General features: G+C 39.7%; 1 protein-coding gene across 2 annotated transcripts; it reads right to left on the bottom strand.

Annotated features, from left to right (window-relative positions):
* Positions 1 to 47,536: 47,536 nt before the first annotated feature.
* Positions 47,537 to 120,574, bottom strand: LOC128740009 (N-chimaerin). Of its 2 annotated transcripts, none has more exons than XM_053835519.1 (4): positions 120,285 to 120,574; positions 119,534 to 120,226; positions 48,754 to 49,143; positions 47,537 to 48,693 (listed from the first exon to the last, which is right to left on the bottom strand). In XM_053835519.1, exons 1-4 carry the CDS (start codon positions 120,328 to 120,330, stop codon positions 48,428 to 48,430), a joined length of 1,395 nt encoding a protein of 464 aa, XP_053691494.1. In that variant the 5' UTR covers positions 120,331 to 120,574; the 3' UTR covers positions 47,537 to 48,427. The 2 variants fall into 2 exon arrangements, with proteins under 2 accessions (XP_053691494.1, XP_053691495.1); XM_053835520.1 differs by having other exon boundaries at positions 48,578 to 48,693; positions 48,765 to 49,143.
* Between the last annotated feature and the right edge of the window lie 23,605 nt (positions 120,575 to 144,179).

Raw genomic sequence — 144,179 nt, 5'->3', positions numbered from 1 at the left:
TTGCAATACAATGAATTATCTTAACCTACTGAAGAGATTGCTGTTTTGTTGTTAAAGAACAGTAATAAACATAAGTAAAACTAAAGTAGATTTGTAATTTTCATTTCCTTAGATACATCCGACAAATGACGGAATCATTCTATGCAAGATTGATCAACACCCAGTAGAATTCCTAATAGATTCAGGGGCAGCTATCAATACCGTCACCGAGCAGGTCTGGAATGAACTGGTTAATGCTGATGCGACTGTTTTCAGGAAACGGTTTCAATGTAACCGCAAGTTTCTTGCATATGCAAGCAGTGTACCTTTGCGTGTTCTCACAATCTTTGAGGCATGGATTTCAGTGAATGAATCCAAACCCACAAATTATGCCGAATTCTTTGTCATCGAAGGGTCTCAAAAATCGCTGCTAAGCAAAAGAACAGCGGAAGATCTCAAAGTGTTAAAAGTGAAGCTTTTCCCAAATTCCCAAATGTTATAGTCAAACTCTCGATCGACAATCGCATACCCCCAAAAAAATTGCATACTTGAGGATCCCTGTAGCAATGGAAGAGAAGGTAGATAAAAAGATATTGGAAATGTTGCATAGAGATGTGATAGAACCAGTTGTGGGACCTCCTGAGTTGATATCTCCATTGGTAGTGGTGCCGAAAGGAAAGTACGATGTTAGATTGTGTATCAACATGAAGTACCCAAACGAGGCGATACAGCGTGAACACTATCCTCTACCAAAAATCGATACTTTTCTGAATAAACTCCGAGGATCAACAGTTTTTTCAAAGCTTGACATCACATCTGCTTTTCACCATATTGAACTACACCCAGAATCTCGAGGAATTACCACTTTCATGACAAGTAGAGGATTAATGAGATTCAAACGATTGATGTTTGACATCAATTGTGCGCCGGAAATATTCCAGCGAGTGATGTCACAAATGTTAGCTGGTATTGAAGGTGTGATAGTCTATATCGATCATGTAGTAGTAGCGGGACGAACAAAGGTAGAGCACGACGGACGACTGCGGGAAATTTTGAGTGTGCTGAAGGAGAACAATGCTATGCTGAATAAAGCTAAATGTCTGGTTGGAGTATCCGAGCTTGAGATCTTGGGATTTAAAGTAAGTGCAGAAGGGATCAGCCCGTCGGATGAAAAGATTTCTGCGATACAAAATTTCCGGAAGCCAGAAACTAAGGAAGAAGTTCAGAGTTTCCTTGGACTTATTAACTTCGTTGGTCAGTTCATTCCGAATTTATCGACTCGAACTGAGCCATTACGTCAATTCATTAGAGGTGATATTAACCTTTTTGGCAAGGATCAACAGAAGGCATTTGATGATTTAAGAACTGAATTGTCAAATACAGTCCGCAGATTAGGATTTTTCGATCCGAACGATGAAACAGAGCTATACGTAGATGCTTCCCCGGTAGGCTTAGGAGCAGTTCTCACTCAGCGCAACCACGAAAAGATACCGCGAATCATAAGTTTTGCTTCAAAAGTGCTCACTAAAACAGAGAGAGTATATCCCCAAACGCAGCGGGAAGCATTGGCAGTCATCTGGGCGGTTGAAAAATTTTATCCTTATTTGTTTGGTACCCGATTTACGATATTTACTGATCACAAAACATTAGAGTACATTTTTGGAGGGAAGCATCAACAAGGCAAGCGCGCTTGTTTGTAACCGTTGGTTACAGATTTTATATAAAATTAGCTCTGCCAATTTAAAATGCTTTTTTTCAATCTGCTCATAATTCCCAATCCAAATTCCCTAAGTCCATCTCTGAGCAAGCTGTCGACTGTTTGATTGATAGCGCTCCAAACCTTCGGGTGGAGCGGTCACTCACACGGGAAAGCTTGTTCGGTCATATCTAAAACAACCTGAGGAAGCAGTCTACTGAGTGGGTGATATTCCTCCAAGTCTCTCGCTTTGCGACCGGGACGGACGAGTCACTCACTTGGGAAAACTCTCTCGGGCATAACTAAACAGGTTTGAGAAAGCTGTCAACGAGGTGAGCGATATTCCTCCAAGTCTGTCGCATTGCGACTGGGACGGACGAGTCGCTCACGGCGGAAAGCTTTCTCACTAATCTGCAAGAGAAACGGTGATGCGATCGACTGAGTGAGTTATATCCCTCCACGTCTGGCGTCTCACGTCTGGGACGGAGGGGCAATTCGCTCGGGAAAGCCTTTTCTAATACAATCAGAAGATTCCTCTGCAAGTGTGATAACCCTCCACGTCCACGTTAGACGGAGGGATCCCCCCTACAGGGTTGCTCACAGATACCACTAGGAATACAACCAAGGTATTCAAAACCTAGGGTATTATCCAATAAATAATTGTTGCCAGGACAAAAGATCGTTAAAAATTGGAAGTCTTTAAAAGATTCCAATTTTTAACTGACCGAAATTATAAAAGGGCTAGGCTCGATAAACAGCAGATCATTTGTTGTTTGGAAAACTTAACGATCAGTGCGCGAGGATCGTACTTGTTTTAACTTAAAAACAGTGCATTTTGATAGATAAAATTAAGATTATGTCGTTTGTGGTGTGTAGAAAGGACAATACTAGTGCCAAATAATTATACAACAAAAATTGTTAAAATGAACAATCTACGAACACATAACAAAGAAACAGACGTGAATAAAAAGATTGTAAAACTACCAGTGAAAAGATACAAGAAAACAAAAGGTCCTCGAGGGACCTTTTATTCTTGGACTTTATTCCACAGGCGCAGAAGAGCAGCGCATCTGTAACCCGGTGAAGCCTGCGTGCCAGTCAGCATTCGGCGCAGCGCGATAGAATCGTACGTTTGCCATCGGTCCTATGGTAGAGACCGAGACCCAGTACTTTCCGGCTCCCGTAGTACGAGCAGCGAAAGCCCCGATGTGGGTAGTTTAACTGCCGCCTGCAATTAAAACATCGGTGTAATCGGTAGTGTAGCTGTCGATTCTGCCATGACGGGAAGAACACAAGATCCCGTACTATCTAGTTACAGTGGCCGAGGCCACTTGGATCGTCAAAAGTCGTCGTCGAGGATATGTAAAAACACCAGCCTTAGTTATGCGCAAGTAGAATAGTTTTAAGTGAATATTGTTGGGAGAAGGGAAATAAACCGTTAAGTTAGATGTAAAATCCCGATTTTTAACCACAACGATATTACTCTACCATTTTATCTCCGCTTTGCTGTTAAATTTCGTGGTCGAACTTGAAAGGAGTTTTAGTCCTGGTCGTTCAGCTTTCGTTCGCCTGGTTACCTTCGTATAATCTCGATCCAGGAGTCTTGGCAACATTATTAGCTGTGATATTACCCGGATTAGTGGTTTGTGTCCGGCGGTTTCTGTTTGCGACAGAAACACTCATTGTATTTGGCAAGCGCCGCGACGCACACCCGTTTCTATCCGTTTTAGCACCATTACCCTTCCCTTCCCTTCCCGCTGAGCAGTTTGGCAGGAGTATCAATTGGCGCCCAACACAAGAAAACCCACGAATATATTAATTACTACATTTGGTTTCAGCTTCTAAAACCTCGGTAAGGGGAGTAGAAAACAGTACCCTGTTTTGTGGACTTAGTTTCGTCCTCCAAACGAAAGTTAGGTGTTTAGATAACCAAATTTGAATCTAATGCATATTTGTGGATATTTCATGCCACACAACTGCATAATAGACCCAGGTCTCAGGTCCAAGAACCAGGAAATGCGGCGTTTCGATTCGTCGGAGAACATATACAAGCAAACGATCGCCGAAGGTGATCCGGTAGAAAACTCAGGAAAAGAATCATGCAGAATAGGTAGGAGCTTAGGCTCACAGATAAAACTCTCGCACAACATTAAATCATTGTCTGTCGAGGCCATGTCGGCATGGTCGTCGGGAAGGTCGCGTTGAAATTCACGAAAATGTACCCGTACGCAAAACTCGAGACATCGCGAACGTGTGTCCCAAAGTCGAAAAACGAAGGCCACTATCAGAGTGAAAGCTCATATACGATAGGTCCGATAATGGCCAACCCCTGATAAAACTCGCGATCTGAGAATCTTACATCGGATAGAGAATTTTTCCGTTCAGCAATTCTTCTGGTTAGCGGCGCGGCGGATTTTGGAAAACGATGATTTCGGATCGTGGGGCGAAAAAAACGTACCTCAAATTAGCAGGACCGCACTAATGGATGCGTGCTCTGTGGTTAATTATATTTTACCAAAGTTGTCTAAGGGATAACAAAATTAAACAAAGTATTAGGAAATTTTAAATCCATCAATGGTGGTGGATGGTACGCGAAAATAGTACCAGGAGTTTATGATAACTCAGCAACTATAATGAAACTTTCGCATTGTATAAGAAAGTGGGAAAATATACTTTTCCCGTACTAATTTATTCACAAGATTGTTGCTTCTCGTGGACAGGTACCTCCCGAGATAGCGAAAAACAATACTTGTGAAGGGTATAATGCTGGAACGCATTATACTCAGAAAACGTCTAACATTTTATTCACAAAATTGTTGCATCTGCTGGAATATTGATTCCAGAGATAGCGAAAAATAAAACAATGTTTGTGAAGGGCACGAGTGTATAATACATCGTGCTTCGAAGGAACAACTTTAAAATCCTCTGGTTGAGGTAGCCAGGGAATTTAGGAGAGTATTATACTTACCTGGCTGACAAACTGCAATTTATACTTACTTGTAATCGTATTTAGTCCAAATGTAACACTAATATGCGCGGCATAACTAACAAAGATTCTTTAGGAATCTCGGTTCCGAAACTAGTCGGTTCCCGAACGTCACAATATTTTTCCCAGATTTAAAAATCACTGTTGACAAAATACAGATTTACCGAACGACTAACGCGAGAATCGGAAAATCCGGGACACCCGAGTGCCCGCGAGTCTTTAAAGTCTTAGTACACTCTCATGCGCGCGACCGGTTATTCGTCTTACAGGATTTTTCGGGCATGAAAAAATTACTAACGCAGATAAACCGAAAAACAGACAGTGGATAGGAATGAGGAGAAAGGGTAAAGAGGAAAGGATAGGTAGATGCAGGTTCGTTCTATAATTTCTGCACCTAGTTACTCCATAGGCAAATGAACAAAAAATCCATCCAGCTTCCTCGGCAGAGGCATACAATGCCAAGAAGATGCAAACGATGTCCTCGGCTGAGTTCTAGCTCGTATTAACTCGCTAATAAAAACGATTAATCCGATTAAACGTATGTTCTCCGGAGCAAACCTAACACGGGGAAATTAAGAAAGATAAAATATTCGTTGAAATTCCAAAGGAAATATGTAAATACTTACCGTTGCAAAGTCGGGAATCTACGGAGAAATATTTTATGTTGACTTGCTGAAAGTCGAGAAATGTTGTTAAATAGTATACCTATGTTTCAATGTAATCGTCTATTTTATTTATCGGGAAGAGAAAACAGATTCCTTCCTAATAATTTTTATATTGCGCAGACTGAACAAAACCGCGAAATGTAACGTAAACTGATTAGGGTACATACGATCCAGTTTGCACTAACGGTGCACCAGAAAAATTGTTAGGAAAGACCAGTTTTCTACACAATTTTAATAAAAATTTGATAGAATACTTACGCGAAGAGAATTTTACGTCCATGATGTTTGCTTGTTTGCAACTCTTTAAGAGGTATGGCACTCATGCACTATTACCAACTACATAGCAGTATTGGGGTGAGCTCTTTTGCTTCTGCCAATGAGTGCAGAAGCAAAGTGAGAACACAGAGATGGAACAGGAACGTATTAAGGGGAGTTGGAAATGATTTGTGCGGTGATCAAATCAGTCTCCATGCTCATGCATTAACAAAACAAGTCCATACAACAGGAAATTACAAATGATGGAAAAATAAGAGGAAGAGAGGGTTGATAGGGCATTGTAACCGTTGGTTACAGATTTTATATAAAATTAGCTCTGCCAATTTAAAATGCTTTTTTTTCAATCTGCTCATAATTCCCAATCCAAATTCCCTAAGTCCATCTCTGAGCAAGCTGTCGACTGTTTGATTGATAGCGCTCCAAACCTTCGGGTGGAGCGGTCACTCACACGGGAAAGCTTGTTCGGTCATATCTAAAACAACCTGAGGAAGCGGTCTACTGAGTGGGTGATATTCCTCCAAGTCTCTCGCTTTGCGACCGGGACGGACGAGTCACTCACTTGGGAAAACTCTCTCGGGCATAACTAAACAGGTTTGAGAAAGCTGTCAACGAGGTGAGCGATATTCCTCCAAGTCTGTCGCATTGCGACTGGGACGGACGAGTCGCTCACGGCGGAAAGCTTTCTCACTAATCTGCAAGAGAAACGGTGATGCGATCGACTGAGTGAGTTATATCCCTCCACGTCTGGCGTCTCACGTCTGGGACGGAGGGGCAATTCGCTCGGGAAAGCCTTTTCTAATACAATCAGAAGATTCCTCTGCAAGTGTGATAACCCTCCACGTCCACGTTAGACGGAGGGATCCCCCCTACAGGGTTGCTCACAGATACCACTAGGAATACAACCAAGGTATTCAAAACCTAGGGTATTATCCAATAAATAATTGTTGCCAGGACAAAAGATCGTTAAAAATTGGAAGTCTTTAAAAGATTCCAATTTTTAACTGACCGAAATTATAAAAGGGCTAGGCTCGATAAACAGCAGATCATTTGTTGTTTGGAAAACTTAACGATCAGTGCGCGAGGATCGTACTTGTTTTAACTTAAAAACAGTGCATTTTGATAGATAAAATTAAGATTATGTCGTTTGTGGTGTGTAGAAAGGACAATACTAGTGCCAAATAATTATACAACAAAAATTGTTAAAATGAACAATCTACGAACACATAACAAAGAAACAGACGTGAATAAAAAGATTGTAAAACTACCAGTGAAAAGATACAAGAAAACAAAAGGTCCTCGAGGGACCTTTTATTCTTGGACTTTATTCCACAGGCGCAGAAGAGCAGCGCATCTGTATCCCGGTGAAGCCTGCGTGCCAGTCAGCATTCGGCGCAGCGCGATAGAATCGTACGTTTGCCATCGGTCCTATGGTAGAGACCGAGACCCAGTACTTTCCGGCTCCCGTAGTACGAGCAGCGAAAGCCCCGATGTGGGTAGTTTAACTGCCGCCTGCAATTAAAACATCGGTGTAATCGGTAGTGTAGCTGTCGATTCTGCCATGACGGGAAGAACACAAGATCCCGTACTATCTAGTTACAGTGGCCGAGGCCACTTGGATCGTCAAAAGTCGTCGTCGAGGATATGTAAAAACACCAGCCTTAGTTATGCGCAAGTAGAATAGTTTTAAGTGAATATTGTTGGGAGAAGGGAAATAAACCGTTAAGTTAGATGTAAAATCCCGATTTTTAACCACAACGATATTACTCTACCATTTTATCTCCGCTTTGCTGTTAAATTTCGTGGTCGAACTTGAAAGGAGTTTTAGTCCTGGTCGTTCAGCTTTCGTTCGCCTGGTTACCTTCGTATAATCTCGATCCAGGAGTCTTGGCAACATTATTAGCTGTGATATTACCCGGATTAGTGGTTTGTGTCCGGCGGTTTCTGTTTGCGACGGAAACACTCATTGTATTTGGCAAGCGCCGCGACGCACACCCGTTTCTACTCGTTTTAATACCGTTTCCCTTTCCCATCCTTCCCGCTGGGCAGTTTGAAGGAGTATCATGTTCAAGGGCTGAAGGATGGGCGTTACGTCTTCAGCCGTACGACTATTGTGTGAAATATATACCAGGGTGTACTAGCATTTCGGACATTCTTTCAAGATTGTGCAAACCGTCTGAAATACCCTTCGATGAAAGCAGTGAGCATGAGTTTTCTGTTCGCACTGGGAGAGGGTCCAGCAGCCATAGGAATACAAGAAATTAGAAGCGGGACTAGTCATGATGAGATTCTGAGTGCGGTAATAAAAGCGATCCAAAGTCAGGATTGGCCGTCAAGTCTTTTCCACTTTCAAGCTTTTTCAAAGGAATTGGGAGTGATTGATGGCATTATAGTTAGAAATGATAGAATCGTACTACCCACTAATTTACGAAGAAGAGCATTGGAAATAGCACATCGTGGGCACCCAGGAGTAGTTACCATGCGGCGCATTCTTAGGGAAAAAGTGTGGTGGCCGTATATGGATCGAGATGTTGAGAACTGTATTCCAGAGTGTGCAGGATGCGCGGCAGTCAGCTCACAAGGTCCGCCGGAGCCCATGGTGCGAAAAGAAATGCCTGATCGACCTTGGCAAGAAATAGCAATTGACTTCTTTTCGGCAAAAGAATGTGCAACATTCCTTGTAACCGTCGATTACTATAGCCGCTTTCTCAAGGTCACTGAAATGTAGGTAACTAACGCTGCCAAAACTATTGAAGCACTTGGGGCCATTTTTCGAGAACAGACTTACCCGGAATCAATACGGAGCGATAACGGACCACCTTTCTCCAGTGAAGAATTTTCCAATTACTGCGCTAAGAAGAATATCCGGCTAATACGCACAATTCCATATTGGCCGCAAATGAACGGCCTTGTTGAAAGGCAAAATCAGGGCATTTTACGAACCTTGCGCATAGCAAAAGCAATTAATGGGGATTGGCGCAAAGCTGTCCAGGATTATGTCTACGCATACAACACAACGCCCCATTCAGTAACCGGTAAAGCACCAATGGAGCTGCTAACCAGCAGGCCGGTGGAAGACCTGCTCCCTTCTTTGAAAATTAACCCCAATTGGCGCCGGGACGAGGAAATACGAGATAATGATGCAATTAAGAAGATGAAGGGAAAACTATACGCAGATCAACGAAGACATGCAAAACCGTCAGAGATAAATGTTGGAGATAATGTCATGTTGAGGAATTATGAAACTGGTAAACTCGAGGCAAGATTCAAATTAGACAAATTCACAGTAGTTAAGAAGAACGGAAGCGACGTTATTGTAACGAACGACGAAGGAGTTTTATATCGCCGGCCGATATCTCATCTGAAAAAGTGGCCATCCGCTGCTCAAACTGAGATAGATGATTCTTTTTCAACAAACATACGCTCTGCTCCGATAGAACCATCGGTAGTAGGCAGCGATTCAGATACGGAGACAAGGTATTTCAGGGATTCTGTTGTTAAAATACCATTAGAAAGCGCCAACACGGCCGGTAGCAAGAGATCGCAAGCTAGTGATAACCATGATATTTCGAAGCGTCCTAAGCGCAAAAATCAGTTACCAGTGCGATATAGGGATTAGTTTTATTCTTAGATCATTAGTGGTATAGCATATTATTATTTTTTTCTTTGGGAGAAGAGAAGGGATGTAGAGTTGATAATAAATAAATGGCAACAATATTGAATCCCGAGCGGGGAGCAAGAGAAACAGAGTGAAAGTGAAACTCAGCGACAAAGACGATTAACGAACGGAATCATTAGCGAGGCAGAGGGTGATGAACCGTCGTCCGTTACGGATTGTAAGTTGAGTGAGTTTTATTCCGAATTGTCCGAAAGTGATTTCCGCGGTGACTCTACACACTCCTGTTGGATTCCGCCAACGTCGGAATAATTTTGAATAAATTAGAAGAACATTTCGGCAGTTCCGAAATGGTCTATAATGGATTATTAAGAGAGGTACTTTCGTTAAAGGCTCCACGATTGGAAATGCCTAAAACGGTAGTCGATTTTATATCAGGGATTGGAAACCTGGTAATAACTATGAAAAGTTTGAATAGAGAGGAATATTTAAATGACCAACGTCTGATTAAAGACTTGGCCTTTAAATTATCAACAACATTACATCAAAAATGGTTGATGCAGCTTAATGAGGAGAGACTCTTGTCAACTCCTAACAACCCCTATGCGGCTCCAACATTAGAAATTGTTTATAAGTGGTTGAAACCACAAGAAACTCTTGCGAACATGTTAATCGCGGAAAGAGGCGTTAATTATGAAAGAACAAGACCAGACCGGGTGAATTTCCTCGGTAATAAACAGTCCAGATGCTTTGCTTGCAAGGGTGATCATCGTTTATCTGATTGCTCAAATTTTAAAAGGATGCCACTTGACAAAAGAAGGCAATTCACAAGGGAAAGGAAAATTTGTTTCTCTTGTTGTAATTACAGCAACCATAGAATGCAGGATTGCAAGATTGGTAAAACATGTGGTGTTGACGGTTGCACATTGAAGCACCATCCATTGCTACACGCGCCCTTTAATACAAAAAACAACAATTCAGACACGTCAAGAAGACAACCTGAAAATGTAAATTGTCTTGTGCAAAATAACAAGACTATCTACTATCAAGTAGTGCCGATTACAATAATCGGCGAAGACTGCGAATATACAACTTTCGCTTTCTTTGATACAGGTTCGTCTGTAAGTTTGATTAAAGAACAAGTTGCAAATGATGTTAAAGCAACAAGTTCATGTGTTCCGCTAACGCTTGCCTGGACCAACGGAGAAGTCCAGGAAGAACGAAATAGTCAGGTAATACAAATTAAGGTCCAAGCCGATAACGGACAAATCTTTACCATTAAAACATGAGAACAGTTGATGAACCGAATTTACCTGTTCAATCAATAGATATAAAGCAATTAAAATCACGATATCCTTACCTTCGTGATGTAAATATGCGATCATATGAGCAAGCGGTACCCACCATACTATTGGGACTGCCTCATGCTTATTTATTTAAGGCAATAGCAGAACGCTCGAGGGGAAATAATGAGCCCATTGCCAAACAAACAAAATTGGGATGGACTATTTTTGGTGGTAGCGAAGTTAATACTAACACCAAAAACTTGTTCTCCATAGATGAAGTTATTGAAGAAGAGAAGTCAATTAGAGAAATGATGTCGAATTACTTCTCAACAGAAGCCTTTGGGGTAAAAGTCCCACAAAGCAACCTGATTCCGAAAGCGGATGAGCAAGCCATTAAAATAATGGAAAACACCTTAACAAAAACTAACCAGGGCTATGAGATTGGCCTGTTACGGAAAAATGAAGACGTGAAATTTCCAAACAGCTTTAAAACTACGTTAGGACGTCTTCTAATACAAGAAAGAAAGATGGATAAGGATCCAACACTAAGAGATTGGTATAATGCCAAGATAAAAGAATATGTCGAAAAGGGATATATGCGTAAATTAACAGTCGAAGAGTATATGAAAAGCACTCCAAAAACATTTTATCTCCCTCACTTCGTGAGTATAAACAAAAATAAGCAGCCGCCGAAACCAAGACTAGTATTCGACGCAGCTGCAAAAATGGAGGGCGTTTCCCTCAATTCACAATTGCTATCAGGACCAGATATGACTGAATCAGCCTTAGGAATCAAGATGCGCTTTAGAGAAGCACCATTCGCGATTTCAGGCAACATTCAAGAGATGTTCCATCGAGTTGGAATAATAAAGGAAGATCGGCAAGCCCAACGAATCCTCTTTAGGGAAAGTTCCAAGGTTCGTTTGGACGTTTACGAGATGCAAGTAATGACGTTTGGTGCGACATGCTCGCCAGCTTGCGCGCAATTCGTAAAGAACACAAACGCGAAAACCTTCTTAAGCGAAAGTCCTGATGCAGTAGAAGCGATTATCAGAAATCATTATGTAGATGATTATCTAGATAGCTTCCATGACATAACTAATGCGACAACTATTCAGACGTAATTCGCATACATAATGGGGCAAGCTTTAAAATAAGAGGTTTTGTTTCAAATTCTAAAGAACTACTCAGCAAATTGCCGGCTGATAGAATATCGCCAATAAAAGAAGTCTCTCTTGATGAAGAGCAAAACTTTAAGAAAATATTGGGCATGTATTGGAATACACAATCCGATACATTTAAATACAAATTAAAAATACCTGAAGCAGTCACATTAGAACCAACGAAAAGAGAGGTTTTGTCTTTCATTATGAGTGTGTATGACCCATTAGGACTCATATCTCACATCTCACAGTACAAAGCGAGTTAAGATTAACTATCCACAAAACAATCTTTTGGACTGATTCGAAAACAGTCTTGAGCTGGATAAAATCAGATGTTAGAAAGTATAAGCAGTTTGTGCAATATCGAGTAAGTGAGATTCTCGATAGTACAATGGCATCTCAATGGAGATATATAGATTCCGCATCAAACCCTGCTGATGAAGGAACAAAGGTAATTTCATCAGAGTCTAAATTTATTGAAGGCCCATCCTTTTTAAAACTAAAGGAATCCGAATGGCCTACGAAATTCAATGATATATCAATTAAGGAGTCGTGTCATGAAGAATTACGACCCATGTATACGCTAAAGGAAATCGATAAGCCACAGTTCGATATTTTATGTATTACTTGGTGCTCTGATTGGAATCGATTGAAAAGAGCACTCTGCATAATTAAAAAGTTCGCGCAATTTATTAAAAGTAAAAGGCGAAACTTACCCTTTAATAACATAATAACCGCTTCTGATATGCAGCAAGTTGAAGAGTTTTTGATTCGAACCGCTCAATGGAATGCGTTTCCTGATGAGATGGTGGAATTGCAAATTACTGGAGCGGTTGATAAAAGCAGGATTCGAACTCTTACGCCGTTTGTGGCAGACAGCGGTATAATGAGATCAGAAACACGTTACAAAAATACGAAATTTGTTCCATATGCGGCTCGATATCCCTACATTTTACCAGATAAACATCATGTATCTGAAGTAATACTGAAACATCAACATGAGCGTTTCAAGCATAAGAAAATGAAGGCTGCTATAGCAGCAGTCCAACAGAAATATCATATCATTCACATTGACGCCGGTATGAGAAAAATTAAAAATCGTTGCCAGCGTTGTAAGAATGAATCTGCGAAAGCAAAGGCGCCTAAGATGGCACCATTGCCCGAGTATAGATTACAACCATTCGTAAAACCGTTTACACATACGGGAGTGGATTATTTTGGTCCATATAACATATCGGTTAATAGACGGTCGGAGAAAAGATGGGGAGCTCTATTTACATGTATGACAACTAGAGCTGTTTATATAGAAGTACCACAGAACTTAAGTGCAGATGCATTTTTATTGTGCCTCACTACAGTTCAAGCTAGACGAGGTAGAATTAAGCACCTTTATAGCGATAACGGAACTAATTTTTTTGGAGCAGATAACTTCAACGTCGATTGTCTACTGAAGGAATTGAATGACATTTTAATACTCCAGGCTCTCCACACCAAGGTGGATGCTGGGAGAGGCAGGTGTACGAAATAAAGACTTTAATGCCCAGTGAAACAATGCCTGAGCACGTCTTTAGACACCTTTTGGCAGAAATTGAATTTATAATAAATTGTAGGCCACTAACAGCCATTTCACTTGACGCCACTGACGATGAACCACTCACTCCAAACCACTTTTTATTTGGATGTGCCGGGGAATCAGAACCTTCCCTGAATGACACCTCCAAAGCGGAAGCGTCAAGACAACAGTGGAAGCGCGTTCAACTACTAGCAAAAAATTATTGGGATCGTTGGTTACATGAGTATCTTCCTTCAATCGCAAGGAGATCCAAATGGACAGAAGAGGTTCGCAATATACGTGTTGGTGACATCGTAATGATAGCCGATGATCATCATAAAGCAAAGTGGCAAAAGGGAATGATAATAGAAGTACATCCGGGCAAAGACCAAAAGGTTCGCTAGGCCACAATCAGAACCACGACAGGAATATTAAAAAGACCCGTTGTTAAGTTAGCCGTACTAGATGTAAACCCTCCGAGTGAAGAGGGAGGTACCGCAAAAGGAGAAGAAAATTTGGGCGTTGAGCTCAAGCAAACAATGAAGCAAAATTTTGAAGAGGAAAGTTCTAGGAAGTCGCATGCTGTAAAGTCAAGTGCAGGCAATAAACATAACTTTGTTGGTGTAGTAAAAAGAACGCCAACCGAAATATTTAAACCATACGAATATGGGAAAGAAAAATGCATTGACCTTGACGAAGTCAAAAGGATTGCAGCTCAAATTTCAAAACCCGAACCAAAGCGTAAGAGAAAAGCTATAATTAGACCCTGGACGTGGGGTAATTTACTTATGCTTATTTACATAATATGTGCAGCATTCGGATCCGTCTTTTCCTATGAAGGTTCCGGGCTAATCGCTTATGACTGCGGCAATCCTGAAGTTAACTTAACGAGTTATTCATTATTAGATGTAGCATCTTGTATTCCAACTTCCAACAATTTAACGACGGAAGAAGTGCAAATACAGGGTCTTGCAACGTAATGTCAAAAGCGAAATAGGGTCTTTTTCTAATTCCCGTCGTAATAAGGAAAGCCATTCTAATTTTCATCATTTGCTGGATGGATTTAGTGAATACTCCAAAAGTTCTTGTACTGATTTGACTAAAACACACTTACCTTCCGATCCGTGAACTTTGAAATCACTGAAAAGCGACTATTAAAGCATATTATTGAAATTACGCAACTGACTTTATTGCTAAAATTCGTCGTACCGTTTTAAAATCCGTCCAACAAAATTTTTCATCGTCCGAACTAAAAATCACAACAATGTTTGCGAAGCTAACGCGCATGTATTTGTGTAGGACGGCATGACAAATGTTATTCTACAAAATTTCTGCAGGTCAGGCAAGTTTTTCTGGCTGTAGAATAACGACAATGCCTTGCGTGAGTTATTTTCATTTATGAATGACGGAAATTAGCACGATTAGTCGACATTGTCTTCTTCGTCGCACGAAAAAACGCAGGAAATTTGGCTGGTAGGACTTCTTTAATAATAAAAAGCATTTAAATAGATCTCAGCTCACTTTGATTGATTGCGTATGATAGACAACTAACTAAAATATTAGGGAATACCTAGTTTTGCATTGTGTGTCATAGAAATGCTGATATATTTAATAATTTGTGTTGGATAGGACCGGAATAGGCAATTACGACGATGTAGCAACATACCCTACATGTATTCCAATGCAAGGTGATAATGAAGCGCCGAATTAAGCATTGTGGTATGCATTCGCATACATCTGAATTCGAGAGGGGTTATGCTTACATGGTGAAAGAGTTTACTGCAGAAGAATGTAGACTTTCACATCAACTTAATAGAGTGACACTTACAGACACTCATACTATTCGCGAACTAAAACGAAACTCTACAGTTAGAGGTGACAAACTCATTGTGGGTTCCGTTTCTGGAAGTAGTTGCGTAGGCGGGAGGCATTGGACACCCGAATATACGTGGGAGAATGCATTGGTTTTTTACGAATAAGAGATAACTTTACAAAATTATGTAGCAACAGTTGACTTCGAAAGCGATACTGTATATTTGAGAAACGGTATAAATTGCTTTTATTCCCAAGGACGATGTTTAGATTAAGAAGACGGATACATCACCTGGGACGTAAACTTTAATTTTTTCTCTTTTCAACGACGTATAGCAGTCGGCTTTTTACTTTTCTGTTGGGAAGAATAAATGCTTAATGCGAGAAATGAAGATTCAGGCAAACTGAAAATTCTTGATATTAGGCCAAAAATATAGACTTAGCGAAGGTGAGAGTCGAACTCACAGCTCCCAATCTCTAGTTGAGCGTGTTGTTTAACCAATTACACCACTAAGCCGTCTATACTCTGTGGTCTTATATCAAGGTTTTGTTATGACGCTTGCCTGATTCTATCATTCATCATCATCAAACAACACGCTCAACTAGAGATTGGGAGCTGTGAGTTCGACTCTCACCTTCGCTAAGTCTATATTTTTGGCCTAATATCAAGAATTTTCAGTTTGCCTGAATCTTCATTTCTCGCATTAAGCATTTATTCTTCCCAACAGAAAAGTAAAAAGCCGACTGCTATACGTCGTTGAAAAAAGAAAAAAGAAACAATACGTAGTGGATCCTCACACTACATGTAACCGCTGGCTCGAACGGTTATCGACTATCGTTGCTAAGCGCAAACCGAATAGCTATATGTCTATCAATCTGTGCGGTCGCAACACATACAGTCAACAAAAATATATTCGCGCTGGATAAATGTGCGAATGAATGATAGAATCAGGCAAGCGTCATAACAAAACCTTGATATAAGACCACAGAGTATAGACGGCTTAGTGGTGTAATTGGTTAAACAACACGCTCAACTAGAGATTGGGAGCTGTGAGTTCGACTCTCACCTTCGCTAAGTCTATATTTTTTTCCTAATATCAAGAATTTTCAGTTTGCCTGAATCTTCATTTCTCGCATTAAGCATTTATTCTTCCCAACAGAAAAGTAAACTTTAATAAAAAATGCGAAGAAACTGAGTTCGAAGTTATTTACGAGGGTACAGTAAACAAAACTAAAAACGAAAATAAACACGAAGGTCGTAAAGCGATGAATGTTATCTACAGCACAATCTCCAAGCCGAATTTGTTTTCTATTCGTGCTAGGGAGCAAACGAAAATTTGTGGCAATGTTGGTTTTACAACTGATCACCCACGAATATTAATAGTAGAAGTAGTTGGCTTCAACTCTCCCTTTATTAGACGATCTACATCAGGTAGAAATTTTGACTTGTTTACATACTTCAACTCAAAAATAACAATCGTCGAAAATTATATTGGTCAGAGCACTGAACTTTACAATACAGTTATGACTGCAATATGTAAAGTCGATAAAACGCTAATGGAAACAAGATTAACATTAGCACGATTAAATCCTACGGAATTCGTTTCTAGTATAATTAAGCGGCCCGGATATACGGCCGTTGTAGCAGGTGAAGTTTTACACATTTTGGAGTGTAAACCAGTTTACGTAATGCCCAGGTCGGAAGAAAACTGCTATCAAGAGATACCAGTAAATTATAATAACAAATCAATGTTTATATCGCCTGTGACCAGAATTCTGCAAATTAGTGGGACGCAAATTGATTGCACACCTTTACTCCCTGCCAAATTTCGAATCGGTGGTAGATGGTATACCACAGATAGTCGTATACGAGAGACTACCGCTCCGTTACAGCTCGCAACGGATATTCTTACTACATGGTCCTACACGCCGCTACCAAATCTTATGCAAAGTGGAGTATATGATGCGGGCAGTGTTGAAAAAATGAGGAATATGATATATGCATTGGAAGGCGCTATTCGAAGGGCCGGCGTGCAGAGAAGCGGTACCATCATCACGAAATCTCATATGCTCCTAGGGTTCGCGGACGACATCGATATCATTGGTGTTAACCGTAGAGCTGTGGAAGAAGCGTACACGCATCTTAAAGAGGAAGCTGCGAGGATAGGGCTTATGTTGATTTCAGATAATCGCCGCCACCACAATGTTTGTTCGATTTAATCGACGTTTTTCGGCGAAATAAGTATGAAGATTTAAATTACCAGTTAGTCCGGACGTTTCGAGCTACTACTGGTCTTCGCTCATCATCTGCGGACACTAAAACACTATATTAGGCACATTTACAACATAAAACATATTACAAATAGGGCTTATCATAAATTCTACCAAAACAAAGTATATGGTGGCTGGTAGAGAGCGTGGTAGCCCTTCGGGTGTTGGAACTGCGGTGGTGATAGATGGAGATACTTTTGAAGTGGTCGACGAATTTGTTTACCTTGGTACGTTAGTGTCATGTGACAACGATGTGAGTCGGGAAGTAAAAAGGCGGATAGCGGGTGCCAACAGGGCCTTCTACGGATTACGTAGCCAGCTGAGGTCCCAAAGCCTACAACTCCATACAAAACTCGCGCTCTATAAGACGCTAATTCTCCCGGTGGTACTCTACGGCCACGAAGCGTGGACGTTGAAAGAGAGCGACCGACGAGCTCTTGGCGTTTTCGAGCGTAAGATCCTGCGATCAATTCTTGGCGGCATATTAGACGAAGGAGTGTGGCGCAGGCGCATGAATCATGAAATATACCAAGTGTACAAAGATGCGGATATTGTGAAGCGACTCAAATACGGCAGGCTACAGTGGGCTGGCCACGTAGCAAGGATTCCGGATGAGAGACCAGCTAAAAAAAAACTATTTAGCAGAGAACCCGACAGAGGCCGACGACTTCGAGGCAGACCCCGTACCCGTTGGATGAGCGCTGTTGACGAGGATGCTAGAACAGCGGGTGTTAGGGGCGACTGGAGAGTGGCAGCCCAAGACCGAGTAATGTGGAGACGGCTCCTGAATTCGGCATTGATTCGATAAGCGGATTGTCGCCGAAAAAGTAAAGTAAAGTAGATATATGAACAGGGAGACAGACGTATAGCGTCTAACGTACTACACAAAATCCTAGTTGGTCAGCGACCCGATGTTCAAGGATTTCGTTTCGATGCGCTTGTTTCAAGTAAGATAGTTGAAAACGTCATCGAAAAATATTGGAGTAAGTTGATGTCCTGGTCAACTTGGCTGGGGAATATAACTTCTACATTTATTGGGATATACATGATTGGTAGGATAATTAAATTCGTAATTGATATTTTTATGCACGGACGTATATTATATGATATATACGGTCTCGGCTGGCAACTTATAGCATCATTTTGGGATTCACTAACGAGCTTCTTGTCCCACCGAGATTCAATGAGAAGGATGGCCCAAAAGAATGAAACAAATGAAATAAGTCTACATATTGAAAGTGCACCAAGGGAGGCCGATCTGCCGGCTGCACGCGAAGCATATTTATCTCCAAAAATACAACAAATTAATTAGTAAATCTAGGATGATTTACGGGCCCCGGAATGTGGCTGCTAGAGCGGAATGATAAAAATAAATAACTTAGCTGGAGGCATTATCGCTTCTAGAGGTAGAGCAAACAAGCTGCTTAGCTAGACGCGCCAACGATGTAATCAAATAAACATGCCAGCAGAACGATCCATCTGATCGGGTGTAGGAAAATCATAATATGAAAAGAAATCTGAAAAACCATCTCGCGCATGGATTATGTACTGATTAGACTATTTATTTAGGGCATGAAAGATTAAGCCACTCCCATTTGTCGCATTTAGAATTTCTTTCTCTTTTTATCGTTAGGATGCAATGATGAGTGTTCAAACAATTATAGTGTTTTAGAATAAGTGCCCGTTAGACTCCAGAAGGAAAATAAATGAAAATTATGGATATTCGAAGAAAAGTCTGGTATCTAAAGGGACATAGTATATAAGTCAATTTTTCTGGGATGCTTTACATAAGTATCCATCGATTATTCAACGCGTAGCTTTAAGACGACAATTGTAACTTTTTTCAATAAAGTTAAGTTTTCCTGGGAACAGTTTCCCACATACCAGTATAGTGAAGTGAATCAGCACGATCAGCACGAGTGAATATCACATCCAATTTCGGAGTACGACCTAGTCGGAAAAAGACTTTGGGGCAACAACCAAAACCACCGGCTAAGACCATCTTTAGCCAAAGTAAATGTTGCTCGCGACAACACCAGTTTAACCTTCAATTGAATAAAAAATCAACACAATCAAGGGGGTACCCCTTGGTAATTCCATGATAAAAAGTGCTCCGATTTGCTTCAAACTTTGTGTACTTTTTCGATTTTTAAAAATTTTAGACCTGATTTTCTTTATCTAGCTTTTAGCTTTTCCCCTGGGTAGATTATTTTTCATTTTGAGTGGTTTTTTTCCTTTTGGGGAGTCAATTTAAAAAACAGTTGTATTATCTAAACCACCTGCTTCTAAAATTTTCAGAAAAGAGAAGACGGAGCACCTTTTACAGGTATACCTCGATAGTACGTACCCTCGATAGTACGTACCCTCGATAGTACGTACCCTCGATAGTACGAACCCTTGATAGTACGTACCCTCCATAATACGTACATTTTGCCTCGATAGTACGTATCCTCGATACTACATACATTTCGCCTCGATAGTACGTACACTTTTCAGCAACACTTTATTTGTTTCATTCCAAGTTTCACCAAGGGCAAAATCATTGATTTAAAAAAGTTAAAAAATACCAGCTATATTAAATCAATACCACTAAAATATATATTTATTCAATAGTATATGCAAACTTGCAAATTTCATGCAATATTAAGCATAATACAACAATGTTTCAAAGCCACAATGTTAGATTCGATAGTACGTACATTTCGGTAATACGTACGCTAAATGAAGCGGAGGCACAGACAAACAGACATAACTCTTGGAAGAAAAATCAACAAAAATGATCGTACCTCACATTTAGCCTGAACACTAGCACCATCTATGATCGACATTCCCAAATATCAAATAGCAATATGGGTGTCCCTCGAAGTAGCAAGTACTTTTTATTCCCCTTCTTTCGTCAAAAAGCGCCACTTTGACCAAAACGGAGACATTCCCAACTAAGCCCAAATTTAAAATGACGGTTTTATCGGTACGATGAATGGAAAACGAGTGTTATGTCTGTTTATCTGTGGCGGAGGTGTACGTACTATCGAGGTATACCTGTATCATGAAATTACTAACCAAAATCGTGAAATTACGTTAAAAAAATCTTACACGCTTCCATACGAACGAATGAATTTGCTTGGTCTTCTAAATAACGAGGATCTGGGTCCATTTGACATTTTTTTCAATTAAGTGTTAATAAAAATCCGAGGGGTTGCGCACAAGACACGACCGCATAGGTGACGTAGGACCACGTAAGTCTCTTTGTAGCGATAGTAGGATGTATCTATGTATGTAATAATACGATTCTTCATGCATACAAGCTACATACGTAACGTTTATCAAAGTAGTAACATTCTATATATGCAATCCTCAACCGACTTTGGAGTTATATCCTTGAATTTATTGAATCTATTTTATTAAAACGAAACGAAAGTCACACTAAACCGAACAGTAAATAAATTTTTATGATCTGTTTCTACGTTGAATAGTGCTTTTCCTCTGGTAATCGGTAGACGATACGCGAGTTTTCAAAAAACTGACAAATTTGTGCAACACTTTCTGCAGTTTACAAAAGATGAACACTGATAATAACGCATTTACAAGTTGCAGACGTTTTGGATGTCGCCCGTGACCAGTAAACTTATTCCCGCCATTTGTTGGTCGTCCGGAACGGCGAAAACTTCAACTTTTCCCTCGTTGCCTGTGTTATTATGGTATTAACTGGGCAAGAAAATATAATAAACTCTTCAATGGTGTGTGATCCTTAAAAGGACCGATTGTTTGATTATCATAACTCTAGCTTGCAATAAACTTGCACTAACGCACCTAACGTAATTCTCTTTTCGGTAAATTAAAGTACCGATAACCGCTAACCAGGCACGGCTTGTTGCAACGGGCCAGCCGGAAAGCCTCAGCAGCTATGCGATCGACGAAGCCGTTCGTGTATGGTCATGAGTCACGATGAAATACCAGTCCAGGTGGCCAACTGCAAGTGACGTGGGATGCTTCTGGTCGTTTTGTTGTCGCGTGCAGCATATTTCCTGCCAATTCCAGAACTTCAGCAGCCAGATATTCCATCACGGCAGCGAAATGAGTGCTCCAGCTCCAACACACGCTCAGCAGCCAATGAACACGACCGACCGGGAACTGCAAACGTGCACGAGTCGAGCGTGACTTTCGTTTGCCCTGGCAAACGATGTTGGCAGTAGCTCAGCTAGCGTTTGAATAATGCTGTTCGCCGGCTTACCACGTGTTATATACCAGTGCAAGCAACAAGAATCGGCTACATCTATTTTTCATGGTACTTCATAGAATGAAGTTTTTCTACATCTACGTTTTTTTTTTCATGTGTGGACTCATCACTGCGACCAGTGTAGTTGATCTATTGTGATATCGCCCGGGTGTTTGCTGTATGACCTGCACTGCATTTCTTTTTGCTATAATCGCTATTGAATGAGCGATATGCTTTATTAAATTTTATGCGTGCTTGTGTGTATTGGGGCTTACCCTTCCTTCAAAACTTGATCTACTTTACCCACTTTTTATTCCTCGCTGCCAGTACTATCCCATATTATAGCCGTCCCTGGCGAGGACTCATTCGTACCTCTGACCAGTACACTCAACTATAAGAGGGACATTTGCACGGTCAAGAGGCTTCAGAGGGTAAATATAGAATTCAGCATGAAGGAAGGGTAAATGGAGGGGCCTGATAATAAACCCATGCTAAAGTCACTTGACATCGAATGGCTTGATTCTACTAAGATTCGAACCCACGACCACTCGCTTGTCAAAGCAAACTTGATAACCTTGCGGCTACGGAGCCCCCCATCATCTACGTTAAATAAAATGGAGCATTTAAATTTGTCTGAACAAAAGAGCAAAGTTACCAGTGAGCTGTTCGCCTTTTGCTACTAAAGAAAAATTACGCTACGTATTATTACTGTAGCATTGGTGAGTTTCCTAGTTTTCATCAATTACCGAAAACCGTTCTTTTAGCTGTCGTCGCGATCGGATGTGTCTCGTGTTCGTCGTGGGTATTCTACATATTAGCAAGAGCTATTGTCGTCGCGTAGTTATATTTTCCGTTATAGCCATTGTTTGTACGCGCAGAGTGTGCTATTGTATGTGCGTTATACCGGTTTCTGTCGCTCTGTTCGGTTTCGACTTGCTCGGTCCGGTTTCGAGTTGCTTTGGAGTGCGCCTATTGTTCCTACTAATGATGCTTCTGCTGAGGAATGATCGTGTCAGTGTTATCCTATGCATGAGTTGTTGCTGTTGCTGTTTCCCCGTGGTCATCGCATTCTGTATCCTGATACTGTATACAACCTAAGTTACATAGATATTTTATACAAAATAATTTGGAAAAGCTATCATATTTCGAAATGCTATATAAAATTAGTAGATCGTCAGCGCATGTGTTCGCGTCCGACGAATCGGTCGAGTTATAGCAGTTTTTTGTAACAATCGTGTTCACGTGTCACATTCTGTTATGTTTTGTCGTCGTGTGCATTTACCATTATGTATATTGCTTGTTTGGGCGTTCTTGTTGGATCGTGTACGGTTTAATTCGAAGTTGGCGCGTGTGAACTCGTGTGAACTTGTCGTTAATCGTAAAAGTTTTTCTTATAAATTTACAGCTATAGTTGAAGTAGCAACACTCCTTTCGTCGGACGTCTGGAGTTTAATTTGCTACCATAAACAAAATGATAAACGTAATAATAAATCATAATTTGAATTAGCTATTATTTAAATCACCAAGAAACAATTCTCTAAGCTACTAGCTATTTAATTATCAGCCCATTATAAATCAAAAGCAATCTATTAAAATTTTTAAATCTGTAAAAATATTAAACAATGTATTTTTTGAATCTCTATACTGTTAGTACTTTAGAAAATAATAAACAAATTAATAAAAATCATTTTGAACCCGCAACATCTACCAGATGTATCCTAGGGTTTTCCTTACTTACTAGTATTTCCCAAGTCCCGGGACATTTATGAGGGCACGTAGAGTTCTCTGCGGTTCTCTTAAGTAAATGTTGGACTAATATTCCTTTCCCATCCCTAACAGCTGCAAGGACGTGGCCAGGACAGTGACCATGCTTTGGAAGCATTTCACTTTTAATATTTTTTGAAACGATGGTTCTACAATTGATGAAGGGACGGTAGGGGAAAGAAATGAAAATTTTTTTGTCGAAGGAGGGGAAGAGCGGAAAGGAGGGGGAGGGGGACATTGGTAGCTACGCTTGACAAGTAGTCATTTTGACTCCTACCTTTTGTCCAATGCTGGAAGGTGCATGAGTCGAACCAAGCTATAATCTGAGATTATAACCGGATTCGAACCCACAACACCCGCCAGGGCATGTGGTTCGCTGGTACTTGTACCTTTGAACCATAGAGGCGCTGGACAAAAGGAGATCGCAAAATCCACTTCTCAAGAATAGCGACGCGTTTGGTTGGGTTATCGACACATATTGTGCCCTTCCTACATCTATTGCCGAATTACCACCGAGCGAGAAGTTTAAATCTAACTCGTTTTTACTTTCAGGACGACGACACTATGCCGGCCCTTACGTGGCCCGGTTTTGGTTGATACTGGCGCTGCTGTGAGTACTACAACAAGTAGAAGCTACCCAGATAACACAAGAACGTAATAGAGAGCCCACGTATGCATGTCAGTTTTACATTAGAATTGCATAATGATTAGAGTATATCAAAGCGAATTGTACAATAAGTTGTTTTGCAGTCATGCGTGTCCTCATATACAACTTATGGCTGTGATTCTGTGAATTATACAGGAGTATTGATGTTTGTAACATTCAGGTGATTCAGTAATGTTTCAATCGCATATTGAGTGTGTATTAAGTTGTATGTTCCAAAAACTGTTGTGTAGAATACAAGAGAGGATTCAAAATGCTTGTAAAAAATTTTGCACGTATATTGCCTCCACTTTGGTAGGGTAAGACGGGGCAAAGAGTGTCACTTAAGCTCAAACTATGCTAGATTTTAAAAAAATCAGTATTTTACCCGCAATGCGATATGTACATAACATTTTAGGATATGTTCTAAACAATCCTGGAAAGATTGAGCATAAGAAAATGTTTTTTCTATTTTTCCAAAAGCTTTGAAAAAGACCCTTTTTTCTGCTAGTGGAAAAACACCGGGGCAAAGTGTGTCAATCAATGGGGCAAAGAGTGTCACGTTCTTAAATAGGATGGTTTAAATTTGTAGGATTCAGCAAAGTTGTTTAAGATAGCGAAAAAAAATGTAGTTGCATGTTCAAGTCAATCAATGCAAGTTTTGCAGTTTCCCGAAACGTGTATTCAATATTTTCTACACGTTGTATTGAGCATTTCATCGCTTGGTCTATTTAGCAGTTCTTATCTCAATCGTTGTTATTTTATGCACGCTTATGCCATATTGGTAATCTAGATTAAACAGTAGATGTTTAAAACGTATTCAAAGCATTATTTTTGTAACTGCATTTACACCTCTCGCCAGCCACGTAGCCAGGGGGGGGGACCTTGCCCCTCCCCCCCCGAAATATTTCGACTTACATTTAAAAAAAAAATTCAATGCAGAATAACAATACACCAAGCCAAAACTGTAATACAAATATATTTTTGTTGAATGCGCCTTTGAATAACAATATAACCGTCATCGTTTTGTATCTCTCATCATCTTTGAAAATTCTCAACTATGTAGCTCTCCGTTACTCGGAACATTCGGCATGGACAAAGGCGACAAAGAACATGGAATGGAGACTTGGTGCCTGGAACTGCAAATCGCTAAATTTCGTTGGTGGCGACAGGGTGCTGCTCGATCAGTTAGAACCCCGAAAGTTTGGCATTGTGGCACTGCAGGAGATCTGTCGCAAAGGCGAGAAGGTGTACAGGATCCGTGGCGGCAAAGCCCAATTTTTCCAGAGCGGTTGATCGACCAACTAGCTGGGAACGGGCTTCGTAGTATTGGGCAAATTGCAGGATCGCGTAATGGACTGCAAAGCGATCAACGAGAGGATGTGCGTGTTGAGGACAAAAGGCCGTTTCTTCAATTACACCATCTTAAACGAGAGGGAAGCGTTCTATGCGCAGCTGGAGGCAACGTACGATAGCTGCTCACGATAAAACTTCAAGATCGTCATCGGGGATATGAACGCCCAGGTCGGCAGGGAAGCAATGTATAGACCGGTGATCGGGCCCCATAGCTTACACACCGACACCAACGATAACGACCAGCGATGCATCAACTTTGCAGCTTCCCGAGACATGGTGATCAGAAGCACATTCTTTTCCCACAAAGATATTCACAAAGCCACCTGGAGATCACCTGACTAACGAACTTTTAACCAAATCGACCATATTCTCATCGAGGGCCGATTTTTCTCGAACATCACTAACGTACGCTCCCTACGGGGTGCGGATATCGACTCGGACCATTACCTAGTAGCAATACACGTGCGCTTAAAACTATCGACGGTTTATACCTTGCAACAAAGCCGCCCTCCTCGGTTAAATACTTGGCAGCTAAACAACCCACCAATTGCTGAAAACTACGCGCGAGTACTGGATGAAGCTCTACCTTGTTCTGTGGAGCTAGATGCTTCGACCCTCGAAAACGGATGGAGTATTTTACACTCGGCCGTCAACAAGGCCGCAACCGCGGTGCTAGGAGTGGAAGACTCGAGTGCACGAAATGATCAGTTTGACGGGGAACCACCAAGCAATAAAGCGGAAAAAAGAGCTTGGAAAATCTGTCTAAGCATATCCACGTAAGAGAATTTGGCCAAGTATCCACGAGCGCGGAATGAGTTGACCATGATCCTGAGCAGGAAAAAGCGCCAGAACGAGGACAGAGATCGTGAGGATCTGGAACAACTATTCCGGGCTAATGACACGTGCAAGATTTATGAGAAGGTGAATCAATATTGTACGCAAACTTTTGAAAACCATTAGAAAGTTACTTGTGTTACATGAATACTTAGTTAAAAAAATAAATTAATTAATTCGAAAAAAAATTCTGTAACATAAGCATTAAATATATTGCTTAAACAAATGGTTTTCTGCATAATAACTTGGCCTCCCTCCAGAGGCGAGAAAACCTCTTCTCTTAGGTTAAAAACTTCTCTAATAAAAAAATGGCTTGGCCCCCCTCACACGAAAATCCTGGCTACGTCACTGCCTCTCGCCCCAGACTACTGTGACACAATTTGCCCCGAAACATGTTATTTGAACAAACATGAAAATTGACGCATGCTTGCAAATAAATAGCCTGTAAATCACTTTTCTATGCAGTCGTTAAAACTAAATAAATAATTTATCTATAATATAGGGTAAAGCCATTGAATTTTTAAATGACTAGTTTTCCGTTTTGAATTATCGCATAAGACGCGGTGCCAAAAATTTCAATGATTTTTAAATAGAAACTCATAACTTGCTGCTTATTATTTATCGCTGGTAGAAAAAGGTACTGTTACGATGTTTGAAAGAAATATATTTCAAACTTGGAATAATGTCATAGGACTTAGAAAACTTCATTGACACACTTTACCCCGTGACACACTTTACCCCGTCCAACCCTACCTAAATGTTCTTATGTGGTTTTGAAACATAACTTTTTCATGCGGATATGATTTCGTATCTCTCAGTTACAATCTATACCTATAAAAAAGGATTTCTGTCTGTCTGTCTGTCTGTCTGTCTGTCTGTCTGTCTGTCTGTCTGTCTGTCTGTCTGTCTGTCTGTCTGTCTGTCTGTCTGTCTGTCTGTCTGTCTGTCTGTCTGTCTGTCTGTCTGTCTGTCTGTCTGTCTGTCTGTCTGTCTGTCTGTCTGTCTGTCTGTCTGTCTGTCTGTCTGTCTGTCTGTCTGTCTGTCTGTCTGTCTGTCTGTCTGTCTGTCTGTCTGTCTGTCTGTCTGTCTGTCTGTCTGTCTGTCTGTCTGTCTGTCTGTCTGTCTGTCTGTCTGTCTGTCTGTCTGTCTGTCTGTCTGTCTGTCTGTCTGTCTGTCTGTCTGTCTGTCTGTCTGTCTGTCTGTCTGTCTGTCTGTCTGTCTGTCTGTCTGTCTGTCTGTCTGTCTGTCTGTCTGTCTGTCTGTCTGTCTGTCTGTCTGTCTGTCTGTCTGTCTGTCTGTCTGTCTGTCTGTCTGTCTGTCTGTCTGTCTGTCTGTCTGTCTGTCTGTCTGTCTGTCTGTCTGTCTGTCTGTCTGTCTGTCTGTCTGTCTGTCTGTCTGTCTGTCTGTCTGTCTGTCTGTCTGTCTGTCTGTCTGTCTGTCTGTCTGTCTGTCTGTCTGTCTGTCTGTCTGTCTGTCTGTCTGTCTGTCTGTCTGTCTGTCTGTCTGTCTGTCTGTCTGTCTGTCTGTCTGTCTGTCTGTCTGTCTGTCTGTCTGTCTGTCTGTCTGTCTGTCTGTCTGTCTGTCTGTCTGTCTGTCTGTCTGTCTGTCTGTCTGTCTGTCTGTCTGTCTGTCTGTCTGTCTGTCTGTCTGTCTGTCTGTCTGTCTGTCTGTCTGTCTGTCTGTCTGTCTGTCTGTCTGTCTGTCTGTCTGTCTGTCTGTCTGTCTGTCTGTCTGTCTGTCTGTCTGTCTGTCTGTCTGTCTGTCTGTCTGTCTGTCTGTCTGTCTGTCTGTCTGTCTGTCTGTCTGTCTGTCTGTCTGTCTGTCTGTCTGTCTGTCTGTCTGTCTGTCTGTCTGTCTGTCTGTCTGTCTGTCTGTCTGTCTGTCTGTCTGTCTGTCTGTCTGTCTGTCTGTCTGTCTGTCTGTCTGTCTGTCTGTCTGTCTGTCTGTCTGTCTGTCTGTCTGTCTGTCTGTCTGTCTGTCTGTCTGTCTGTCTGTCTGTCTGTCTGTCTGTCTGTCTGTCTGTCTGTCTGTCTGTCTGTCTGTCTGTCTGTCTGTCTGTCTGTCTGTCTGTCTGTCTGTCTGTCTGTCTGTCTGTCTGTCTGTCTGTCTGTCTGTCTGTCTGTCTGTCTGTCTGTCTGTCTGTCTGTCTGTCTGTCTGTCTGTCTGTCTGTCTGTCTGTCTGTCTGTCTGTCTGTCTGTCTGTCTGTCTGTCTGTCTGTCTGTCTGTCTGTCTGTCTGTCTGTCTGTCTGTCTGTCTGTCTGTCTGTCTGTCTGTCTGTCTGTCTGTCTGTCTGTCTGTCTGTCTGTCTGTCTGTCTGTCTGTCTGTCTGTCTGTCTGTCTGTCTGTCTGTCTGTCTGTCTGTCTGTCTGTCTGTCTGTCTGTCTGTCTGTCTGTCTGTCTGTCTGTCTGTCTGTCTGTCTGTCTGTCTGTCTGTCTGTCTGTCTGTCTGTCTGTCTGTCTGTCTGTCTGTCTGTCTGTCTGTCTGTCTGTCTGTCTGTCTGTCTGTCTGTCTGTCTGTCTGTCTGTCTGTCTGTCTGTCTGTCTGTCTGTCTGTCTGTCTGTCTGTCTGTCTGTCTGTCTGTCTGTCTGTCTGTCTGTCTGTCTGTCTGTCTGTCTGTCTGTCTGTCTGTCTGTCTGTCTGTCTGTCTGTCTGTCTGTCTGTCTGTCTGTCTGTCTGTCTGTCTGTCTGTCTGTCTGTCTGTCTGTCTGTCTGTCTGTCTGTCTGTCTGTCTGTCTGTCTGTCTGTCTGTCTGTCTGTCTGTCTGTCTGTCTGTCTGTCTGTCTGTCTGTCTGTCTGTCTGTCTGTCTGTCTGTCTGTCTGTCTGTCTGTCTGTCTGTCTGTCTGTCTGTCTGTCTGTCTGTCTGTCTGTCTGTCTGTCTGTCTGTCTGTCTGTCTGTCTGTCTGTCTGTCTGTCTGTCTGTCTGTCTGTCTGTCTGTCTGTCTGTCTGTCTGTCTGTCTGTCTGTCTGTCTGTCTGTCTGTCTGTCTGTCTGTCTGTCTGTCTGTCTGTCTGTCTGTCTGTCTGTCTGTCTGTCTGTCTGTCTGTCTGTCTGTCTGTCTGTCTGTCTGTCTGTCTGTCTGTCTGTCTGTCTGTCTGTCTGTCTGTCTGTCTGTCTGTCTGTCTGTCTGTCTGTCTGTCTGTCTGTCTGTCTGTCTGTCTGTCTGTCTGTCTGTCTGTCTGTCTGTCTGTCTGTCTGTCTGTCTGTCTGTCTGTCTGTCTGTCTGTCTGTCTGTCTGTCTGTCTGTCTGTCTGTCTGTCTGTCTGTCTGTCTGTCTGTCTGTCTGTCTGTCTGTCTGTCTGTCTGTCTGTCTGTCTGTCTGTCTGTCTGTCTGTCTGTCTGTCTGTCTGTCTGTCTGTCTGTCTGTCTGTCTGTCTGTCTGTCTGTCTGTCTGTCTGTCTGTCTGTCTGTCTGTCTGTCTGTCTGTCTGTCTGTCTGTCTGTCTGTCTGTCTGTCTGTCTGTCTGTCTGTCTGTCTGTCTGTCTGTCTGTCTGTCTGTCTGTCTGTCTGTCTGTCTGTCTGTCTGTCTGTCTGTCTGTCTGTCTGTCTGTCTGTCTGTCTGTCTGTCTGTCTGTCTGTCTGTCTGTCTGTCTGTCTGTCTGTCTGTCTGTCTGTCTGTCTGTCTGTCTGTCTGTCTGTCTGTCTGTCTGTCTGTCTGTCTGTCTGTCTGTCTGTCTGTCTGTCTGTCTGTCTGTCTGTCTGTCTGTCTGTCTGTCTGTCTGTCTGTCTGTCTGTCTGTCTGTCTGTCTGTCTGTCTGTCTGTCTGTCTGTCTGTCTGTCTGTCTGTCTGTCTGTCTGTCTGTCTGTCTGTCTGTCTGTCTGTCTGTCTGTCTGTCTGTCTGTCTGTCTGTCTGTCTGTCTGTCTGTCTGTCTGTCTGTCTGTCTGTCTGTCTGTCTGTCTGTCTGTCTGTCTGTCTGTCTGTCTGTCTGTCTGTCTGTCTGTCTGTCTGTCTGTCTGTCTGTCTGTCTGTCTGTCTGTCTGTCTGTCTGTCTGTCTGTCTGTCTGTCTGTCTGTCTGTCTGTCTGTCTGTCTGTCTGTCTGTCTGTCTGTCTGTCTGTCTGTCTGTCTGTCTGTCTGTCTGTCTGTCTGTCTGTCTGTCTGTCTGTCTGTCTGTCTGTCTGTCTGTCTGTCTGTCTGTCTGTCTGTCTGTCTGTCTGTCTGTCTGTCTGTCTGTCTGTCTGTCTGTCTGTCTGTCTGTCTGTCTGTCTGTCTGTCTGTCTGTCTGTCTGTCTGTCTGTCTGTCTGTCTGTCTGTCTGTCTGTCTGTCTGTCTGTCTGTCTGTCTGTCTGTCTGTCTGTCTGTCTGTCTGTCTGTCTGTCTGTCTGTCTGTCTGTCTGTCTGTCTGTCTGTCTGTCTGTCTGTCTGTCTGTCTGTCTGTCTGTCTGTCTGTCTGTCTGTCTGTCTGTCTGTCTGTCTGTCTGTCTGTCTGTCTGTCTGTCTGTCTGTCTGTCTGTCTGTCTGTCTGTCTGTCTGTCTGTCTGTCTGTCTGTCTGTCTGTCTGTCTGTCTGTCTGTCTGTCTGTCTGTCTGTCTGTCTGTCTGTCTGTCTGTCTGTCTGTCTGTCTGTCTGTCTGTCTGTCTGTCTGTCTGTCTGTCTGTCTGTCTGTCTGTCTGTCTGTCTGTCTGTCTGTCTGTCTGTCTGTCTGTCTGTCTGTCTGTCTGTCTGTCTGTCTGTCTGTCCCTATGTTCCTTTTAGAATCGAAAACGACTGAACCGATCGGCGTGAAAATTTGCATGTAGAGGTTTTTGGGGCTACGGAAGGTTCTCTCGACGGCAAAAGTCCCCTCCCCCCACTATGAGGGGGGCGCTCTCATACAAATCTATGCCTAAAAATCAGAGGGGTTGTGTACCAGACACGACCGCATATATATGTGACGCAGGACTACGTAAGTCTCTTTGTAGTAATACTGGCATGTATTCATGCTTGTAATCATTGGATTCTTCATGTATACATGCTATATGCAACATATATACATGTTACATGCGTTGTATGTAACATTTATCAAAGTAGTAACATTGCATACGTTCAATTCTCAAAAGATTGTGCATTTGAAAACAATTTAACAAAATCAAGAACACAAACTATTGCTTTCTTGCTACCTTACTGAAATTAAAGATTGTTTTTATTATCCATAGTTTCCCACGTTGAAGGGATTTTACCAATTCAATCCTATTTTATCAACAGCACATCTTTCCACTACACTTCTTATGAAACGGCAAGCATGCGTATTCATACAGAGTCGTATTATAACCGAATACTACAGTTGTAGCACATTTTTCCAACACAGGTATCAAGTTCGCCGAGGTTTAATCGTCTCGCAGTTAAGAATTTGCAATCTGTTGCGACAACGAACTTGTGTCATTTTTTCTGGCACACTTCCCTAACACAGACATCAAATTGGACTAGGTTTAATCGCGTACGTAAGAAATCTGTTGGCACGAGGGGGCTTTGTTACTCTCTCTGGCGTACTTCCCAAGCAAGGACATCAAAATGGTCTAGGTTGACCGCGGTGTTAAGAAATCTTGTTGAAATGAGGAAACTTTGTCACTTGTTTTGGCTTACTTCCCAAGCACAGATATCAAATTGGTATAGGTTTAGATCATCGTAAAGAATCTTCCAACCAATCACGAAGCGAGAATTCTGGTAAAACATAAGCTCATTATTTTCAATTTTTCAATAGTTCAACATCAAGAATCCATACTTTTCTTCATTTGGGTTAATTCTTAGAAGATTTTCCAATCGATTGGTGTAAGAATATTGAAAATCGATCGGAAAACCGCTGAGCTATTAGCGCTCAAAACCTTTCATTTTTCGTAACGCTCGCATTTTTCGATTTTTTGGTATGACACCCTATCTCAAAACTTGCCGTAAGACGTAGTCCTACGTCAAAAAATGGATTTCTGTCTGTTTTATGTTCCTTATAGAATCGAAAACTACTGAACCAATCGGAGTGAAAATTTCTGCATAACTCGAGAATTAATCAAGCAAATGGAACAAAATTTTACATGTGGGTGTTTCTGGAGACAAAAATTTTTTCTATGGTGAATTAGGACCCCTTTCCATTTTAAAAGTGGGGGCTCCCATACAAATGAAATACAAATTTCCTCATAACTCGAGAACTAATCAAGCAAATGGAACAAAATTTGACATGTGGGTGTTTTTGGAGACAAGAATTTTTGCTATGATGGATTGAAACCTCTCCCCACTTCAGGAGGGGGGGCTCCTATACAAATGAAACACAAATTTCCTCATAACTCGAGAACTAATTAATCAAATGGAACCATATTTTGCATGTGGGTGTTTTCGGAGGCATGAATTTTTTCTATGATGAATTAATACCCCTCTCCCTTTTTAGGAGGGGGGGGGCTCCCATACAAGTGAAATACAAATTTCCTCTTAACTCGAAAAGTAATCAAGCAAATGGAACCAAATTTGGCATGTGGGGGGTTTTGGAGGCAGGATTTTTTTAATGATGGTTTGAGACTCCTCCAGACTATCGAAAAGTACTCTCTTTTTCATGATTGTCGTTCAAAGCAGTTTCTACTGTTTGCCTGCGTTCGCTATGCCTGCACGCACCACTGTGACGAAATCCCATTCAAAACGTACTGAGAACAGAGAAGCACAATGCTAAACAAGAACAGGCTGAAGTCTACAATCGGGGGTTTGTTCAACCACTGTCGTTGGAAGTAACTGGTTTAGGTATACGGCTTTTGCAGTCCACGAAATGATTTCAAAACGATATTTGTTGTATATCCGACGTTTCGGCCGTTGGTTTCGGCCTTTTTCAAAGGAAATCTAGCAATTGTTTGTTTTATTGACAACATGTAACGTACAAAATTATAATTTTACTCACATAGGTATCGTTTTACGTTAAGCGCACTAGCTCTGCGGTTGGAAGTAACTTATGCCGGATTGTTATGACTGCATCATTTTCATTTTTGTATGCCTTCTTCGGCATCTAAAAGTAACGGTGACAGTCATCTTGCAATTATGAGAGTCTTCCAAGCCGTAAGATATTTGTCGCGAAACGACTGTTATGAATCGACTGTAGCACGAAAATTTTAATCGGTAGAATTACGTATCTATTAGGGAACGATAACATATTTATTGAATCAAGAAGCCAAAGACTGATCTTATGAGTGCAACTAGGTCTTGTTCGATCACTTAGAAATGTGATTGAATTAATTATTCAAGTTATAGCCTGATTCGAAATCTCATTTGGCTTGTTTTGATGTAACATATTTTGAAGTTTATATGTATGCCGCAGTAATATATAATATTGAAGCTGCAGATATATGCGTTTTTAATTTGATATAGGGCTTTGTGAAGAAAGCTAATATTTACGGTTATGTATCCCAGAAATGTATGTAATGAATGAATGAATGTATGTACGGTTATGTAACGCTGGACCGGTTGTCACCACCTAGTAGGGTAAAAGTGCGACTCACGGACGGGGCAAAAGTTCAATTAATGGGTGAGGTAAAAATACATAGGTAACTTTATACAGTTGTGAGCACTATATTACAGATACTAGAAATGGTCGGTGTTAAGGACGACACCCCATCAGCCATATATACGTTTGCCATACGGATGGTTGCCATACGTACGAATGCCATAATGTATGTTTGCCATAATGGACGGGAGCCATACAGACGAATGCCATGGCAAACATGCATTATGGCATTCGTACGAATGGCAACCGTCCGTATGGCTATCGTATTTATGGCTCTCGTCCGGTCACCGGTTTATAGCTATTAATTGTTCGAAATCATCTCATAACTCCGGCTGTTCACAACATTGCTGTAATCTGATTAGAGTAAAATATAGCTTAGAAAATTCTGGATCGTTTGCTGTCATTAACTCATTTTTTTAAATTTTGCGACTTGGTCCGGTCTGACTTAACACCGACCAAAAGGAAGATCTGCAGAATTATTATATTCTGTCTGTTGAATTCAGGGTTCTCAACCGTACCATAATTATCGTGCCTGTACGATTATTTAGGAGTTTGTACCACTGACAAAAAACGTGTACGATAATTATCAGAAACACGATAATCACGTTTATGGGCTCCATTCTGTAAGTCACATCAACCGGCTCGACTCGAATCAGTCAATGTCGAATGCGGATAGAACGGGCAGCATAGCGGCTCGATGAAAAACCGAAACAAATTAAGGTGAAACGTCACTTGATGACAGCTGATTCACTAGCTGTCGTTGAGGTCAACGATTTGAAGCAAACAACCTTTAAAAGTAATCTGTAATTGTTCGTTTTCTCAATGCAATTTTTTGCGTGAATCTATGAAGTTTTAAGGGCCGTGCAGAATTGGTACGTTATGGTTGACAGTTGACAGTTTTCCCATACAATCTGTCAGATTGACGCAACCGCTACAATAACGTACCAATTCTGCGCGGGGCTTTAAGGCTTCCATGCACGTACGTACATGTTGGCTGAAAATGTTGGTTAATTCATGTTCGGCCAACTACATGCTCGCCGGTGTTTGAGTGCCACGAACCAAGCTGGCAGAAGAGGATGTTGGGCGCGGTGCTCGACCGGAATGACCCTCCAACATTTTGTTTATCTCCAACCCAACATATGCGTACGTGTAAAGAGACCTTTGCGGTTGGAAAAAGGCACGATAATTTCGACACAAAACCGATAATATTACAGCCCTGACATGATAACTGTTTTCTGCGATGTTGAGAACCCTGGTTGAATTTTATGTAAAGAATAGTTCGATAGTTCGTAAGGCTATAAAAATGTTTTATAAGAAAATCTACTGCATCGCGTAATATTATTTTTGGGCGAAAAATCAGACGTAAGTTAGGTTACATCTATATATGACACATTCCGCCGTGACGTTACAACATTTTGACTCTTATTTGCACCGTATTTATGTTTGAACTTGGAAAATCGTTGAGAAACCCCCGAATATTATTATACATTTGGAAAGAGCATCAAATTTTCTATTAAAAGTGAACAAATTAATAGCATTTTCTTTACCTAGATTGTTTCGGAAAGCAAATGAATCGTTTGTTTGAGAAACCCCACAAACGCCATTTTTATGAAAATTGACTTTTTAACAGTTTTCCAACCCTTGTGGATATCTACACCTTCCCTCAAAATTCCAGACAAAGTTAGTTCCACGAACCCCTTTTAATTGGGGTTGCAAATATCCGTTTGTTTGAGAAACCCCAAATATCCATGTTTCCGATAATCACCTAGAGCGGCGCTGCGATAAGTACAAAATTATCATTCAATATTTACGTGCAATGTTATAAGCAGTTTTTGCAACACAATTCAATCGTATAAAAATGTCTTCGGAATCGAAAAATTACGAGTTGGACACAGTCAAAAAGAAGAAACATAGTGTTCGGCGGACTACAGAATACAAGGCGAAAGTTATTAAAAGTAAAAGAACGTCGTATAAAATCAAAAAGAAAAAAATGTTTTAGGTGAAAAAGTGAGAGCTGATTGCAAATGCGGATAAACTTGGATTAGTTGGTTCTACAAGATAAACGTAAATAAACCATTCTTGTAATGTAGATACAGTAAAAACTGTAGCAATCTCGTTCCGGAAATCGACAGACTAAACTATCCATGCATTTCTCACAAAAGCAGTAACCTACTAATTACTATACAATGTTAATAATAGCACAATATATAAATAAAAGGTTTAATCTTCTATTTATCTTTTCTGTTAGCTCGTTGCTTTTCCTAATATAAGTAATCCGTCGAGCACTCCCGAGTCACTGTAAAATCAATAGTTTATGCGTTCGAAGTATTTAAGGTGCTGTTCACGTATCTTCATTTCCTTTTGGTATAACGTAATTTGAGAACAGACCCTTATTCTCAGATTCTGCTCCATAATCATTTAAAATGCTTATTTTCTGGTTATAATATCTTTAACTACAACTAGCAAAGTATCAAGGTATTCTATGCGATGTGAATTCGTGTTACTCTGTTCTATTTATGCAATTCAAAACCCGCCGTTATTCCATTTACCTTTTATTTTTTAATAGGTAAATGCAAACCATGATAAAAATTTCGATTAAAAAAGTACAATACTTTTTCTGAAACTTGTAGTATTCTACATGAAAATTTTTAATAAATAATATTTAGCGCCCCTCCTTTCTTCTTCTTTTTAGCGGTACGTACTAAATTAACATCCCCAGTGATATATGGTAGCAAATTACATACTATGAACATTAAAAGGTCACAAGTTTGAATAAAAATGGCCTAAAACTACTGAAGTGCACTATCAATTTCTTGTTTGTTTGAGAAACCCCAAATATCCATCAACTTTAAAGCCTTGTAATTTTAGCTAGAATCATTATTTTGATCAAAAGATAAATCTACATAATGTATTTTAGATACTATCATAGAACCTTATACCAAAAAATATAAGGATTGGTTCAAAATTTTGAGAAAATCAGTTTTTTGTTGTTTTCCAACAATAGTGTCGAGTAGACTTGTGGGGTTTCTCAAACAAACGATTCAAATACAGTCAAGATTTGTAAACGCGGATTCGAAGAACGCGGATTTCTATAGCGCGGATACCACAATATTTCTATAACGCGGTTAACAGATACGACAGTGGTGTCTTTTAAAAAGTTGTAGGGCAGAAAGTTACGGGTTGGCCTGCTGGAGGTGCCGGAATATCCGTTGAAATTTTCGTATTGGTAAAATTGAAAAAACATATTTGAACTAACTTAAGTCGGGTTAATGATACAATTTAAATAAAAAAAAATAAGTCAGTGACCTTAGAAAGCCGTCGCCCCCCAATTAGTGTACTTGTATAACGCGCTTAATATAACGCGGCCCCAATTAACCGCGTTATACAAATATCTACTGTAGCGTGACGTTACAACTTGCCAGAAATTCGTCTTTTGGTTCTTCTCTTAAAAACATGAAAATTCTGCTCTCTTTCAAATTTATCTAAAGTCTTTCTTCTATGATTTGATGAGAGATAAATACTGAATAACTTGCCATATTCAGAATTCTTGAAAACTTTTCTAAAGCAACCATCATGCTGTGTCTTAAGGTTTCGATGCCATTACTTGTGTCTCACTTTTTTGAATCCGTCCCGCTGTGCGCCGCGAGCTTCAATTAGTTGTAACTTAGGTTCTGCACACTTACTAACTTATTTTCATTCTTTAGGCACCGCTTTAAAGGTATTTTTGAGTACATAGAAATTACGGATTACAAGATTGTTTGAAGCGAAAAAGTACATCTTTTCCGTGACGTTACAACGCAAAAATGGCCTTATTTCATCCACTCGAAATACAAAATAACTGCAAAATTACATCCAAACCTTTTCAACGAAGATTTTCTTTTTCCAATTGAAAATTGAAGTTTGTACATACTAAATTGTGCTACTAACAAAGTTAGTGGTTGGCGGTTAGCATTAGCTTCCGCTGAATTTTTGGTATCCAAGCTAACGTTTTGAATTAGCGGTTTAGCTGTTAGCGATGCTAAAATTCCGGTTAGCGGTACCCACCTCTGCCGGAGATATCCTGAATTTTCCAGGGGTGTATCAAAAATTGATTTTTCCTTCGCATGAATCTTTTCCTATAGTATGAAAATTCATTCACATTTATATTTTTCTAAAATCTAAAATTAATTTGTAGTCAGTTGGTGAAATAAGAATGAGAATTTGTTGAAAATAACATAGATATGGTCATTTCGGTGAAATCAGTGAAATTGGTCGAAAAACACGAAATTGATCCGAGGGCCGAGTCACATATACCAATCGACAGGGTTCGACGAACTGAGCAATGTGTATGTGTGTGCGTGTGTGTGTGTGTGTGTGTGTGTGTGTGTGTGTGTGTGTGTGTGTGTGTGTGTGTGTGTGTGTGTGTGTGTGTGTGTGTGTGTGTGTGTGTGTGTGTGTGTGTGTGTGTGTGTGTGTGTGTGTGTGTGTGTGTGTGTGTGTGTGTATGTGTGTATGTATGTGCGGGGCGCAACTTTTCTATCGCCTGTTTCTCGGAGATGGCTGAACCGATTTGTTCGCTATTACTTTTGTTTGATAGGTATTATTGCCTAGTATATCACTATTGAATTGTTTCGAGGTCCGATATTTCGTTTAGTTATAAGTAAAAAGTGAAAATTACGTGACACGATTTTCTCCGGAACCGAATGACCGATTTCAACGATCTCGGTATCGAATGAAAGCTCTTGTTAACGCTAAATTTTTCGGGTAAATTTTATTGAAAACAAACAAGTAGTCAAAAAGTTATGCTTAAAAAACCTGTTTTGACAAGGTAATAATTATCGCCTGTTTCTTAGAGATGACTAAACCGATTTAGGCGCTATTAGTCTCATTTGAAAGGTGACATAACCTAATAGATCACTATTGATTTGTTTTTTGATTGGACGTTTAATTTGAAAGTTATGAGCAATTGAATACAACACATTAAAATTTACAATAATTTATAACGATTTCATCTAAAATGATTTATCTAACTTGAATTATTTTGGTATCAAATTAGAGATTTTAATGCTCCAAATATATCTGCAAAATTTCAGAAGAATCGGTTTTGCCGATCAAAACATAATATTAACCCTCCAACACTCGCGCTGACGGTTGTAATACGGTTACTCGCGCGCACGATGGCCCAAAGCCAAAAAGACATGCGCACTAGAATTTTGACTGGGAAAACTAGGTTTTAGGTTTATGGAACCTTCGGAAGAATTTCTTGAAATTGAAAGTTCTATCGTCTGGTGCAATTTAAATTTTAATTTATCCCCCTAAAAGTGAAATAACAAAATTAAACAAAACAAAATTATATAACACATTGATGTGTTCTGCAAAGTTTTAGATCATATTATTACAAGAAATTTTGTTCAATACAGTAACCTTCTATCTACTCAGCGAAGGTAGAAAAATCTTTTTCATTGTATATGAATTTTAGCTCTTTTTGTAATTGTTGTATGACTTTTTTATGTATTACAAAATTGTATAAATAGTAAAAATACACAACTTTGCTGAACATAGAATACCTCTATGTTTGCTTATTTAGAAACTGTAGAACTTTGATTATAAAAAATACCCTGATTTTGACCCCGAATTACTCGACTACCAACAGACGGATACATTTTAAACATTTTACATTTGCTGGTAGTTTTGCTGCATACAGACACCATTTTTCCATATGAAGAAACGAGAGAAAATTCCAGTTGGGGCCAATTGCGGTACACCTCACATGCTACTTGCTTCGTTTCTGTGATGGTGTCGGTTTATGCTAATCTATTTTCCTAACAATTTAAACTATCAATGCATTGAATAATTCCGACATTTTGCTCATAACAAGTTTATTAAAGAATATACGTTAGTATATACGTAATATACGATTTGTAACTTTATAACAATATGGCATTCAAAAACCTACACATGGTGTACAAAATACAACAGCGTGTGTAACCGAAGGTTAATAAAAATTGATGAAATTTATTCAAGAAAACTTTATTGTTGTGAATCAAATAGAATGGCATTACAGGAAATTATGCATAGTTCAAAAACCTATAAACTAGACCTTTACTACACAATGCATATGTTAAAGAATAATATTTCATCTTACAACTTAATGTCGCAGTGGCCTTTTAACCCAATGCTTTTCTGGCATACAAAAAAAAACTTACTTTTACTTGCACTTACCCTCATTAGTAACAACTTACTCAGCAATTACATGAGAAAAAGAACTATCAAAATTTATAAGTGCTTCTATTTGGTTCAAATTTTGTAAACTTATTCAATTTCCAAAAATTTCATGTAAACCAAACGTGTCGATTTCTATCTCAAACAGCAAGTAAGACCGTATAACAAAGGTTCTTTTCACCACTAGGTGGATTAAATCAGGTTTTTTTTTTATCAAATTCGAATATACGTCCCACTTGCACCAGAAAATTGACTTAATTTTAAAAATTCTTCTTAGTTTCATTTCATGTAAATAGACCTTTTTTGTAATCAAACCTTCATGTGATACTACTAAAAAGATACTGTGTTGCAAGAATTTTAATCCTCCGATGTTCCAGTTTTTATGAAATTTAAAAATTTCGTATTAAATAAATGTTATTGATGATTTATAGAGATTTACACCCATGCTGCCAAATGGCGACGTAGGGCACCAAATGTATAAAATAATCATAGGTGTAAATTATACAGTCGATTTAACCCTAGCTATGCAATTTTTAAATCTCACTTGCCATCTGTACCGTTGTACATATATGTAAAAATGGTTGAGATAAAGCGGTGTAATAACCGAAGGCTACATAGAAGAGTGTAACACTGACGAGAGTTGAAAGAGTCTCTAGTCTTGATTCGGCCGCGTTCGTGAGCAGACGTGATTTAGGCCTACGCGAGTGTCTCTATATAAGTATATAGTACCAGTTACAATGGCGACGAGGCTAAAGATTGGTGAGTTTTATTTCTAAAAAATCAGTGATTTTTGTGAGTTCAAATATAAATTTAACTGTGAAAGTGTTTAACGTAGTGCTAGATAAAATCGATGAAACAAAATTAAGAAGAAAAAGTTACTATCGAAGAGTAAATGGAAAAAGTGATATTTTAACAAAATGGCGTATTTTCTCGTATAAGCTGGGTGCGAATCGTTGATGCAAGGGGTTGAGTGGGGAAACGTATACGTGTACAATAAAGAAGCAGGAATAATGTACATGGTGATGGGTAACGGTAATAATGTACGGATGTAATAGTGAGCTGGTTGCTAATTCACGCTTGTATGATGGTAGTGGTAGTAAAAAGTGTTGATGCCGGATGGTGACCGGAGTATGGGTTGGTCTTGGAATAATGAAAAAAAAATGTGTATTTGCTGTTGTTTTAAAGCTTCGTGCTCGAGTAAATGTACTATGTACAAATCGACCTACTCCGTGCTACAGCAGTAGTGGTAAAGTCAGCTACGTGCTTATGAAGAAATTTGTTACTTCGTGTAAGAGTTTACAAGTTGCATGCGCGAGATCATTGTTTGCTTCGTGTTTGGTTGGTTGCTTCGTGCTAGAGAGAATCCATGCGCAAGATGTCTCATTGGGTGAACAACCAGCTGAAAGCTTTAGTTGGAATTGTGAGCAGCGTTACCAAGAGCGTTTTCTTCGTGAAATGATATACCATATGGTAGTAAGCTGGTGCAAGTGCAAGCTCATAACATTGCAGATTGAGTATGCTAGCGAGAGAAATCGTCTGTTATGTATTGGTATGGTTGTAGATTAGACTATCGATATTGAAGTAAGGTATGTATATATGAGCTATGTGTGATACGAGGAAATGTTTCTTGCTGACGGTTCTGTATAAGGCAATAGACAACATTTATTTTTTTACTAATTAATGGGGGAAAAACGTCCAGGAGTAAAAGGAAATGGTTCTTTACTGTTGATGCCACTGTAGAATATAGTTTCTAGCATTCCCATGTACCTATAAGCGATACATAAAAATGTTTGAAGCATTGCTTATTGTTTTGTTTCACAGATGCTGCTGTAATGCCACCATTTAGAGTTGGCACAGATCCGCGAAACGACTGGCTAAAATGGAAAAAAGCTTTTGCTAGATTTCTCATTGCGAATGAAATCATCAATGACGAAGAGAAATTTAATTTGCTTTTAGTACTTGGGGGTATCGAACTTCAAACCTATTTCGATAAAGTAGACAAAGTTGAAGTTGGTATCGCGTCCAATGACGGCTTGGAAATTCAAATTTTAAAATACGATTCGGCTGTGGTTGCGATTGACAACTACTTCGCGCCTCAACTAAATAAACGATTTGAACACCAGTTTAGAGCTATGAAACAAGACCAAAATGAAAGCTTCGAAGATTTTGTTTTTAAATTGAAAGACCAAGCGAATCGATGCAAATTTGTAGATGCTGATGACATGATCGTAGATCAAGTGATTGAAGGTTGCTACTGCTCAAATTTAAGAAAAAAGCTACTAACTGAAGAAAAAAGTTTGATAGATGTTTTACAGTTAGGAAAAACATTAGAAGAAGTACAAAAACAAACACGACAATATGTGCGACCAGCTTCGTTTAACGAAATCGCTGAAAGCTCTATAGTACATAAAGTAACGAATACACGACAAATGACAAACACAGAATTTATTCGCAAATGTTACAATTGCAACAGGCCTGGACATATAGCAAAGGATGTACAAAAATGCGCGGCAAGAAACGTTACTTGTTTTAACTGCGGGATGAAAGGTCATTTTAAAGTGTGCTGTAGGAAAAGAAAACATGACGATTCGAAGAAAAACGATGGAAGAAAAGAAATGTGTATGCTATTGTGGAAAGTACAGGCGAGGAAACGCCCGTTCAGAATAAAGCTATATTATATGTTGATGAAGGTAACAATTCTGAAACATTAAACCTCAACGTCGGAGGTATTCTAACCTCCATGACAGTAGACTCGGGCTCACCAGCAAACATAATACGTGAAGATACCTACCATAAGCTTAAACGCCAGGGGGCACATTTCCTGAACGAACGAAATGAGGATGAAATAGAAGCTCGTTACGAATCTTTCGCTTCCGAAGAAAAAATTCGTTTTACAAAAGCTTTCGAAACTGAAATCAGTATACCTGGTGAGGAGACAGGGGTTTGGGCCCACATTCTTGTTGCACCAAAGGGCCAAACAGATTTGTTGAGCAAACCTACAGCTTTCGCCCTAGGGGTGTTAAAGATTGGATACAATGTCAATAATGTTGTGGATAGGTCAGCTGAAGTAAGTCAAATGTACGAGTTTCCGAAGGTACCGGATACCTTGGTAAAAATTCAAATTGATGAAAACGTTACTCCAGTTATACAACCTGCGCGTAGACTTCCTATTGCAATGGATGCGGACGTAGAAAGGGTTATTCAAGATCTACTTGAGAGTGGAATCATCGAAAGAGCGAATAGTTCATTATCATGGGTATCACCATTGGTGCCCATTAGGAAGAGCGATGGACGGATCAGACTTTGCGTAGATATGAGGGTTGCCAACCAAGCAGTAATTCGCGAAAATTATCCTATGCCAAACATTGATGCTGCCATGGCGTCTATCAGGAAAGTCGCTAAACTGTCAAAAATCGATTTAGAATCAGCATATTATCACTTCGAACTCGAGCCACAAAGCAGAGACATTACGACGTTTGCAGCACGAAGTGGAGCATACCGGTTTCGTAGATTAATGTTTGGTATTAAATCTGCACCGGAGTTATTTCAACGCGCGATGGAAAACCTTTTTCGTGGAATTGACGGCCTAATAGTCTTCATGGATGACTTTCTGGTTCACGGTTGCTCTGAGGAAGAGCATGATCTCAGATTAGAGCTAGTATTGAAACGGATTAAAGAGTTAAATATGAAGATCAACATGTCAAAGTCTGTTTTTGGGGTAAAAGAGGTATCATTTTTGGGACACGTAGTGTCAACAAATGGCATCAAACCAACCCAAGATAAAGTACAAGCAATACTAAACTTACAACCACCGAAAAACCTAACCGAACTGAAGTCATTGTTAGGAATGATAAATTTTGTTGGAAAGTTTATACCAAATTTAGCTACGATGACTTGTCACATGAGAAGATTATTGGGGAAAGACACTGTCTTTTCATGGAAGGAAAACCAGTCAGAAGAACTGAATCAAATAAAAAAAATACTCGGAAATGTTCAATCGCTTGGATTCTATGATACTGATGATGAAACACTATTGATTACAGACGCGAGCCCAGTTGGGGTCGGAGCGATTCTAGTACAAAAGAAAGGTAATTTTTTTGTAATTAATTGTAATTAAGATTTTCAATTTTCGAATTCATTTCCAAAGGTGAAATATCTAGGGCAATTTATTGTGCATCACGAAGTTTGGCAAGTCACGAAAGGAAGTATTGTCAGACCGAAAAGGAGTGTTACGCAATCGTGTGGGCCATGGAAAAATTGTATATTTATTTGTACGGAAAGCGGTTCACACTTGTGACGGATTGTAAACCACTCCAATATCTTTTCAATCGTGTAAAATCTAAACCGTCAGCCAGAATCGAAAGATGGATTTTGCGACTACAGGCATTCGATTTCGACGTGAGATACGAACCGGGGACTCAAAACCTTGCGGATTCCCTTTCACGATTAGCAGTAGCAGACCTGAGTTGCACCGGGGAATCAGATGTTATTAAATGGTTAGTTGAGGAAGTAAAACCTACTGCTGTACATCTAGAGGAAATAGAGATGGCCACGCTGAGGGATAAAGAGCTTATGCTAGTAAAGGAAGCTATAAGCACTGGAAATTGGGACGACGTTCCAATCCAATATCGTACAGCTACGATCAGAGACAATTTAGCACAATATGGTGAGCTGCTTCTAAGGGGAGACCGAATCGTCATTCCTAAAGATTTCCAGGACAGAATTGTAGGATTGGCACACATCGGTCATCAGGGAAGTACAGGAATAAAGGCACACCTTCGGTCAAAGGTTTGGTTTCCAGGTATGGATAAACTTATCGAAGAAAAAGTTAAGAACTGTAAGCCATGTCAAATGACTTCCCCCGCAGATAAACCTAATCCGATTATACGTCGTATGCCCACGGAGCCATGGCAAGATATAGCCATAGACTTCAAAGAAGGATTGCCATCATCGGAATCACTACTCGTTGTAGTCTGCTATACCAGCAGATTTATCCAAACTGAGCCTATGAATCCCGCGACATCTCAAAAAGTTATAAGAGCTTTGTTGAAGATGTTTGCATCATTTGGAATTCCGCCTCAATTCCGAGCATCGGAATTTAAACAATTTTGTGTTGGATTCGGTATTCATTTGAACCTCTCGACACCATATTGGCCTGAACAAAATGGTGCTGTAGAAAGACAAATGAGAAATTTAGGACGTCGAATAAAAATCAGCGTGATTCAAGATTCTGACTGGAAATCAGATCTACTAGAATATCTGCTTATGTACCACTCAACGCCACAAGAAACAAACGGAATTTCTACTGGTCAGATGATGTTCGGCAGGGAATTAAGAAATAAAATACCTTCTGTATACAAGAACCAGAGCTTACTGTTGGAATCTGCAAAAGACCGTGATATGATACTGAAGGAGAAGCATAAATTGAGAGCTGACTCTAAACGTAATGCAACACCACATCGGTTACAAGTAGGGGACACGGTAATTATGAAGAATATAAAAACAGGATCTCTACAGCCTACTTTCGGAGAAGAAGAGTTCGACGTGATTGATGTAAAAGGTGGGGAAATCACAGTGAAATCGAAAGATAATGGAAAAATATATAAGAGGAATAGCACCCATTTTAAAATTTTGAAACCAAAAGAAAAACAAGAGGGAGAAGACGAGGTGAGCAGAGATGTGTATACAGCGAGAGAAGGGGAAGCCAGCAAATTAAATAGCAGAAAAAGTCAGGAAGAGCAAAAGTCAGCTACAGTGAAAGAAGGCAGATCAGTAACCTTGCCAAAAAGGTTTGAAGATTTCATTTTGAATATTATCTAATCCGGATATAATAGTTTATATAGAAAATTTATAGCCATTCATGAATACAATAAAATGACACATGATGTTAAGACGACGTTTGGATTATATATATAAAAGATACTCAAACAGACGAAAAGGTAAGTATTCAGTTATTGATATGTATATGTTCATGACTAAAAATTGGGAGGGATGTACCGTTGTACATATATGTAAAGATGGTTGAGATAAAGCGGTGTAATAACCGAAGGCTACATAGAAGAGTGTAACACTGACGAGAGTTGAAAGAGTCTAGTCTTGATTCGGCCGCGTTCGTGAGCAGACGTGATTTAGGCCTACGCGAGTGTCTCTATATAAGTATATAGTACCAGTTACACCATCTTAGTACAAAAAATATTCAACAAAAAATAAACAATTAGAGCAGCAGGTCTAGAATAGAAGAGCTCGATTTTTTAAAATACTGTTTTAATTGTAAGCCCATAAGCCATCGGTTATGCCATGCAATGCAAATTTCTTTGGTTTTATGCCATGCAAATAAATAAACATCCAAATTACTTGCTATGGTAATAAAACACATGTTGCACAGGAAGATTGACCTTATCTGACGCTTTGATAAATACAAAACGAGCATTATTTCACCATTCAAACCAAACCCCGAACGAACAACGACATACCACCATGTAACCAATTTCTTCAATAGGCATGGCTCCAATTTATTCGGCAGCATGAACCTTATGCACAAAAAATCGACAGTTAAAGGCGGCGACAAAAGAAACGACGATTAGCTGGATGCGTAAAAAGGCATGTATTAAACCTATGTCGATTGTGTTGAAAGGAGTGAACAAAGGGTCTGTGAAGAACGAATAACAGAATAGAAACGAAAAAATTTGTACTGAGGGGAACACGCGACAGTCACCTGTTGTCGCTGTGATAGTGGTTTTGTCATTTCAATGACTCTCATCGGTTATATTACTGCTATGGTGCAGTACTGCCCATAAATGACAAATTGGCTAATATGCCACCGACATGAACATGAGAAAAATGCAATTTTATTACTTTTGTCTGTAAAAGATGTTTTACGCGGTAATGGCAACCTGTTTAATGTGCATATTACCCCTCATACACACCGTTGAGTTCCAACAGCGATAGATGTGGCCAAATTCCCTCCGCCGGACGTTTTTAACGCAGTAGCCAGTTTTTCATTTATAAACACAAGTAGAGTTTACAATTCGGGAGCAAATTTGGCTAACGTCCATACGTTGTGAATTATCTCGTGTTAGTGAGTCTACAAAATGGCTTGAAACTACCTAAAACAATAAAGAAGCACAGGTGAAGACGAAGTGGACGACGAAACAAGTAATCCGTGCACTCCGGGCAAGTTGCCAACGAATCGTGTGCTTCAAGCGCTTGAAGCCAGAAGGAAGAAGCAGCTACTCCGTGCCGTCATTAATGGAAGCTGCCTGCTGTCTTGATTGTAAAAAAAAAGATAAAATGTGAAAAAATAACAAGATTCGATCCAAAAACCTTGCGATTGCTAACCATACGTATGAAACCACCACACCACATGATCAGTTTTAATGTGTGATGGAAAAATGCGAAATAAGAACACATCGGTTGCTGCGCATGCGGTTTGAAATCATTATGGATATTAGCCAACTTCTCATTTATTTTGGATATTAGCCAAAATTGTTTCACGTCCTGTGTCTCCAAAAATACATTTTTTTACAATCGGCTTCCGTAGGAACATTAGTTGGAGTGTATGCTATCATGTGATATTATGATCTCAATTTTGGAAAAAATGGCATATTAGCCAATTTTTCATTTATGGGCAGAGTAGCCTGACAATCGACAAACTACTGTCAGCATGCGGTACGTTTCAGAAGCCTGGACTCCTCACTCCTGTGGTAGGGGGATAAGGACTATCATACAAATAAAACAGAAATTTTTGCGTAACTCAAAAACTAATCGAACTCGAGAAATTTTAGACTTTTTTATAAAGCATTTATCAATAACAAGACAACCAAAAACTATCAATAGTAACATTAGTTAATTCAGCGCGAGACGGCCACAGGCCGCGAGTGTTGCCGGCGACTTGCCGTCGGATTCGCCGGCCACTGCGGGGAGACAGCCCCCGTAGAGATCACCTCTATCTAGGTTTTTGTATTTTCCTGGATCTACTGACCTCTATTACTTTCCTTCAATTGGGTCACCCCTGCGAAATAGTACTTTCTTCGAAAAGATTTTCCGTGAAATGGTACATCCCGCGAAAAGTTTTTCGCGAAATTCTATATTCCGCGTTATGGTCAACCGAGAATTGGTGTTCCGCAAAATGATATTCGGCGAAATGGTTTGTAATGATGGCAAATATTTAAATACTATCCGCTTTATTTTATCAGGTTAAGCAATGGGAGTTGTTTTCTACTTTATTGTGAGGAAAATTTGTATATTAAAACACTCATGAACTCCCCAGAAACTTGCAAAACTCAAGATTGTGAGAAAGGTCATCCGAGATTCACGATTTATGTACAACACAGCTTAATTTGTGGCAATACGAAGTTTGTCGGGTCAGCTAGTCAAGATATAAATATGACTTTTTTCACCCCTGTTTTTCATTTTCAACTCCTATCCGCCACCTGGAGTACACTTTTTAGGCTGACTCGTCTCTTTGATTATTTAACTCTATTATGCTTATATACACCAATGGCTAGTTCCTAACATGCACCCGTCCGTTTCCGTTGAATTTCAGGTATTATCAACACATGTATATGCCGTTCTGCATAGGTTGGTGTTCTGATCCAGTACCGTTGGAGATAACTCGTGTTAGAACTCCTATTGTTGCATATATAGTGAAGAGCATATCTTCACAAGAAAACCGCATAGTAATGATCAATCAAGGCAGTGAGCATGCTGATTTCTTGGGATAAATCTGTCATGTGTTGTGGCGTCGCTATTAAAGTTGGTGCGAGTACGGTAGCAAGGTTAGATACATTCATTTTGTTAAGGGCATGATGTGACGCGATTCGATTGAGATGCTCTAGTATGTATTTTAAACAATTAAAATGGGCTAATGGTAATTGTTTTATTGCTTCACGGAGTGAAAGTACTTGTTCACCAACGGTTCTAAAAGCTGAAAGAAACCAAAAGAAATAAAAATTAAATTTTATTAACGATAACGGTCGTCTCTTACTCATCGCGTACATGAAGGCAGGATAGGCTTGAAACGTAATTAAAGAGACAGGAAGAAGTCGCAAGTACAATTTGAGAATTCCAGCAATTACGTTTACATTACTATTGGCAAGCGCAGACATGTCCGCCTTTTCTCCATCCTTATCAAGTGCCATTTTCAGCGCATCAATTTCGTCAGCAAATCCAGAAATTCGATAAATACCTTCTTGTAGCATACCATGGTGTTCTATTTCTTCAACACATTTGATCACAATAAATGGAATTTTGCACTTATGAGCAGTAACTAGCGTTGTCAAATCAACACCAAAAATACCACGTAGCCGCTTCAAGTCAGGAACACATTTTGAAGGAACAAACTCCGAACATTTGATATGTGCAACAAATGCACAATCTGTAATGAAAGAAAATATATAGAAAATATTTAGAACTATCTTTTGTTACAAAATAAGGAGATGTTGGTGTATAAGTGTATCTGTATACATGCAAAGCAAAGCCATGGGTTTATACCGTCTTTAGACATTACCCTTCTTTATCGACAGACTTCGCAGCCGGCTGTTAGAGTACAGGAAAATTACGGGCCAGTGCAACAATCCTACTGACTCTAACTAGCAAGCACCGCCTAGCCGAGATTCGAACATAAGACGACTGGCTTGTTAGACCAGCGTCGTACCTCGAAGCTAACTGGGCGGCTTATACATGCCTGAATATTAAATATTTGAGGTGCGCGAAATAAAACACCGCAGATCAATTACAAGACTGGAACAAGACTGGTAGTTTATTGAAACCTTCTAATCGCGTCGGCGGGAAGAAAAGTAATGATGAAAAACTGAACATGTTTGAACAAGTTTTGTCGACGAATCTCTCTGCTCTCTTTCTGTGCAAATCGACACGGAGCACAGTGCTGCCAGACTGGCTGAGGGAAGTAAAGCACACCGCATCACTCCCCCTTGCTAGGAAGATTCCTACTGATCTGAAAACGCACGTGATGTCCACTCTTGGTGATCCGATCAGACGATGGGGCAGCTTCAGGATCCGTAACAGTGTAGGCTGGCTTAACTCTATCGATTGATACTGTCACGGATTTGTTTTTGATTTTGATGTTGAATGTCTTGTTGGTCCTTGAGATGACTTCGTATGGCCCAGTGAAGGGAGGTGTGATGTAATTTTACACAGATGCTAGCTAAACAATTCCAGATAACTAAAATCCCATCCACTCATCTGGCATACTCAAATAACAACCTTTTCCAAAACCTAGATCATCCTATATCAGTTCACACAACCCGATTCAGCACCATAAGTCTTGAGCAATACCAAGCCAAGCCGGGTGGCATCACCGAAAGGCTAACCACCTGCCAACCTAAATAAATCCATTGCAACATCGCTTAACAGAACCCACAATCGTCCACACATCATAAATAACCATAAGCAATCCAAGCGGATTGCGCAACGCGCAATCTGACACCTTATTTTGTTCTTTCCTTTACGAAACTCAGGACAGTCCACTTTAACCTATATATAACAGAACGAAGCCGACCTACGACAACGTGACAATGCGCGTCACGTGTAGTCAGTTTAGTCCGCTTTGTCTCTTTCCTTCCACACACACACACACCGACCCAAAATCAATCCACGATAGGCACCGCCCATCGTATTATGTAAATAAGTCAACCAATTTATGTATTTCCATCAAATAAAAACTGTTTGGAAGCAGTTCAATAAAAATCATAATCATTCTTGACGTGACAGTCAACCGAAAATAACACAAGTGTTTTAATACGTAACAATCACTTTACAGAGGTTCCAATGCGGCTCTCACTCTATCCGTTCTGAGAAATACGTGGGTGCACTTTGTCAGGTCCCGTGGGATGAACACGTGTCGCTTTGTGTCGTTGTTGGAAGCTGGCCGTGGCATAAACGAATCTAATTTTTCTCGCAGGTTAGCAACAAACGTTTCGGAAGTTCCCCGGAGGGGTCGTCTTTCTATCATCGCGCCGGGTATACGGATGGTTGTTCCATAGAGCATCTCGGCAGCCGATGCTCCATCTCGCACTGCAGTCCGCAGTCCGAGTAAAACCAATGGAAGGGCTTCGGTCCAACTTTTTTAAGGAGATTCTAGTGCAGTTTTGAGCGGTCTATGCCAGCTTTCGATCATTCCGTTGGCTTGCGGGTGATACGGAGTGGTGTGCAGTCGTTCTACTGTTTTACCTGACTCACTGCGAATATGCGTATTATTGAAATAAAACGTAACCGTACGTTTTATTCGTTTATAACGCATATTCAGTTAATATAACAAACGATTTTTTATAAGTTGTGCTTTTGTTTTTGCATTTAATTTGTAAAAACTTGCATAAATAACAATTCAGTTTCACAATACAATTATTGCGTACTACTGGCACATGAAATATAATGTTTAAGTACGTTATTTTTAGTGATCAAAATTAACGATATTTTCGATACAAGGGCGATATTTTTCGAAACCTTTCGAACCAACACGATCCCGCGAATACAACGCATTTCGCAGTGAGTCAGGTAACACAGTAGTCCCGATAGTTCGCACAGCTCTTTTATTAGTTGTGACTCGAACTGTCGACCTTGGAGCGCCGAATCTTGATACCCACACTTCGACGAAAGCTTTTGCAACGGTTTCTGCGGTCATATCTGGGAAAGCAACTGCTTCTGGCCACCGACTAAAGCGGTCAATCATTGTTAAGATATATCGCATTCCATTAGAAATCGGCAAGGAACCGACAATGTCGATATGAATATGTTCGAACCGTTCGTCGGGCATTTCGATTTTGTCTGGCTCTGACCTGGTGTATTTCGTTATTTTGTTTTTCTGGCACTCGGTGCAAGCGCGTATCCAGTTCGATACATCCTTTTTAACGCCTGGCCAGACATAATTTTGTAAAATTTGAGCTTGTGTTGCTTTGACACCAGAGTGGGCTAAATGATGAATTTGTTCAAAAATGATTTTTTGATAACACTGTGGAACACAAACACGAATCTTTTCTCCTTGCTGTTGACAAAGCAGTTCTATGCCGAAGCCGGTACTTTTAATCTTCTTAACATCGGGATTATTCTTATGCCAGTTTTGCAATTGCTCGTCGTGTTCCTGTTTACTTACAAAATCGTTGCAGTTTATTGTGGATGGAAGGCTAATCGTTTCTACTCTCGATAGGATATCTGCGGAAATGTTTTTTGCTCCTGAAATGTGAACTAAATTGGTTGTATACTCACTGACATAACTCAACAGCCGTTGCTGCCTTGCTGTAGGTTTGTTTGCATCTTGCTTGAACGCAAACGTAAGCGGCTTATGGTCCGTGAAAACGACTAGATTGCGTCCTTCGATTACGTTTTTGAAGTGTTTTACACCGAGATATAGTGCAAGTAGCTCCTTGTCGTAAGTTGAATATCGTCGCTCTCGATCGCTGAACTTGACAGAAAAGTAGCCTAGTGGTTTCCAGATGTTATTCGATAGCTGTTGTAATACGGCTCCAGCGCCTATGTCTGACGCGTCAACACACAGCGACAGCTGGGAATTTGAGTCGTGGTAATCCAGTGCGGTGGCTTCTATAAGACTCTGTTTGCACATTTGAAAGGCATTTTCTGCATCGACGGTCCACGTGATCGGTGTTTTGTCATTTTTCTTGTTCGACGGTATCAGCTTGCGCAGCGGAAGTTGAGTTTCGGCGGCGTGGGGAAGAAATCGATAATAGTAATTGACTAAGGCTAGGAAACGCCTCAGTTTCTGGACCGTGTCTGGTTTTGGGTACTCAGCGACGGCGGATACTTTTTCCGGAACTGTCTTGCAGTCTTCAACGGTAATTAATTGTCCGACGAAGCGCACCTTTTCTTTTCCAAGTTGGCATTTATCCGGATTGATTTGGAGTCCGTTTTTTCTCAGTCTTTCGAGGACTAATCGTAAGTGCTCCCGATGCTCCTCTGCGGATGAGGAAGCGATAAGCAAATCGTCAAGGTATCCAGCAACGAACGGCATGTCGAAGAATATGTTGTTGATAAATCTTTGAAATGTTTGGCCGGAGTTTTTTAGTCCAGGGGGCATCACGAGAAATTCGTATAGACCGAGCGGCGTGATGATCGCAGTTTTTTCGACATCCTTCTCGTGCATAGGGATTTGATAGTATGCGCGCTCGAGGTCGATCACTGAAAATATTGTCTACCGTGCAGCGTTTGGCAAATATCGTAAATGTGTGGTAAAGGATAACGATCTGCAACGGTAGAGTTGTTAAGGTTTTTGTAATCGCCTACGAGTCTATACTTAACCTCACCATTCTGTAGCATCTTTACTGCTAGGTGCACTGGGCTTGAGTATGGGCTTTTTGACGATTGAATAAAGCCGAGTTCTAAAAAAAGTTGTATTTCTTTCCGGAGCGCTTCGAGTTTATGTGAAGGTAATCTGCGGAATTTGGAGTGGCATGGGGGGCCTTCGATCTTGATGGTGTGTTTAACGTTGTGCTTGACCTCTTGGTTTGGAAGTCTCGGTCTAGTGACATCCGAAAATTCACTGAGCAGATTTCCGTAATCGCTATTGTACGAAAAAGTTTTCAATCCTACTAATCCTGCAACTGCATTTATTTGTCCATGTACTTTTAAGTTTGTCGTTTTATCTATTAAGCACTTACCTCGCAGGTATACCATCAAATTGTAGTGTTTCAGGAAACCTGCACCCACAATTGGAGATGTTACATTCGCAATTATGAATCGCCACGGAAAATTTCTGCGCATACCGAAGGTGGTTTTGCATATTTCGCTGCCGTAAGTAGAGATGCGGGAGCCGTTGGCTGCATACAGACTCATTCCTGGCGTTTGCTTTAGATTTTGATTAGATGGGCACGGCAGAACCGATAGGTCTGCTCCTGTGTCAACCAAGAATTTGTAATTAGTGGCCGGATCGAGGATAATTAGACGGGATTGGTTGGTTTCGCTGCCAGCGCCCGTCGCCGGTTGCAGCTGCACTAGTTTTTTGCCTTGAATTGGCAGGGTTTTCGGCAGTTTCTGGCCTCAACACCGAACGTTCGATGGTAATAACAAAATGGGTGGTACTCACGAGAGTGGTTCCGAGAATCTTGCTGTCTGCTGTGACTCCTGTCCCGGGATCTGCCTCGTTGACGGAATGCAAATATTTCGTTCGACAGTTCGGCGATTTGTGCACGTAGCTCCGCTATACCGAGTTCTCTGTCCTCGCTCACGGCTGCTGCTGACCAGTTACGGTTTTTAATAACGTCTGCGAGTTTGTCCGCTTGTTCGGCTAGCTCCGATAATTGGAGATTAGCTTCGGACAGTTTGAGAACAACTTGTGTAGTTTCGGGTAGTTGCTTCATCCATAGCGATTTGATAATTTTTTCGTCGGTAATCGCGTCTCTGGCGAGATCTCTCATTTCGCGTAAAAGTTGCGACGGCTTGCGGTCGCCCAGCTCACATTCACTCAGCAACTGTTGAATGCGATTCTGCTCACTGGTGCTATATTCTTTGATAATTCGTTCTTTAATAGCTGCGTAACATGCCTCCGCGGGCGGGTCTCGAATGATGTCCGTGCAACATGCTAGAATCTCGGAGTCGATAGCTGCTAGGACGTGGTAATAACGGGTTTCATCTCGGATCACTCCGGCGAGCGTAAATTGAGCTTCGAGCTGGGCAAACCATAGCGTCGGAACGCGCTTCCAAAATGACCCGATTTTTATGCCAATCCTATTTACTGCACCGTTGCGGTTAGGTTGTTCGGCTGTGGCTCGCGTTTCTGCCAGTTCCTCCTGTAGACGCACAATTCCGTCCTTCAGGCGTTGCTCGTTCGACATCTTGTAAATTACCGAAATCTGACTTTAATCACGTCGGGGTCACCAGTAAGGTGCGCGAAATAAAACACCGCAGATCAATTACTGAACAAAACTGGTAGTTTATTGAAACCTTCTGATCGCGTCGGCGGGAAGAAAAGTAATGATGAAAAACTGAACATGTTTAAACAAGTTTTGTCGACCAATCTCTCTGCTCTCTTTCTGTGCAAAGCGACACGGAGCACAGTGCTGCCAGACTGGCTGAGGGAAGTAAAGCGCACCGCATATTCATGAAATTGTCATTAGAAGATATTATTGAAGAAAAGCATACTTTTGGAATTGAGGCTTTTTACATTACACAGATTTCACGCCAACTCGCCCAAAGGTTGGTACGACCCTCTCAGAATTCAATGAAACTTTGTGTGTGTAGTTCAATGAAACTTTGTGTGTGCAGTATACTACGTGAAGGCAGACAAAGCTAACAAAGTAGTTATAATGAACAAGGAGGACTACGATCACCAGATGTTAGAAAAAATCAACAATGGCCCATATAGACAACAAAGAACGGACCCACTACCCGAAATAGTTAAGCGAGTTAATCGTACAATTGAAGAATGCCAACCGGCGCTAGGAGACGATATCGGAAAATTACGGACTTCAAACCCTACATTACCCAGAATAAAAGGACAACTCTAAATACACAAACCAGGAACGGAAATGCGGGAAATAATCACGGCAAACGGATCACTCACGGAAAAGATTACCAAGTGGTTGGTAACCGAGTTTCAAAGAATGCCTATAAAATTCCCGAGCCGTTCTCGGTCGTGTCAGTAGTACACGAGAATTCGTCGAGTACCTAAAAATATCGGGAGAACTAGCAGAAGACGACATAATGGTCTCTTTCGATGTTACGGCCTTATTCCCAAGCGTCCCCGTGAAAGAATCGATAAGCCTCTTGGAAGACTGGCTATTGAAACAGCATGAGGATAACGCATGAAGAAAAAAGGTGGGAGGATATTTGAAGCTGATACGTTTGTGTATGGAGGAGAATCACTTTACATTCAGGGACAGTTATTACAAACAACTGAAAAGTGCACCGATGGACAATCCTTTATCACCGTTTCTGTGCGAACTATTCATGGCTAACCTTGAAAACAAGCTGGAACAAAACCAGGTACTCCCAACAAGATGGTGGCGCTACGTCGACGACATTTTTAGCATCATCAAAAAAGGAGAGCTGGAAACCATTCTAGCAGCCATGAATGGTAAACACAGGAACATACACTTCACATATGAAATAGAAAAAGACGGAAAACTTCCTTTTTTGGATATCATAATAATAAGACAAATTGAAAGCACAGAAACAGACATTGAAATTTATAGAAGACCAACAAACACCAAACGAGTTATACCTACCTCATCTAAACACTCCACCTAACACAAAATGGCAGCTTTCCATCACATGATACATAGGATGGAAACATTACCGTTAAGTGAGCTAGAGCTAGGAAAACAAAAAGAACTAGCACACATTCTTGAAATAGCAAAACTAAACGGATATAAAGAAGCGACAATCCAGAACATGATTTCCAAAAAAGAAGAGACGCATACAAAAAATCACTCACAACACTTACACCAATCACACCAGAACTCAAGAGAGTGGCAGTAGAATACGACGGAAACATTACACGCCCTCTCCGTCGGAAAATGAGGAAATTTGGAATTGATCTAGTCTACACGACCACCAATTTTATGAAGCGGGTAAGAGAGCAATTTTATTTTATGGGTGTAAGAGAGGGGGGGGGGTCCTATAAAAATGAAACACATATTTCTTCAAAACTCGAGAACTAATCAAGCAAATAAAACCAAATTTGGCATGTGGGGGTTTCAGAAGGCAAGAATTTATGGTGAATTGTAACCTATTCCCCTAAAAGTAAGTTAGAAAACAAATGTTTTTAAGAGATAGAGCAAAATAACCTTGAAATGATGGTGGCTTTCCCCTACTACTACCACTACTAGTAAGAGACAGAGCAAAACAATGTTCTACAAAATTTTTGAGAAGATTATTATAAAGAACTTTGCCAGCGAAAGTAACCTTCTAGCTATTTTAGTTGTGGAGATAAGAAACAACTTTTAAGGAAAATCCACGATAATCAATTTTTTGAACACAGTTCTTTCCACAGTGTTTTAACACATTTGACATGTTTGACAATGATTTTCAAACAATCAAATTAATCCTTTTCTAGAATATAATAACTTACAATCGCGGGGTCAGTCCCGGCGTAGTGGTTAGCATTCACTCCTCTCACGCCGAGGACCTGGGTACAAATCCCAACCCCGCAGAAGTCACGAATCACCCAAGTTGTTAAAGTGACTATAATCTAAAAAAAACCTGATTTAATCCACCTAGTGGTGAAAGGAACCTTTGTTATACGGTCTTACTTGCTATTGGAGATTATTTTTGGAATGGATTCAGCGTATATTTCTTTGTAAGTTGGTCGAAAACAAGTGATATTATGAAAAGTTTTAGCGCACTGTAGCAGCATTTTCAAAAATATCACGAAAAATCATTTATTTCTTGTAAATTTTATTTATTTTCGATACACGTTTTATATAACTTCCGAAAATGCTAGAATACCAATTACGGCAGTTTTGAAAGGTCCAAACATTGCCAAATCATGGAAAAATAATCAACAATGCAAAAAGCATGTTTTATAAAATGTCTGATTGGTATACCGGCCCGCGGAATGTGTCAAAAACATAATGAGACTGCAACGTATAGATGAAGAAACCGCCGTGCAGTTCTCCAATCGAAACGCTGTTGGGGACACATACCCTACCTTGTACCTACATACCTGTTATCACAGGGTACATGGAGTGATCCCCGCTACCAACCTCAGTTTGCCGGACCCACCTTGTATTTTGCATCTGTTCCAGTCAAACCTCCTTTCTGTCTTTCGTGGGCCATTCTTTCTTCTAGTTCTAGTTTCATTAGATTCTTAGTCGTCAGCGTCTTCTATCCTCTGTGATGACCTGAAATACCCTCGATGCCTCTCACACACATTAATGCATTGTGGAAGACGAAGTTGAAAAGAGAAAATAAGAAGAAATGGGATTTTTGGTCAGTTTTGGTTGGTATATTATTCGAAAAAAAAGTGGTCTGGTCGGCGTGCGAGACAGTGTTCTTCAAATCTAGATCCCAAGAATCACTAAAGTCAACTTGAGTGGATGTAGAATCGTAAAACTCCGCCCACATAAGAGACTAAATAAGAGGCAGAGTCAAACAAAAAACAAAAATCAATAAAATTAAAAAGAACTCTGAATCTTTTTAGCTCCCACTCCCATCCGCCACCCGGGAGTATGCCCCCAGAGGCTGAACCACCAAGCCCAGGGAGTGTTATCTAGATTAAGTAAATGTCCGAAATAATTAACGAAAATGTGTAATTCAAGCAACACAGATTATTTTTAGAGATTCAGAACAATATTTTCAGATATCCTTTTGGTATGGAATCTAATTAGCTGCAGTTCAAGGTTGTATTTGAAGTGTATTTGAAACTTCTTCATCATCACTATCACTGTCACTGTGCCTGTCATCTGTACTGACCAATTGCGTGTTTTGATACCTTTGGGGCCGCTGTGCATAGTGGTGCCGAATCGTAAAAACGCGATCATTACTTATTGTGTAAAAATTGCATATTTTTTGAGGCTGGTATTTTTTGGAAAAGTTCATTAATAAAATACAGTGCACATTGTAATTACCTCTCCAAAAATATCACCCTTTACAAATTCCGAAATTAAACCATCCGATTTTTTGTTCGACAGACTATACGCACCCAACTGTAAGCACTGGACAACTGCGGGGCTCGTACTACGACACTTGTGACTAACAGTCCTTCCCAGTCGAGATTCGAACATGCTATGACTAACTTGTCAGACCAATGTCGTACGTCGAGGGTAACCTCTCAGTTACATGCTGCATATATTTTTTTATTATGCATTTTCCAACACACTTCCTACCGTAGTGCTAGTACCACAATGCACAGCCCATATCCCCTTATTCTCTCTAAGAGTCCAATTACTGCTACGCTACTGCACACTATACATCATGAAAGGAATAACATATAAATCCTAAGTAGAAAAGCAGTTCAATTTGACAAATCAAAAGCGTAACAAAATCGGGTAAAAAACGTGGTAATATCGGGGGTGTCAAAATCGGGTTACCACTGTATAGACATAGTTTCTTTGTCAAAGTTATTTTTTAGATTATAGTCACTTTAACCAGTTTTGGGTCATTCGTGACTTCTGCGGTGTTGGGATTTGAACCCGGGTCCTCGGCAAAGTTGTAATCTAAAAACAAGCAACTTTGCTGAAGAAACAAAATTTCTATCTTTATTGAGTGCTGAACTATAGGGCATATTCTTTAAAACTTGTTTAAAAATAGGTTTTTCATACTTAGCTTTTCTTAGTTGCATTTTACAAGAATATAATGTTCTAGGTCAGCGGTTCCCAAATGGGGGTTCGCGAACCCCCAGGGGTTCGCCAAAACTTTAGTTCGCTGCAGAATAGTATATGGAAATCCGTCAGGGGGTACGCGAACCGAAAAAAGGTTGGGAACCGCTGTTCTAGGTAATTATCGAAGGACTCAAAATACACGTTTATATAGAAGACCGCGGATTTGTTGGACCTTTACTTGCTAAGTTGTCGCATATCCAAGCTTTAAATTTCCAGTTTCACGAGCTTATGGGGTAAAATGTCAACTACTATAAACTTGTGTGGTTTCCGCTTGTCCTCAACCACCCAAATGAGAGTACGGCAAGCATACGTTTTATGTGTTTCGCGTTCGCTATAGGCTCGATACACGTCCATTCTTTTGTGTTAGTAGATAGACACATGGTTTCTTCGGCAAAGTTATAGAAAATATAAAGGCAAACAACTTTGCTAAGGAAATAACATTTCTATCTCTATCGAGTGCAGAGCTATAGAGCATTTTCTTTGGAAATTCTTTGATAATAACTTTTTCATACTTAGCGTATGTTGGCGTATGAGCCATCTTGCACGTTGAGTCCCTCTGTTCTGGGTGCCTATTTTTAACTTTTATTGTTATCTATTTTTAACTTTTTTGAATGTGGCTTTCAAGTTTCAACCGGTGGTTGGTTCGCGTCGGTTTAAAATCATGCAAGATAAGTGCAGCACCTTCACTGCGTCTCGAAGAGACTCGATCCGATTGACTCTAACAGCCTCTTCCAGCCGAGATTCGAACATACGACGTATCTCAATGCCAACTGGGAGGCAAAATTTTAACATTTGGCTTCTATTATTTCAATATTATCTTTTTAGTCAAAAGAACACTCAATTTCAAACAAAATAGCTTTTAACTGAAAAATAATTCCACGTTTCCTGAATAAACTCCTTACGGTTAGGCTATGTCAGATTTTTTTTGTTACCCCCCCCCCCCCCCCCCCCCTTAAACACTGGCACCATAACATGGTGGTGTTTAGAGCTCCTTGCAAGCGACTTGACAATACTGCGTCAAACTTACCTCTGACGATAAGTACAACGTCGTCAGCGTAAGCAATGTTCCTATAACCAAGCTGTGATAGCTTGTGAAGGAGTACGTCGGCCACCAGTGATCAGAGCAGGGGAGAGAGAAACTCCTCCCTGTGGACATCCTTTGATCACCGAAATCGTGACCGACGTACCTCCCAATGATGCTGTAATTTCTCTGCTCGAGAGCATTGCTTGAATCCAGCTCATTGTAGTGTGGTCGATTCTCTTTTGACAGAAAGCGGTATTAATTGACGCGAAAGACGTGTTATCGAAAGCACCTTCAATATCAAGAAATGCGCAAAGTGCTGTCTTTTGATATTTGAGCGATTTCTCAATTAACGTCACTACACAGGACAACTGAAGGTCTTAGCCGCAAAAATAAATTAAAAGTGGGCCGAAAGTCGTGTGCCGAAAAATTTTATTCGATTTTTCTTTAGGGCTGGAAAATGTGCATGTTACTATGCAGGCCAAAGTACAGTAAAATTCAATTTACGCCGCATGACTGGATCGAAATTTTCTCCATGCGTATATGAAAATATTGACTTCCGCTTCTATTTAGCCACCAAAATCTAACCACCAAATTTTTTGGGGGTTCCTTTAGAGTGTGAATTCACATAACCATATGGTTCTGTGAATCTTGCTCAAAGTAAATTGATATATACCAGGTATGTGACAATACGAGCTGTCATATACACTTTGCACTAACACATCTAAACTAGTTCTGAGATTTTGAGCATTTTGTAAGGAAAATTAGTTTTTTTTAAATCGTTGGATACACAAGATTTGCTTGTTTTTTTCTCACAGCTTTTATGTTTATGCTTGGAAGATTATTTCTAATAGGCATTTTCACGGAAATATCGAAGTGCATCATTCCAAATTGCAAGCGGAAAATTTTTCGTCAAAACGGTATCAAGATGTCTCAGAGAAATGTTCTTATATCACTTTCCTACGAGTAGTAAAAAAGAATTTTTTTAAAATGCTCGGACATGATTGTTCAACAAGCAACATGAGCAACATTTTTATCAGCCCGTGATATTTTTCGTCTGATTTCTGGTAGACTTTAAAAGTGTTGATTATCATTCAAGACTGTTTGGTAGCAATCTAAGATTACTACTTATGGTTTTCTACGTAGTGTTGAGACAAGAGACATATTAAACAACGTGAGCGGACAAATTTATGATAAAAAGGTATCAATTTAAGCGCTGGGAGCTGCAATCCTAGTCCGCCTTGCTCTTTACTGCGTGCTAGTTGTTGTATCGGGACGCGGGCCGGTATTCCCCGCCACAGAAATGTTCCCATTGCTGTTGTTATTTTAGCCGTGTGAACACTTGTTGGTGGTAAATATGATGCAAGATACAACAGTTTTGATGTAGCAAATGTGTTGAGGAAAGTTACTTTCTGTAGGAGTGTAAGACAGCGAAATGACCGCAAGTATAGTAATTGGGTGAATTTTCCTACTACGGCATCCCAGTTAAGCTGGATCATTTGGCGCACTGAGTTAGTAAATATAATCCCCAATATTTTAACAGTATCTGTCGTCTGCAACCACAGTATATTTATCGGGTTATTGTTAATGAATCCCACATCGATGGACTTTGTTTTGGAAAAATACAACTTTGCCCCCGAAACTCGACCGAAGCTGGAGAATAGTTCGTAGAATCTGTTTATACTGTTTGCATTCATGGTTATTACACTTATATCGTCAGTATATGCAACGATCAGATTTGTTTCACACACGCGTTCACGTTGGTTCAGTAGCGGCAGTAGATACAGTGCGAAAGTGATTGAACTGAGGGGGTTGCCTTGTGCTATCGACCGTTGTATTGAAAAAGGGTTTGATAGGTGCCCGTTCACGAGTAACCGGGACGATGATAAGTCTGCAAATCGGGTCATCAGCTGTACAAGCCTCGGGTTAAAGCCGAGCGCGCACATGTTCCTGAATAAGAATCGTCGATTCACCCGATCGAACGCGTGGTCCAGGTCGAAGGAGATCAGTTTGGCTCTCTGTTTATTTTCGATAATGTGTGCAATTCTATCTTTCAACGCAAGCGTTGCTCCGAAGATATTGTGCTCGGCATTTGAGCATTTTTGCGTGATGCCGAGAACTTGGTGCGTCTGTATGACTTTTTCTACTCTCGCTTTCAGAATACGACAGAGTAGTTTGTAGTCGAAATTTTGCAGCGATATCGGTCTATATGATTCAGCAGTCTCTCCTGTTCCTTTTTTCTTGACTAGGACGATAATGCTGTTCACGAACTCGGAAGGGAAATTTGACGTCAGTACTTCGTTTATAATTAGGTTTACTTCTCTGTGTATTATGTCGAACATATAGAGAAAAAACTCTCTCGGTAGACCATCGGAGCCGAGAGATTTGGGTAGAGTTGGGTGTAGTATTCCAGCATATGTTGCTCAATCTGTTCTGAGCGATCGAGAATCTCGTTCCTGTTGGTTTTTATCCGTATGATGATCGTTCGCTTTCTTCTTCTTTCTCCCAGTTGAAATATCGAGAGCTGCTCTCCAGCAATGTACGTTTCATTTATGCGTACGCAAGATATGGTAAATTGTCGTTGTTGTGTGAGCATCTCCGCCTTCAGTCGGTTGATAGTCGTTATCATCGAAGGGTTTAAATAATATTGGTCATACGCTGTGCGCAACTGTTCGTAAAGCCTTTGGTAGCTGCGGTATAAATCGTCATTCGCTACTTTAGCTTTCCATCGAAAAAAGGATTTGATTCTAGGTTTAACGTACGATAGCCACCATTCCATCCAAGAAGTGAAGTTGGACGCTGGTGTCCAGAATTGCTATTTTAAACGGAACTCATCACGATTCTCTGCAGTTAGTAAATGAGGGCGCAGCGTCCAGAACGCATACATGCGTGTTTATATCTCGTAGCTGATCGCTCAAACCACGGTTAACGTAAATGCGATCTAGTCTGGACATCGAATTGTGTGTAATGTAGGTGTATCCTGATGTGTTTGGCCTTAGTTTCACCCACACAACGTTAACCTGCAGCTGTTGAACGGTTACCTGTAGGGCTCGACTGGTATTTTGATCGGTTGCATCACATTGCCGTAAAACACAGTTGAAATCTCCCGCTAAGATTAAATTCCCTGTATTTTGTCGAAGATAAAGCGCAATGGTAGTGTTGAAGAAATTTTCGCGTTCAGCGTGCATTGCTGTACCTGACGGTGCATATATGTTACAGAGCATTGTGTCTGCTATTCGAAGTGTTGTTAAATGTCCGTCCAGATTTTTTTCGACGTGGGAAAATTGGATGTGATCACGTAAAGCGATTGCCGTGCCCCTTCTTGCATGATCGACATTGCAGATTAGGTGGTAACCTGGCAATTGAAGCTGCTCGTTTTCTACCTCTCGCAAAAATACGATGTCGAGCTGTAGTGTTCTTAGAAAGTTTCGGAGGGCATTCAGTTTGGCTGTACTTGTAATATTGTTGATGTTTATAGTGGCGATATTGTTACTGTTGAATTCTATTATAGAATATCCTCACTCATCGACTCATCGTCGATCTCGTGTCGTGGTTTTTTGCCTGGTGGACGTCTGCGTGAACTTCTGCAGTTTGTAGAGCTTGTAGATCGGTCGGTATCATCTCCCTCTTTTCCCCGATCGCTTATAGTAGTGTATTGGATGGATTGGTTTGGCTGTGGTGGTGGTTTGAAAGTCGTCGATGGACCTGGAATCCGAGCAGGAACGGCTGGCATTGGTACTGCTGTGGGTTTGTTTGTATTAGTGCTGTTCGCAGTCACTAGTGACTACGATGTGCTAGCGGTATTTGTTTTTGGTTTAGTAGGGGTATTGCTACCTGTTTGACAACCTTCGCGTATGACTGTTCTGAATCTAGTTTCTGAATAAGAAGTTTTTTGTTTTGAACACACGAGATGCCACTGCGGACAAATTCGTTGCAGTGTCGACATGTTTGCCGTTGACCGTAATAGGATAGTGCCGTTATCTCTCCGTCGATGGTGACAAAGGATGGAATATTTTCCTTCACCATCATCTTTCCTCACGTATACCAGTTGGAATTCCGCCGAAAACGTATTTTTCGTCCCACAGTATGTCACGAATTGAAAGTACTTCACCGTACACGCAAAGAAAGTTTACGATTTTTTCGTTTGTCACGTCTTCGGATAGATCGTGCAGTCGTACGTCCACTGCACCATCTTTTAACGTTATTCGCAGCTTGTATATCTTTCCGTCGACCTCGGTTTCGTGTCGATTATCATGTTCTTCCACTATTTTTTGTGCGATAGCCAGTTCACTGACCTTTATGAACGCGCAATGTAGACTTCGACTTGGCTGTATTCGTATCACTTGATCTTTTTTGAGCTTCAGCTCTACGTTAACGAATTCGTGTAATTCTTCGTATGAAGGTCGATGCGGAACGTGTTTTCGCGACGTCTTATCATGTTGTCACACGCGACGACGCAGAATTTAGCAAAGAAAAGGGCCGGCGTTGCCCACAGCCTCTTAACGAGTGAATGTATTGAATAGCTCGTGCACGACTTACAAGTAGCATTAGCAAAATGCGTGTGCTCGACTCGGAGGTTGAGCGCTGACTGGCGAAAAATGCGGGCGTCACGAAAAATGATAGGTTTTGAGCGCTAATAACGCAGCGGTTTTCCGATCGATTTTCAATATTCTTTCACCAATCGATCGAAAAATCTTCTAAGAATTGACTCAAATGAAGAAAAGTATGAATTCTTGATGTTGAACTATTGAAAAATTGAAAATAATGAACCTATGTTTTACTACAATTCTCGCTTCGTGATTGGTTGGAAGATTCTTTACGATGATCTAAACCTATACCAATTTGATATCTGTGCTTGGGAAGTAAGCCAAAACAAGTGACAAAGTTTCCCCATTTCAACAAGATTTCTTAAGACCGCGATTAAACCTAGACCATTTTGATGTCTATGCTTGGGAAGTACGCCAGAAAGAGTGACAAAACCCCCTCGTGCCAGCAGATTTCTTACGAACGCGATTAAACCTAGTCCAATTTGATGTCTGTGTTAGGGAAGTGTGCCAGAAAAAAATGACACAAGTTCGTTGTCCCAACTCTCAACAGGTCGCAAATTCTTTACTGCGAGACGATTAAACGCGAGGCGATTACTGCGAAACGATTAAACCTCGGCCAATTTGATATCTGTGTTGGAGAAATGTGCTACAACTGTAGTGTTCGGTTATAATACGACTCTGTATGAATACGCATGCTTGCCGTTTCATCAGAAGTGTAGTGAAAAGATGTGCTGTTGATAAAATAGGATTGAATTGGTAAAATCCCTTCAACGTGGGGAACCATGGGTAATAAAAACAATCTTTAATTTCAGTAAGGTAGCAAGAAAGCAATAGTTTGTGTTCTTGATTTTGTTAAATTGTTTTCAAATGCACAATCTTTTGAGAATTGAACGTATGCAATGTTACTACTTTGATAAATGTTACATACAACGCATGTAGCATGTATATATGTTGCATATAGCATGTATGCATGAAGAATCGAATGATTACAAGCATGAATACATGCTACTATCACTACAAAAAGACTTACGTAGTATTGCGTCACCTATATATGCTTATACACAACCCCTCTGATTTTTTTTGGAATGACACCCTATCTCAAAACTTGCAGTAAGACGTAGTCCTACGTCAAAATTCTTGCCTCTGAAAACCTCCACATGCCAAATTCGCAGATAACACAAAATCGTAATAGAAAGTTCACATTAAATCGTTTTCATGTCAATTTCACATTGGAATTGTATAATGATTAGAGTATGTCAAATCGAAGTGAACAATAAGTTGTTTTGCAGTCGTGCGTGTCTTCATATACAATTCATGACTGTGAATTATAAAGCAGTATAGACGATTGCAATATTTGATTATATCTTAATCATATATTCAGGAGTATTTAATTGCGTGTTATAAAAACTATGCAAAATAGAATTACAAATAGTTGTCAAAATTTTCGCATGTATATCGCCTCCACTTTGGTACATATATGTTCTTATATGGCATGAAATATAACTTTTTCGTTCAGATATGATTTCGTATATCTCAGTTGCAATCGAGATATGCAAACCAAATGGTTTACTGGGTTTGGTTCCATTTGCTTGATTAGTTCTCAAGTTATGGCGAAATTTGTATATGATTTGTATGGAAGCCCCCCCCCCCTCCTAAACATGGGACGAGTCCTAATTCATCAAAAAAAAATTCTTGCCTCCGAAAACCTCCACATGCCAAATTTGGTTCCATTTGCTTGATTACCCAAGTAACCAGTAAGCACTAAACACTAGTCATTTGAAAACATTGTATAAGCATACAGAACTATGTTTAAAAGCTTATTTTTCTTTATATACTTCCGTAGAACTCACATAATGCTAAAAAGGCGAAATAGCGGGTTATTAAAATGCTACGCCACAAACATTCAATAAACATTAGAGTAGGGCGGGGCATAAGTGCGATGTTTGAAGTTGTCATCAATTTTCGCGAGATATAAAGAAGGACAACAACAAAATATATTTTATTGTGATGCAGCTACTCAATGTCTTTACATTCAACTATAAATCATCTGGAATAATAGTGTTATTGAAAATAAATTCTTCATTCTTCTGATCAAGTGCCGATTCGCACTTTTACCCCACTAGCGGGGCAAAAGTTCGAATACCGCAGGGCAAAAGTGCGAAGCTCGAATCCATGAAATTAGCACAGCAGTAGCTAACAAAACCATATTATCGTCAATCTGTGGTATGTTTCGGTAAGGAATATTCTCGATTTACACTTCGATCGAAACTTTCCCAAACGTTTGTTTTTTGTTTCATCAGCGGAAAAACATTGTTTTCCATCGACCAACATCTGTAGAACACAGTTTTCTGCAGATCTTCCATTTCTAGTATCTGTAATATAGTGCCAAAAGCTGTATATAAGCTATACATTTTTGCCTCGTCCGTGAATCGCAATTTTGCCCGGTCCGTGAATCGCACCTTTACTCCACTAGGCGCTTGACGGGGTTTGATTAAATTATGGAAAAGCGAAATATATTTTGTAAACTCTTTTCACCATATTTTCAAAACAGATATGCGAGTGATGTAAAACACTGCTACAAATATATCCTCCTGTTGATATCGTATTACCCGTATAACAAAAAATTACATCAAAACCGCCCTAAAATAACATTTGCACATAACTGAGCAACTATGCTTCGTAAGCAACCAAAGTTTACGTTAGATTCAAGCAGTCAAAGTAGTCACCCATTAATGCCAATGTAGTCAATTTACTCGGAATCTGCACCGATAAATCATCAAATCGCATCCTTACTCTATAACAAAGGTAAAAATGAAGTTTCAACCACATTATGGCTGATTTCCAAACGGATATGTATGATTAAATTGAAAATATTTACATCAAAAACTCAATTTGACAATACTTTATTTTTAATTCAAAACTGTTATTTTCTTGATTCAAATAGAATTTCGTTTTGAAACAAAAATATTTTTAGGTTGTTATAAAAATTTCGTTTGAAACAAACTGGAAATTTTTCGCTTCGTGATAGAAACGAAACCTTTCCCCGAACAACCCCGTTGAGAATCGCGGCTATAGCACTGATTGACGAACAAGTCGCAAGGACTTGCATAGTGTCGTCGTCCCGTCAGTAAAATGAGTTAGATTCTCGATCCATGAATCGAACTTTTACCCCGTCAATAAATCGAACTTTTGCCCCGCTAGGCGCTTGACGGGGTTTGATTAAATTATGGAAAAACAAAATATATTTAGTAAATTCTTCTTACCGCAATTTCAAGAGAGATATCTGAGTGATGTAAATCGCTGCTACAATTTGTCAATAAGTAATATCCTCCTGTTGATATCGTATTTGCCGTACAACGAAATATTACATCAAAACCGTTCTAAAATAACATTTACCCATAACTCAGTAACTATGATTCGTAAACAACAAATGTTTATGATAGATTTAAGCTGTCAAAGTACTCACCCATCCATGCCAATGTAGTCAATTTACTCAGAATCCGCACTGATAAATCATTGAATCGCACTTTTACCCGCATCGCACTTTTACCCTTCCTTACTCTATTACTCAAACGGAAAGTTTCAGGCTTATCGAAACGTCATTTTGTCTACATTATCGACGTATCGAAAAAATATCGACGGCATATCGTTTGCTTGTCATGGAAAATAAAAATAGATTCGGTCGGGAGTTAAGAAACTAAAAAAGCAAGCGATTTTTTTTTGCTACATCTCATGGGGAGCAGGATAAACAGAACCATTTTTTGAAATGCTGAATAATGTTACCACCTAGACAGGGCTCGAACCGGGAATTAGTCATGCAACCTCATTCGTTTCGTTACACCTTTGCTATCTAAACCATAGCGGACGTGATGGAGTGAGTTGAAATTAGTCGTATTTCGATCTTGGTTATATTCCCTCTCATATCATAGCTACTTGTCCTGCATTACCAATAGGGTAGAAAAAGACGGCATCCGTTAGGTGGAAGAGGGCACGAATAGTGACCGTAGAATAGCAAAATAAGAAGTACAGTACAAGCCGTTTATCAACACTTACTTACTTACTTAGGTGGCTTGCCGTCCTAAGACAAAGCCTGTTGAACAAAATTTCTCCATGTAACTCGGTTGAGGGCTACCGCTCTCCAATTCCTCGGACACCGAGTCTCTCCGCCAGATCTCGCTCCACCTGGTCTAACCATCTTGCTCGCTGCGCTCCTGGTCGTCTTCTTCCTACCGGATTTGAACCGAACACCATCTTTGCAGGGTAGTTGTCCGGCATTCTTGCAACATGCCCTGCCCATCGTATCCGTCCAGCTTTAGCCACCTTCTGGATACTGGGTTCACCATATAGCTGTGCGAGTTCATGGTTCATCCTCCGCCTCCATACTCCGTTCTCCTGTACGTCGCCGAAGATCGTTCTTAGCACTCGTCGTTCGAAAACTCCGAGCACTCGCAGCTCCTCCTCGAGCATTGTCCATGTTTCATGCCCGTAAAGAACAACCGGTCTAATAAGCGTCTTGTACAGGGTGCACGTTGTACGAGGACTTAGTCTGCTCGACCGCAATTGCTTGTGGAGTCCATAGTAAGCACGACTTCCGCTGATAATACGCCTCCGAATCTCACGGCTGGTATCATTGTCCGCCGTTACCAGTGAGCCAAGGTAGACAAATTCATCGACTACCTCAAACTCATCGCCGTCGATCAATATACTACTGCCCAAGTGGTGTCGTTCGGCTTCGGTTCCGCTGGCCAGCGGAACGTTGTAGACGTATTTACCTTTAACCCAATCTTTTCTGCTTCGCGCTTTAGTCTGGTGTACTGTTCAGCCACCGCCACAGATGTTCTGCCGATAATATCCATGTCATCAGAAAAGCAGACGAATTGACTAGATTTGTTGAATATCGTGCCCGCGTGTTGATATCCGCTCGGTTCATAACACCTTGTTGCGCTATGTTGAACAGCAGGCATGAAAGACCATCACCTTGACGAAGCCCTCTGTGTGATTCGAATGAACTTGACAATCCACCCGAAATCCGAACACAGCACTGTGTACCATCCATCGTAGATTTAATCAGTTTGATGAGCTTCCTGGGAAAGCTGTTCTCGTCCATGATTTTCCATAGCTTTTTCCGGTCGATGGTATCATATGCGGCTTTAAAGTCCACGAATAAATGATGCGTGGGAACTATGTATTCACGGCCCTATTGGAGGATTTGCCGCAGTGTAAATATTTGATCCGCTGTAGACCGACCTTCGACGAAGCCGGCTTGATAAGTTCTCACAAATCTATTCGCAATTGGTGATAGACGGCGGAAAATGATTAGGGACAGCACTTTATAGGCGGCATTGAAAACAGTGATCGCTCGATAGTTCTCACAGTCCAACTTGTCGCCCTTTTTATAGATCGGGGCAGATAACCCCATCTTTCCAGTCCTCCGGTAGCTGTTCCGTATCCCAAATTCTAACAATTAGTTGGCGCAGACAAACAGCCAGCTTTTCTGGTCCCATTTTAATAAGCTCCGCTCCGGTGCCATCTTTTCCAGCTGACTTGTTGTTCTTTAGCTGCATGATGGCCTCCTTAACTTCGCCTATCGTTGGGGCTGGCACCTCTTCCCCGTTTGTTGCTCCGTCGAAATCGCTTTCCCCGCCGCCATGGCTCTCCGCCTGGGCGCCATTCAGGTGTTCGTCGAAGTGCTGCTTCCACCTATCGGTCACCTCACGATCGTCCGTCAGAATACTGCCAGTCTTATCCCGACACGTTTCGGCTCGCGGCACAAAGCCTTTGCGGGATCCGTTCAGATTCTGGTAGAACTTTCGCGTTTCCTGAGAACGATGCAGCAGCTCCAACTCTGCATATTCCTGCTCTTCCAGGTAGCGCTTTTTCTCCCGAAACAACACTTACGGCTCGTTTTAATGCAATGACTAAATGCATTATATTGTTACGTTATATGCGCATATATTGCTTTCTTTAATGCTGATTTACGTTAATGCTTCTATGCATCAACAATGTTAATATATGTTTTATAAGCATTAAGATTGCTAATATACAAAAGTTTGGCACCAGGGATGCAGAATTATTTCCAATATACGGTTTTGGATTAATGCTTATGGTTACTTGGGTAGTTCTCGAATTATGAGGTAGTTCTCGAATTACGATTTTTTTTTTCTATTTCTATGACAAAGCAAAGCCTAGGTGCTACATTTCGTTATCGAAACTTGACCTTCTGTTTTTTATACGACAGACTTCGCAGCCAGCTGTTAGAGTGCAGGACAATTGCAGGGCCAGTTGCTACGATCCTATTGACTCTAACAGCCTCTCCCAGATTCGAACATACGATGACTGACTTATTAGGCCAGCGTCATACCTCGAAGCCAACTGGGAGGTTTCTTTGACATACTATTTAAAATTTCCAACTGTAACAGTTAAATCCAATAACCCGTATTACTCTACAGTATACCGCTAGTCCGACACCCAATAATCCGACGACTCGATAGTTCGGATCTCGCTAATCCGGAAAATTCTGAATTTAAAAGCATTGTACTTAGCTTCATTCAACCGAACACTGCCTTCATTGGGGGTCTTCATTTGAATCAAACTGTTATCAGGGTCCCGATTTCCTGGAAAAACCTGGAAAATCAGGGAATATCAGGGAATTCATTTTTGGATCAGGTAAATCAGGGAATATCAGGGAATTTCGAAATTCAATCAGGGAAATTTTGTTTACCCGGCAATATTGTTGATCAACTTTGCAATCAAATCAATTTTCGTGTAAAATATACGCAGATTGATCGGTTGAATTAAAACTTGTTACATGTCTAGTGGCGATTCGATTATCTTCCAGTTTGCCGTAAATTAATTATTTGTATTATTTGTGCGCCGTACAATTGTCAGACTTCACTCGCTGTAGTGCTCGAAATCGGCAATAGCAGGCCCCAAGCACTTCACGGTGCAGATATCAGGAGCACAAACCGGGATACAGACTGTTATTTACACGCGATCCACAGCGTTTTCACCAATTGCAGAATTTTACACTCAGAAGCCCCAAGCATTGATCATCTTCCTTCAGTGTCCATGATTCATGTCCGTTAAGGGTTACCGGGAGCATTAACGTTCTGTAGAATTTGCGTTTATGCGAGTTGGCAACCTTCGGGACTGGTTCAGCTGGTTACGTACTACGCAGAAAGCTTACATGTTTCTCTGTTCTGACGTGATCCGCAGTGAGCATGCGACTCTTGGCCTGGTTCTTCTGATCTGTCATTTTCTGACATTCGACATCAAACAAGCTGTTACACTCACCCTTATTCTGCGAGGCGAGTGACGTAACTAATTTGGAGTCATCGCGAATGAGGTGACAATTGTCACCTAGGTGACTTACTTTGTCACCTAGGTGACTCACTTTGTCACCTAGGTGACTCACTTTGTCACCTAGGTGACTCACTTTGTCACTTAGGTGACTCACTTTGTCACCTAGATGACTCACTTTGTCACCTAGGTTACACGGTTTGTCACTTAGGTGGCACGGGGTTGTTACCTAGATGACACGGTTGTCACCTAGGTGACAGCACTCAATTCGACTCGCCGTGGCGAGTCACGGCGAGTGACAATTGTCGTATTGAGTCACGTGACTCGCAGAATAAGGGTGATTGTCTTCCCCACGTCGTGCCTATCACTTCCCTCGTAGTTGTTGGCGCCATGGCGGATCCTCCACAGCCTACTTACGTCTTATTCCCTTTCTTCATGCTCTTCTGCGATTCGTTGATCAAGCTTTCTGGTGTACCCCACTGCAACGTGGAGTGGATCTGCGTGGATCTTACGACGAGATAGTGGTCAAAGTCGCTAAGAAAAGACTGTATATTGTGACTTCCAAAAAGTATTAACCGTTAAACAGGATCGATCTGGGAGCTAGAGTCTTGAATTTTCAAGTCGTGCGCACCCCATAAATCCTTTCGAACCTGTCATAGAATTCGTCCCTAGCAAAGCAAAGCAAAGTCTTGAGCATTAACCGTCACTAGACATTATCCTTCTTTATCGACAGACTTCGCAGCCGGCTGTTAGAGTACAGGAAAATTACGGGGTCAGTGCAACCATCCTACTGATTCTATCTAACAAAAACCGGCTAGCCGAGATTCGAACACAACTGGCTTGTTAGATCAGCATCGTACCTCGAAGCTAACTGGGCGATTCAATTCGTTCCTAGAATCATCGAATTTATGATTGTGACTATACGTTGATTAAGCTGTAGTTGAAGAATTTGCCTTAATTCTCAACACCCATATACGGTCATCGGACCGAACGGCCGGCCACCGAACTACCTTCGAGTCATTGTTGCTCTCAAGCCTCGATAGTTGCAATCCAAAATCATGACACACAGCTTTAGTCTTATAGTCTTAATTTCGCATACTGTCCACCATTGAGGGTTAAAATATTTGCCATTTGGACATTTTCTAACAATATATCTAGCTAAAGTTTTGCCAGCAAAACGCACATTTTTGTACCAAAAATCTTTGAGGAATCATCTCCTTAACCCCATACTTTTTGCAGCAAAGATAACAAGCTGAAACTTCCAGGAAAGTTTTGTTTTAGTTTAACTGAAAATCCGCAGACATGTGTCCACCTTCCAGCGGCAAAATTACTAGTTTGAGCTGACTGAAAATTAGCAAGATTTGTTATGTTTACACGGCTGTAATTTTTTTGTATGTAACATCTAAGCTTTGTGCAAAAACAGGTCGATTAGATTATTTCTCAATCTTTGTTTCTTTGGATTCAAGTTGATACCTCAAACATAACTGTCCCTAGACTCGATAGAAGAGGGCGTTTTCGAAACGCTGGTAAGAAATAGGTTAAGAATCTTTAATGTGTGTTCTTAAATCATGAAGAAATCTAGCTTTAGTTTTCAGCAGCTCGCATAAGCCATGCTAAAGGGTTAAAAACTTAAGACAGAAATCGCCCAAATAAGCTTGACATTCGAGTTTTAAGGGTCAGGGAAAAATATTTGAAGCATCAGGGAAAGTCAGGGAATTTTATTTTTGGATTTAAGTCGGCACCCTGGTTATTCATTCCAACTAAATGGAAAGGGTAAATATGGCGCTCCTTATAACTGCGCTCAATTTTGCCAGGAGCTCCATTTTTCATCACTCTTCTCAAAAGATTAATGTGCGGTTATTTCTAGGCTAAACAAGAATTTAAAGGTATTTTATAGAATAAATTGAGCATTTCTCAGTACAACACAAGTTATTTATTACGTCTTACGTATTTGCGACAATTTTTTCGGAAATTTCTAGAGTTGTTTACGTCTGGATGTAAACAACACGACATTTCAAAACCCCACTGACATTAGTTTGACTGCCGGATTATCGAGCCAAAATTCGTTAATCCGGCCATGAATTTATCGGATTAGCGGGGTAGTACTGTATTCCATAACTTTCAAGATACTGCATTACGACTTAACTGATTCTAGGGAATTTATTAATAGTCATTTATAAAGAAATTTTATTCGAAAACCAGACTTTCAGAAAAACTAAGATGGTTAAAGTCCTTGACCTTGCTCCCAATTGTGCCCATCACATATTTTAAATAAAAATTGAAACATTCTCTAATTAAGAACTAAATGTATACATATTTTGCGTAAATAAAATAAAAATTCATCGGAAATTGGAAAGTTTTAACTGAAATGCGGGGTGCGCAGAATTAGGCACGCTTACGGTAACTGTTATTTCGCGGATTTCATCTTCAGGAATATATAATTATTTCTGGAAAATAATATTCTAGCGATTAGTTTCTTCTGGAGAATAGTATTTTGGAAATTAGTACTTTCAATTAATATTCCGGGGATTAATGCTTTCTGGTCAATGGTTTTCTGGTTATTGGTGCTTTCCGGGGTTTGGTTTTCTAGGAAAAAAGCTTCGACCAAGGGGTCAGTTACTCGGCACAGTCGTTTTTATGTTAGGCGACTTGAAACGAGCCGAACTGTGCCGATGCTGTACCGAAAGTGCCGAACTGCAAGATTTGTTAAATTCGTTATAATCTGATAGTTCTGGCAATCGTGCGAGATGATTTTGACAACTGGCCGTGCTCCCATTTCATATGTAAAATTGAGCCGGATGTGTGTAAAGCCCTATAAATGTTGTGTGCCGCTTGATATCTCTGAAGTGCCGCGGCATCAGCACATTATGCCGACGAGTGTCCGACCCCTTGGCTTCGGCGTTTTATTTTCTGGGGAATAGTTTTCCGGGAATTGTTATACAATCGAATATTTTCCATCCAGCGTTTCCAGAACTATTTACGTAAATTTCAGGTAGTTCGCAATCATACTAATGCGTTAACGTGAAAATCAGGTGGATGTTATTATTTTTTTCCAATAACAATCAGCTGAAAATCACGTAACTCCGTGTAGAGAAATCTACGTGATTTGTCGACCTACATTTGAAGCATCCAGCAAAAAATAACTCTTACTCGTTCTGTTTGACAGTTGGCCTATCCGCCCCTTTCAAATGTTAGTCGACATTTTTCACGTGGAAAGGACGTGTAGATTATTTTGAGGACCCCTTCGACATCTCTAACGAGCTGCAGTGAACGTCAGTGACAGCATGTCCTGGGATCAAAATTCGGCAGGCAACCATGTTTTCGCCGCAAACATCTCGTGTGTGCGAAAATGAGATAGCATATCAGCACTGCGTTCCACTCAACTGCCAGCAGTCTGATTTGGGCCCGCTGTCAAATTTTGAGCCCAGGACATGCTGTCGCTGACGTTCACTGCTGAGATGTCGATGAGACATGTTTAACATATAAACAAATTTGTTTATTCAACCCGAAATGAAATGAGATAAATTTTATCTATCAAATAGGAGCAAATGAACACCAAAAATTCATCCAATTCCAACTTGGACTGAATAAATAAATTCGCTGTTATAAGGTTTTGCAAGGTGACGTCACGAATGAACCGGAATGAACGCAATTAACTCATTTGACATCCACTCGTGGTTTGTTTACTATTTGTTTTTTTTTTTCATGTTGGGTATTTTTATCACTGCGACCATTTGTTTGATCTATTGTGATATATTCCCCGTTTTATTATAGCTATGTTGTCAAGATGACGCACCACTAGCAGAAGTGATTGTCATTGTTTGACTAATAGCATTTGTCCAACCCGGTGATGCACTTCGGATGAAGTGCACTACTGCGCTGGGAGTTGTTCTCCAAATATCAGAGGGTTCTAACAGCCCTCTTTCGAAGAACCTTAATCTTTTATTGAGAATTGCCGGACATCGGCATAACAGGTGTTCCGAGTCTTCTTTTTCTATGCCGCAGAAGCGACATATATCATCATGAAGTTTTCCCATTAGCTTCAGATGATAGCGGCTCGGACAATGTCCTGTTATAAGACCAGTATAAATGCTTAGATCTTTCTTCGAAAGCTCCAGTATTTTGCGAGTAATTGAAACGTTTGGAGAGATGAAACGTTTGCCTAGCATTGAAAGTGTTATTCCAATTTGATTCCACTTTCGTACATTCCCATGCTTTTAGCTCCATTTTTAAAGCAGAAGCAGATAAGCAACAGAAGGGCTCAGGTCCTACAAATTGATGAGATGATCCGAGTCTTGCTAGTGCATCAGCTCTCTCATTTCCATCAACTCCACAGTGACCTGGGACCCAGTACAAGTTGACTTGGTTACGACGAGACAATTTTTGGAGTGATTGAATACATTCCCAGACAAGTTTTGATGTGCATGTCGCCGACTTTAGAGCGTTTAGAGCTGCTTGGCTATCGGACATGATGCATATATTTGAATGTTTATAGTTCCTGCGCAAGCACACAGTCGTACATTCTAGAATTGCTTGTATTTCAGCTTGGAACACAGTTGGTGACATGTCTATTCCTGGGCCAGTGACTCCTGCTCCCACTTGATTGTCCATTTTTGAACCATCTGTATGAAAACTGTCGAGCCTGGACGAATATCGGGACCACCATCTTCCCAGGAATCACGTCTAGGCTCAAATACACGAAATATTCAGTTGAAGTTGAAGAAGTATTTTTTCTCCATCCAATCTTCATTACTGGTTACAAGAGGATTTATACTAATAGTTTTTAGAATACTGAGATGACCTGTTAAGTCCCCTTTAAAAAGGTTCTTTGATCTTTTGATCCTCAGAGCACTTTTTTCAGCTTCTAATTGTATAAACTGATGCAATGGAAGTATATAGAGTAAAGCATCCAATGCCTTCGAAGGTGTACTTCTCATTGCACCTGTTATTGAGAGAGTGGCTAGCCTTTGAAGTTTTTCCAGCTTTGTTTGGGTAGTTTTCTCTTTCGTTTTTGGCCACCAGACCAACGAAGCATAGGTAATCCTGGGTCTGACAATGGCCGAATAGATCCAATGGATCATCTTCGGTTTCAGTCCCCATTGCTTACCAAACGTTCTTTTACATATCCATAGAGCATTTGTTGCTTTGTTTACTGCTTGCTCTAGATGTGTGTTCCAATTGAGTTTTCTGTCAAGAAATACTCCAAGATATTTAACAGTGTCTGAAAGTTTTAAAAGTGTTCCTTTCAATCTGATGTTATTTAATGTAAATTTTTTCCTTCTCGTAAATGGTATGATAGTAGTTTTATTGGCATTTATGCTGAGACCCTGCCTATCACACCATGATGAAATCAAATTTAAAGCCATTTGCATTCGGTCAGCGATAATAGAATCAAATTTTCCTCGAACAATTATGACTATATCATCTGCGAAGCCAATTATTTCAAAGCCTAGCGCCGTCAACTTTTGAAGAAGATCATCAACTATTAAAGACCACAGTAGAGGTGATATTACGCCTCCTTGTGGGCAACCTTTTACTGCTCTAATGCTTATAGATGAGCTTCCAAGGCTTGCTGATATCTCCCTTTTTGATAACATTTCGCTAATCCAGTCGATAATGGATATATCGAAACCACGTTTCGTCATAGCCGTAATCATTGAATTATGAGATGAATTATCAAATGCGCCTTCTATGTCAAGGAAGGCACCTAGTGAAATTTCTTTCGCTTCAAAAGACTTTTCTAGTTTTTTTACAACAGTTTGTACTGCTGTTATTGAAGATTTGTCTTCTTGATATGCGAATTGATATTCGCACAAAGGATATTTGGCTAAATATGATGATTTTATATGCTCATCAATTATTTTTTCCATTGTTTTTAACACAACGGACGATAAGCTTATCGGCCTGAAGGATTTTGGTGAAGTCTTATCCTTCTTATTAGCCTTCGGAATGAACGTGACCCGTACTTGTCGCCATACTGCTGGTATATGACCTAGTATCAGGCTTGATTGAAAAAGGTTTGTTAGAATAGGTGTTAAAAACGCCTTGCCCTTCTGTAGTAGTACAGGAAAAATTCCATCCCTACCCGGTGATTTGAAGGGTTCAAAAGTGTCAATCGCCCATTCAACCCTGCTTCTTGTAAAAATTTTTTTGGCCAAAGTACAAGCATCATTCCTGTTTCTATCTAACCCAGTCATTTCACTCGCTATTTCGAAAATGTCTGTCCTGGTTTCAAGATTTACAGTTCTCAATGCCGGTGCACTTTGGTCTCCGCATGTATTAACGATTGAACAGGGAAAATGTGTTCTCATCATTAACTCTAATGTTTCCTTAGTTGAGTTAGTAAAAGAGCCATCCTCTTTTTTCAAAGTACCTAACCCATTAGAATGATCTTTAGCGAGGATTTTCTGCAATCTAGCAGTTGCTGGAGTATTTTCAATGTTTTCACATGTGTGCCTCCAGTGAATCCTCTTTGATCTTCGTATTTCCCTATTATAGGCAGTGAGAGTTTGTTTATACTCCTCCCACTGTTGTGTTCTTTTTGCCCGGTTAAATAATTTCCGAGTTTTCTTTCTAAATTTCTCCAAAGTTTTGTTCCACCAAGGTACATCTCTATTCGTAGAGCGTTTCTTTGCAGGACAGCTTTCGTGATAAGCTTGTTGGATCAGGTTTGAAAGTTGTTTTGAGTTGTCCTCAAGTTCTTTACATGTCCTTGAGCAGCCTTTCAAATTCTTGGCTCCAACCTTCAGTTTCAAATTATACTGATCCCAGTTTGTTTTCCTGGGATCTCTTATAATTTCCTTAAGTTGCTGATTAGCTTCGTAATCAAACATGATTTGCTTGTGATCGGACAAAGATTCTTCATCCGATACGTGCCAATTTTTTATTTTATCAGTCATCGTTGGACTGCATAGTGTTAAGTCAAGTACTTCTTGCCTTATTGCGTTTACAAAAGTTGGCTCTTCCCCTTTATTGCATATATCTATATCATTTGATGATATATAGTCTAAAAGGAGTTCACCTCTGTTATTGGTATCTGTGCTGGCCCAAACAGTGTGATGGGCGTTTGCATCACATCCAATTACAAGTGCTTTGTTTTGTTTCTTGCAGTAAGAAACCAAATTTACCACTTCTGGTGGAGGTACTTCACCCAAATCTCCTGGAAAATATGCAGATGCTACGCAAATTTCAGTCGTGCCATGGGTCGTTGGAACCTCCATAATTATTGCTGTGAGATCTTTTGTAATCAATTCTGTAATTGGAAAAATTTTTATGTTTTCACTTACTAAAATGGCTGCTCTTGGCGTGAGTTCACCTTCGGCGTAAATCAATTTACACGACTTTGTAGGAATTCCTTGTATCCTACCTTTATAGGTCCAGGGCTCCTGGATCAGTGCTACATCCAGGTTGCTTTCTGTGGATCTTCTACAAAGTACAGCAGTTGCTCCCTTTGCATGGTGAAGTTTCACCTGGACAAATTTAACATTTTTACCTTTGTTATACTATAACAAAGGTTTAAAAATTGGTCGAAAAACACGAAATCGATCCGAGGCCCGGAGGGCCGAGCCACATATACCAGTCGACAGGGTTCGACGAACTGAGCAATGTCTATGTGTGTGTATGTGTGTGTGTGTGTGTGTGTGTGTGTGTGTGTGTGTGTGTGTGTGTGTGTGTGTGTGTGTGTGTGTGTGTGTGTGTGTGTGTGTGTGTGTGTGTGTGTGTGTGTGTGTGTGTGTGTGTGTGTGTGTGTGTGTGTGTGTGTGTGTGTGTGTGTGTGTGTGTGTGTGTGTGTGTGTGTGTGTGTGTGTGTGTGTGTGTGTGTGTGTGTGTGTGTGTGTGTGTGTGTGTGTGTGTGTGTGTGTGTGTGTGTGTGTGTGTGTGTGTGTGTGTGTGTGTGTGTGTGTGTGTGTGTGTGTGTGTGTGTGTGTGTGTGTGTGTGTGTGTGTGTGTGTGTGTGTGTGTGTGTGTGTGTGTGTGTGTGTGTGTGTGTGTGTGTGTGTGTGTGTGTGTGTGTGTGTGTGTGTGTGTGTGTGTGTGTGTGTGTGTGTGTGTGTGTGTGTGTGTGTGTATGTGTGTGTGTATGTGTGTGTGTGTATGTGTGTGTGTATGTGTGTGTGTGTATGTGTGTGTGTATGTGTGTATGTGTGTGTGTGTATGTGTGTGTGTATGTGTGTGTATGTGTGTGTGTATGTGTGTGTATGTGTATGTGTGTGTATGTGTGTGTGTATGTGTGTGTGTATGTGTGTATGTGTGTATGTGTGTATGTGTGTGTGTGTGTGTATGTGTGTGTGTATGTGTGTATGTGTGTGTGTATGTGCGCGACGCAACTTTTCTATCGCCTGCTTCTCGGAGATGGCTAAACCGATTTGTTCGCTATTACTTTTGTTTGAAAGGTATTATTGCCTAGTATATCACTATTGAATTGTTTCGCGGTCCGACATTTCGTTTGAAAGTTATAAGTAAAAATGTAAAAATTACGTGACACGATTTTCTCCAGAACTACATGACCGATTTCAACGATCTTAGTACCAACTGAAAGCTCTTGTTAGCGCCAAATTTTTCGGGTAAATTTTATTGAAAACAAACAAGTAGTTTAAAAGTTATGCTTAAAAAACCTGTTTTGACAAGGTAATAATTATCGCCTGTTTCTTAGAGATGACTAAACCGATTTAGGTGCTATTAGTCTCATTTGAAAGGTAACATAACCTAATAGATCACTATTGATTTGTTTTTTGATTGGACGTTTAATTTGAAAGTTATGAGCAATTGAATACAACACATTAAAATTTACAATAATATATAACGAGATCATCTAAGATAATTTATCTAGTTTGAATTATTTTGGCATCAAATTAGAGATTTTAATGCTGTAAATATATTTGCAAAATTTCAGAAGAATCGATTTTGCCGATCAAAAGATATTAACCCTCGAACACTCGCGCCAACTTTTGTAATACGATTAGTCGCGCGCACAATGGCCCAAAACCAAAAAGACATGCGCACTAGAATTTTGACTGGGAAAACTTGGTTTTAGGTTTATGGAACCTTTGGAAGAATTTCTTGAAATTGAAAGTTCTATCGTCTGGTGCAATTTAAATTTTGATTAATCCCTCTAAAAGGGAAATAAAAAAAGCCGATTTAATCCACGTAGTGGTGAAAGGAACCTTTGTTATACGGTCTTACTTGCTCTTTGAGATAGAAATCGACACGTCTTCGGAACATAATTCATCTATTGGTTAACGTTGCGTAGTGCGTTGGTTTTCATAAATATTTTGGAAATTGAATAAGTTTACAAAATTTGAACAAAATAGCAGCACCTATAAATTTTGATAGATCCTTTTTTTCATGAAATTACTGAGTAAGGGTAAGTTGGTTGTTACTAATTTGAGTAAGTGCCAATAAAAGCAAATTGTAAGAGGAAATTTTATTCTTTAACATATACATTGCGTAGTAAAAGTCTAGTTTATAGGTTTTTGAACTACACATAAATTTCTATAAAGCCATTCTTTTTGATTGACATCAATAAAGTTTTCTTGAATAAATTTCATCAATTTTCATTAACCTTCGGTTACTCACGCTGTTGCATTTTGTACAACACGTGTAGGTTTTTGAATGCCATATTGTTATAAAGTTACAAATCGCTGTTTAACTAACGTATATTCTGCAATTAACTTGTTATGAGCAAAACGTCATAATCAATCAATGCATTAATACTTTAAATTGTTGGGAAAATGGATTAGCATAAACTGACATCACAGAAACGAAGCAATCAGCATGTGAGGTGTACCGCGATTGGCCCTGGAATTTTCTCTCGTTTATCATTCATCTCATCATTCCTAGGCATACAACTAGTAGTGGAAAAAGCGTGCTCATATACGGAGCCACATGCTGGAACGGTCTCCCAATAGACGCCAAACTAAAGCCAACTATATCGACCTTTAAAAACTTTACAAAAAGATTAGTGTAATTGTTTAATGTTTTTTGATTAGTATTAATTATTAATTTGTGTGTTCGATTTAGTCATCAACTATCTATTTTCGTTTTTGTGTTTTCCTTGACCTGATATAAAGTTGTAAACTAAAGGTTACCGTAACAAATAAACAAACAAATTACAAAAATTACAAATTTATTCATGAAAAACTGGTGTCTGTATGCAGCAAAACTATCAGCAAATATAAAATGTTCAAAATGTATCTGTTGGTGGTCGAGTCATTCGGGGTCAAAATTAAGGCACTTTTTTAATCAAAGTTCTACAGCACCTAAACAAACAAACATAGAGGTACACTATATTCATCAAAGTTGTGTATTTTTACTATTTATATAATTTTGTAATACATGAAAAAGTCATACAACAATTACAAAAAGAGCTAAATAGAAAAAACTGATTTTACAAATTCATATACAATGAATAAGATTTTTATATCTTCGCTGAATAGATAGAAGGTTACTGTATTCAACAAAATTTCTTGTAATAATATGTTCTAAAACTTTGCAGAACACATCAATGTGTTATATTGAAACTGAAGAAAAATATTTTTTTTATTTCACTTTTAGAGGGATTAATCAAAATTTAAATTGCACCAGACGATAGAACTTTCAATTTCAAGAAATTCTTCCAAAGGTTCCATAAACCTAAAACCAGTGTTGGGCACCGCTAATTCGCTAATTCGCTAACCGATACAATTTGCTCGATAATCGTGGAAATTTCGCTAACCACTAATCGCAAACTGCAAATTAACAGTTACTGTTTATTTTTGAACATATCGCAATAACTTGCATTGTAATCTATCGCTGTACAAATTATTTGTAATTTGCATTTATTACATGGCTTTTCTTAATTTACCTAAGATCAAAACCTATTATAATGGATAAAATGCTTTACAGCTTATTAATTTTAAAATAGACAGCGGCATTTTATTTGGAATCATGGCCCAGTAACATTTCGGCTAGTCTGAGTATAAATTATAAAGTATAACTAGCGTTTCTCGATTGGTCGGTTAGCGAATTAGCGGTGCCCAACACTGCCTAAAACCAAGTTTTCCCAGTCAAAATTCTAGTGCGCATGTCTTTTTGGTTTTGGGCCATTGTGCGCGCGACTAATCGTATTACAAAAGTTCTTTTGATCGGCAAAATCGATTCTTCTGAAATTTTGCAAATATATTTACAGCATTAAAATCTCTAATTTGATGCCAAAATAATTCAAACTAGATAAATTATCTTAGATGATCTCGTTATATATTATTGTAAATTTTAATGTGTTGTATTCAATTGCTCATAACTTTCAAATTAAACGTCCAATCAAAAAACAAATCAATAGTGATCTATTAGGTTATGTTACCTTTCAAATGAGACTAATAGCACCTAAATCGGTTTAGTCATCTCTAAGAAACAGGCGATAATTATTACCTTGTCAAAACAAGTTTTTTAAGCATAACTTTTAAACTACTTGTTTCTTTTCAATAAAATTTACCCGAAAAATTTGGCGCTAACAAGAGCTTTCATTTGGTACTAAGATCGTTGAAATCGGTCATGTAGTTCTGGAGAAAATCGTGTCACGTAATTTTTACATTTTTACTTATAACTTTCAAACGAAATGTCGGACCGCGAAACAATTCAATAGTGATATACTAGGCAATAATACCTTTCAAACAAAAGTAATAGCGAACAAATCGGTTTAGCCATCTCCGAGAAGCAGGCGATAGAAAAGTTGCGTCGCGCACATACACACATACACACACACACATACACACACACACACAGACATTGCTCAGTTCGTCGAACCCTGTCGACTGGTATATGTGGCTCGGCCCTCCGGGCCTCGGATCGATTTCGTGTTTTTCGACCAATTTTTAAACCTTTGTTATAGTATAACAAAGGTAAAAATATTTTTCTTCAGTTTCAATATAACACATTGATGTGTTCTGCAAAGTTTTAGAACATATTATTACAAGAAATTTTGTTGAATACAGTAACCTTCTATCTATTCAGCGAAGATATAAAAATCTTATTCATTGTATATGAATTTGTAAAATCAGTTTTTTCTATTTAGCTCTTTTTGTAATTGTTGTATGACTTTTTCATGTATTACAAAATTATATAAATAGTAAAAATACACAACTTTGATGAATATAGTGTACCTCTATGTTTGTTTGTTTAGGTGCTGTAGAACTTTGATTAAAAAAGTGCCTTAATTTTGACCCCGAATGACTCGACCACCAACAGATACATTTTGAACATTTTATATTTGCTGATAGTTTTGCTGCATACAGACACCAGTTTTTCATGAATAAATTTGTAATTTTTGTAATTTGTTTGTTTATTTGTTACGGTAACCTTTAGTTTACAACTTTATATCAGATCAAGGAAAACACAAAAACGAAAATAGATAGTTGATGACTAAATCGAACACACAAATTAATAATTAATACTAATCAAAAAACATTAAACAATTACACTAATCTTTTTGTAAAGTTTTTAAAGGTCGATATAGTTGGCTTTAGTTTGGCGTCTATTGGGAGACCGTTCCAGCATGTGGCTCCGTATATGAGCACGCTTTTTCCACTACTAGTTGTATGCCTAGGAATGATGAGATGAATGATAAACGAGAGAAAATTCCAGGGCCAATCGCGGTACACCTCACATGCTGATTGCTTCGTTTCTGTGATGTCAGTTTAGGCTAATCCATTTTCCCAACAATTTAAAGTATTAATGCATTGATTGATTATGACGTTTTGCTCATAACAAGTTAATTGCAGAATATACGTTAGTTAAACAGCGATTTGTAACTTTATAACAATATGGCATTCAAAAACCTACACGTGTTGTACAAAATGCAACAGCGTGAGTAACCGAAGGTTACAAAAAAATTGATGAAATTTATTCAAGAAAACTTTATTGATGTCAATCAAAAAGAATGGCTTTATAGAAATTTATGCGTAGTTCAAAAACCTATAAACTAGACTTTTACTACGCAATGTATATGTTAAAGAATAAAATTTCCTCTTACAATTTGCTTTTACTGGCACTTACTCAAATTAGTAACAACCAACTTACCCTTACTCAGTAATTTCATGAAAAAAAGGATCTATCAAAATTTATAGGTGCTGCTATTTTGTTCAAATTTTGTAAACTTATTCAATTTCCAAAATATTTATGAAAACTAACGCACTACGCAACGTTAACCAATAGATGAATTATGTTCCGAAGACGTGTCGATTTCTATCTCAAAGAGCAAGTAAGACCGTATAACAAAGGTTCCTTTCACCACTAGGTGGATTAAATCGGGTTTTTCTTTGTAATTTTATATGATTTGTGGTACGACCGGGCTGTTTTGGGTTTAGTCCTGCACCGTTGACACAACTGGGTCCTGGGATTTGACTGATTATATCAGCATCGCCAGTTTCCTCTTGGGTCTTATCGATGTCAGGGTCCCTCCTGAGTGCTGATCCCCCACTTGATTTGTTATTTATATTTATATTAAAAGTTCTATTAATTGTTTCCATCTCAATGGTCTTAATTTGCTGGGAGAAAGAATCAGCTGTCCGTTACCAGCTTAGAACAGAGGGAGCAAATTACTGCACGGGGTGCCCTGGTACCATGCAGGCTCCGTTCGACCTTGGGAGACTTAATTAGACCCCCCCAAGCATTCATCCTTAGGCACGGGTCGCGTTACACCGAGGATTGGGGTCCTCCTCCGCAATTTACTCAGAATGCAGCATGCTCCAATGTTGCTTGCTACATTGGGAGCAAACGTTTTACCTTTGTTATACTATAACAAAGGTTTAAAAATTGGTCGAAAAACACGAAATTGATCCGAGGCCCGGAGGGCCAAGTCACATATACCAATCGATAGGGTTCGACGATTTGAGCAATGTCTGTGTGTGTGTGTGTGTATGTATGTAATGATTTTTTCTATCGCCTGTTTCTCAGAGATGGCTGAACCGAATGGTACGCTATTACTTTTGTTTGAAAGGTGTTATTGTCTAGTAGATCACTATTGAGTTGTTTCGTGATACGACGTTTCGTTTAAAAGTTATAAGCAAAAATGTGAAAAATACGTGACACGGGTTTCTTCGAAACTACATGACCGATTTCAACGATCTTAGTATCAAATGAAAGCCCTTATTAAATCTAAATTGTTCAGGAATTTTTAATTGAAAACAAACAAGTAGTTTAAAAGTTATGCTTAAAAAACCTGTTTTGATAAGGTAATAATTATCGCCTGTTTCTTAGATATGGCCAAACCGATTTATGCGCTATTAGTCTCATCTGAAAGATAATATACCCTAATAGATCACTATTGAATGATTTTTTGATTGGACTTTTAATTTGAAAGTTATGAGCAACCGTATACACCATACCAAAATTAACAATAATTTATAATGATTTTAACCAAGATAATCAACCTAATTTCAATTATTTTAATATCAAACGAGAGGTTTTGACACTACGAATATATATGCAAAATTTCATAAGAATTGGTTTTACTGGTCAAAAGATATTAACCCTCGAACACTCGCGCCAACTTTTGTAACGCAGTTACTCGCGCGCACAATAACCGCAAACCAAAGAAAACGTGTGCACTAGAGTTTTAACTGGGAAAACTTGGTTTTAGGTTTATCGAACCTTTGGAAGGGTTTCTTGAAATTGAAAGCTCTATCGTTTGGTGGAATTCAAATTTTGATTAATCCCCCTAAAAGTGAAATAAATAAAAAAAATTTCTTCAGTGTCAATATTATACATTGATGTGTTCTGCAAAGTTATAGAGCATATTATTACCAGATATTTTGCTAAAGACAGTAACCTTCTATCTCTGCAGCGAAGATAGAAAAATTTTATTTATTGTATATGAATTTGTAAAATCAGCTTTTCTATTTTTGCTCTTTTTGTAATTGTTGTATGACTTTTTCATGTACTACAAAATTGTACAAATAGTAAAAATACACAACTTTGCTGAAAATAGTATACCTGTATGTTTGCTTGTTTAGGAACTGCAGAACTTTGATTATAAAGAATACCCTAATTTTGACTCCGAATTACTCGACTACCAGCAGACGGATACATTTTAAACATTTTACATTTGCTGATAGTTTTGCTGCATACATTTTCCCAACAATTTAAATTATTAATGCATTGAATAATTATGACATTTTGCGCACAATAAGTTTGTTGAAGAATATTCGTTAGTTAAACAACGTTTTGTAACTTTATAACAATATGGCGTTGAAAACCCTACACGTGTTGTACAAAATATAACAGCGTGAGTAACCGAAGGTTAATAAAAATTGATGAAAATTATTCAAGAAAACTCTATTGATGTGATTCAAATAGAATGGCATTACAGGAAACTATGCATAGCTCAAAAACCTATAAACTAGACCTTTACTAGACAATGTATATGTTAAAGAATAAAATTTCCTCTTACAACTTACTTTTATTTGCACTTACTCAGGTTAATAACAACTTATTTATCCTTACTCAGCAATTTCATGAAAAAAGATCTATCAAAATTTAAAAGTGTTCCTATTTTGTTCAAATTTTGTAAACTTATTCAATTTTCAAAAATTTTATGTAAACCAACGCACTAGGCAACGATAACCAATAGATGAAATATGTTCCGGAGACGATTTCGATTTCTATCTCAAATAGCAAGTAAGACCGTATAACAAAGGTTCCTTTCACCACTAGGTGGATTAAATCGGGTTTTTTTTACAAGATTTGCCGCGGAAGAGACTCGGTGCAGATCTAGATGGATCCATCACGTGTTTGTCATGGAGCCATCCAGCGCTGCACACCGAAAGACAAATCTCAACACTCCTCCTTTATCCTGGCTTGTGACAGACAGTTTGGGTCCCGATCCAATTTCCCCATCACTTGTTCACTCTTTTTATGGAGGCACACGTGCTAGTTCATCAGCGTGGTCCCTCACTGGCGGAGTACTATTTGTTAGTAGGGTTGCCAAGTGGCCGGTTTTTGGCCGGCCCGACCGGTTTTTTACTTGCAAAGCCGGTGGCCGGTCAATCCGGCAAAAAGGCCGGTTTTCCGATGTATGAAGCCGGATTTGTACTTTTTGCCTGGTTTGTTAAATTTTCTGATAAATTTATTAGCAATCCTGCTGGAGCATGTGAGTGAGTCGGATTTGGTTGTCGAGTACGCCGATGATATAAACGTAATGACCATGGGTGTTAAAAATATAAACCGAAGCTACGACCTGTTCTCGCGATTCTCTCGTGTTTCGGGAGCAAAGTTAAATCTGGGAAAAACAAAATCCATTGATGTGGGATGCAATACCGGTAACCCATTAAATGTACAGTGGTTGCAAACAACGGAAACAATCAAAATTCTGGGCGTAATTTATGCCAACTCAATACGCCAAATGATGCAGTTGAACTGGGATTCCGCTGTGGGAAAGTTTATGCAACTACTATATCTGCAATCTTTTAGGTCTCTAACGCTTCTACAGAGAGTTACGTTCCTCAATACCTTCACCACACGGCAAGAATAACTTCGGCGATGGGATCATTTCTTTGGCGGGGTATACCTGCACGTATTCCAATACAACAATTAGGACGTAGTAAGGACCACGGCGGACTCGGGCTGCAGTTACCAGCCCTTAAGTGTAACGCGCTACTCATTAGTAGACACCTGGCAGAAATAGATTCAGTGCCTTTCTATAGAACGTGTATCACCCAAAATAACTTGAATCTGTCTAATTGCCCGTGCCTGCGGATAATCAAACAGCAACTACCGCTCCTTCCTACACAGCTTCAGTATAATGCAACATCCATTGCAATATACCAACATTACGTAGAGAGCACAGAGGAGCCAAAAGTGCAACGAGAAAATCCAGGAGAAAACTGGCGAACAATATGGACAAACGTTCTCCGCACTCGGGGACTATCGTCACAGCAAAAAACAGGATTGTTCCTGATGGTGAATGAGAAAACGGAACACAGGCGATTAATGTTTGTCAGCCGGAGAACAGATGGGGAAAATTGTCTGCATTGTATCACTCCAATAGAAACCCTTGAACACAAGCTAAAAGAATGCGTTCGAGTAGCAAACGCATGGGAGATGCTGCAACGCGCGCTTGCGCCTTTCGGGCGAGGTCACAGACGTTTTGAATTTCGTGATATGGTGAGACCGTCACTGAGAGGAGCAAACCGTACAAATAAACTAGAAATATTAAAAAAAAAATCGCAAATTATGTAAATTTTATTGTTGATACTAGAAATGTAATAGATTTAAATAGATTAAAGTTTGAACTTGAACATAACTTGTAAGAATAAACGAAATCTATACCTATAAAGAAGGATTTCTGTCTGTCTGTCTGTCTGTCTGTCTGTCCTGTGTTCCTTATAGAATCAAAAACTACTGAACCAATCGGCGTGAAAATTTGCATGTAGAGGTTTTTGGGGCCAGGAAAGGTTTTAGTGATGGTTAGAGACCCCTCCCCCCACTAAGAGGGGGGGCTCCCATACAAATGAAACACAAATTTCTGTAAAACTCGAGAACTAATCAAGCAAATAGAACAACATTTGGCATGTGGGTGTTTTCGGTGACAAGAATTTATTCTAGGGTAATTTGAGACCCCTCCCCTCTTTATAAGGGGAATTATAACTCCTCTCCCCTTTAAGAGGGGGGGGGGGGGTTTCCATACAAATTTCCTCATAACTCGAGAACTAATCAAGCAAATGGAACCAAATTTGACATGTGAAGGTTTTCGAGGGCAAGAAAATTTTCTATGTTGAATTAGGACCCCTCCTCACTTTAAGAGGGGGGGCTCCTGTACAAATGAAATACCAATTTACTCATAACTCGAGAACTAATCAAGCAAATGGAACCAAATTTGGCATGTGTGTGTTTTTGAAGACAAAATTTTTTTCTATGATGAATTGGGACCCCTCCCCACTTTAAGAGGGGGGGGGGCTCCTATACAAACGAAATACAAATTTCCTTATAACTCGAGAGCTAATCCAGCAAATGGAACCAAATTTGGCATGTAGGTGTTTTTGGAGGCAAGAATGTTTTCTAGGATGAATAAGAACCTCTCCCCACTTTAGGAGGGGGGGCTCCTATACAAATGAAATACAAATTTCCTCATAACTCGAGAACTAATCAAGCAAATAGAACCAAATTTGGCATGTGAGAGTTTTAGATGGCAGAATTTTTTTTCTGTGGTGTATTACGACCCCTTTCCCTTTTAAGAGGGTGGGCTCCCATACAAATGAAATACAAATTTCCTTATAATTTGAGTACTAATCAAGCAAATGGAACCAAATTTAGCATGTAGGAGATTTTTGAGTCTTGAATTTATTTTATGATAGTTAGAGACCTCTCACCCCTGTGGTAGGGGGATATGGACTCTCATACAAATAAAACAGAAATTTTTTTTCAATGATGAATTGGGACCCCTCCCCACTTTAGGAGGGGGGGTCCTATACAAACGAAATACAAATTTCCTCATAACTCGAGAACTAATCCAGCAAATGGAACCAAATTTGGCGTGTAGGTGTTTTTGGAGGCAAGAATTTTTTCTGTGATGAATTAGGACCTCTTCCCACTCTCCAATACAAATGAAATACAAATTTCCCCATAACTCGAGAACTAATCAAGCAAATAGAACCAAATTCGGCATGTGGAGGTTTTTGGAGGCAAAAATATTTTCTACGGTGAATTAGGATCCTTCCACACTTCAAGAGGGGGGGCTTCTACACAAATGAAATACAAATTTCCTCATAATTCGAGAACTAATCAAGTAAATGGAACCATATTTGGCATGTTGGTGTTTTTGGAGGCAACCATTTTTCCCATGATGAATTAGGACTTCTTACCTTTTTAGGAGGGGGGGGGGGCTCCCATTCAAACGAAATACAAATTTGCTCATAACTTTAGAACTAATCAAGCAAATGGAACCAAATTTGGCATGTGAGAGTTTTAGATGGCAGAATTTTTTTTCTGTGGTGTATTACGACCCCTTTCCCTTTTAAGAGGGTGGGCTCCCATACAAATGAAATACAAATTTCCTTATAATTTGAGTACTAATCAAGCAAATGGAACCAAATTTAGCATGTAGGAGATTTTTGAGTCTTGAATTTATTTTATGATAGTTAGAGACCTCTCACCCCTGTGGTAGGGGGATATGGACTCTCATACAAATAAAACAGAAATTTTTGCGAAACTCAAAAACTAATCCAACTCGAGAAATTCGAGACTCTTCCATAAAACATTAATCAATAACAAGACCACAAAAACTATCTATAGTAACACTAGATCATTCAGGACGAGCCGGTCGCGAGTGTTGCCGGTGACCCGCCGGGAAGCGCCGCCCACTGGGGGGCTTGCAAAACTCGAGAAGTGACAAAGATCATCCGAGATTCATGATTTATGTACAACACAGGTTAATTTGCGGCAATACGAAGTTTGTCGGGTCAGCTAGTCTATACCTATAAAGAAGGATTTCTGTCTGTCTGTCTGTCTGTCTGTCTGTCTGTCTGTCTGTCTGTCTGTCTGTCTGTCTGTCCTGTGTTCCTTATAGAATCAAAAACTACTGAACCAATCGGCGTGAAAATTTGCATGTAGAGGTTTTTGGGGCCAGGAAAGGTTTTAGTGATGGTTAGAGACCCCTCCCCCCACTAAGAGGGGGGGCTCCCATACAAATGAAACACAAATTTCTGCATAACTCGAGAACTAATCAAGCAAATAGAACCAAATTTGGCATGTGGGTGTTTTCGGTGACAAGAATTTATTCTAGGGTAATTTGAGACCCCTCCCCTCTTTATAAGGGGAATTATAACTCCTCTCCCCTTTAAGAGGGGGGGTTTTCATACAAATTTCCTCATAACTCGAGAACTAATCAAGCAAATGGAACCAAATTTGGCATGTGAAGGTTTTCGAGGGCAAGAAAATTTTCTATGTTGACTTAGGACCCCTCCTCACTTTAAGAGGGGGGGCTCCTGTACAAATGAAATACCAATTTCCTCATAACTCGAGAACTAATCAAGCAAATGGAACCAAATTTGGCATGTGAGTGTTTTTGAAGACAAAATTTTTTTCTATGATGAATTGGGACCCCTCCCCACTTTAAGAGGGGGGGGGGCTCCTATACAAACGAAATACAAATTTCCTTATAACTCGAGAGCTAATCCAGCAAATGGAACCAAATTTGGCATGTAGGTGTTTTTGGAGGCAAGAATGTTTTCTATGATGAATAAGAACCTCTCCCCACTTTAGGAGGGGGGGCTCCTATACAAATGAAATACAAATTTCCTCATAACTCGAGAACTAATCAAGCAAATAGAACCAAATTTGGCATGTGGGTGTTTTCGGTGACAAGAATTTATTCTATGGTAAATTGAGACCCCTCCCTCTTTATAAGGGGAATTGTAACTCTTCTCCCCTTTAAGATGGGGGGCTTCCATACAAATTTCCTCATAACTCGAGAACTAATCAAGCAAATGCAACCAAATTTGGCATGTGAAGGTTTTCGAGAGCAAGAAAATTTTCTATGGTGAATTAGGACCCCTCCCCACTTTAAGAGGGAGGGCTCCTGTACAAATGAAATACAAATTTCCTCATAACTCGAGAACTAATCAAGCAAATAGAACAACATTTGGCATGTGGGTGTTTTTTTTTGGTGACAAGAATTTATTCTATGGTGAATTGAGACCCCTCCCCTCTTTATAAGAGGAATTATAACTCCTCTCCCCTTTAAGATGGGGGGCTTCCATACAAATTTCCTCATAACTCGAGAACTAATCAAGCAAATGCAACCAAATTTGGCATGTGAAGGTTTTCGAGAGCAAGAAAATTTTCTATGGTGAATTAGGACCCCTCCCCACTTTAAGAGGAGGGGCTCCTGTACAAATGAAATACAAATTTCCTCATAACTCGAGAACTAATCAAGCGAATTGAACCAAATTTGGCATGTGTGTGTTTTTGGAGACAATTTTTTTTCAATGATGAATTGGGACCCCTCCCCACTTTAGGAGGGGGGGTCCTATACAAACGAAATACAAATTTCCTCATAACTCGAGAACTAATCCAGCAAATGGAACCAAATTTGGCGTGTAGGTGTTTTTGGAGGCAAGAATTTTTTCTGTGATGAATTAGGACCTCTTCCCACATTAGGAGGGGGGCTCCAATACAAATGAAATACAAATTTCCCCATAACTCGAGAACTAATCAAGCAAATAGAACCAAATTCGGCATGTGGAGGTTTTTGGAGGCAAAAATATTTTCTACGGTGAATTAGGATCCTTCCACACTTCAAGAGGGGGGGCTTCTACACAAATGAAATACAAATTTCCTCATAATTCGAGAACTAATCAAGCAAATGGAACCATATTTGGCATGTGGGTGTTTTTGGAGGCAACCATTTTTCCCATGATGAATTAGGACTTCTTACCTTTTTAGGAGGGGGGGGGGGCTCCCATTCAAACGAAAAACAAATTTGCTCATAATTTTAGAACTAATCAAGCAAATGGAACCAAATTTGGCATGTGAGAGTTTTAGATGGCAGAATTTTTGTTCTGTGGTGTATTACGACCCCTTTCCCTTTTAAGAGGGTGGGCTCCCATACAAATGAAATACAAATTTCCTTATAATTTGAGTACTAATCAAGCAAATGGAACCAAATTTAGCATGTAGGAGATTTTTGAGTCTTGAATTTATTTTATGATAGTTAGAGACCTCTCACCCCTGTGGTAGGGGGATATGGACTCTCATACAAATAAAACAGAAATTTTTGCGAAACTCAAAAACTAATCCAACTCGAGAAATTCGAGACTCTTCCATAAAACATTAATGAATAACAATACCACAAAAACTATCTATAGTAACACTAGATCATTCAGGACGAGCCGGTCGCGAGTGTTGCCGGTGACCCGCCGTCGGAAGCGCCGCCCACTGGGGGGCTTGCAAAACTCGAGAAGTGACAAAGATCATCCGAGATTCATGATTTATGTACAACACAGGTTAGTTTGTGGCAATACGAAGTTTGTCGGGTCAGCTAGTATACTATAAATATAAAAAAAAAGAAATCCTGAACAGTGGATCATTAAAGATAGCTAGTTTTGCAGTGATAATACCTTGCTTCTGGCGGTAATATACATTAAATTGTCCACTAGTGCCAGAAGCAAGTAATTGTCACTCAAAAACTAGCTATCGTCAATAATTTACATGGGAAACTGTCAACCGACTCCCACTTTCTCACTATGCCGGTTACATGCTACCGGCGACTGTCTAACGCACATTACATATTACAGAAAAATCCTCTAATATGCTGCCACCCCTCCCCCTCCCGCATTTTTTGAAGGCAGGACCAACCGGCCGGTTTTTGTAATTTACGCGATATGCATAAATTGAAGTAAAACGTTTGGGGGCATCCATAAAGTACGTCACGCTTATAGGGGGGAGGAGAGGTTGACCTAATCGTGACGATTTATGACGAAGGGGGGAGGGGGGTATGAAGTTATGTGACGTCACATGAAACAAAATCAAATGGAAAATTTATTCGGGAAATTATATTTAGCCTTCATTTTAAGTTACAACTATTGAAGGCTTCTATAAAATCAACGTACTGATGGATTTTAAAACAAATAGTTAAATTTTTTGAATGAAAACTTTTTTGAACATATATGTGTGAACAGGACTCATTTATTCTATGTAGTATGAACTCTCCATTAAGGCTTTACAGAATATGCAGTACACCGCAGAAGAGCTGCTTGAGTACCGTCCTGCCTAAAAGACCGCGAATAGCAGTCACACAAACTCCTGAAGGGTTACGGGATGCTACCAGAGACCCATGGCAATGTTTTCCCTTGATATTCGTGCTGAACTCAGTCGATGAACAAAAACCCATACCGAAGTTCCACGGCTGCTTTTAAGGTTTTTCGGTATAATTTATACTGCCTCTCACTCAAAAGCTCTATGAAGGATTAAATTTCGCATCTAAGGTAGTGTTGAATGATTGCACGATTGAATGAATACACAAAGTGACAAAATCCGTCAGAAAAGTTCTTCCAAGGCGTGTTGCTGCAAGACGTCAGCAGGAAGTCCTGATTCTTTCAACTAGGTCAGACGAATTAGAGTTGATGGATGTAAAGGGCGTGGACATGCGCGAAACATTAATCGACGACACATCAGCGATCTTCAAAATCTGACTTATAAGCTCGAAAACTTTCCTTTTTCTATTTGCTGAAATTCATTTGATAGCTTTAAATAAAAAGTTTGGAATAAATATTTAATTTTTTTGTTGTGAATGGGGAGGGGGGGTTTCCCGTGACGTGACGTACTTTCTCCGGGGGGAGGGGGGGTCACGAATGTGTGACGAAATGTGACAAGGGGGGGAGGGAGGGGGATAGATTTTGGTCAAAATTTGCGTGACGTACTTAACCTAACTTATATTAAACTTAACTTAACTTACATTAAACTAACTTATATTATGCTTACCTATCATCAAGATCGTGTGGCTCCGCCGTTTACCCAAAACCTCGATCAGGCAGCCGGGAACCACACAGTATCGCACCTCCTAGCTTGGCTACTCAATAGAGCATTTCCGGGTATGGCCACGTGGAGGCGCCAGGTAGGGGCTTGGGATAGCTAGATCTATATTGGACGCTCCTCATTTGCCTTCCCCATTTCATACCCAGTAATCAATACGACTATATCAAATCAAAAACGGCATTATTAAAGAAGAGACTTTTATACATTAAGTTAAAAAAGTTAACGCGAATACTAGACACAACACTTATGGTTCTTACAAAAAACATAAATACCTTATCCGCTAACCGGTTTCGGGTATGATGCTAACCATCATCAGAGCGGTAGTAGACTGGATACAAAGTAGTAGTTTGCTGTTTACTACAGTTTCAACTTCGTCAGTTGAAAGAGCGGTGAGGTGATGAGAGCGTCATCCTCATTCATCAGGGGACGGTCCTCCGTACAGATGTACATCGACTCCCACGCAGTCAAATGAGAAGACTTGGGGAAACGCAAAGCTGCTCAAAAACGTGAGAAAGTCTTCTCATTTGACTGCGTAAACTGCCATTCCGAGTAATTTGGAGGGCGACACTGCTGGATAATACGCTTTTAAAAGGCTGGATGTCGCCTTTGTTGTGTCTAGTATTCGCGTTAACTTTTTTAACTTAATGTATAAAAGTCTCTTCTTTAATAATGCCGTTTTTGATTTGATATAGTCGTATTGATTACTGGGTATGAAATGGGGAAGGCAAATGAGGAGCGTCCAATATAGATCTAGCTATCCCAAGCCCCTACCTAGCGCCTCCACGTGGCCATATCCGGAAATGCTCTATTGAGTAGCCAAGCTAGGAGGTGCGATACTGTGTGGTTCCCGGCTGCCTGATCGAGGTTTTGGGTAAACGGCGGGGCCACACGATCTTGATGATAGGTAAGCATAATATAAGTTAGTTTAATTATTTTTTTCGCTGTAGCTTATGAAGCATTTCCTGCTATATAGTGAAAACTTTAGCCAATACGAGTGTTAATACTGCACATGGATATTGAATACCAGAAGAAAAATTAAATTAATTATTAGAAGCACTTATGGAAACTAAAAGGACGCAACTCTATTCCATTCGAAGGACTGCTGGTGAGATTGTTCTATTTTTATCCATATATACCACATTTCATAAATAAACTAGAATCGGGAAGAGAGAGGGACCATCAGAGCACTTGTTTGAAGCGGTGGGCCTAGGGAGAGTGAAACAGTCAACTTTCTAGGGTTAATCTTGGTCCGATTAACAACACATCGTGGATAATGAGCGAGCTCTTCTCCCCACCTGCTGGAGTCATTCTGCATTAAGACGGTTTATTCAGCGATTGACTCAGGTGACTTAGCCCTTGGAAGGAGATTCTCTAAATCCCTGGTACGTGTAAGTGATGTTGCTTATCGACTAATTCCCTTTTGGCCCTTCATACAAGAGTTGGGAAGCATGACCAATCGTTGAATATGTTTCACTCTTGTTGACATGATAGGCTCATTGCTATGAACGGATGTTCTGCTAAGGCAGGTGGTAGTACCATATATTCATATTCATTCACAGTCGTATTGATTACTATTGCAATTCGTCTTAATATGGTGCATCTTCTATTTACTAGTTCACCATCTTTGGCTCGAGCAGCACGTTACGTTTACTAGTTACGCGGATTATTTTATTAAGTAATTGCGATATCGGCATGTGTTTGGATATATCTGATAGCTCGCCGTGGGAACGAATGATTGTTGTTATTTTTATAGATCACCTCATCGCATCACTTACCACAGTGAATCCAGATCTGATTATACCCTATCATACTAACACAATCGTCCTTCCTGTGACATTCGTGGCAGCTGCAGAGGTAAATTCGGCCTCATAACAGCGAATGTCGAACTAAAAATCCTTCCCTTCCCTAACAACCACAAGGACGTGACCGGCGCCGTTATTGATCTATTTAAAGCCGTTGCTGCTGAATTGTTGTACATTGAAGATGGCAAATTATCTCAAAATGCTATCTAGGTGGTTCTCTGTGCAACTGAGATGTGTGTGGTTGTTCATGTTCGTGCTCATGCTTAATGCATAAAAGGCTTTCCTTTAATTTGCATTTAATTTTGTTCAAATTGGTTGAAGAATCTTTGAGAAAACGGGGTTTCTTTTTTACTAGACTTTTATATATAACCTTTGAACTTAAATTTGTGTCAACTTCAAATTCAATAGCGATCTATAAGGCAATGAGACCTTTCATTTGATACCAAGATCATTGAAATCGGTCCAGCCATCTCTGAGAAAAGTAAGTGAGATTGCGGAACGTTACAGACAACACAACGTGATTCCTATGCTATGCTATGCTATAGCAGATGGGCAAATAGTTTTATCTTGCATTTGGATTTCTTCGGAACGAAAGAAATATATATGTATACTAGCTGACCCGACAAACTTCGTATTGCCACAAATTAAACTGTGTTGTACATAAATCCTGAATCTCGGATGACCTTATGGAGTACTTACCCTGCGGTTGGGAAAGTTCTTTCGGACTGAATAAAAGGCTAGACCGTCGGGTTTGGCTATCAGTTAAGAACTAAACTATATTTACATAATTACATTGTTATAGGATCAAGAGATGGTTTTAGATTGTGTGCGTGAGTATGAATATACAAATGTGTTGCGTTACGCCACACTACTTCCCCCTTAGTTTTACCTACAAAGGCCATAGATTACAGAGGCGCCAAGACTCTCAAAAACCGCTAAATTTTGAACGAAAGCGGAGAGTTACCTTTATTTATGATGGTAGTCTCCATTTTGTTTCAAAATTTAGCGGATTTTGAGTGTCTTGGCGCCTCTGTAATCTACAGTCTATAGTTTTACCAGTATCTTTGGGGGATGCTGACATGGCGTCCAGAGCGTGTTTGGTAAGGCGACATCCATTTAGTACGTCACGCAAATTTTGACCAAAATCTACCCCCCCCCCCCCCCCTTCCCCCTTGTCACATTTCGTCACACATTCGAGACCCCCCCTGAGAAAGTACGTCACGTCACGGCAAAACCCTCCCCCCCTCCCCATTCACAACAAAAAAATTAAATATTCATTCCAACCTTTTTATTTAAAGCTATCAAATGAATTTCAGCAAATAGAAAAAGGAAAATTTTCGAGCTTATAAGTCGGATTTTGAAAATCGCTGATGTGTCGTCGATTAATGTTTCGCGCATGTCCACGCCCTTTACATCCATCAACTCTAATTCGTCTGACCTAGTTGAAAGAATCAGGACTTCCTGCTGACGTCTTGCAGCAACACGCCTTGGAAGAACTTTTCTGACGGATTTTGTCACTTTGTGTATTCATTCAATCGTGCAATCATTCAACACTACCATAGATGCGAAATTTAATCCGCAAGTGGCATAAACTATCCTTCAGAGAGCTTTTGAGTGAGAGGCAGTATAAATTATACCGAAAAACCTTAAAAGCAGCCGTGGAACTTCGGTATGAGTTTTTGTTCATCGACTGAGTTCAGCACGAATATCAAGGGAAAACATTGCCATGGGTCTCTGGTAGCATCCCGTAATCCCGTTTGTGTGACTGCTATTTGCGGTCTTTTAGGCAGGACGGTACTCAAGCAGCTCTTCTGCGGTGTACTGAATATTCTGTAAAGCCTTAATGGAGAGTTCATACTAGGGGAAATGTGTATAATGTGTCCCCCCTAAGAATAAATGGGCTGGCAAAGGGTGAACATGTGCATTCCATAACCTCTGTTCATTAACTCCTATTCCTACCTCCACTCAAAATTCGTGCCTGGTGGCCTGATAATTGGATATCCAATGAGGAACTCCATCGTCGGTGTCATCAACGGCCGATAGCCACAGAAATTCGTGAGCGTAGGTGGAAGTGGATCGGACACACCTTGAGGAAAGGAGCGAACGAGGTTTGCAGAGCAGCACTCGACTGGAATCCACAAGGACAGCGTAGAAGAGGCAGACCCAGAGGCTCATGGAGACGGAGCTTAGCCAACGACATCCGGGCTGTAGACGAGAACCTGTCCTGGCGACAGGTAAAAGCCATGGCGGGTAACCGTCAGCAGTGGAGATCTCTAATTTCATCCCTTTGTTCTGCCGGACCGGCGGACATGGACACATAAGTAAGTAAGTAAGAATAGATGGATATATCTCCGTTATACGTCCCCAAATTAACGTTACAACTACGTGTATATGTTGGTATTTAAGCTGACAACCAATTGCAATTGTTTATTTCATTTAGTATTGTGGAATAAACATGCTAGGAATCTATACCTATAAAGAAGGATTTCTGTCTGTCTGTCCGTATGTTCCTTATAGAATCGAAAACTACTAAACCAATCGGCATGAAAATATGCATGTAGAGGTTTTTTGGGGCCAGGAAAGGTTTTAGTGATGGTTAGAAACCCCTCCCCCCATTAAGAGGGGGGGCTCCCATACAAATGAAACACAAATTTCTGCATAACTCGACAACTAATCAAGCAAATAGAACAAAATTTGGCATGTGGGTGTTTTCGGTGACAAGAATTTATTCTATGGTAAATTGAGAGCCCTCCCCTCTTTATAAGGGGAATTATAACTCCTCTCCTCTTTAAAAGGGGGGGCTTCTATACAAATTTCCTCATAACTCGAGAACTAATCAAGCAAATGGAACCAAATTTGGCATGTGAAGGTTTTCGAGGGCAAGAATATTTTCTATAGTAAATAAGGACCCCTCCCCACTTTAAGAGGGGGGGCTCCTGTACCAAAGAAACACAATTTTCCTCATAACTCGAGAAGTAATTAAGGAAATGGAACCAAATTTGGCATGTGGGTGTTTTTGGAGACAAAAATTTTTTCTATGATGAATTGGGACCCCTACCCACTTTAGGAGAGGGGGCTCCTATACAAATTAAATTCAAATTTCCTCATAACTCGAGAACTAATCAAGCAAATGGAACCAAATTTGACATGTAAGTGGTTTTGGACGCAAGATTTTTTTCTATGGTGAATTGCGACCCCTCTCTTCTTTAGAAAGCGAGTTATGGCCCATCTCTCCTTTAAGAGGGTGGGCTTCCATACAAATGAAATGCAAATTTCCTCTTATCTCGAGAACTAATCAATCAAATGGAACCAAATTTGGCATGTGGGAGTTTTAGATGGCAGAAATTTTTTCTATGGTGAATTACGACCCCTTCCCCTTTTAAGAGGGGAGCTCCCATACAAATGAAATTCAAATTTCCTTATAACTTGAGAACTAATCAAGCAAATGGAACCAAATTTGGCATGTGGGAGTTTTTGGAGTCTTGAATTTATTTTACGATAGTTAGAGACCTCTCACCCCTGTGGTAGGGGATATGGCCTCTCATACAAATAAAACATAAATTTTTGCGAAACTCAAAAACTAATCGAACTCGAGAAATTCGAGACTCTTCCATAAAACATTAGTCAATACAAGACCACAAAAACTATCTATAGTAACACTAGATCATTCAGGACGAGACGGTCGCGAGTGTTGCCGGTGACCCGCCGTCGGAAGCGCCGCCCACTGGGGGGCTTGCAAAACTCGAGATTGTGACAAAGATCATCCGAGATTCATGATTTATGTACAACACAGGTTAATTTGTGGCAATACGAAGTTTGTCGGGTCAGCTAGTTATTTAATAAAAGCACCTAAATGTTGTGTTTCTCGTCTGCGCGGGGTAAAATGCCCCACCTGCGGTATAATATGCCCATTGCGGTAATTTGAGTATTTCTACCAGTGACAGACCAACTCTATTTTGTAGAAAGTAAAACTATTTCCTTTGTTTTGCAAAATATCGTTATTTTATGTAAAATAAACCTAGTTTGGGCCTTCTGGTGCACTTTTTCTTTTCTGCATGCGGCACATTATACTGCAGCTGTGGCGTTTTGTACCGGGTAGTTGAATTCCCAGGTAACAATTTGGGTTTTATTCTACTCTTATGATGGTATTTAAGACCAAAATTGGTCTTGAAGACCACCATAAGAGTACAGTAAAACTCACATTGTTGCTTGGGTTACTTAGAATTTGGACGTTGGTAATAAATTATTGCCACCACGGTTGCTCTACAATACTAATTGAATTAAATAATGGCAATTGGCTTCAGATCTGTACTTATGTTTATAGCCACGTTTGCAAGGGGGCAAATTGCACCACCGCAAGTGGGGCATATTGGCCTGCTTTTACTTATTTGAAAAAATATTAAATGCTAAAGCAAATCAAGCGTTTCATACCGTTATTTTTGGCAGGGATGTCTTTTTGAAGTTCACTTTACGCAATCGAATCGCAACAACCGGTTATTTACAGATTTTGACAAGAAAATGGCTTATGGAAATGACGCCAAAAGTTACATCGGAAGCTGCTCAAAAACAAATTTATTTTTGTTTTGTTTTTACAGCATGTGACAACTGTCATACTTGCATAGTAGGCTAGTTCCATCAAATACTATGGTTTCTGGGTAGTTTTGCATGTTGATTTCGCTTGTTTAGCGAAAAACGAAGGGGGGCACGTTATACACAATTCCCCTACATAGAATAAATGAGTCCTGTTCACACATATATGTTAAAAAAAGTTTTCATTCAAAAAATTTAACTATTTGTTTTAAAATCCATCAGTACGTTGATTTTATAGAAGCCTTCAATAGTTGTATCTTAAAATGAAGGCTAAACATAATTTCCCGAATAAATTTTCCATTTGATTTTGTTTCATGTGACGTCACATAACTTCATACCCCCCCCCCCCTCCCGCCTTCGTCATAAATCGTCACGATTAGGTCAACCTCTCCTCCCCCCTATAAGCGTGACGTACTTTATGGATGCCCCCTAAGTAGTGGCTTTGCTGGTAGTGGATTATTAGCCTTGGCTAGGTGGATCGTCTGCTTGTGTAAAGGCAGCTTTCAAGCGATCGATGGATACCGCAGTGTGCTTACTATTTACGTCCACGATGTACACTTTTTCCTTGCGACGGATCATACGGTACGGGTCGTCGTAGGGCTGAGAGAGAGGTGGCTTGATCGCTCCTCTCCTTACAAACACATGGCTGCATGAAAATAAGTGCTTTTGAACGAAGACAGCGTCCTTCGAGTGGTTATTCGTGGGTGCAGGTCTTAGTTTCGACAAGGTAGCTTTCAGGTCGGTGACGAATTCTGGTGTTGAATTTTTGCCCTCGCTACAGTTGAAAAACTCACCGGGTAACCGAAGTGATGTACTATAAGTGAGCTCAGCGGGTGATGCTTCTAACTCTTCCTTTAATGACGATCGTATCCCAAGTAGCACGATCGGCAGAACTTCGGTCCACCGAGAATTTTGATGACACATGATGGATGATTTCAGCTGACGGTGTATTCGCTCGATCTGACCATTTGCTTGTGGGTGATAAGGGGTTGTGCGCCAGTGTGTGATTCCTAGCAACCTTGTCAATGTGTGGAAGAGTTCCGATTCGAACTACCTGCCACAATCGGTAGTTACATTCGTAGGTACACCGAAGCGCGCGATCCAGTCGTTGATGACCGTACAAGCTACAGTGAGTGCTGTCATGTTCGGCTAGGGAAATACCTCTGGCCATCGGGTGAATTTATCGGGATCCGACTTCTGAAGTTTAGCCATCGTAATCGATGATTTCGGTGTTGATACGACTGAGCATATCGGCGACTTTATTATCGTTGCCAGATACGTGCCTGATGTCGGTAGTATACTCACTAACTGCTGGCGCTGCTGGAAGGCGGTACCCAAGCAGCACCATTTGTTGTATGAAGAGTTACGCAACTATAATTGAAACATTCAAGTATGGTAAAAGTTCGCATCAGTTACCTTTATCGAACTGTTATGTTATTGAAAAAGCGCAAGAGGTGGAGCCTATATGCAACCAATTGTTACACAGATGTTTTATGAAACATCAATGCGCATTATCTATCCATTCGCGACTACGATACTAAAAGAGATTTTAAGCCTGTTCGCACTCCCACGAAATCCTATGCCGCGTTGTCAAAACTTGCGTGAAAACAAAAATACTTCCTTCTCTTTTTTTCTCGCACAAAAACCAATGCGCGTTATCTACATACAAGTAAGTATTCGCGACTACGCTACTAAAAGAGATTTTAATCCTGTTCGCACTCACACGAAATCCTATGTCGCGTTATCAAAGCTTGCGACTACGATACTAAAAGAGATTTTAAGTCTGTTCACACTCTCACGAAATCCTATATCATATGTCGCGTTGTCAAAACTTGCGTGAAAATAAAAACAAAAATACTTGCTTCTCTTTTTTCCTCGGACAAAAACCAAACAATTATAAGCAACTTTGTAATCGCGAATTATGTTTAGCAGGAAGCAAATTTCCTCTCTGGTCTCCAAGACGAAAATTATTTACATTAATATCCTTAATGCGAAACAAAACTTTAGTTTTTTGGGCCTATTATGAGCTAATCTTCATGCCATTCAAAATTTATCGTGCAAAATATAATTTTGCTTTGTATTATTTGATGCGCCTCGTGAAAGTTATTAATTTGTTAATTTTCAAGTTTAAAGAATTAAACCAGCCAGATTAAGAATTCGTTTACGATGGAAAAAAGCGGTGTAAAATCGAACTAGATACTGTAATCAAATAATATTTTAGTAAATACCATGGATTCCTGATAAATGTTCGTGTAATTATTGTTAAAATAAAAACATTTCTTCGTTGAAAAATATTTTTTCATAAAAATATGGCGGAATATGATGTTACATTAATTGTATTTGTTTGGTTACATTTTATTTAAAAATATGCCGTAATCAACATGATGCAACATCATGTGACATTATTGTTTAGCAATGACATTATAATAACACGATGTTACGATGAAGTTTCATGTTACTAGATATAGACTAATATATTTGTGACAGCCAGTATAAGTATTGGATAACCTGAATCTAACGTATTAATAACATGAAGTTGCTTATTTGTTGCGTGTTTCAATACTGTAACCGGTGAAGTTTTTTGCAATTTAAACAAGACTAAATAGCAACATGGAAGATGTTGCAAGTGCTGCTTGGGTAGAGAGGCTTGTGGTCAGTATACACACAGAATTCTTGGGCTTGTAGCGTATCCCGAAAGTGTTTGACGGCTTCGTATATGACGATCAGCTCCCGATCGTAGGTGCTTGCTTTTTGTTGGCTCTCACTTAGCTTGCGAGAGAGAAAGGCGAGAGGCTGAGAGCCACTCTGTGTTGATGTAAAACGGCTCCGATTGCTGTGTTCAAAGCATCCACGTCTAAGGCAAGTTTAGCATCTGGAGAAGGGTGAGCGAGAAGGGTAGCGTTTGCTAAGTCTGCCTTACATCGCTCGAATGCTTCGTTCGAAATTTTGTCCCTACGAGTACCGTCGTATCGTTGCGAGTGTTACCTTCGATCATTCATTGCAGGATATGCTGGCTCTCTGCGGCTCCCGGTATGAAACGGGGATAGAAACTTACAGTACCAAGAAACCGTTCCAGTTGTTTGGCTATTGTTGGCTTTAGAAATTCCAGGATGGCTTGGACTTTGCTTGGTTTAGGTTTAATTCCTTCAGGTGTGATTTGGTGTCCGAGTAAATCTACGGTAGATTGACCAATTTGGCATTTCAACGCGATGATGACGAGGCCGTTTTGCCTCAATCGATCAGACTGCGCGAAGATGAAGTTTGTGTCGGTTAACGCTGTCCGACGCTATGCACAGGTCGTCGATGTATGGGTACACGAAGTCAAGATCAGCCAAAATTGCATGTACGTGTCTTTGCAATGTCTGTCCGGCATTACGTAGCCCAAAAGTCATGTATTTGAACTCAAAAAGACCAAACGGAGTTGGTATGGCAATTTTCAGTATATCTTCTGGGGCTACTGGTATTTGATGGTATGCTCGCTGTAAGTCGATGCTATTTGCTTACCGTGCAGGATGCTGGAAAAATCTTGTATATGCGGCACGGGGTACCGGTATGGAACAGTGATGGCATTCAGACCACGGTAGTCACGACATGGGCGCCACTTACTATTCGATTTTTTGAAGGGGTGAAGCGGGCTCGCCCAACAGCTTTTTGAGGGTTGACAAATGCCTTGCTCCATTAGGAACTGGAACTCAGCTTTCGCTTCATTAAGCTTGTCCACATGTAGTCGACGAGGGCGGCAAAGCACTGGTCAGTTGTGATGATTTGGTGCACGGTACTGGCATTGGTTGGCTTGTGTTTCATATTTAAGACGGTAATGTCTTGATACTCGGCGAGGATTTCAGCAAATGGTGAATTTATGTTGAATGTCGTGATGGATGGCTCCGATGTTGCCATGATGTTGTTGACTTCTAGGCGGGTAGTATTATCGATCAGCTTGTTCTCCGAAGACGCACAAGCAGACCGTGACCGTGAAGTGTTTGAGAAAATCGGCCCCGATGATCGGTGACTTTACGTCCGCAATTCTAAATACCCGAACGATACGAACGATCTTCGTAGACCAAGATCAATCGTAAGGCGCTTGGTACCGTATGTTTGTATTCGGGTACCATTCGCGACGAACAGTTGATGTGACGACGTCGATGAGAGGCGCTCTCTTGCCGAGGCTGGTATGACGGAGACGTCTGCGCCGGAGTCGATAAGGTATCGATTAGTTGTCTTCAGATCAGGGATGGAAAAAAATCGCTTCTAGCGATCAAGATTCAGATTCATTGACATCACTACTTGTAAGCGACAAACACTTTGGCGCGATCCATACAGATTATGACAAACCTCATGTCAGATCATGTTCATTGCATGATTGCGTTGAGAAATATAACACATACAGTCGATTGGTTGTGTGCATCGTATATGAATCGCAATACAAACAACATGTGTGACCTTTTTTTCGCAGCTAGGTAAAATGTAACACTGTTTAGAGAACAAAATCTTGTGATCAACGCTAAAGATTCACTGTTTGTCATGATCTATACGGATCGTGATCTGTGCGTGTAGCGATAACTCACAGATTTTATCGAAATCACTGATCTTCCATACCTGCTTCAGATCGTGTATATGGATTCGTTGAACGTTTGCGGGTAGGTTCAGGCTTCTGCTGGTTTTCCGGTGAAGTGAGGGTTCGCTATTTGTTGCGGGGTGTTGGTAGTTGCTGCTGTGGTGGTTTAGTTTTGTCTCTTTCGAGCGTACACCTCGACATTTCCGTCGAAAAAAATACACTTAACGTCCTGGTTGTCTCCTTTTACTTTCTCACACTTTTGTGCTTGTGCACCGTAGCGATAGTGGAACCAACAGATCCAGCGACGGGGTGTCTTGATGCGTGCTGGAGTTCCATCTCGGCGACTTAATGAGCGAGTACGAGGGCGGTTATGGTGTCGGTTTCGTCCATGAAAGCTTCCAGATAGAGCTTCATCCAAACGGCGTGATAGAGCTTCAATGCGTTGCTCGAGAGATGAAATGGAAAACGTTTCGTTGCACTGTACAGTACAGGGTTGGAAGTGAGCAATTACGGCGTTTTTGAAGGTATCATATCTACCATTTGTATTCGCTTCATTGCACTTTGATATCACTATATGCACGAATTTGGCACGTGAACCGAGGGCGACGATCACTGCGTTAAACTTGAACTTATTATTTTTGATCCCGTTGACATTGACTGTCGCTTCGAGGCAGATTATTTATTTTCGCAACGATCGTCGGTTCTATAACGACACTTTCTTCTTTAACCGTTTCACTGCTGACTTCACCGGTTGCCATTGTGTTTCGCACAAGGTTCGAGATGAGATTCGTGATCACGATTTTTGAGAATTTCGCGTTAGCGATATGGTTTTCTGACGAATTTAACGTGTTTCTAATGCTTCTCGCGTGCGGGGTCACCAGTTATGGAGTACTTTCCCTGCGGTTGGGAAAGTTCTTTCGGACTGAATAAAAGGCTAGACCGTCGGGTTTGGCTATCAGTTAAGAACTAAACTATTACATTGTTATAGGATCAAGAGATGGTTTTAGATTGTGTGCGTGTGTATGAATACTGTGGACCCCCGTTCGTTTGACCATTTTTAATCTGAACACTTTTTAATTTGAACCCCGTTGGTTTGCACGACGTGCAAATTAAAAATGGTTCAAACGTCATTCTTAACATGACATCATTTGTTTATGCAGACAATGCACATGAACACGATTTATTTGTACTGACCTAGCGTGTTTAATCGGTTTCACATTTCGTTTTCCTAACGCTTAAGGTAGAAATCCGATCGGAAAATGCAATATTCGCACTTGCAACTGCCAACTGAAACAAACCACCAAAACAATAACAAAGAGCAGGGAGGCCAGTTCACACAGGTTTCAGCATATTTCGGGTTACCAGTTCAAACGAACTGGGGGTTCACTGTATACAAATATGCTGCGCTACGCCACAACACAACCTTTATCACCTTTATTTATCAGTTTCGAGTTTTGCAAGTTGCTGAGGAGTTCATGGGTGTTTAAATATACAAATTTTCCTCACAGTAAAACAGAAAACAACTCCCTCTATTGCTTAGCCTGATAAAATAAAGCGAATAGCATTTAAATATTCGGCATCATTACAAACCATTCCGACGGCAGGTCGCCGGCAACACTCGCGACCTGTGTCCGTCTCGCCCTGAATCATCTAATGTTACTATTGATAGTTTCTGGTGGTCTTATTATTCACTAATGTTTTATGAAAGTCTAAAATTTCTCGAGTTCGAATAGTTTCTGAGTTTCGGTTTTTTTTTTTGTATGAGAGCCCTTATCCCCCTACCACAGAGGTGAGGGTGGGTCTCAAACAATCATAAAAAAAATACTGCCTCCAAAACCCCCCACATGCCAAATTTGGTTCCATTTGCTTGATTAGTTCTCGAGTTATGAAGAAGTTTGTATTTCATTTGTATGGAAGCCTCCTCTCTCAAAGGGGAGAGGAGTCATAATTCCTCTCCTAAAGAGGGAAGGGGTTTCAATTCACCATAGAAAAAAAATTTGCCTCCAAAAACACCCACATGCCAAATATGGTTCCATTTGATTGATTAGTTCTCGAGTTATTAGGAAATGTGTATTTCATTTGTATAGGAGGCCCCCCCTTAAGTGGGGAGGGGTCCTAACTCACCATAGAAAAAAATCTTGTCTCCAAAAACAGCCAAATGTAAAATTTGGTTCCATTTGCTTGATTAGTTTTCCAGTTATGAAGAAGTTTGTATTTCATTTGTATGGAAGCCCCCCCTCTTAAAGGGGAGAGGAGTCATAATTCCCCTTCTAAAGAGGGTAGGGCTCTTTAGTCACCATAGAAAAAATAGTTCGCCATCTTGGATCAATCATCCAATTTCGAATAAATCAAATATCAAAAATCTAAAAACAGACAGTTATCAGCCATGCTTGTGGCAATCCGTAGCCTGAAAGACGTAACAATTTGGCTTGCTGTCCAATATTTTTTATATACGTACTTTTCAAGGGTACTGATAAAAGTCAATACAAGTATCGATAATAGAGAAAAGTTTCACTACTGTAAACGGTTACGTTTCAAATCTCCACACAAACATTTCGCTAAAACAATCTTAACTAAAAGTTAATAACTTGTCTTCATTCATTCATGTGCTTTTAGGTATATGTTTTGCAAATTTTAAATGTTCTCTTCTACCTTGACTTCTACCGATTGCTAGAACTTTATTTATACTAATTCACAGCTTAATCTTCGCACAACCCAACGTGAAAAAGAAGGCAGCACAAAATTCATTCCCAGCATAGCAGCAGCGAAATTAATCTTCATGCACGTGACCATCTTCAATCGCCCACTTGTATAGATTATGGAAAGTGATAGAGGCAAATATGACGATGACCTCGTCTCAATTTCTTCATCGCATAGATAGTCTGCGACGGGGAGCCTGTGGATCATTCATCGGTAGTACAGCAGCCCGTGCAAGTTCATTAAGCTCTAAAAATGCACTACTACCATCGCTTCAATTACCGAGGACGTATGCGGTGATCTTCTACTTAACGGTATTATTAGTATAGGCAATTTCGTTGAATCTACCAAGCATCTTATTAGCCACCAAATCTTTCCACCATTCAACTCTAGATATGCAGCCATTAAATGGTTTTACAAGCAGTGGACGGTGCTTGTCCGGAAGTATTGCCACAGCTCCGGCTCCTTCAATACACACCCTCATGGAAACAGCGGCTACTGAAAAGGAAAGCAGCAAGCGGGAAACTAATTCATCCCGATAAGGCCAAAATCCTGAAACTCTTTTTCTCGACCAAAAAGAGAACCTCGTCAAAATTGTGCCCTGTGCCAAATACCATCGCGTTACCACGAAGGTCAACTGGTCCGGAGCTCAACGTCTATGGCGAGGCTATATGCAAACCGAATTTATCACCATGGTAAGTTTTTTTAGCATTGCTTCGAACTATCATTTCTGATGTTATTATTTTGCAGAACTAACGACACTCAACGGAAGCGGAACGGAACCCATCATCATCGAACAACGTCGGTCCAATCTACAATATGCAGCGTCTCCAACTCTAAAGCTCAAGCAACTCTATGGCCAAGCACCCTTTCGGCAGCGTTCATCCGGTGGAGCGGAAATAAGTCCCATCATGTTGAAGGATGAAGTGTCCAGCAGCATCTCGACCACTTTGTCCATGTGCCAGCGAATTGAATAAATAAATTGGAATCCAAATAAATTTTTAAAGCCATTTAATGCACTGCAATTTTTTACTTAAAACGGCGGAAAAATACCTTTTTTTGAGTTTATTTAACAAAACTTTATTTTGCTCAATACCCATTTTTGATCATCTTCAATGGAACTTTGCATGCGCAAAAAATACCCATTCTTAAGAACTGTCAATGCAGCTTATTATGTGCAAAAAATGCCTATTTTTAAGTGCGCAAAAAATACCCATTTTTGGGAACCATTGATGCATCTTATTATGAGTAAAAAGTACCTTTTTTTAAGAACAGCTCACATTACACAGTGAGGAATCGCTGGCCAGCAGCCAAAAAATATTTCAATACATGCTAGAGGTCTAGTGGTAGCTCGGATTTCAACGGCGTCTAAGAAAAAGTTCTTCAAAAAATAGTGCTGAATAAAGCCCATTGAGTATGCAGTAATTTTATCATAGTATGCCACAATTTTAATTTTCATTAAAAAAGCGCCAAATTTTCACGCTTAAAAGTTTTGAAGCCAAGGTTCGCCACTATTGACACTACCGGTAAAAGTTAGCGTAAAATATGAGGTTTCAAATAAATATAGTCTCATTTAGCGCAGAGTAGCGCAGAGCACAGATGTTACGCTTATAAGGCTACTATATCAGAATTCAACAATATGGACAAAATGCAAACACTCAAAGTAAACGTAGGATATCTTAATTATGGGAAATCTCCTTTACATTGTTGGATAAGCTGCTTCGAATGTATGGTCCATATTGCATATTGACTAGATTTTAGAGGTTGGAGGAAATCTGGAGGATACAGTGATAGTAATGACGGAAATACAGCTAGAAGATCTTATGCCAATTCTGGTATTAGTTCTGAAATCATGGGTATAGATATGAAATTAATTAAAAGGTTGAGAAATTTGCTTATAGCAACTTCTTGAACACATTATTTCAGAAAAATTCGAAACTTATTGTTTGTATACCAAAAACCTTTATGACAGGGTATAGTCCTCATATAATACGTCCACTGTAATGCAAAGAATTTGAATTCGCGGTCATAAATGAATCTATACAACTATATTGCTGATAGGACGAATGACAGAAGCACAAAAACAATTTTTTTTGTTTAATTATAGTCACTTTAACAACTCGGGTCATTCGTGACTTTTGCGGGGTTGGGAATTGAACCACGGTCCTCGTTTTGAGAGGCGTGAATGCTAGCCACTACACCGGTATTGACCCTCACGAAAATAAGGTTATTGCCTTATGCTAAAAATAGTGATAGAAATACAAGACAATATTTTACATGCAAAAATGAGTGTGAAAATACAAATCGTGATAGAATTATTCGTCTTCTTATTTCTCCGGATAAAGCTTTTAGCTTCTTCGAAACGGAAAAATGTCATTTGAAAAATATTTCTGAGAACGCTATATTACTATTGAAGACGAAACGTGAAACGAGTGATTCTCCAGAAGAAGAAGAAGAAAAAGAAGATGGAGATAAAGAAGATTAAAAAAATTAATAAGTGGAAAAGTTTTGATTTTTGATTAATATTAACTTATATGGATTTCGTGTTAATTAATAAAGCTCATACTTGCTTTGTATTGTTTTATATGTTTTATGTTTTATCCTATAAAAATTCGTCTGCAATAGTTTTCCAAATGACCCTCATTCCTTATACGTCATTATACTTAAAAAATAGTTGAAAATTCTCCTTAACACAAAAAATATATGTTCTAATGCAAAATAAACCTGAAATTCGGGCTCTGCACCCCAAAATTACTTAAGAACCACATTTTATCCTTGATTTAAAGAGATTTTTTTTGCTTGGCCAGCATTTGTATGGAGGCGCCCCACTGTGAGTCGGTGGGTATTCACCATAGTACCAAAAACATTCCATCAAGAAGACTGGCATCTCTTCCTCGCGCCCATACAAAAGACGAGCTACAGAAGCAACAGCGCACCCCTCCCGACAAAAGCTGAAACTGTGTGTACTTGTATTAGTGGGAAAAGAAGTGTGCGAGAATGGCAATGCATTGCATACGTGTTTGTGTACATCCATATTCTAATATACACACACTAGTATGTGAAAGTTCAACTTTAACTCGGTGGATAGCATTGCTGTTACTGTCGCTCGACTTTTGGCAGAGTTGCCAGTCTTCTTGATGGGATGTTTTTGATAGTACCTAGTTTTGGGGGGAGAAACATCCCAAGTAACAATTTCAGTCTGATCAAACGCTTTTATAGCTGATTTTATTCAACCTGTGGCTGATCTATGGTTTTGGTTTAGAAATGAAAACCTTTTTTCAGCTCTTAAACATCTAAATCTGGTGATTTTATCAAGCTTCAGGTTAATTAGCTGCTTTCGAAGCTGCAATGAAGCTTAATAGAAACTTTTTTGCACTTTTAAATAGCCAATTTGCACAATGCTGTCAATTCTATTTTTAGAACGAGAAATAGTTTTGCAATCTACTTTTCCAGTCGCTTAATCAACGCTTCATCAACCTTTATGCAGCCAAAAAAAATTTATTTTTAAATTTAAAAAAATGGAACGCGTCATTTTTATTTCGCCGTGAACGCGATATTTTTAGTTTCGAATAACTTTAATTCGTACAAGTAAGCTAGCTAAATTAAAAATGCATGTCTTTTTTCCGGGAATTGAACCCGCCACCTTTTGATCCATAAGCACTCACCTTATGATCCGCCCCATTTGCATCTGCAGAACAGACAGTGAGAATATCTTTACACCTGAAGCCTAGCCCGTCTAGCGTGTAGCAGTCGATAATGTCGATAACTGACAAACTTTTGCTGTCAGCCGAATTGCGAAATTCTTTGATCTGACAGTATGTGTGCTGTGAGCCGAATGAAAACTTGGGCTGTGAACCATTTCGCGAAATTTTTAACTTTTTGGTTAAAATTTGACAGTTCGATGGTTTTCCGAAAATAACCCTGCTCGGGAGCATGGTTAGTTTTAACCGAGGGGATGCGCTGTGCTATCCCTCGCTATGTATTTGACAGAGGATAACATCGCGCTTCCAAAACTGTCAACGCTTCCAAAAGTGTCAAATTTCAATGGCAGTAACATAGCGAGAAAAAAAAGAAAAAAGCAAAACATCGATTTTCATTGTTCGATGTTGTACTTGCTGCTCTCGTTAATGGCGCATTCCCTTGGTTTTAACCAAGTTCTGAGAGCCAAGGAGATATGCACAGGTGAGGAAGAGAGCTTCGACAAGTTTCGCTGATTTTTCGATAGATTTGTTTTACATTGGTATGGATGCTTATCGCATTACAAATTTGTTCAAACAACCCGGATTGAAATGAGATGAATTTTATCTATCAAAAAAAGCAAATGAACATCAAAAATTCCTCAGATTTTAACTCGGACAGAAAAAACAATATTTTCATCCTCACCTTATATGCTCTCATTGAGCAAAAAAAAACTATCAATCCGTCAAATATGAAATGGTTCACATTCTGAACTGATTTTAACCACTCAAGGGACCGTGCAATAATTACGTAAGGCCTTTTTCCTCATTTTTGAACCCCCCCTCCCCCCTATATAAGATTTTGTAAGATTTTGGCCAATCCCCCCTCCCCCCGTACAAATTCTTAGTAAGATTTTTTGAAACATCAAAATTCAAGTTTTATTTAAAAAGATAGACATTGAAAGAATATTGAAACAGTCAGCAAAGTTCAAACAAGTTCATAAAAACCAAAGTTCAAACAAATTCATAAAAAAACAACAAATAAAACAAATAATATCAATTATCTATTGTAAATCCCTTAATGACCCCGTCACGAACAGAACGTATTTCAGCATTGAGGTTGTCTATAAATGTTGGTGTATGCTCAGAAACTCACTAGCGTTCACTTAATTCGCATTGATCCAATCTAAATCGTCTGAAAACGTGTCCTCGTCAAGTAGTATACAAAGAACTTCTTTGCCTCTTCTAGATGACACGCGTCATGGTCTTATGTTGGAATTGGCACTGCGTTGCGTCTAATGTACAGATCTGTAATGACCGCAGTTTCCTTTGAAGCAAAATACTGACCCCACTCTGGCCACAAGATATTTGGGCAGGCAAGATATTTGAGAACAGAAGAACAATATATCCTAAGAAACATTTTTGTTGTATAGTAGCTTATCAAGCACTTGTTCCATTGGTACAGCTATACATTAATTGTGTGAGCTACTTTTAAACAAAAATATTTCTCGTAATATCATAAGGGATTGCGGCTGCCTTGCGGGATTGAGATAGGAAATTGCAACGAAATATGTTGGAATGATCCCGGGCAATCTGTAGAAACGAATTTGGTGAATTTCACATCGTTCTGCATTAATAGTATGAGCGCCAAAGCGCAAGTGGATACAGTTTATACTGATTTGAAGGCCGCTTTTGATACCGTTAATCATACTATTCTTTTAAGCAAGTTGGAGAAACTTGGGTGTACCACAAGATTGTGCAGATGGTTGGAAACTTACCTTACGGATAGGCAACTCTTCGTACAACTTGGCAACTGCCGGCCTGCCGCGTTTACAAATGGTGTGCCACAGGGTAGCAATTTGGGACCATTGCTATTCTGTATCTACATAAATGATGCAGCGTTACTACTCAATGAAGATGGAAGGCTTTTCTTCGCTGATGATCTGAAAATCTATCTTGAAGTCAGAAGAATCGAGGACTGCAGAATGTTGCAGAAGCTTCTGGACTTGTTAAGTGACTGGTGCGTAAGGAATCAATTGTTACTGAGTGTGGAGAAATGTTGCGTCATCACTTTCCATCGCACTAGAAGCGCAATAAAGTTCGATTACGAAATTTCCGGATCAAAATTGAATAGGGTAGAACAGGCGAAGGACCTTGGAGTATTGTTACAGTCGAGATAAAATTAGGCAAATAGTGCACAAACACGTTAGTCATAGTTTAGAGTACATAGTCAGTCACGTTAACACTGACGCATCGATAAGATAGTCATTAAGCAAATTGCTTGAAAAAACATCTCGTACTCGACATTATCTTGCCATACAAACGTCAAAGCTGTCACTCCGTTCTACAAATACCAAGAAGAGAAGCAGTTTCCGGAAGGCGAGCCAGCAGAATTGCTGAAGTAGCGTGTGGTGTCGCAAGTCCGCAGCGAAAGCTGCTAATTTTCCCCGTGAAACCGCGTGTCGAAGTCACCAAGTGAACTTGGTTTTTCGTTCCTCAGCCATCATCAAAAGGAATACGTGTGGCGCAGACGAATTCTCCTTCATTTCGGAGAAAGCAGACCGAAAAAACCTCCAACGCGTGAGTAACAAAAGTCATGATCGACAAATTGGAGTGATAACCCTCTAACCTCCAAATTTTATCACCAGTGAGATTCGTAAACCGACCTGAGAGGAGATTGCGAATGACAAATTCTCCTTCACGTTTGTGCATCGATAACGGGAGCGGAAAATCGAAATAGCGTGAGTAGCAATGCCTGACGGTATGATCATCTTTTAACCTCCGATCGATTTGCAGCAGCGAGATACATACTAAGATCAACCGTGCGGACGCTACGTCACACGTGGCAGAGGAAGATTACATACCGATTCGCTAACCTGTGAGTAAAAATACCCGATTGATGAACGGTACGATTATGTTTAAGTTCCAAATGATTTACAGCAGAGAAACACGAAGATAAAGCGTGCAAACTCGTGGACACTGCACGTAGCAAGCGCGGGATTTCATTCAAGTACGGTGCCGAGAAAACGACCAAGAGAAACCTTCCAACGAGAAGTATGTCATCATTGCTACCTCTGAAATATAAGTTGCTAACAGCTGGAACATGATTCCAGGGTTTTTTTTTGCCATACTTGTTTACCTACGTGTAGCGCATCGGATACTCGCAACCGTGTAGGTGCGACAACGACGACGGTTGGCTCGAGTGATCGCACTCGGCAGCATCAGACAGTTACAACTCAGCCGATACACACCAAGGCTGGCCTCGGACGTTCGAGACGAGCATCGAGATATAGGAAGAAGGACGTCGTCCCTATTCGGGCGTCTGTAATCGTCGACGCAAAGCCAAGACGCTTCATAATCGACGTGCGAACTCGTACAGGGCAATACTGTGAGACGCTCGGAGTGATTGTTCTCTGCTAGCCAGCGAGCCCGAGGAGAAAGACCGGATTGAATGCTGTTTCGGTGCGAGTCGCATCGAGTATTCGGCGTCGGATAAATAAAGCCGAGTTCGACAGTTTGTGAGGCGAATGGCAAGAGTGACAGCAGCGAACGGGAAAATGGTGGGCCCATCGTCGTGAGTACTCTAGAAAATAAGACATGTAAAAGTAAAGCGATATGAGATAGGTAGGGAGAGATAGGAAACCAAGAATGCATCCTATGCAATAAAAAATCATAATGTTTAATTATGTGGGCGTTTATTTAGATTCAGTTCATATATGTTGATGACTTGCAGGACAACTTGCAACAGTATTACTTGACGAGAAACTCATCATGAAGTCCCACATTTCTGCCATCGTTGACAAGTCCAATCGTAGTCTTGGGTTCATATTTAAGATTACTGGTGAATTCAATGACCCGATCTGCTTCAAAGCTCTCTATTGCTCTATTGTACGGTCAATGCTGGAATTTTCGAGCATCGTTTGGAACCCGCACGAGTTTGTCTGGTCCGCCAGACTGGAAAACGTACAGCGAAAATTTGTTCGACATGCACTTCGTCACCTTCCGTGGAGGGATCAGCAAAACTTAACACCGTACGAAGACCGCTGTCGTCTGTTGGGTTTAAGCACGCTAAGTCGACGTAGAGAGGTTTCGCAAAGGTTGTTTGGCTGCAAGCTTTTAACTGGCGAATATGATGCACCGGATATCCTATCGCAAATCGGACTCTACGCACCTTCAAGAGTCTTACGACCCAAAATGATTCTACAGGAAGACTTCTATTCAACGCAATATGCTGCCAACTCTCCCATCGCTTCCATGATCAGAAAATTCAACTGCTTTGCTGACCTTTTTATTTTTGACGAACCATCACGCATTTACCGCTAACGAATTCGTGCACTTGACAATGTAAATACTAACAATTAAGTAACTTTTAAGAATTCATTTAGACCCAAATTGTCCTATGAATTATACGAATAAATTATAAATTATAAATAATAGCATAAACCGATGACATCAGAGACTCTGGAGCAAGTAGGCCAACTGCTGTTTCCTTGAGTGGACAAGGCTAAAATACTCAGCAGGTTGCTATGCATTTCCTTGCAGCATGAAAGATTTCGACACTTCACAACTTACCTCATCAATTTAAAAATTTTTGTAACAAATAACATAAGTTGCTATTAAAAATATGACTTTTTCATAATTTTTTCGTGTGTGAAAATCTTACGTAAGAAATGGTTAAGCCCCCCTCCCTCCCAAATAAGATTTTGTAAGATTTCGCGGAACCCCCCCTCCCCCCATAATGCCTTACGTAATTAGTGCACGGCCCCCAAGGAGAAATAACAGCGGGGTGCTATCCGTATCTTAACGAACGGTGTTTGACAGTCCACTTAACGAAGGGCGCTATTTCAAAAAATGCAAGAAATAGCGCCCGTCTGACAGGTAGATTTGCTGCCAACCTTTGTCGAGATGTGCTGAGATGTTGGCAACAAAAACATGGCACCCATCGCAAGCCCCTGAGAAATAACCATCGAACTGTCAAATTTTAACCAAAAAGTTAAAAATTTCGCGAAATGGTTCACAGCCTTGGTAGAAGTTTGTAAAGCCACTTTAACACCCTTAAGCAGACTGAAAGTAATTTGAATGCTGTGAGCATAATGAAAGCTTCCACTCTACATTTTAACACCTTTAAGCAGCCGTAAAACGATTTGATGTTTATGGCTGTTTAGAAGCAGATTGTTTAGCAAAAAACATCCGCTATTAAGCTTTTTTATCAGCTTTTGGAAGAGAACTGGTTTGAAAAACTTAAAGTAGCTTACACATCGCTTATTTAAACACCATTTGAGCGCTTACTTTATGCAGCCTTGATCGCCTTAAACCAACCCGTAAAGAGCCATTGCTCTTGCAATTCAGCTACCGTTGTTACTTGGGATGAAGTGCGAAATGGGTCAAATTTTACCTATAAAAAAGTAACCGATTCTTAGCGTGTAAGTAAGAAATTTTGATTTTGCTACCACTAGAAAAGCGCCATCTCTTGAAAAGCAACGGTTCGTATGGTGTCCTGTTAACCTGTTCGAGAGAAACTTATGCGCTGACGGTGGTGGTCTTTAGAACTAGCCGAACGGTGAGAAAGTTGACAGTTTGCTTGAAGAATCGGAAAAAAGTTCACTTTTTTAATTTTATTAATGTAGTGAAACAATGTACAAGCGAAATTATTTTTGCAAAATGTAAGAAAATTGAGTACTTTATTTTTGGTATATACTTTGTCAGTGGTTTGTTTGCTGTATATACGAGAAAATAAACGATAGGTTATATTTCACGGTAAATTTTAAAAATCCACATGCTCAAGTGATGAAAAGCTTGTTTTTTTGTGAACTTAATACAAACCAGGCTATTGCAAGCAAGATACTGGATAACCAAAGAGAACATTCATATTTTAATGCATTGCCGGAGCAACGTGGTTCGCCAGGACTGACAGTTGTTCGAATCTCTAGAACTTTGACTTGAACCGTTACAAAACAAGCATAAAGATTTTGCAAAGTAGAAAACGTTCCAATAATATGCAAAAACCGATTTAGGATCACTGCTGTGTTCGATTAGTCGAAGTCGCCACACCAACTTTCACAGTATTCCTCAAATTTATGCTCTTTCAATTCACTATTTTAAGTGTTTTTAAAACACCTTGCAAAACAGCAAATTTCTTACAAAACCTGACAAAAATTTAGAAAGTTTTCTATCGAAAACTAGTCAAAAATTAAATTTACTGAAATTTTTTTATGAAATATACCACATTTGACGTTTGTTTTCATTTTTATCACCATCGCAGCAGGTAGCGCCACGGCGGCAGTTTTTACTCAAAAAGGTCAATTTGTTGATTAGTTCTCGAGATAAAAGAGTCAATTTGTTTGGAAGAACCCCCCCCCCCCCACCCCACCCCTCTTAAAGGGGAGGGGTCTCAGTTCACCGTAGAAAAAAATCTTGCCTCCAAAAACCCCCACATGCCAAATTTGGATTAGTTTTCTAGTTATGCAGAAATTTGTGTTTCAGTTGTATTTGAGCCCCCCCTCTTAATAGGGGGAGCGATCTCTAACTATCATAAAAACCTTTCTTGCCCCCAAAAATCCCTACATGAAATTTTTACGCCGATCGGTTTAGTACTTTTCGATTTTATAAAGAAACCTATCGACAGACAGACAGAAATGCATATTTTTAGGTATAGATTTACCGGTGCACGTTAGATCATATAAACCCTATATTCTCTAATGTACTCGCGCCTCGAGTACACTACTAGTGTGAAATGCAAATAAATAACAACAATCTGATGAACTAATTTTTATATAAAACTTACCTTCGCACTTAACACCCTGAGATGTGAAACCCCATAAGAAATTAGCGCAAAATTCACACCAATTTAGTCCTTTAAACGTATGCGTTTTAAATACATGATTTTTTTCGTAAATTTCAGGTAAAACGTCTTCATTGTTTGCTTCGTTTATATGCGTTTTTAGCGCGATTCTGCTTGCGTAGCTATCAGGAACATCTGCTGCTGGCATATCGTCATTCAATATCGACAATTTCGATGACTTTTGCATTTCACTAGATAATGCACGAAGTTTACGACGGTTTAAGGTCATATATGGACTTTGTTCGTAACAATTTTTCGTTTGACATAATAGTTGCTGAATTATAGGCCCTGCATGCAAACGCATATAAAAATCAACCAGTCCATCAGCTACTAAATCATGAATACTGTCAAATTTTTTAAAATTTTCCTTTAAAAAATATCCTTTGTCCGGTGTGTAGTATATTTTAAAATGCTTTGTTTTTTGTTCGAATCGTAAACTTAACGTCCAGTAATCTCCGGCCCCGGGACTTTTCCTTATTAAATATGATCCATCAGGTTCACTAGAAAGCTTAGCATCGCAATCTTTGTGATCAATTGTTCCATGATATTCATAACCATAAAATTCTGGACGTGGTTCATTTAGATTTCTACAGGGAATAGCTTTGGGTATGGGCGCTTCAAGTTGTATTTTGTATACTAAAAATATACCAAAACTGTATATGTATTATACAAAAAAATCAAACAAAATGCTTACGTTCAGGTTTCCACACTTTTTGGTTTGAAAGTGAATATTCTGCCATTCCGGCAATATGTCATTAAATATTGAGTATTAGTGTTACAAAATTTGTATTATATATAACAAATATATACTAGAGTGGCTTTAAGTTTAATCAACTTATGAGTTTGACTTCATTTTCCTTCTTGCCCTTCTTTTTCACTTCATTTTCCTTGAGAGAAATCGTGTGCAAAATTCGACTGTGATAATCATGTAAATCGGTCTATTGCTAATTGCAAGAAAAATTGTCCAATTCATAAGTGCGAAATCGCTCTTAAAAGTGCTATTTTAGCTTAAATCGTTTCGGTCTCTTCGGCGCACTTATTACTTGGAATGTAACGAAGAAGTGCAGCGGAGATACCGAAACGATTTAAAGTAAAATAGCACTTTTATGAGCGATATCGCGCTTTGGATGGTACAATTTTCCTTGCAATCAGCAATAGTCTAAATAGGGGCAAATGTCGCAATAATATTTAAATAATTTTGCATTGTTTTTGTTTTTCCTTCACTCTCTTTACTTGATTTAAACTGGAATCACACGGACCGTCAGCAAGTCAGCAACAAGGCAACAAGCAACAATCAACTAGAGTGACTATATATATAGAGTGGCGACAATGTCAAAATTGGAATGATAATTATCTGTCAGTGTCATTTCAATTCGCTATGTGCGCGAAACGGTGCTGCCACCCAAAGTAAATTGATATATACCACACGCTTAGCCAGGGCTACTCAGTGACTGAGTTGAAACTACTCATTTTTTAATCGTTGTATGGGGCTGTCAAAAAATGAGTAGAATTGCATATTGTCACTGTGCAAAAACTACTCAAAATTGAGTGTTGCCGCAATCAGATTTTTTCGCGAAAATTTGTTGTTGATTTAACGCTTGTTCGCTCTCGTTTGTTTTTTTTTAAGTTTTTTAAAGTAGGGTAAATGCACCAGTCATGGCTATAGTTAGCACGAAATGTCACTATTTAAGATATTTCCACGTGATATAATACTGAAATTTGAGTCTCTACATTTCCGTAACGAAATTTGAACGGTTTTCAGTCATTATTTGTTAAAAAACTCTTAGTTTAGACATAATTTATTGTTTTAACGCGATTTGAAAACCTCATTCTAATGTACCAGTTTTGGCTATAGTGTTCTTTCATTCGCGATAAAAGTGTACCAGTTATGGCTACACCGGAAATTTCTAAAAAAAATCCACTTTTTTCCTCCGAAAGTAGAAGATTACTCTTTAAAGGTGTGTATTAAGTTTATTGAACTTGATTACATTCACTTAAAGATGTAGACTTGCCTTTCTTTTAGTTTAATCTAGCACTTGATGTGGAATATGTTCAACCGATCGAAAGTGGAATTAAATTTACCGTCACATAGAACATAGAAAACATTCGACATGTTGCACGATTTGGTTTGGTTTACATTGAAACGTTGTCTCTTACAATATATGTAATTTAAAATATGTCCGTTGAACGCGACAACGCGTATGTAGTTTTGTGGTTTTGTGATCAAGGTTTTAAGACTCCGAAACTTTTTCCGGTTAAATCTGTTTACCACAATCGACGAATTTCAAAATGGCTCTAAGTGATAAAAAGAACTAAAAAGATGGGTTAAAGATTAGTTCCATTTAAATGAAACGTGTTACAAGTCAATCAATTTAGACATCCCCAAACTAGCGTGACCTTAGAAATAGCGTTTGTGATTTCTCAATGATCTAGTTATATTTAGAATTTCATTTTTTCAAGAAATTATCTTATATTATATAATTAGTCAAATATTACGATATTATGAGGATTGAGTTTTAATTAAAATTACTTAGTCGTAAACTTAGAACTAGTTCTGCGAATTACTTTTAGCTTTGATTGCTCTTGTTTCTTTTTCTTTTCAATCATCTTACGTTGCCGTTCTTCAGCTTTCATCTGCTTGCTTTCTTCGCGCTTCAATTTTATTGCCTCGCGTTCTAGTGCTCTCTGTTTCTTTCTTTCCTCCATTTCCTTTTTCTCGTTCTCCTTTTTCCGTATTTCTTCTAGTCTTTCCTTAGCAGTTAGCACAGGATGGTACCGTTGCGAATAATTACGGTGCTTTCCAACGCGGCGTGGGGTAGGTGGAAGCTCTAAAACCTGTGACAAACGCCGAGTACCAAACACGAACACCTCCGGATTGTTGTCTATGTCGCCAGCAACATTATATGAGTTGTTTGCAACTTTGGACGAGGATGGCTGATTATCAGACATCGGATTCAAAGAACGAGGTTCAAAATCAGTGGTCTTCACAATTTCGTTGCCTATAATGAAAATGATCTATAATTGGAACTTTAATGAAAGCTATAGTTACACGTACACTGTAAAACTGGTGCGTTTGCTAATGGCACGCTTATTTGTGCATCCAGATGGTTAGTGCTGCAGGTTTCGCTATGCGTTGACAGCAGATCTTCATTATCCGATGCATCTTGATTCCCATTGAAGATGCAATTTTGTTTAAAAAGAATTAAAAGTTTATGTAATCATCTTACCGTATTTATTTGCAGCCGTAGGATCATCTACAGTTGAAGGTGCGTCAGTGTGTGGGAAATTACCCGAATCAGTAGGGCATTGATCATTCGCATAATCAATAAGATCCAAAATAATTGAATTGTCCTGAAGAAGAATTTCATTCTCAATTGGCGCTATTTCGTTTTCGATGCTACCGTGTACTTCAGCAACCGAAGGAATAAAAGTGCTATTATCCGTCGTTGCCGGGTTTTCGTACAGTGTCACAGTGGTGGGCGATATGAGTTCCCAGTTTATACAATTTTCTCGATTCAACTCCACCTCACCGTTGTTGTTCACGCTCACATAAGGTTTAACAAATTCCCGGAAAAAGAATCGGATAATTCGCTCTTCTTTCGAAAGCGAGTAGACATCGCCTTCAATCCTTCTCATAGTTTGCGTACCAATCATATCCACAGCCTGTACGATTTTTTCAATTTGAAGCGGCACATATTCATGTGGCGTTCGAATTGAAACAGGTGGCAGTTGCAGTTGAGGAGATTCAGGACACGTTGCAACGGGAGACTCCGCTTCTGGCGTCAAAATCACTGGATCACGGGTTTCAGCAATGGGACAATCGACTTCTGCACGATCTTGAGATAATTTACGTTTCCTAGCAAGGCATTTGGAATAATCCACATTGTCTGAATTGAATGGACATAATCCACAGACGCGAAATCCATTTGTTATGCTACTGGGCTTAATACCTGCGTATTTTTAAAATTATTTTACTACTCTGATCGAAAAACCTCATGATTTTATTAAGTTTTGTATACAGGCATAGTTTGTGAACTTATAAATGGAAACGATAGTTATAAAACTCGGTTTTCTTTTCTAGGAAACTAAAGACGGCATTTCTGGATTTCTGAGGAAATTTGTTTTTCACAATAAAACTTTTGTTCTATGATGGTCGTTTTAAAAGTTATAAATATTTAAAGCAAGTTATTTTCAGAAAAATATGTTCTTTTTGACATGTTAATTGGAAATAAGATCTTCAAGAAGATTTTTTAAGCATTCTTTTCATTTATAGGGCTATGAACTATTCATGTAGACAAAACTTTGGGCAAACCTGTAGGTTAATTTGGAAAAATACCCACCTTGCTCAACAGTTTTAGCCAATACTTTGCCAAAATGTGATAAAGTTAATATTTCTCCGTGGTGCTCAGATCGCCACTGCAGCACCGCGCGTCTCCACTCGTCCTTAAGTGGCTTAAAAACAGCCACGTCAGCTGGTTGGGTTATATGAGTTGTGTTCGGGTAAAGTGAAATAAGTATTATTCCCAGCGACTGGCAAAGGTCTGCTACTTCGACCGATTTGTGGGAAGCGTGACCGTCAACGAAAAAAATAACGGGAAATTGCACATTCTGTCTAACCAGGTATGGATAAAAAATCTTCTGGATGTATTCCCGAAAATTATTTACATCCATCCAACCTCGTTCGCTTTGTCCTAGACCCCAGTCGCTGGGGAATCCTGCAACTACTTCCTTCCGAATTCGCTGTCCTGGCAGGATCACGTGTGGATTAACTACTGCTCCAGCAGCGTTAAACGAAAACATCACCGTAACGTTCTGCTTTCCCGGTGCTTGCTCTACTTCGTACACGTTGCGAGAACCAGTTCTAGCAATGACTTCTTTGGACTTGGGGTGTAAGTAAAACGATGTCTCGTCGCCATTATAAATTCTTTCAGGGTGATCCAAGAGATCGAGCAAGTCGTTCTTCGCAAGCCAATCGTGAATAGTACGAAACCATCCGCGAATGTCATTCTCACTAACTCGTGCACTAGCTGAGGAGATAGCCTCCGGTGTACGGAGGGAAAAACCCGGATTCCGACGCATGAACGACGCGAACCATTTTCGTCCTACAAGCGTCAAAATCATGATATTTTTGTAGTTGAAGAATAATTTTCACTTACCAGGGCGATTATTTTTAAATGGGGTGTCTCGCGGGTTTGATCTTAGAAAATCAGCCACTTTAAAAATCAGTGTCTCACGTGAGACCGGAAATCCGCGCTCTTGCATCCCAGTCAGCCAGTCGGCTATTTTTACTTCTTCTTCTCTGGTCAGTACCGATCGTGGTCCCGGAACACTCTTATTCTTCCACTGATCGCTCAGGCGATACCGCGCCGTGGACATCGGAACGTTGTACAGCTTGCAAGCTGCGTATACCGATAATTTGCTTTTCCCATTTTCTCCTCTAATCCGTGCGATGCATTTTGTAATCGCTTCCTCTGAATAGTGTTCTGCCTTACCTTCGTTGCACTGTTTGGATACTTTTCCCATACTAAAAATTAAATTTATTATTGCTGTTTAAGAGTGATAATAGATCTTACGAACCTGAAGTGAGAATCAATTTCAGACAGCACAAACTAGAAAAATTAGCTGGAAGCACTACAGATGACGATTGCCGACCACGATTAAAACGACGAAAATTGACCGGAAACACTATACACAAAGACGACACCCGATCACGTTATTGTTTTATATTTAAAATATCGGATTAAAACCAAGAAAATTAGCCGGAAACACGAAACACAACGATAACTGTCGACCACGTTATTTGTTTATGTTCACTATGACGACGACTGGTGCTCCAACATTTCTTTGCGCGCTATATTCCATTTCGCATGCTGCCAAGTAGGGAACATTGCGTTTTTTCTTCACCAGTTATAGTGATAGCGATAAATTCGACAATTAGATAAAATAATAAAGAATTTCACTGTTCATGCAAAAATACAACTCTTTGTAATGCCTTACGTGAAATTCATTGATAGATATTCCGAACATTCTGTTCTGAGTGACTATTTTTAAATGATATATGCGTTAGCAAAACGATAAAAATATGAACAACATGATACACGAGTACAGAAAAACAATAACTATTTATGAAATCGCTCATAACAATTAATTACTATTATTTTGAGTAATGAATGTGCTATTACTTTTCATATCTTATTACATTTAACCACCTGAAAATGTTTCATTTCCTTATATTTTCACTTTTTGTTACACTATAGCAATAACTGGTGCTATCGCCATAACTGGTACACTTTCCCTAGTTACTGGTTTATTTTTGTGAACAAAAGTGAACGCAAGATGCACGAGTCATCAAACTTTTTAAATACTGCTGGTGGATGTTCGGTGCAAATCGCGAGTTGGAGCGGTTAGAGCTGACTGTTTAATTACTGTTGGAGATGACCTTGACCTGCTTTGGACTGCAGCAAATTCATAGATGTGCTGCTGCTGATGAAACGGACAAGAGAACATATTGTAAGTGCCGGTGAGATTGTTTTGAACTTAATTATTTCACATAACTACGATGTTCTGCGTGCTAAACGCAGAATCATAAATTGTATAGTTTTAAATTTGACTTTTTATGTTTTACTAATTTAATTTTGCAGAGGTGTGCACCGCTGATCAGCTAACCGCGAATTAGCTAACGAATAGTGTGTTCACTAGGTTTTAAATGGGTTAACGCTTCCAATTAGCTTCCACTAAATAAACTTTAGTTAAATAAGTATAGGATTTTTTTGGAAATAATGCAACTATCTATTTATATCAATTATATTTACTCGCATCGCGACCGCCAATGGTCAATTTTATCATTTTTTCCATCCCATGCTTATTTTTGTTATTATTTTGAAAATATTTAATTTATCGGAGGCTTCCAGAACTTTCTTCTTTCTTTACCAGCCGAGAGCCGCGGTGGCTCTTGCCGCATCAAGAATTCCTCTCCATTGTACTTAATCCTGCGCTACTCGTAGCCAATTAATTGTGCGTCTCGACACACGCAAGTCGGCTTCAGCCTGGCCAATTCACATTTCCGTTACTCATTTGACTTTCGGCAATGAATTTACCCAAGCGGTATAAATGTAACAAGTTGCCTAACGGGAAGCTGACAAGATCGTTTCATAATCGAGAAGGCCGAACAGAAGAAGAAAGCCGCTGTCGTATCGGCGGAGGGGAATGCTGAAGCAGCGAATTTTTACGGCTAAATTGGCGATGACGGTTTTGTAGAAATGCGAAGAATTGAGGCTGCAGAGGATATCGCGAGGTGTTGCCTATATGCCAGTCGGCCAAACGACACTGCTTAATTTGCCCCAGAACAGTGACGTCAGAGAGGAACCAGATGGAAAGCAATTCAGTTTTTGATTGATTTAAATGTTTTAAGGTCTGTTTTGTCAAATTATCTCTTGTTTATTTAAGCGGTTTTCTTATTATCGTATCTATTTTATAATGATTACTAAAAACAGTTTTACTTATTTGGGTGTATGGCAAACGATATTCGCTTACAAAGTCAATTAAACCCTGAAGGCTGCGCTTTGATTTTTGAGTGGCTTCTACGATAAAAATTAAATATGCATTTGTTGGTAATCTATACCTATAAAAATGGGTTTCTGTCTGCCCGTATGTTCCTCATAGAATCGGAAACTACTGAACCGATCGGAGTGAAAATTTGCATGTAAAGGTTTTTGGTGCCAGGGAAGGTTCTTATGATGGTTAGAGATCTCTTACCCCACTAAGAGGGGGGGGGGGGGGGCTCCCATACAAATCTATACCTATAAAAATGGATTTCTGTCTGTCTGGCCGTATGTTCCTTATAGAATCGAAAACTACTGAATCGATCGACGTGAAAATTTGCATATAGGGGTTTTTGGGGCCGGAGAAGATTCTTATGATGGTTAGAGATCCCTCCCCCCATTAAGAGGGGTATCTGCTCCCAGACAAATGAAACACAAATTTCTGCATAACTCGAGAACTAATCAAGCAAATGGAACAAAATTTGACATGTGGGTGTTTTTGGAGACAAGAATATTTTCTATGGTGAATTGAGACCCCTCCCCTCTTTAGAAGGGGAATTATGACCTCTCTCCCCTTTAAGAGGGGGGGCTTCCATACAAATGAAATACAAATTTGCTCATAACTCGAGAGCTAATCAAGCAAATGGAACCAAATTTGGCATGTGAAGGTTTTTGGAGGCAAGAATTTTTCCTATGGTGAATTGGGACCCCTCCCAACTTGAGGAGGGGTGGGGCTCCTATATAAATGAAATACAAATTTCCTCATAACTCAAGAACTAATCAAGCAAATGGAACCAAATTTGGCATTTGGAGGGTTTTGGAGGCAGGATTTTTTTATGATAGTTTGAGACCCCTTACCCCTGTGGTAGGGAGATAAGGACTCTCATACAAATAAAACAGAAATTTTTGCGTAACTCAACAACTAATCGAACTCGAGTAATTTTAGACTCTTTCAAATTTTTCGGGAATTCTTGGACAAAATTTCAAATTAAAACACCTAATATGCTACACGCTATGTCCGAAGGTACTTATTATTTAACCGGCATGCACCACAGATTTCTCTTCACAGGATGTTAGTATTAGTCAAAACAATTAATTCAATGAAGGTCTTAAAATATTTTATCTTAGGTTTTTTGCAAAATTCAATTTTTAAGGTCATTTAGGGGTCACCCCCTCTCTAGTGATCATATCCGTTGTATTCCACCACCTCCGATTTCAACCAAATTTGGGATAATTGCTCATTTCGACCCCACATTCATTTTCTCAAAGTTTTGTACGGATTGATTAATCCCCCTTGCAGTGACGCTTCTCCATTTTTCTCAGATTTTCGAAAATACTCATTTTTCACTGCATGTCACTGCAAGGGGGATTGTGAATCCTGTGAAGAGAAATCTGAAGTGTATGTAAATTAAATAATAAGTACCTTCGGACATAGCGTGTGCTAGCGTCACCACCACTATAGCACAGAGACTATAGTTTCCCAACTAAATGACTCTTTCGATTTGCACAGTGATAACCTTTGGCTCCTCAGGCGCTAGTATATATAAGCGTGACAATAGCGCCAGAAGCTAGTTGTTGTGAGTTTATTGTAGAATTTTATGCGTCTTTAGCGACAAAATCTCTATAGTTTCTCAACTAATTTGACATAAGTTTTATCCTAGTGGGGATCTTTTGCTTGAATGTCTATTCTCTGTGTCTAAACATTGCTTCCTTGCCGACCTGGGCGTTCATATCCCCGATGACGATCTTGATGTCCCGTGGTGAGCAGCTCTCGTACGTTGCCTAGAGGTGCGCATAGAGCGCTTCCTTCTCGTCGTCGGGTCTACCTTCGTGTGGACAATACATGTTTATGATCCTCCATTTTGCCCATCACTACGAAGCCCGTTCCCAGCTCGTTGGTTGCTCCGACGCTCTGGTAAAATTGCACGTTGCCGCCACGGACCCTGCATACCTTTTCTCCTTTGCGACAGTCCTGCAGTGCCACGATGCTAAAATTTCGGGGTTCTAACTGATCGAGTAGCACTCTGTCGCCACCGAACGAAATTTAGCGATCTGCAGTTCCAGTTGCAGTGCCAAGATTCCATTGCATGTCCTTATTTCGTCGCCTTTGTCTATGCCGAATGTTCTGAGTACAATTTTCTTGACTCTTAGTTTTTTAGATTTAGACACTACTAGACGGTACTAAGGCCTACGCTACCAAGTCTCGTGATGGGGTTGCCATCTTAAAGTGTCGAGACAACACTGTGCCTCCTTCCCTGTTGGTATACGACCTCTGTTTCTACCGGGGTTGGTTACCGGATCTCCGCTGAGGTAGCTCGTATTTCGGCTGGTATCACGTGGACGTAGGGATAGGAGTCTAAGCACAACTATGGGATCTGTTTTGCGCTTTATCCAACCATTTACCATCTTTTACCATTTACCTTATGCGTTCATAAGATTATAAAAACCTATTATACCAAGCTAACAAAACTACTAACCCATTTGAAACCTGACGAACGCACTATGCGCTAGCTAGTTCGCGGTTAGCTGATTAGCAGTGCCCACCTCTGTAATCTTGCATCAATTTCGAATACATCAATTATTGCACACGAATATCAATAATAATTTATATGCATTATTTATTAACCAAGCTTTGCAATGAATGCACTCTCATCATTTCTTTATGTATGTATTGGTTTATTAAGCAACTACTTTACTACTTTTGTTTTTTTATTCTTACACATCTTTAGTAGTTGGTACGTCTTTCTATTTTCAGGGAGCAGAATAAGATGTTGTATCCTTGGCCTATTGCAGCCTGACCTTGGTTAATGCCACAAATTTTGCCCCGGAATTGTTTGGAATTGATCATTGGCGGAATTTGCGCTCATTTCTATAGGGTCAGCAGCAGTCGAACCGATCGCCCTTTTTGTAGATGGAACAAACCATTCCTTCCATCCAGTCCTCTGGTAGCTTCTCCTTCTCACAAATCTTGGAATTTATCCAATCTATAGCCATTGCCAGCGTTTCTCCATGTTTATACGACACTACCGGTAGGTGGTCCTCATATTCATGAGCATTATTCATTGGGGTGAAAACGACCCAAGTTTTGAGCTGGCTCTCATTCATCCATTTTCAATCCGAATTTTGTTTTCTTTGTCTCATTTAAAATATATGACCCAAAACTGGCGCCTAAAGTAAGTTGGGGAATATTTTGTTGATGTTGACTAATGGCGACTTCAGCGTCGATCCCGGAACAAATGATGAAATGAGACTGATGTACAATAGGAACATTTTGGAGTCGTATAATATACGGTTCCCGAGTTTGGGATGATTTTAGGCTACATAAGTTATTTAATTTATTAATTTATTAATGAATCGTAAAACAACTGCTTGTTTCCAGGCATGATGGGGGGAGGGAGTTTAATCATTTCTTACGTAAGATTTTCATGCACGAAAAAATAATGAAATCACATCACATTTTTTAATAGCAACTCATACTCATACTTGTTGCAAAAAATATTAAATTGATAAGTTAAGTTGTGAAGTGACGAAATCCTTCATGCTGCAAGGAAATGCCTATAGCAACCTGCTGAGTATTTTAGCCTGGCCCTCTCAGGAAAAGGCAGTCAGCCTACATGTTGCAGAGCCATCTGATATCTTCGGTTTACGCTATCATTCCAACATATTTTGTTGCAATTGCTTATCCCATTCCCGCACGGCAGCCGCAAAATCACGTCACGAGAAACATTTTTGTTTACAAGTAGCTTATTCAACTAATGTATAGCATCTGACTAACAGTGCTACCAGTATAGTAAACAAAGACGTAGTCCTACGTCAAAAAGTATTGCCTCCTAAACCCCCCACAGGACAAATTTGTTTCCATTTGCTTGATTAGTCCTCAAGTTAAGAGCACAGACAAACAGACATAACACTCGTTTTCCATTCTTCGTACCGATTAAACCGTCATTTCAAATTTAGGTTAATTGGGAATGTCTCCGTTTTGGTCAAATTGGTGCTTTTTGACGAAAGAAGTGGAATTCCCCATAAAAAATACTTGCTACTTCGATGGATACCCATGTTGCTATTTGATATTTGGGAATGTCGATCATAGATGGTGCTAGTGTTCAGGCTAAATGTTAGGTACGATAATTTTTGTTGATTTTTCTTATAAGAGTTATGTCTGTGTTAAGAGGAAATTTGTATTTTATTAGTATGGGAGCCCCCTCTTAAAAAGATGAGGGGTCTCAATTCACCATAGAAAAATTTCTTGCCTCCAAAACCCCGCACATGTCATAGTTGGATCCATTTGCTTGATAAGTTCTCTAGTTATGCAAAAATTTGTGTTTCATTTGTATGAGAGCACCCCGTATTAGGAGAGATACGGTTCTCTAATTATCATAAGAACCTTTCTTGGCCCCAAGAACCCTTAAATGCAAATTTTCACGCCGAACGGCTTAGTAGTTTCCGAGTATATAAGGAACATACGAACAGACAGACAGATAGACAGAAATCCCGGTTCGGTTTCATTCAGTAGTTTAGTAGTTATTATTGTCAATTGCAAGGAAAATTGTACCATCCAAAGTGCGATATCGCTCATAAAAGTGCTATTTTAGCTTAAATCGTTTCGGTGTCTTCGGCGCACATTTTCGTTATCTTCCAAGCAATAAGTGCGCCTAAGAGACTGAAACGATTTAAGCTAAAATAGCACTTTTATGAGCGATTGCGCACTGATTGATTGGACAATTTTCCTTGCAATTGACAATATCATTTGAAAGATTCATTAAAACGTTACACTTCTATTTTCGTTTTCACAAATTGCTACCCAGTATATGTAAACAAAGACGTAGTCCTACGTCAAAAATGTCACCCGAAACAGTTACCGGATGTTCCGAAACCGACGCTGAAGTGGCCATTAGTCAACAAAATATTCCTCAACTTACTTTAGGTGCCAGTTTTGGGTCATATCTTTGAAACGAGATAAAGAAAACGAAATTCGGATTGAAAACGGTAGAATGAGGGCAAACTCAAAACTTAAGTTCAAATAATGTGAAACTTTTTCCGATGCATTACGAAGGTTAATTACAAATAAATATTCATAATAATACATCATACTAAATTAGATATTTTAATTGAAATAACATATTCGAAATGAGTATTTTCTAACCATTTCCTTCAATAAAATGAGTAGTTTCCACCCATTATTCTAGTTAATTAAACTGAGTAGAAACTACTCTGTTTTGACAAAATGCCCGGTTACTCAAAAATGAGTAGTTTCCACCCATTTATCCAAGTAAATAAAACTGAGCAAAAACTACTCATTTTGGAGAAAATGTATGCCTACTCATTTTTGAGTGACAGCACCTTTACTCATTTTTGCGTACCCACGGTTTTTCCGAAACTGAGTAGTTTTTTACTCAATTTTGAGTAGCCGAGGTTGAGCGTGCAGGTATATGACAATGCGAGCTGTCACATACACTTTGCACTAACACATCTACACTAGTTCTGAGATTTCGAGCATTTTGTATGGAAAATTAGTTAATTTTTTAAAAAAATCGTTGGATACGCAAGATTTGTCTATTTTTTTTCTCACAGTTTTTATGTTTATGCTTAGAACATTATTTCTAGTATGTATTTTCATGAATACAATGAAGTGCAACATTCCAAATTGCAAGCGGAAATTTTTTCGTCAAAACGGTATCAAGATGTCTCAAAGAAATGTCGTTATATCGCTTTCCTACAAGTAGTAAAACAAAAAAGATTTTAAAATGCTCGGGCATGATTGTACAATAAGCAGCATGAGCAACATTGTTATCAGTCCGCGATATTTTTCGTCTGATTTCTGGTAAGCTTTTTAATCTGGTTAATTATCTTCTAAGACCGTTTTGTAGCAATCTAAGATTACTTTTTATGGTTTTCTACGTAGTGTTGAGACGGGTAAATTTATGATAAAAAGGTATCATCTTGGAACAGTGACTTCAACTTAAGGATTTTCAAGCAGTAGCACAAGCATCTATTCGAATAAAACTATTTTTTAAAAGAAGACATCAAAGGCAGATATTCAAGAGCATCATGCAAGCAAAATGTTGGGTGGAACGTGTTTTAATTTAAGCAACCGTATACCGTATTGATCGTGAAGTATTAGAAACATTAATTTATTTTTCAATTGCACATCGAAATAGTTTGTCACCCACGTTCTCAAATTTTTTACGCATAATAAAGAAGGCTACAAGTGCAAATGACTTTAAAATATATTCCTTACATTTCATTGTAAATGTTCAAATATTTCTCTGGAATAATATAGCTGCATTCATTAATTACAATTAATTTAGTTTTAATTTTCATGCAAGTTCCACCATATTTCAGAACTATTTCTTCTTCTTTCTACACACACTAATGCAACCCTCGATGGTCACATACCTGGTATATATCAATTTACTTTGGCTGCCACCTTCCCAAGTTTGTTCTATTTGTGAAGTCTGTGCACAGGTTTGTTAAAGAGTGAAAAAGATAGACAAAACTTTGCATCAAATCTTCACAAACTTTCCATATGGCAGTTCCATGAGAGTACAAGAGATCGATTTGTGCTTACATAGCGAATTGGCCTTGCCAGCGTTGAAAGAGATTTCGTAGGCTGCTCGCACTTACAGGAAATCTCGTGTCGAACTGTCAACGCGTGAGTGTTGACAAAAGCAAAAATACTTCCCTTTCTTTTTTTCTCACGCAAAACTCTGAACAATATCACCCAGCTAACCAATAAGCATTAAAATAAGCAGTAAATCAGTCGTTTATTAGCATCCCTGGCGTTTTATAGTGCAGGTTGTTGCTTATCAGCTTTTTGACTGCATAACTGTTGCAAATGGTGGAACAGAAGGCTCGACCGGCTTCGCAAAATGGCGCAAAAACTGTTCAATAGAGCAAAGATTACTTCGGACTGGACTCAATATAGGAGAGCTCTAACCGAATAATAGCAAAGAACTAAGACGATCAAAGAGGAAATCTTGGGTACACAATTGTGAAAGCATTGAAAGTACTCCAATAGAGGTTTTCCGTCAGATCATACCCCTCCTTTTCTTATTTTTTCTCGAAAGTACTCCCAATACGAGTGACAATGGTGCAAAAATATATTTTTTTCGTTGACTCTAGAATTTACTACGATTTTTTAAATAATGCAAATTGCAAGAATGTTGAGTTTCTTTTCACCAAATCACGAATGTTGAGTTTTAAAAAATTCGTTTCGGCTGCACTGCTTATCAAAACTTCCAGATTTTCTGGCAGCATTGCACAACAGTTTTTGACATATGGTGTATCAGCGGTAGAGTGAAAAGGACAAAACGAATGAAAAGCTAATGATTATCTTCTTTTTCATTTCGTTTGTTGCTTGCCACAAGAGTAAAGAGTGGCACAAATGGTTTCGAAGTGGTGAAAATAGAGGACACTGGTACAAAAAGGCATGTAATACATCCGAGAAGTGACGGATTGAAATATACTTATTTTAGTTTTCCATTTCTACAGTAGTTAGAGGTTTTAATAAAGAAAGTTTTATATGGGTATCATTTCTAAGAGTTAAAACCGAACATTTAGCGAAAAAAAAATTTTTGACGGAAAACCTCTATTGTGGCAAGACTTAATAAGACTCTTGCTAAGGATCATTCGGTACTCTCAAGAAAGATGACGGTTCGTTCACAAAATCTCCGACTGAAGTACTAGACTTGATGATGGGGACTCACTTTCCGGGATCTTCCTCAGTTTGTAGAGGTCTGCTCTACAATAAAACACAGTTTTATCCGGGTCTAAAACAATCCTTTTTATTAACTTGTTTCACTTGTCACTGACAAAGCCTTGTCGCTAGTGATGTCCGGTAATCGCTCGATTAATCGAGTAATCGATTACAGCATGGAATAATCGAATAATTTCTAATCGAATAACGCCTAACACATAATCGAACTAATCGATTACAGTCGCATCGATTACTGACACGAATACTGCTTTTTGAGGTTTATGCTTGCTGAACTCAAAATGACGTGAAGCCCACATGGTAATTTTAACGGAAAGCTTAAATTAAACTTGTCGTGACTTCGAAGCTATACACGTTCTCTTTTACCCTCATGGAACTGGCCATCAGCGATGTCAGATCTTCAGATTTTTGTGCATGCTTGTGAGTGTGAGAGAAGAATGCTTTAAGATCTTTCTGTTTCTCGCACTCTTTAAGAAATTCCTATCTTGCTTTTGCTTCATTCATAGACTAAACTTATCCAAGTGGCAGCACCTTACCATCGTAGTCGCAATTCGCAAATTAAATATTCGTTGCCAGCCAGCCTTGCCAGCAGTAAACGGTCTCTTTTACTTTTTTTGACGGATTGCCATGTCATAATATAAAGCATTGCACGCAGATGTCTGTGCGTATTTTCCTCCCAGGTTTGACAGTGTTGTGGGGTTTGTTTTGATTACTTATTCGTAAGACTCAGAAGCAAAAAACTGCAAAAAGGGCAAAAATATATGTTGTACAGAACTGTTATCATTTTCCTGCTTCGGAAAAGTCGGGTATTTCCGGTTTCCGCAAACAAGTGGTACCAATTACAAGTAATAAACCCACTAGCAATAAAATTAGGTTACAAAGGGAATCAAAACAAAACACACAAAAACGTCAAACCAGAGTTGAGGTTAGGCACCGTGCAAAGGTTTATCCATGATATCTTTTATGTGCGAGAAAAAAAGGAAAAGAAATATTTCTGTTTGTGTTTTCACCGTTTTCAAGCAACTTTTGACGGTCTTGACAACTCGGCATAGAGATTCCGTGTAAAGGCCCAAACAGAATGCTGCATCAACGCACCCGTCAGTGTCAATTTGACAGTAAACCTATTGGAAAACTGTCAGAATAACGCAGGCGGACGCGCTGAGACGCAGCATTCTGTGTAACCCCCCCCCCCCCCTCCTCTATAACGAGATGCACGTCAGCGACAGCATGTCCTGGGCTTAAAATTTGACAGCGGGCCCAAATCAGACTGTTCGCAGTTGAGTGAAACGCAGTGCTGACATGCTATCTCATTTTCGCACACACGAGATGTTGGCAGCGAAAACATGGTTGCCTGCCGATGGGGTATTTGGCCCTTAGGTGAAGTGCGAACAATCTTAAAACTCTCTTTGGCAAGGCAAACAGAGACTAATCGAATTCGCATGCGTGGGATTTCGCATGAGAACGAAAAGGTTCATATATCTCTTTTTACATTTGTCATCGTGAATCATTTTTAAAATATTAGTTCTGTTGGTTGGTCCCGCTGGTTTCCGGTTTCTGTGCTATTATTTGAAATAACTTATTTTTCATTCTCATAGTCACACGGGTACGCGTACATGTGGATGTGTTTTGCTTTTTGGTTGGAGATAGCCCATAGTTCATTTTTCGACTAACGAACCGTCCAATTAACAAATCCTTAAGCAAGCGAATCATTGCTGTATTTGATTTGAGCCAAAGCTTGTTTGAAAATTCATTTCGACAACTACCGCATACTAAACTGCTTCTCAGTTTACAGATACAACTTGTTTTTACAGGACAGGTCAGTAATAACTAAAGCGAGGATACCATTTTCAAGCTTGAACGATACTTATAAGCTGTTGCTATCCAATGAAGCAATAGCGCACGTAATACAAGACGTAAGTAGGTCAGTGAAATTCTCCCACAACGGACTTTGTTGATTTAGTGTTCCAAATAATACACCCCCAAGTTGGTGGCACCAGCTTTGTTGGATGAGTTATCCAACATACAGATAAAAAGTTATTTTCATTGAAAATAATTTTACAAATAAAAACCAGGATTTCAATGAATTTTTATCTAAAAATACTGGAAACCATCTGCCGTCAGCAATCCCAAATCTATCAACAGCAAGAGAGTGACAATGCAACGGTGTTCGATTTTTACTACGCTTTATCCACCACCTATACTGCCGCTACTCACATAACAGTCCCATTTTCTATGGAGTTTCCTATATAAATGGGACTGTCATGCGAGTAGCGGCAGTATACACAACGAGTAATCGAAGTTTCGTCGATTACCCGATTAATCACAGACGATTAATCGTGTCGAATAACAATTGATAAAAAAATATTCGATTACTCGTTAATCGATTAACTGAGAAAATCGGACATCACTACTTGTCGCCTTCGTTGTCTGATTTCAACTGCCGCCGTATCTGTTAGCTTTTTATTTCTCTCCTTCGCAGTCAAAGTACTTTGAACAACAGGTAATGGGCTACACGCTAAAAGAGTTGCATGTAAGACCCTACAATCCCCCTTAGCTTTTAAAGAATCAATGTGGAATAAAATCCTTAAATCTAGTGGGTTCGTTTCTAGTACGCGTAATCTTTCTCGGAGGTTCTTCGCTTGATTGAATATCAGATGTAGAGTTACCTGGCACTTCTAATTTCTTCAAATGGGTTACATTCCGTCGATATTGTCTACCAGAAGTGTTTGAGCGGATAATTGTATCACTGCCTTGTTTCCGAATTACTTGAAACTCTTCCGGTGCAAAACACGAATCCAACTTGTTCTCTTTCCTAATGCGTTTAGCAACCACACTATCTCCCACCTTAATTTTACTAGTCTGTGCCTTTCTTTGGATATCTGCGTATACCCTTCCTTTTTCCTTCGAAATTCTGTCTCGGTCCCTTATTTCTTCATCGTCAAGTCTAGCCGGAGGAACACAAGGTAGTTTACTTCTTATTTTTCTACCGAACATTAGCTCTGCAGGCGACATTGATGTCGTTGAATGATTAGTAGAGTGATAGGTTAACAGATACTGCCTCATTTCTGTCTTCCAATCTTTCCCTAGCTGTTGTGCGATCTGCAACCGCTTGAGTAAAGATCGATTCTGGCGTTCCACCTCGCCATTCATAGCTGGCCAATATGGAATCGTATTTACTAATTTTATTCCATTGACTTCACAGAATTGCTTAAATTCTTCGCAATTCTCATTCAGCTGAGGGCCATTGTCCACTCGCAGTGTCATTGGTAATCCAAACCGAGAAAATATTATCGAAAGTTCTGCTATAGTATCGCTAGCCGTTATTGAACTCATTTCACACACCTCCATAAATCGACTGTAATAGTCGATCACAACTAACAAATACTGTCCGTTAGGCAATGGGCCTAAAAAATCGGCTGCAATATCTATCCACGGTTGATTGGGGAGTTCACGACGAATCAACGGCTCTGGAGGATTCGGGGCTGATACAAGAGTACATTCTCTGCATTGTTTAACGAATGCTTCAACCTGTTGGTCGAGCTTAGGCCACCATACGTTTGTCCTGAGATGAGATTTCATCATCCGCATTCCTGGATGCCCTTCATGAGCTAACGTTAACACTCGGTTTCTGAGACTTTCAGGGACAATAATACGATCAACTCTCATAAGAACCACTCCAACAGTACATAACTCATTCGCAATGAGTTTGAAGGCCAAAGGTAAATCTTCGTGATTTCCCTTATCTAAGCACTGAATAACATCTCTTATTTCTGCATCGTTTTTACTCCCTTCTTCTAATTCTTCCCATCGCAAGGCTGATGCTGCAGCCGCGCAACTCGCAATTTCTCGAATAATGATTTCTTCGGATGAATCGAATGGAGTTGATTTTAGTGTAGCTATTCTAGAAAATATATCAGCAATATTTTTCTGCCCAGAAATGTGTATGACTTTGTATTCGAATGCTTGCAATCTTAATACCCATCTCTCTATACGAGCACATGGTTTAGACTTTGGGGTAAACAGATATTCGAGCGCCTTACAATCAGTGATAAGATCAAACTCTTTCCCGTAGAGATACATGCTAAATCGTTCTACGCTCCAGACCAAAGCTAGAGCTTCTTTTTCAGTCTGGCAATAACGAGACTGTCTCGGTGAGAGTTTTAGAAGCAAAACAAATCACTCTGGATTCTCCTTGTATATTAGTTTGAACTAGTACTGCCCCTAAGCCTATGGGGCTTGCATCCGCGATAACGCTAGTATGATCGTTAACGTCATAGAATCCTAGAGATATTGCTTCTACCATAGCGCTTTTAATTGATTTAAATGAATCAATTTGTGCTTGACCCCATACAAATTTAATATCTTTTTTTGTAACCTCTCTTAGCGGCTCGGCAATCGTTGCTAGATTTGGGATAAATTTGTTCATATAATTTGCAAGACCCATGAAACTTCTAACCTCTGACTCTGACACAGGCGAGCGAAATGAAAGAAGGGCTTTAACTTTGGCGTCTGAAGGACTTATCCCTTTAGAAGAGATGTGATGTCCCAAAAAATCTAACTCCGTAACACCTATCAAACATTTCTCTTTATTCAACTCGACACCTCTTTCTTTCAATCTCTCTAAAACCTAGAATAACAATAGTAACAGTTTATTTAAGTAATTCTTTCTGTATTGTCGTTTAAAATTATTATTTGAAGAAAAAAAACGGATAAGCAAGTAATATTATCTACAGTTTACTCTACCTTCTTCAGGTTTGCATCATGTTCGTGTTTCGTTTCTCCTTCGACAATGATGTCGTCCAAATACCAAAACGCACCGATGCAACCAGATAAAATTTCTTCCATAATTCTTTGGAAGATCTCCGGAGCGGTGACCAGCCCAAATGGTAACCGCTTGAAACGAAAAAGACCTCGGCCAGTGATAAACGTCGTTATATCCCTCGAATCTGGAGCTAATTCTACCTGATGAAAGGCTTCGCGTATGTCCAGTTTACTCCATACTTCACTCTTTCCCAATCGAGCCATATATTCATCGACTACTGGCATTGGGAAACGTTCTCGCACAACGGCTTCGTTAACTCTTCGTAAATCCAAGCAAAGTCTGGGTTCCCCCGATGCTTTCCCAACAATTACTAGCGGTGAAACCCAGGACGTAAGACCTTGCTTTACTTCAATTATATCGCGTTTAATCAATTGTTCCAGCTTTTTATTTACTGCATCTTCTAATGGAATTGGTACGCGGCGTAGTGGTTGAAAAACAGGTTTAATTTCAGGTTGCATACGAATATGTGCCTGTACCCCTTTAATTTTACTGAATGGATTCAAAGGCTCTTCCACATTATTTATATTAAGGCCAACCTTAAGTACACCAAGCTCTTTAGCTGTACGATCACCTAACAAGTCTTTTTGTCCACCTTGCACGACAAAAAATTTCGCTATGACTGATTTCTTCCCTATAGCAATTTCTGCTTCAAATGTACCGGAAATATTTAGAGGATTATCACTTCCATAACCTTTCAATATTTTTGTTGATCCCTTCACAGAGCTCTTTATTCGCACGTTTGCATTTTTCAGATACTCCCATGTCTCTAGCGTAATCAAGTTAGCATCTGCGCCTGAATCTACTAGTAACTTAATTTGAATGCCTCCAATTTTACCTTCTAATATATTCGAATCGTTTCCCCCGTAAAAAGCGTAGTACACTTTGTCTTCTTCTCTTATTCCATCAGCTGGTTCATTTTCATTCGGGTGTATTTCGGCTTCGACAGATGCTTTATCTAGCGTATACACTCGTTTCGGTTTCAATAGTGTTGCAGTATCCACTCGACGCTTTGGACACTTTGCCTCAAAATGTCCTAACCGCTGACAACGACGACACGTACGTCCTTTGGCTGGACAATCCGCTGACTGAGCTTTACGACCCATTTTGCCACATGAGAAACACACAAGAGAACTTCTGCCAAAATCTACACGGTATGGTTTAATGGCTGGTTTTGCCCGATTATATCTGAACGAATTATTCGTAACGTACGTTGAAGTGGAATGACCTGTCTTAGCATCTCTGATCTCGTACACACACTTCTCACGCAACTCATCTGAAGATTCTTTTAGATCCTTCAATTGTTGCTGCTATTTCTTCTATCTCGCTTAACGATCTATCACGCTTCAAAATACTCTTTTTCAACACATCGGACCAACAGTTTTCTACAATCACGTCAATCAAGTACGTTTCCCTCAATATCTTTGCTACCTCCTCCGAATGTTTATCAAACCCACAGTTCATGGCTTGTTGACGTAAACGCATGATGAAATGAGAAAACTTTTCTCCCCGGTCTTGCTTAAGTTTCCTCAATTTTTTTCTCTCGATCACATCCTGCTGACCGGACTGAAAATATCCGTTCAATAATTCTATTGCCAGATCATAAACCTTTGGCACTCGCGCTACTAGTGGAACTTTATCGTGATCCGGCAAACTACGGAACACTCTTTGAATGTCTACTCCTCCAAGGTGCAGCAGCTTTGCTTTCATCATTCTCTGTTCATTGATTCCATATGCTTCAAAGTAACACTCTAAAGATCCTTTCCATATCTCCCATTCTCGTGACAACTGGCTTTTTTCAATTGATTCGCATCTAAACGGGGGAATCTGCCGAGTTTCATCCATCTAGAATGATTGTAATTTCTGTACTAATCGCACATTGTCTTCCTTTATTTTTTTTAAATACATACAAGTATTGAAATAAAATAAAATAAGTGAAATCAAAACCCACTGGATGAAGACTCAACATAGTAAATATGAATGATAATAGTGATAATAATTAATTGAAAACGAATCATAAAATAATAACAATGAATGGTAGTTGTATGTTCTCTGATTATATTTTAAAATAAGAACGGTAGATTATAAATAACACATTATCATTTTTTTTTCGGTGTGTTGCATTATTCATGTGACTGAAAATTTTATTACCATAATAAAATATCTATTTCCACTGGCAACCATTGTACCCTCACATAATAAACGCTACTAGTCCAGTCAAAATATTTCATGGACGCTTCTGGTTTAATCCAAATTCACGCATATAGCCGTTACCGGTTCCACCAACGCCGCTCCTCCCATTACATTTATCAACGCAACTTTATTTTAATAAAGTTCGTTCAATCCTAATAAATACATACCTAGAACGCTGCTGGTTCAATTCTTCTTACATTGACGCTACTGGTCTGTAAACGCTACTGGTTCAAACCGAATTCCAGTTACTCCATTGACGCTACTGGTCTAAGTACGCTACCGGTTCAACTATCGTTCCATTGACGCTACTGGTCTGTGAACTCATTAATTCAAAACAAACCATTTTCCGTTAACGCTACTGGTCTCATCACTTTCCATGAACGCTACTGGTTCAATCACCAAATCCATCCTAAAGCCTTTCATCAACTCCCAAACGCAACAAAAATATAAATGCAATCACGTCCATCTCAAACTCTTCCAATGCTCCAGCACATCAGGCCAATTACATACATATACATACCATACATCCCAATATTCCTTGTGCCTATATACGCACATGCCTCTTAAAATCCTATTGGACTTCAAATCAAAATCAGCCGAACGTTAATCCACTCACAACTACAATTATAATCGAATTCACTTTCTCTTTCTTGCCGCCTTCCACCGTTTATTTTTTTTTTTTCCAAAACCTGTAGTTTCATTTCCTTTAAGCACTGAAACCTTTTGATGAACATGCTAACCTGGTCTCGTAAATTAGTTTTCATTATCACTATTATCACCGCTTTTCATCCAGTAAAGCAAAATGGTTGCTAATCGCGCAAAGCGCTTGCATTATGTACCACAAGAATGCCAAGCGTCACCATTTTTTTTTTCACTCGGTATTTTACTTTCAGCATAATTCACATACCTTATTTCCTTAGTTTCCTCGTCGCCAGATTGTAGAGGTCTGCTCTACAATAAAACACAGTTTTATCCGGGTCTAAAACAATCCTTTTTATTAACTTGTTTCACTTGTCACTGACAAAGCCTTGTCGCCTTCGTTGTCTGATTTCAACTGCCGCCGTATCTGTTAGCTTTTTATTTCTCTCCTTCGCAGTCAAAGTACTTTGAACAACAGGTAATGGGCTACACGCTAAAAGAGTTGCATGTAAGACCCTACACAGTTCATGCTGCTGCCAGCTCGGACTCTGATTGTGACATAGGATGTTCTCAAAGAAACTCTTCGGGATCTGAGAGAACAAAAGAGATTGCAACCAGAGTCGCAGGGATGGCTTTCACTAGGGCTAGGATGGAAACCCAAGGAACAATTTTTGCTTATTAAACGTTTTACCGACAGCTTTTATTCAGCACATGCTATATAGCTGCTTTTCAAGTATGTCTAAACACCTCTGTTCAATGCTTATACAGTTGGTTTTGGAGAATTTAAACAGCACAGTGCTGAATATGGGCGTGGAAGATGCGTTTGTATGACTGTTATGCAACGTATAGTAAAATGTTTATTCAGTACGTATAGATATGTTTATTAAACTTTTGCTGATGGTACTGAAGCTACGTTTATTGCACAGCAGTTCAACCTTTAAAAAAAAGAAAAAGAAAAAAAATATGTCGGAAGTATTTTTATTTTATTTTGTGGGTTTCGTTATTTTCATGGCCATGTTGCATATATTATAATTTAATAAGAGGCTTAGTAGGAAATCATTGGTTGGCTCAAAATTCATCAAGCCTGCCATACACTTTTTTCATTCACCCGGATTCGAACTTACATCCTGTCGGTCGGAAGCCGTCAACGAACACATCTGAGATAATCTGACATATGACAGGCGCCGAGTTTTTAGCCGATGTAGATTTACCAGACCAGCTTAAGTTTGTCAAGCGTGGAACAAAAATGGGCTAAAATACATTTAAGCGCTGAAGAGTAGTTTCTTAAATCATGTTTGGCATCTGCTATACTAGATTACTTTAGAAGTATTTATTCCGCACATGTTAAACATTTAATAAACTATTTGTACTAAAATAAAGCATTTCGCTTGTACCACCAGCAACATAACACACTTACAACGCCGAGGACTTCTTCATTTTGAATATTGACGACGGTGAGCGGCGCTACTGAATAAAATTCACTGGAAACTAGAAATCCAGAAGTTCGGCTAGCGATTGTTCATTTAGTTAGCAGTGATGTGATTAGCAGCAGCAGTGATTAGTTAACAGCAGGAGTGATTCATGCTAGTACTTTGCTGAGCTTATTGCTGCTTTAAGTCGCTCGCTGTCTGTGCAAATCTTTTTGTCATCGGCTCTGATTTAGTTTTTTTCATCCAAAAAACA

The sequence above is a fragment of the Sabethes cyaneus genome, chromosome 3 (genome assembly GCF_943734655.1).
Source record: "Sabethes cyaneus chromosome 3, idSabCyanKW18_F2, whole genome shotgun sequence".
Taxonomy (NCBI): domain Eukaryota; kingdom Metazoa; phylum Arthropoda; class Insecta; order Diptera; family Culicidae; genus Sabethes; species Sabethes cyaneus.
The sequence above is the reverse complement of the archived record's forward strand: the minus strand, read 5'-3'. Positions and strand labels throughout refer to the sequence as shown.

Coding starts and splice junctions, on each gene's coding strand:
- LOC128740009 (XM_053835519.1), bottom strand. CDS start 120,330: ATGGCAGAATATTCACTTTCAAACCAAAAAGTGTGGAAACCTGAAC. Junction 120,227..120,284: donor AAAAGTGTGGAAACCTGAAC/GTAAGCATTTTG, acceptor GTATATTTTTAG/TATACAAAATACAACTTGAA. Junction 48,694..48,753: donor TGCCTTCATGTACGCGATGA/GTAAGAGACGAC, acceptor GGTTTCTTTCAG/CTTTTAGAACCGTTGGTGAA.